This window comes from Peromyscus eremicus, chromosome 19 (genome assembly GCF_949786415.1).
Source record: "Peromyscus eremicus chromosome 19, PerEre_H2_v1, whole genome shotgun sequence".
NCBI lineage: Eukaryota > Metazoa > Chordata > Mammalia > Rodentia > Cricetidae > Peromyscus > Peromyscus eremicus.
The window spans coordinates 10,454,459-10,598,637 of record NC_081435.1 but is presented as its reverse complement, the minus strand read 5'-3'; the positions used below and the strand labels follow the sequence as shown (position 1 = coordinate 10,598,637).

The 144,179-nt window shown below is 44.4% G+C and overlaps 2 protein-coding genes across 5 annotated transcripts; one reads left to right on the top strand and one right to left on the bottom strand.

The window, feature by feature from the left end:
• The first annotated feature begins 44,738 nt into the window (after positions 1-44,738).
• On the top strand, positions 44,739-112,312 carry B4galt6 (beta-1,4-galactosyltransferase 6). Of its 4 annotated transcripts, none has more exons than XM_059246080.1 (9): positions 44,739-45,272; positions 64,865-64,981; positions 74,853-74,966; positions 89,663-89,787; positions 95,741-95,857; positions 103,692-103,879; positions 106,976-107,098; positions 107,278-107,379; positions 112,068-112,312. In XM_059246080.1, exons 1-9 carry the CDS (start codon positions 45,158-45,160, stop codon positions 112,075-112,077), a joined length of 1,011 nt encoding a protein of 336 aa, XP_059102063.1. In that variant the 5' UTR covers positions 44,739-45,157; the 3' UTR covers positions 112,078-112,312. The 4 variants fall into 4 exon arrangements, with proteins under 4 accessions (XP_059102063.1, XP_059102062.1, XP_059102064.1 ...); XM_059246079.1 differs by lacking the exon at positions 112,068-112,312 and adding an exon at positions 107,652-109,136 and having other exon boundaries at positions 44,746-45,272; XM_059246081.1 differs by lacking the exons at positions 44,739-45,272; positions 64,865-64,981; positions 74,853-74,966; positions 112,068-112,312 and adding exons at positions 80,649-80,778; positions 107,652-109,136.
• Positions 112,313-118,936: 6,624 nt separating this feature from the next.
• Ttr (transthyretin) lies at positions 118,937-127,286 on the bottom strand. The gene is made up of 4 exons (XM_059246731.1): positions 127,208-127,286; positions 126,098-126,228; positions 123,082-123,217; positions 118,937-119,185 (listed from the first exon to the last, which is right to left on the bottom strand). The coding sequence occupies exons 1-4, from the start codon at positions 127,274-127,276 to the stop codon at positions 119,078-119,080; spliced, it is 444 nt and encodes a 147-aa protein (XP_059102714.1). The 5' UTR covers positions 127,277-127,286; the 3' UTR covers positions 118,937-119,077.
• Between the last annotated feature and the right edge of the window lie 16,893 nt (positions 127,287-144,179).

The following is a 144,179-nucleotide window of genomic DNA, read 5'->3' as shown; positions in this document are numbered from 1 at the left end:
TTTTTATTCCCCAGAACCAATCAATGTTGCTTGGTTTGACCAATTCGCTACATAGCCTTTAAAAACCTGTGTACATGTGTTATGTGTAATTGTAGAAAGTAAACCGTGGAAGGTATATGCCTTCAACCCCACCCGCTTACTTGTGACGAAGGTCACAGCACTCCTCCTGACAGAGTTCAGACAGAAACACAGACTTTTCCCCTTGGCTTAGTTTCTGTGCAGGAAACTCATTTACAAACCATTGCTCAGATGTGCAAGCAAGCACAGCCTTTCCAGATATCCCATAACTGACTCCAGCAGGGACACACACACACACACACACACACACACACACACACACACACGTTCTTAACGGTTCACACAATCTTATTTAGGTAACTGGTCCAACTTCAAATGTCTTCCCTCCCTTTCTCGGATTGATTTGATATTGGGGAAGGTTTTCAAGGAGATTATGTGAGTGTGTATAATCATCTTGGGTCCTCACTGGCTCTTGTCCTGGATGCTATGTCTTCTGAAATGTTTCTGGCAGGTTAAACTGTATATCCTGGGTTTTCTCATGTCACCTACGATGAAACCCTGCCATTTGTCCTTGCCCACTCTCCATCCCCAATTACTCACTGCTCATCTTGGTACCTCTCTCCTCCTTCCAGTGACACACATCAAGGTCTGGACACATAGGCATTCTCCTCAGATGTGAGGAGGAGTCAGGGGTGGTGTTTCAGGTTCATTTGCTAGGTTTCTTACTGTTGGTTCCTACAACCCCGTAAGAAACAATTGAAGAGAACAAAGGTTTGTTTTAACTCCAGATTGAGAGACTAGAGTCCATCATGGTGGGGAAGGCATGATGGGAGAGTGGTACCCAGCTGCAGCAGCTGAAGTGTAAGGTGGCTGGGTATACCTCTTCAGCATGCAGGAGCAAAGTTCTAGAGTAGAAGTAGGGCTGGGCTACACACTTCAAGGCCCCGGCTTCTGTCACTCATTCTCTCCAGCTAGATCCTACCTCCTAAAGGTTCCACAGCCTTCAAAACCAGTGTCACTACCTGAGGACCAAGTGCAGAAAGACAGGAGCCTGTGAGGAACATTCCATATTTAAACTGAAAAAGGTGAAGGGAATAACTAGCTCCATGGTGCCCTCATGCTTGTGGAGAGATGTCTTGTACTCTTCAGCCTGAAAATTGGACCTGGAGTAGCTTGCTAAAAGTTGAATCTCCCTTTCTTACTGTCTCTTTTCTCCTTCCTATTCCTGTTGAGTGAGAAATGTCATCTCTACCTTTTCTGCCCACTGTCTTACTTCCCTCCCATTCGTGGTAGTCAGAAGGCTCAGCAGGAGCCTCCTCTAGTAAGGTCACTCCCCCTAAACCTCCCCAAATAAGTTCACCAACTGGGGATGAAGTGTTAAAATATCTGAGCCTATGGGAGATATTCTCCATCTTTAATTGGAGCTTTAAAAAAACGTAGGATATAGTTCATTGGTCAAACATCGTTCTCCTTAGCAAGTGCACCACACACAAAAAAGGAGGAAATAATTTCTCTCCAGCAACACAAAACAAAAACAACGAACAGAATATATCTTGGTGATACTGTGCTAAACCTTCACAAAGAGCCCCATGTGATGATATATTATGTACTCTAATAAACTTTGCTTGAAGATCAGAGAACAGAATAAGCTACTAGATTAAACATAGAGGCCAGCCAGTGGTGGCACACATCTTTAGTCCTAGCATTTGGGAGGCAGAGATCCATCTGGATCTCTGTGAGTTAAAAGCCACCCTAGACTACATGAGATTGACTCAGTCGAGGAGAGAAACAGAGCCAGGCAGTGGTGGCACAAACCTTTAATCCCAGTACTTGGGAATCACATGCCTTTAATCTCAGCACTTGAGATCTCATGCCTTTGCTTGGGAAACACACACCCCTTTAATCCCAGGAAGTGATGGCTGGGCAGAGAAAGGTATATAAGGCATGAGGAGGCAGGAACTAGAGGCTTTTCAGGCTGAGGAATCCTAGAGGTAAGAGGTGGCTTGTTCCTTTGTCTCTCTGATCTTTCAGCATATACTCCAATATCAGGCTTCAGGTTTTTTATATTAAGACCTTTAGAAATTTGAGCAATATCTGGCATCCAACTTTTGGAGCACAAATTCACAAAAAAGCCACAGGCTCAGTGTAAGGATTCTGTCTTTAATTACATCATTAGCCTGGGACTGATTACTAATTACGTCCCAGCCTAAAAAGTGGGTTATCTATGCGTCCCTCTCTTTGCTTTCCACTCCTTCCTTCCGTCTGGACCTCCTCCTTCTCTTTCCTCTCTCTCTCTCTCTCTCTCTCTCTCTCTCTCTCTCTCTCTCTCTCCCTCTCTCCCTCTCTCCCTCTCTCCCTCTCCCCCCCACAATAAAGCTCTAAAAAGGTAACTATGGCTCGTGACTCTCCTCCAGCACTCTCCTCCACCGGCATGGCCGGCGAGGGTGGCGGCCAGCCACGAGGAACAGCAGCGCTGATTTAACCAACATTGGCGCCAAACCCCAGGACAGACCACCGAGGACCTGCTGACTGCTGCCACTTGCCACCTCTTCCCCCATGCAGCAAGACCGTGAGACCGCGAGCACACGCGCGCGCGTCCCTCGCCTCCGCTGGACCCTACACAGCTTCCACTACTGCTACCGCCGTGATTCTCCTGATTCTTCACAGTGAGTCTGCCGTTCTCACAGCTGTAGTCTGAGCTATCTTCTTTGCGACGGACACTCTGGGGGTTATCCTCGGGCTGTGCTGGCAATGGCAGGCACATTTTCGCTCCTGATGAGGGGGTCAATGCTGTCTCGGGTCTACTGGGTGGACCAACTGCAGTGCAGCTGCAGCCCTTCCCATCCCTTGACGAAGAGGATGGCGAACTTGAGCGGGACGTCCAAGATTGGCGTCTGATCCTGGTTTGTTATTTTAATTTTTTATTTTTCTCTCGGCTACAGCCATGAGACAAAGGGGTGGATACGATACATTTACCACCTACATTGGCAGATGGGGCAGGCACAGAGTAAACCTGGCCACATAACAGCGTCGCAGGAACTTCTGCCAGCAAACGGGCAAATAAGAGTTACTTTATCTCCAAGCTTTCTGCTAAAGTTCTAAACCCTTCTCCTTCCCCACTTCTGTGTCTGCCATGTGCAATTTTCTGTCTGACTTCTGCTGGCAGTAGGTGGGCTCAAATGGGCAGGCTTGGGCGGTTTCTACGACTCACCCTAACTCACCTTAACTCCATCCACTCATTCTCATGTGCATCCAGACAGGGCCCTGATCTTTGCCTTGTCCCTAATTCCAAAAAATAAATTCTCATGTACCACAAGCTTTTCTTTTCCCAGTTCCCCGTTCTAACTCACTGTTCAGCTAATGATACAGGACCACCACAGAACCGGAGCCCAGAGACCATCAACATCTTGTCAAACAGAAAGTTCCCAACCACAGCCAAGAGGGATACATGTCTCCAGAGCAAACAGATGACAGACAGCATCCCACAATGCCTGTCTACCTTGGAAGACTCCCCCAAGAGCCAACCGACGTCCAATTGTCAGCTGGAAGCAGTTTTTAAGAGGAACTACGACAACCCTATTCCCATCTACCTGCTTTTTTATAATAAGTGAAAGTCTGGGATGTAAAGGTTCTGTCCTTAATTATGTCATCAGCCTGGGACGGTGTCCCAGCCTAAAAAGCAGGTGGGCCCTCTGTGCGTCCCTCTCTTTCCTTTCCATTTCTTCCTTCTGTCTGGACCTCCTCCTTCTCTTTCCTCTTCTCTCTCTCTCTCTCTCTCTCTCTCTCTCTCTCTCTCTCTCTCTCCCCTCCCAATAAAGCTCTAAAAAGGTAACCATGGCCTGTGATTCCTCCTCCAGCACTCTCCTCCATTGGCATGGCCGCCACAGGTGGCGGCCAGCCAGGAGTGCACCATTTAACCAACACTCAGGCCAGAGCTACACATGGCCAGATTCCCCACCCTGCCTGGGCCAGGAGTCCCTAATCTGCTGGCTAAGTTTTTTTTTTTTTTTTTTTTTGCAGCCTCTTTGCAGCAAACTCCATAGGTTTTTTTTTTTTTTTGGCTCCAAAACCTGCAGGAGTTAGCCACTTTTCATGTTCCCCTGTGCAGACAGCTGGATCTTTAGTTTCTTCCCTTTGGCTTTCTCTGGGCCCCCTCCTCAGGCTGCTGCCAATAGTCATCTGAATTGTCATTGTCAGCAGATTTGGTGAGTCAATTGGGATTTTTTTTTTTTTTGTTTTTTTGAGACAGGGTTTCTCTGTGTAGCTTTGCACCTTTCCTGGAACTCACTTGGTAGCCCAGGCTGGCCTCGAACTCACAGAGATCCGCCTGGCTCTGCCTCCTGAGTGCTGGGATTAAAGGCGTGCACCACCACCGCCCGGCTAATTGGGATTTTTTAAAGGGAGGAATTAGTAAAAAGAAAGGTTTTTTCCCCCACATTAAAAAAATGGGAAACAGGGGCTGGAGAGATGGCTCAGTGGTTAAGAACACTGGCTGTTCTTCCAGAAGACCTGAGTTCAATTCCCAGCACCCACATGGCAGCTCACAACTGTCTGTAACTCCAGTTCTAGGGGATCTGATACCTTCACACCAATGCATATAAAATAAAGTTAAATAAATTATTAAAAAAAAATGGGAAACAATTTTAAAATGGAAGGCATTTGGCCTCTGTTTGACTATACATTAAATGGTCTGAAAATGGAACAATTAAATGAGAGGATAATTGATGATGATATGACAGATGTAATGTCAGTTGTAAATTTTATTTGTTTGATCATTTTTGTTTCATCATTAAAAAAGGTTGGTTAATATGAGTGCCAAAATAAAAGTTTTAGAAAAACCTGCTGGTTAAAACAGATCATAGAGCTATTCAGACCCAGACAGAGGAATTTAAAGGTGAACCAATCTCAGCATTGCATTATAAGGTTACAAAGAAACAGCCTAAGGCTTTCAAACAGACAACCTTAATCTATCCAGTAACCTTACAGGAACTGCCAGGTGAGAGATATCCTCAAGGCTGTGTAAGAGCTGACTGGACTCCTGTGCAAATGTTAGATTTGAGGAGAGTCAAAGAAGCAATAGTCTCATATGACATCCACTAATTTTTTGTGAAGCAGATGTTAAACTCATGGTCAACTTGTAATAGAATTAACCCTCAAGACTGGAAATATTTGGTTACATCAGTCTTAGAGGCTGGTTCACAATTACAATGGAGGACCTGGTAGAAGGTTGAGGCTAAGACCATTGAACAATGAAGTAGAGCTAGAGGTATGGAAATTTCCCAAGATCAACTTCTTGGAAAAGGTGATTATGCTGATATACAAAGACAATCTTCATATGATGACCAAACCCTGGCTTTATGCTGAATGGCAGCCTTGAATGCTTGGGACAGAATTGAAGAAGTAGGAAAGAAAATTGAGTCATTTACAAAAGTTATACAGGGCCCAAAAGAAACCTTCACTGATTTCTTACAAAGACTGACTTCAGCAGTGAATAGAATAATTGCAAATTCAGAAGCTAGACAGATAATAATTGAATCTTTGGCTTTTGAAAATGCTAATACACAATGCAAAAAGGTAACTAGGCCATTAAAGGCAAGATTAGCACCCTTGGAGGAATGGATCCCAGATACAATTAATATTGAGTCTCATGACTATGATGATGCTTGGATAGGAGAGGTGATTTCCAGAGGTTTGAAGAAAAATGGTAATGTCAAATGTTTCAAACTGCAGTAAACAAGGTCACCTAAAAAGGAACTGTAAACAGGGCATTCCTAGAAATATTGTTTTTTCAAGGAATACCAACAGAACACCCCTCCCTTCTGGATTAAGCAGAAGGTGTGGTAAAGGCAGACATTGGACTAATGAATGTAGATCAACAAGAGACAGACAAGGTAATCCTTTGCCTTTGCTATCGGGAACTCCCTGAGGGGCCTCTCATAGGCCCCCATGCCAAATTCCCTTCAGTCCTTTCCTGTCATTGTGGAAGAAACTCCTTCTCATAGCAATTAAAGAACTTCATGCATATTGTAAGAAACCATACTGCTCTGGATGATAGAACAGCTTTAGAAAATAAAACAAAAATTTAAGGAGAAATTATAAATCAAAACTGATAAAGATCAGATTTGGAAACTCCCCAAAGTTAGGGTTGGGAAAGGGTTTTGTTTTTGTCTTTCAGAAGAATAAAAGCTAAGGAATCGGAAGAACACTAGACAAATGAGACATCTGAAGAAAAAGGACAAGTCATCCAGAAAAATGTCCCACGAAAAAGATTTTCTGCAGTGAACCATGACCATGCCTAACATGCCTAACCTTTGAAGTCTCCAAAAAGATAATGGGACTCCACAACAATGATTTCATCAGGATAATGATAATGCCATTAAGCTGACAAACACCACCTAAAGATCATCTTTGGACTACAAACTGCTCAGGACAATATCAAGATGGCTAGCTAGATGATACAACCTCACAGACTACTCCAGTCAGGACTTGACTATAATCTTAAATTTTCTTTGTGTCCCCATAAGATTACCAGTGCCCCCAATCAGGAGGAAGCAGCCTAGAAAACTACACCCACATTCCCTCAAAATGGATTATGGATGTTTGTCTTTGTTTAGGGGTTGGTTAAAAATTGTTATTGATCATAGTCAATCTTTTTCTAAAATAAGATAAGGGGATATGCTATAGAAATGTATTATATAGAAATGATAGGATAAAAGGGTAGATAATTGAATCTACTCTGAAAAAATGAGATACATAAATAATAGGATAATAGGGTAGATTATTGAATCTACTCTGAAAAAATATAGAAATGGTAGGATAAAAGGGTAGATTATTGAATTTACTCTGAAAAGAAAGAAGATATAGATATGATAAGATAAAAGGTATATTATTGAATCTACTCTGAAAAAAGGGGAGAATATAGATATGTTAAGATAAAAGATAGATTAATGAATCTACTTTTAAAAACAACTACTAGTTTTACATTGGATTGTATTTTTGTATATTGTATACAAATTTTGTATATTGATACAAATTTGAGATTAATTTTGTTAGAACATACTATATATAAACTTCTAATCTTGTTCAAAGTATTGTACCTATACAGTCCATTTAATGATGTAATGCAAATTTCTAGTCCTTGAAAGTTATTATTACCAACTAATTAGGATATGAAGAAATGCAAGTTAGTTAGTCATTACAATTGAACTTGGAGTCAGGTTAGGTATGTTTTCAAGGTCAAACAGATATAGTTTAGGTAAACAGATCATCTTCAAACACTTCAGAGATCTACAGAATATGACATTTAAAATATTTTAATAACATAGATTCTTTTTTTTTTTAATGAATATGAGACATGTCTGCTCCTGGTAGCACCAATCTACTTTAGAGAAGATGATGGGCGTCGAAGAAACTCCTTGTGGAGTTTGCTTTCTTTGTGGCAAAAGTTAGCCATTGGTCAAGAAAGTGCCCTTGCCTCAACTGCTGACACTATACTGTCCAAGTGAACAAGCAGGACACAAAAGAAAGAACTGTCAAACCTTGCCAAGACAAGGTAGGAAGGCCCTTTAGAAAATCCTGCTCCACAGATGAGTCTGTCAGGTATGCTAAGCCTATAGGCTGTAGATGGATGCCCCAATGTTGTAGAGGAACCTCGGTGACTGTCCAGGCAGCCAGCTGTTTCTGTCATTTCTCACAGTTTTTGAAAGTCACTTGTTTACATTTCCTGCTTAGGTACTATTATTTCCTTCTTGGATCTCTGATGGAGTTGAACATTAGATAGTTATAATTATAGTTTTCCTTGTTAACAAATTCAGAAAAGAAATTCACTGAAGAGGTGTAAAGTAGATAAGTTTGAAAGACATCAAAAGACAGTTTTAGGTTGGTAATACAAGTTAGGATAGAAAGTGAATTAGGTACAACACTTTGGACTCACCAAAATAGGATAAAATATGGAGTATTTTCTCTGAATCTGTCAAATGTTAATGGACTGGACATTGTTAATATAATTCTTGACTGCATGTATTACATATAGTTATTGCACTTACTATATATAGTTTTTCTTATATTAGTTATAACTTTTTTTATTATTTTAGACAAAATAGGGGAAATGTGGTGATATAGTGTGTACCCTAATAAACTTTGCCTGAAGATCAGAGGACAGAACAAGCCACTAGATTAAACAAAGAGACCAGCCAGTGGTGGCACACACCTTTAGTCCTAGCATTAATCAAAGCCACCCTAGACTACATGAGACTGACTCACTCTAGGAGAGAAACAGAGCCAGACAGTGGTGGCACAAACCTTTAATCCAAGCATTTAGGAAACACATGCCTTTAATCTCAGCACTTGAGATCTCATGCCTTTGTTTGGAAAGCACACGTGCCTTTAATCCCAGGAAGTGATGGCTGGGCAAAGAAAGGTATATAAGGCATTAGAAGACAAGAACTACAGGTTTTTCAGGCTGAGGAATCCTAGAGGTAAGAGGTGGCTTGTTCCTTTGTCTCTCTGATCTTTCAGCATATACCCCAATATCGGGCTCCAGGTTTTTCATAATAAGACCTTTAGAAATTTGAGCAATAGCCTCCTTTGTTATCAAAAGCCTAAAGTCTGTATTTTTCTTCAGGCACTGGTTATAAGGCCTGGGAGGAGGGTGACAAGATGGAACCTTTCCCCAGTGAGCAGCACCCTCCCTGATAGTGGCTGCTGCCTGGGACTGGAGAGGAGAAAGGGGTGAAGTGTCAGAGCCACTGTCCCTCAGAAGGCTTCTGCCTTTTCAGACATCCCCTCACCATGGAGTCAGGGTTGGCCCCTGGTGGTCCCAAAGAGCTGGCCCAGGCACCATCTTCCCAGATACATGCAGATGGTTGTACAGGCACAGTAGGAGGCTGACTGCCACTGGAATTTATGGCAATTCTGAACATCTGACAACTTCTGAGCCATGAAGTCAATGCTTTCTTTAAAAAAATGGAGGATAGCCACTACTTAAGCAGCGCTTACATTTCATTAGGTGTTGGAACTAGCCTAGACAGGACTTACAGGTTACAGGAGCATGCACACAGGACAGGCACAAATATTCTGTTGTGGTGGACAGTTTTATGTCAGCTTGACACAAGCTAAATCATAGAGGGAACCTCAATCAAGAACATGTCTCCATAAGATTGGGTTGTTGGTAGGCTTGTAGGGCATTTTCTTAATTAGTGATTGGTGTGGGAGGTCCCAGCCTATTGTGGGTGGTACCATCCCTGGGCTGGTGGTCCTGGGTTCTTTAAGAAAGTGGGCTGAACAAGCCATGGGGAGCAAGCCAGTAAGCAGCACTCCTCTATGGCCTCTGCATCAGTTCCTGCCAGTTAGGTTTGGGACAAAGGGTCAAGGTGCCTATTTAACATATCAAAGCAGACCTGGTCACCAGGTTCTCCCAGCATCCCCTAGTCCCTACCTGTTACAGGGTACTGCTGGCATACCCCACCCCCATCCTAAACCTCTCCAGCCCAAGAAGCTATGGCTGTGCTTCCCCCAAATGCCATTCCCTGTATAATCCAGACATTTGGTTGCCTAGCTTTGTTGTCTACCCTCTACTCTCTTGGCCCAGGCTGCCTGTCTTGGTTGGAGGCTTCTCGCCCCTCCCCCTTCTCCTTACATAGCCTGGCTCACTCTGGAGTCTCCCATAGTCTCTTAGCCCACACCACCCCCTTTGGTTAGTGGCTCCTTTCCCCTCCCACCTCTTCTCATATGATCCAGTTCAGTTTGACCATGTCTACTCTGGACTCCCCAAGATGTCTCTGCCCTTGGCTATGCTCTCCACCATACCTATGAGCAGCCATGTCTTTCCTTTTTTATTTTTTTTTATTCATTCAGGTGATTGAACCTCTAGGTTCCTGCCCTGATTTCCTTTAATGAAACAGTGATATGGAAGTGTAAGCCAAATAAACACTTTCCTCCCCAACTTGCTTTTTGGTCACGGTGTTTCATCACAGCAATAGCAACCCAAACTATGGCATATGCTAATTTATATAAGGGCCTGAGTGTAGATTTTGGAGTCTGTAGAGATCCTGGGGACAGTTCTGGAAAGTACAGAGGGTGATTTGGATTCCTTCAAAAATGGCTCATCTGCTCCATTGACTATACAGCATCCTTGAATCACACTTGCTTTGGGAAGACTCCTGCTGCTTCCATGCCCCTCTCCCTCTTCTGCATCCATTCCTTGTACTTGCTGCTAACAAGGGCTATAGATTTTGATGCAATAAGGGGTCCTCATCCTTGAGGAATGTGTTCTTGTTGCACATGCTAGCATCCCATTTCTCTTCTCCAGCCTGGGCTCCTGGTCAGGCTTTGCTGAGAAGACTCTATGTCTCAGAGTCCACATTGTACATCTGTCTTTTAGTTTTGCTAAAAATAGTTTGTGGACTTTATTTTCCTTTCTGATTTTCTTTGATTTCCATAAAGTATCAGGGGGACATCCCAACTTAGTCATGCTGATCCTGGAAGTCCTAATTATCAATTTCTAACATTTTAGGAACTGGCATTAAAACAAATAACCTCTACTCAGTCTAACAGTTGGTAGTTCTTAGAATTTGAGGGAGCCATAGGGGTGGGGACACAGCTCAGTGCTTGTCTTGCAAATGTAAGGACCTGGTTTGACTACCAGAGCCTATGGAGAAATGCTGAGTATGGTGGCTTCTGCTTGTGATCCCAACCATGGGGAAGTAGAGACAGACAGATCCCTGGAGCTTGCTGGCTACTTAGCCTGGCCTGATTGGCAAGGTCCAGGTCCATGAGAGATTCCATCTCAAAAACAAAACAAAACAGAACAGCTGGCTGGTTCCTGGAGAATGACACCCTTGCCTCTACACTCATGTGAGCAATTCCACCCCCCACTCATAGATGTGTGCCTCCCCTGTCAGGGACAAGGACAGAATCTCTAGTTAGTGGAAAAATACAGACCCCCATAAGACAGGGAACTAGAACATCTTATGGTCAGTTTGCCTAGCAACAGGACATTGAGTCAGAGCCCTTGACCTTTTCACCCTGTCAACATCCTGCATAAACATCCTATACAAACATCCTGTTAGCTTGCCCCACCCTATGCAGATAACAGCTTCTTGCTCCCTCCACCCTGCAGGAACTATATAAACCCTCCTGGAGAAAAATAAAGTTGCACCTTGATCAGAATCTTGTCTTGGTGTATTCCTTTTGTGTCTCCTGTCCCTATCATTCCGTCCTTAGGGTGGTTGAGTTCCCGTTGAAGCCCTACTGGCTGGGGCACTCCCCCACATCTGTTGCTCAAGACTTCTGGGGTGACAATGTGTTAGTTACTTTTCTGTTGCTGTGATAAAACCCCATGACCAAAGCAACTTACAGAGGAAGGGTTTATTTGAGCTCATGGTTCCAGAGAGTTCGAGTCCGTCATGACGGGAGTATAGCAGCCAGCAGCAGGCATGGTGGCAGGTGGAAGGAGCTAGGAGCTCACATCCTTTCCAGGAACTAGGCAACAGAGACAATTAACAGGAAGTGGAGCAAGACTATAAACACTCAAAGCCTGCCCCCAGTGACACACCTCCTCCAGCAAGGCCACTCTTCCTAAACCTCCCAACAGCATCACCAACTGGGGACCAAGTGTTTAAATAGCTGAGCCTATGGGGGACATTCTCACTGACGCCACTGCAGACAGCATGTCCTCTAAAAATAAGGATGTCGTTTATTGCTTTGTTAATGTTTATGGTGGTTTGAATAAGAATGGCTCCCATAGGCCCATAAGGAGTGGCACCATTAGGGGGTGTGGCCTTGTTGGAGTAGGTGTGGCCTTGTTGGAGGAAGTGTGTCACTGAGGGGGGCTTTGACACTTCAGAAGCTCAAGCCAGGCCTAGTGGCTCACTGTCTCTTCCTGCTGCCTGTGGATCCAGATGTAGAAGTCTCAGCTGCCTGCGTGCCGACATACTTTCCACTATAACAATAATGGACTAAATCATCTGAACTGTAAGCCAGCCCCAATTAAATGTTTTCCTTTATGAGTTGCTGTGGTGTGACTTAATGGGCCACACTATAGCTTCCATGACATGATTCTTTTTTTGTTTTTGTTGTTGTTTTGTTTCTTTGTTTTGTTTGGTTTTTCTCTTAAATTTGGTTTTGATTGTGGGGGGAGGTTGCCAGAGCAGAGTGCAAATTCAAGCAGACAGAGAGATAAGTGGGATCAGAATACATGATGTGAAATCCACAAAGAATCAATAAAAATAAATAAATAAATAGTTGAAGAATAAAGTTTTATGGTAAAAAAAAGAGTTGCTGTGGTCATGTGGTCATGTGTCTCATCACAGCAATAAAACCCTAATTATGACAATGTTTATATCACATAATTCTTTTCATTCCTACTGTCTGGTTAAAACTTCTTGGAAATTTAATATTGTTGGTGATAATTCCTTTCATTTTTTTTAGCCTGTAAGAAGAGCACCTCATCCAAAGGAAGATGTTCTTTCTATGCTTGCTAAAGCTTCCATTACAGAATGATGCCCTGGAATTTCACCATTAAGTCCACTGTTAATTAATTAATTGTGTGTGTGTGTGTGTGTGTGTGTGTGTGTGTGTGTGTGTGTGTGTGTGGTCATGCACACCCACAGGGTTTGCATGTAGAAGTCAGGGGACAGCTGGTAGGAGAAGGTTCTTTCCTTCCACTGTATGAGTCCTGGAGATCACATGCAGATCATTAGGCTTGGCAACAGGCCTTTGTCTGTGAGCCGTCCTGAGGCCCCCAACCAAGTCATTCTAAAATCAGGGACAGTGAATACCTGGGCTATATTCTGGCTCCTGCCCCTCTTTGACCCATGTCAGATCACTAATCCACCCCAGCATTGGATCCTCACAGGAATTTACATTCCAGATAAAAATCTGCTTGACACTCTTGTTTCACATGATAAAGAATTCACCTCTCATTTGAAGTGTTAGGCAGTCCACCTAACTGAACCCAGACTCTCACTTTTAGCAAAAGGGGGCATTTGGAAAGCAGAAAACTACCCAGTCTCACTATGTATCCTTGCCTGACACAGGGGACTGTGGATGCTTTTTTTTTTCTCTTTTGGGGGGGCCTACCACCCACCTCCCAAATAAACTCACACATGGAGGCTTATTCTTAATTATAAATACCTGGCCTTAGCTTGGCTTCTTTCTTGCCAGCTTTCCTTAACTTATCCCATCTACCTTTTGCCTCTGGGCTTCTCCCGTTCTCTTACTTCTGTAAATCTTACTCTTACTCTGTGGCTGGCTGTGTAGCTGGTGGCTGACCCCTGGAGTCCTCCTCTCCTCTGGCTACTTCATTTTTCCTCCCAGATTTCTCCTACATATTCTCTCTGCCTGTCAGCCCCTCCCATCCTTTCTCTTGCCTTGCTATTGGCCATTCAATTCTTTATTAGATCATCAGGTGTTTTACACAGGCACAGTAACACAGCTTCACAGAGTTAAACAACATAAACAAAAGCAATACACCTTAAAACAATATTCTACAACAGAGGATAGCCACAAGAGTATGTGGGAATCACCCAGGGCAGCAATTCTCATGAAAAGAGAAATAACATGCTAAAGATGCAGAGAAAGCAAGCAGGCCCCAGCTGTGCCAGTGTAAAGACCATTGCTTATCTCTGACAAATACCAGGGCCTCTATGCCTAGGGGTTTCTAGACAGCCCTTCTCTCCTTTCCTTTCTGCCTCAATCCCTTTGTGCGTGTGTGTGTGTGTGTGTGTGTGTGTGTGTGTGTGTGTGTGTGTGTGTGTGTTGCTCAAGACTTAGCGCATACTAGGCAAACATGCTGTCAGGAGCTACATCTCAATGTCTTCATCCTCAATTCCTGATGCCCTGCTTTGCCCAGCAGGATACTCCCTCTGCAGTCCTGAACGCCCTCTCATTGACTTTGCACACACAATTTGTTACCTAGCAACTGCCAAGCCTGAGACCAGTGGACCAAGTTTCATCTTTCTTATTATTCTTGGCAAAATGACAGGTAATAGATTAAGAGAGACTTTTACCTCTGAAGAGAAAATAGACTCGTGTTCTTCCTGGGATAGGCTTTATGGACTTAGGGATTGGAACAAATATCTATTTAAATGTTTTATTTTGGGAAGTACTCACTAACTACTGTAATATTGGTCTGGAAATAACCATCAGGTCACCTGGTCACCAACTCTTTATTTTCCAGGTAAGATGACTACTCTAGATGAACACATGAGCTCAAGGGCCCTATTTCTGTTAAAGTAGCAATAAAGACCATTAAGAAAAACTTCTGGTCCGGAGAGTGGAATCTCTAGCCTGGGTGGAGACCTAACATTCCACTTGGGCTAGGGCTTTAACCGGGCCAAGGAATCACTAGGAAGCAGCCTCACCTTAAGCCACACCAAGGAGTAGGCAGAATAATTTTTCTTTTAATGAGCATGGTGGTTTGAAAGAAAAAGGCCCCCAAAGGGAGTGGCACTATCAGGAGGTGTGGCTTTATTAGAGGAAGTGTGTCACTGTGGGGCGGGCTTTGAGGTCTCTTTTCCTCAAGCTTCCCTCAGTGTGACTGTCAGTCGACTTCCTGTTGCCTGTAAGATGCAGCACTCTCAGCTCCAGCACATCTGCCTGCATGCTGCCATGTTCCCCTTCATGATGATAATGGACGGAACCTCTGAAACTGTAAGCGAGCCACCCCAATTAAATGATTTCTTTATAAGAGTTGCTGTGGTCATGGTGTCTCTTCACAGCAATAAAAACCCAACCAAGACAATGAGATTCTACACTTTTCCTCCCAGCATTCCTGATCACACCCTCCCCACAGAGTCCCCACCAGCCACCATGAGGTTTGAGGTTTGCATGGGTCTTCTCATCTTTCTGAGGCTTGAGTCAAAGGCACAACTTCTCCTTTTCTTTTCTCTGCCTTTTTTTCCTGATGCTTTGGGGTTCATGACTCTCTCAAGGCTCTCTCCCCAACGTGTGGTGGCTTGTTCACCGCATGTCTGACCACATGGCTTTTTCCCTTTGTTCCTTCCATCTCCATCCTCTGATGCACGGCTTGCTGCTGTTCAAGTGCAGCTTTGGAACTCGAATAAAATTGTCCTTGAGCGTCTGTTTGGGTCAATTCTTTCATTCTTTTGTTAGTGAAACTAAGAACCCCAAGGAAGGACCCTAGTTTTCCTTCATCATTTCTATCAACAATGTTGTTTAAGTAAAGACAGCTGTAGGCACTTCAGCATCGTGTCAGCTCAACAGGGTCAACAGGGTTTTTACCTAGCATGCATACACCCCTGAATTCAATGCCCAGCATCAATAACAACAAGAAAAAAGTATTGTTTTTCCTGGTCTAAGATGGGAAATGATGATTTCGACTTTATATGCTTCAAACTATTGTTCTGTTGAAAAATTTTCAGTTAAGCCCAAGAGCTGGCTCAGCTGGGAAGCATTGGCCGTGCAAGTCTGCGTTCAATCTCTAGGGCCCATCAACAATCCACCTGTGATAGAGCACATCTGCAATCCCAACACTCTTACAAGATAGAAGACAAAGGAGAATTTTCCTGAGGCCTGAGGGCCAGCTAGCCTGCTGCAGGATGCAGTGCAGTAGTAGCCATGGTGAGAGAGAGCCCGAGGCAGCAAGGAAGAAGATGAGAACCCACTCTCGAAAGTTACCCTTGCAATGTGCTGTTAGAATGTGCTGTTAGAATCCAACCTCTGCTCAGGCCTCTTCTCACAGATGCTGACAGGAGCCTGCCGGCAAGACTGTGCAGCTAGCAGACTTGCTGGTGCCGTGACATCTCACCTGGGAAGCGAGTTTATATCAAAGGGTACCACAACTGGGTTCCTACCCACTTCCCTACCTTCTGTCTGGGAAGCAGACAGCCTGGCTATAGGTTCCTCCTGTGAAATCTCCCTCTCCTCAGGGAGCTAGAAGAGACTTCCACTTGTGCCACATGGACCCTGGTTCACTTTAGAGATCTCACCATTCTGTCTGTCTCTGATGGGGCCTGAACTCTCCTCGGAGACCCCACCATGCTGATGCCTTCTGTCTGTTTGTCTAGGGCATTAATAACTCTTCTAACCAATCCTTTAATTCACAGTGATCCATCTCACTGTCCCACAAGCCATCCAACACATCCAAAATCTAATATATACCCTGATGCATGTACATAACATGTACATGCACACACATACAAAGTAAAAATAAATACATGAATTTCAATCATATTGAAATAAAAGAGTGAAAATGAAGAAAGCTGAGTGTGTGGTGTATTCTGCTATGCAACATGGTAGTTTCTGTTATTTGAGACAACTTTTCAAGTATTTTAGAGGCTAATAAAGTCAAACATAATTCTGCTTGCAAGCTCTAACAGAGTCAATATCCATATGTATAATAAGCCATTCACTTTGCTGCAGTGTACTACAGATTGTCCAGGTTCAGGAGAACCTGCTGAGCTACAGCCTGGTGCTCTATCTGTGCTCATCCCATGCCTTGGGTGGTGACGTACATGGTATGATGTGCTGCGTATCTGTCTAGGACCTTTCTGCAGGAATTTCTCAAGGTTCAGTGTACTTCAGAAGACAGAAAAGACATCAGGTGTGCTCCAATGAATAGATGATGCTACAACTAATTCTTGGAGGAATTCACTTCACTTCTTGTGATTTTCAGGGTCACATGCATTTCTTCTGGAAGCACAGCCATGCTCCCTGTGAAGGTGGATGTGTGACAGGTGACATGGGGTCCCTCTCAGGAGCAAAGGGCTTGAGGAGATGAGTGCCTCTGCTTCTTCCCCCACCCACAGGCGTGCAGTCGAGGCAGGTTAATCATCTCTCCTCAGAGAGCCTGGGTTTATGGCTTCTCCCCACCTCCTCTCCCTTTACACGGGTAACCTCTCTCTGACCCTGTTCACTGCAGCGCTGCTCATGAGGCAGAGCAGGCCCAGGGCTACTCATTACCTGGCTGTGAGGAAATGCCAGGGTCTAAGCCAGGTGACTGAGGTAAATGGCAGGTTGAGTATCTCATTACTGTGTTTAACAACAGTTCTGAGCATAAAATATCCTTTCAGGCATGCTCGGCCCGCACTGCTGGTGCCAGTCCAGAACCCGATTTATACATTATTTTGATTTTATTCCTCAGTATGAACTGTGTCTTGGATCCCTAGATATCTGGAGACCTCTCCCCCTAAGTCTTTCCCTTCAGTCTTTTAATTGACTGGTGGGTCAGATGTGATCCAGTGGAGAGGTTAATTCATTCTCTTTGTCTGTTTCCCCCCTCCTCCCTCGCTCCTTTGCTGTCTCTCTCTAATTCACATACTATGAATACTTACATAGGACTTGAAATTGGAGCCAGATGACCCTCATTGGGGTCCTCGGCTTTCCCATTCACTAACAGCACATGTCTTTGAGTCGTGACACGTCCGTTTTCTCATTGGCGAAATGGAGTAACTGCTTTTACCACCGTTACTGCGACAATCAAACAGTGTAAAGCAGGCGGCAGTCAAGGGCAGCCTCGGAGTCCACCACAGGAACCTGCAATTCCTCAGAATCAGACAACTTTTAAAAAAGAGGAAATTTGGCTGAGAAATTAAACACAGCCCAGACAGAGGATAATTAAAATGACCAGAGCTCATAAGCCTGAGTGAGCATGAGAATTAGTGGGAGGGAAAAAAGTGAAAACCAAAAATAAACTCAAAACCATATTTGTGTGTGTGTATGTGCATGTGTATGTTTGTGTGTATTCATGTGTGTACAAGCATGCATGAGGTAGGTGTATGTGTTTTTTTTTTGGGGGGGGGGAGGTGTAGACCAGAGGAGGACATCAGATGTCTTCCTTGATCATTCTTCAACTTAGTTTTTTAAAAACCTGGTTTTTAGGTCACTGTATTTTATGTGTATGAGTGTTTTGCCCACATGAATGTATGCATACTATATGTGTGTCTGGTGCCTTAGGAAGTCAGAAGAGAGCATTGGATCCCCTGGACCTGGAGTTACTGATGGTTACTTCACCTTTTGTGACAGAGTCTTTCACTGAACCTGGAGTCCAGGGATTTGGCTAGGGGAGCTGGCCAGCAAGCCCCAGGGGACCCACGTGTTTCTACTTCTCCGGCACTGACATGATAGGCATATCTGTCTTTTATGTAGGTTCTGGAGATCTGAACTCAGGTCTTTGAGCTTACAAGGTAAGCACTTTATTGAGTCATGTCTCCAACCCTGAAAGCCACATTTTTGTGCAAGAACCACAGTATAGATTTCTGTTGTATAGTACATGGAAAATACACACATTGAATGCTCCTAATTGTTCATCTGAAAATCAAACTTAGCTGAGTGTCTTTCAGTTCTACTCATAGCACCTGGCAGTCTCACACAGCTGAGTCTCTTGAGCAACCTGCTTCTGCAGCTGCTGGCACAGCCCCTGAGCAGGGTCTGCATAAAACCAGAGAAGTTAGCTTATGGCCTACATGGTCTTTTCCTACGAGAGTAAGATTCCCTGCTTCATCATCTCTTCTGAGCTTGGCATCTTACTCTTAGATTTCCATAGACTGTAAATACAAACATCCAAGGTATAGACACTTTAGGTAAGTTGTATCTGTGCTGGCTGTTCTTGGTTGTCAAGGTGATTACATCTGGAATTAACTACAACCCAGAAATGGAGGGCACAACTGTGAGAGATTTATTGCTTGGTGTGAAGTGGGTGAATCCACTTCTGGCCTGGACCCTTGGGTAGGAAGACAGAAGTCTTTAATTTGGATCTTGAGGCTGGAAGACACACCTTTAATCTGGGCCACACTTTCTGCTGGAGGTCTATATAAGGACAAGAAAGAAGGAAGCTTTTGCTCTTTGCCTGCTTGTTCTTGTCTTGCTAGCAAGTCCATTCCTTCACTGGCATTAGAGCCCACTTCTTCAGATTCCAGTCTCTCCTGAAGACCAGCTGAGACATCCAGCCTTGGGAACTGAGCAATTTCTGGATTCTTAGACTTTCTGTTCATAGCCAACCATTTTGGGTTGGTTGGAACACAGCCTGTAAATGATTCTAATAAATCCCCTTTATATAATATATATATGACAATTCTACATATAGTTAAATAAAAAAATATATAATAACAATTAGGACATTGTTGTCAGGGCCTAGGAAGGCTGGAATGCTAGCCAAAGGCTGGTAGGGGATTCAGGCAGTGGGGCTGAATATATATAACTATATATATTATATAATATTATAGATATGGGATTTATTAGGACACCTACATATGTATCTATAGATGGATAAAGAGGGAGGGAGAGAGATTCATTCTATAAATTCTGTTACTCTAGAGAACCCTGACAAATATAGTATCCATCATTTATACTTTACTGTAGAATACTGAGGAGAGAGAGAGAGAGAGAGAGAGAGAGAGAGAGAGAGAGAGAGAGCGTGCGAGAGAGAGGGAGGCTAGTGGAAAGGGGAGGAAGAGGACCTGAGGCAGGGCTTGGGAATGCTAACCACATACTTTGCCTATTTCCTAGGTCTGTCTCAGTCTATTGTTCCCAGTGACAGCCAGGCTCAGCCAGGTATGTTATTTGTGTGTACTCTCCCTGCTTCAGAGGAAGAGAAATGTCAGGAACAGCCTCGAGGGCAGCAGCATTCACACTGTAGTGAAAGCTGGTAGATCTTCCTGAAGACAGCAAAGCAGCTCAGGTTCCCTTGCTGTGGGAATTCCTCTGCTTGGTACTGCCTGACAGAACTTTCTATTGTTAATCCCACTGGGTGAGAACAAGACCTCTGCCGCAATTTTTGAGCCAAATTAGAATAAGCTTTGTTAAATACTGGCCAGGACCATGGGCACTGGCCAGGTCCATACCCAGGATTTTCAGAGTGTGATGTCAAATTACATTAATCAGGTGCTTGTAAAGCTCTGTACTTCCTGCCTTCTTCAATCAGGGGCAAGCATACCTTCTGATGTACTCCCTGACTATGCACCTCTCACCTACGTGTGATTAGGCACACATCCTGTGAGCCAACCATGCTTGCTTAGAGAAGCAAAAACATGAACAATAGCCCCCAGTATTCCAGGAAGTTATCTGTTCTTGGGCAGCTGGGGCTTACAGGTTAGAGGCATTTTTGTTTTATAGATCTCCTAAGCATAGTAATTTAAACTTAAAACATAACTTTGGTTTGCATATTCCTTCCCTGAGTTGTATCCTAAGTCAAATCCTTGACTCTGTGGTAGGTACCTGTTCACACTTGGATCTAATAACCATCAGCCTAATGACACCAAGATGGGAATTTATGTATGCAATTAAAGAATTAATGGTGTGAGGGGCAACAGTAATTAACAGAGACAGAAGGACCAAAGGCCCCGTGATGGCTGGCATCAGAGTTACTATCCAGAAGGAGCCCCAATAAGAATGGGTACCAGCCATTTATTTCATCTTGATTCCCCTTTTTGCAATTCTTTTTTTTTTTAAAGTACATTATCTCTAATGGTTTCCTAGTGGTTTGCCTAGAAACAAGAATTTTTCTTAAAAACCACAAAATAGCCTCCTTGTTTTACATAGAGCAGGCCAAGTCCCTTACTGTATTGTAGAACTGTTTCAGTTAATGAATCCACCTGTTGATAGCTCTGGGTCATTTGTTTTTAACAGGCACCTTTCCTGGTATTCCAATAGACACTGTAGGTACCATTTTGTCACCTTTGCCAGAGAGTTTCCTCTGGACCTAACATTCCAGCCTTTGTTGAGGATAAGGGAAGATGTACTCTCTTCTGTAACTACTTCCTGCTGAAACAAGGACATCATTGTCAGGGCCCAGGAAGGCTGGGATGCTAGCCATAGGCCAGAAGGGGATTCAGACAATGGAGCATTCATTGGAAGCATCTTGTTTGCTGACCCTGCTGAAGAGACAGTGAACAATCACTTCAGCTGTACTGGTTCACATCAGCTTTCAGCAAGCAAGTCCAGGGCTTGCAGCTGTTTGGAGCAGTTTGTAGTCCATGGCTGATTTCTGGATGGGGTCGGTTAACTGGGTGGAAATCTGCTCTTAACCACTGAGCCATATCTCTAGCCCCTGAAACTTTTTTAAAAAGAAAGATTTTGGAGGTTTTTTGTTTTTATTTTTATTTTTTGTATTTTCAGACAGGGTTTCTCTGTATAACTACCCTGGCTGTCCTGGAACTCTCTCTCTCTGGCCTCAAATTCACAGAGCTCTGCCTACCTCTGCCTCTCGAGTGCTGGGATTAAAGGTGTTCATCACCACTGATCAGTGGAAGTTCCAGAGGACTCAGATTCAATTTCCAGTACCTATGTGGCAGCTCAAAACTGTCTGTAACTCCAGATCCATGGGGTTCTGACACCCCCACACAGACATACATGCAGGTAAAACACCAAAGCACATAAGATTAAAAATCTCTCAATTGTGGGATCTTATAATATCAAAAAATAAATCATGTACCTTTTTTACTTCAAGAGGGCACAGTCACAGTCTAGACAAGACAAGAGCAAACTCCAACTGTGTAAACAGCTCAGTGCTCAACATCTGGAACTCACTCACAATCCTCTGGGCTCCTCCAAGGGCCTGGGTCACCTTTTTAACTCCATTCTTGGCAGCACATGCAGCCAGATCCATTTTATTGAGGTTGTTGTTTCTGGTGACTGCTATCACATGTCACGAGCATTTCCAAAACTGCCAGAGTCCCTCCCCTGGTCTCTCTATAGGAACTCCAGCCCTGCTACACAGTGCCAAGTCTCAGCTTCTCTCAATGACTCCTTCGTGCCTTTAAAACCAGTACCACCTGGGTGACTCTAAGTTGCAAAGTTCGGCAACCAGCACAAGGTACATTCTCATATATGAACACAGGGAGGTACAGCTTTAATACCTTATTAAACAAGCATTGTTTTTAAATCCTGCCTATTATAAACTTTGTGGTGGTTTGAACAGGTATGGCCCCCATAGTCTCATGTGTTTGAATGTTTGACCCATAGGAAGTGGCACTATTAGGAGGCGTAGCCTTGTTGGAGGAAGTGTGTTACTGTGGAGGTGAGCTTTGAGGTCTCAGGTGCTCAAGCTGCTCCCAGTGTGATTCACAGGCTCTCCTGCTGCTGCCTGCAGATCAAGATGCAGAACTCTCAACTCCCTTTGCAGCACCATGTCTGCCTGCATGCTGCCATGTCTTGCTATGATGATAATGGACTAAATGTCTGAAATTTTTTGTTGTGGTTTGTTTGTTTGTTGATACAGGGTTTCTTTGTGTAGCTCTGGAGCCTTTCCCATAACTCACTTTGTAGCCAAGGCTGGCCTCAAACTCACAGAGATCTGCTGGCCTCTGCCTCCCGAGTGCTGGGATTAAGGGTGTGTGCTACCACTGTCCGGCAAATGTCTGAAATTTTAATCCAGCTGCTATGAAATATTGTCCTTTATAAGAATTGCTGTGGTCATGGTGTCTCTTCATCGCAATAAAAATCCAAACTAAGACAAACCTTGTTTTTATTATTTTGTTTTCAGAACAAAAATTATCATACAAAAATTCATCCTAATCCAAAATATCTTGGAGACTTGTTATTGCCTCTTTAGTTGGTTTATGCTATGTGGTCACATTTAATCAAGATGGTGGTAAAGTCACATGACATCCACTCTCTCCAATCCCAGCAAAGAAGGCTGCCAGCCACATAGTTGTCTCCATCCTGATGTGGGTCATCAGTTCAGATGGCAGCAAGCCATGTGTCACTTACATCCCAAGATGACATCATGTCACAAGATTACCTATGTATAGATTTTTCACTACCGACCCCCTGTGTTATGAGTTTTAAATTAACCTTTCTGTTACAGATTTTATAGATTTTAACCATACGCAATAAACTTACAAATCTTGAGGTACAGAAAGTTCACATAATAGTCTTAAAAATCTTGAGATAAGCATTATATCTTAGTGTGGTAATTTGAATGTAATTGCTTCCCATAACCTCATAGGGAGTGGCAATATTAGGAGGTGTGGCTTTGTTGGAGTATGTATGGCCTTGTTGGAAGAAATGTGTCACTATAGGGGTGGGCTTTAAGGTTTCTTATGCTCAGGATTTCACCCAGTGTCTTAGCCAACTTCCTGTTGCCTTCTGATCAAGTCGTAGCCAGCATTATGTCTGTCTGCATGCTACCATGCTCCCTGCCATAATGACAATGGACTGAACCTCTAAAACTGTAAGGGAGCCACCTCAATTAAATGTTTTCCTTATAAGAGTTGTTGTGGTTACATATCTCTTCATAGCAATAGAAACCCTAACTAAGACACTTAACAAAAGAAATTTTAGGCAGGTTAAATGAAACCAATCATTTTTTTTTTTTTTTTTGGAGTGGGCTCTTTTGCTTTGCTCTCCTCTACATGTCACAAAGTCAGGTAGATCTTCTGACATAGGACACAGAAGAAACTTTTAAATAAACATGCTTGGGTCTAGAGGAGGGAGAGCCATAACCCAACTCCAGAGCCAGCTTTTCAATAATGTAGAACAGCATAAAACAACTTTAATATCATCCATACCCAAAAGACATTTGAATCCCTGCTAACCTTAGTCCAGTGACCAGAAAGCTCAGAGATAAGATTTTCTAAGCCCTGGCCATCAAAGCAGCCACGGGAAGCAGTGGTGGCAGTGGTCAGCAGCCAGCAGTGGCAGAGACAGCAAAAACAAAACCAATAAACACAGAACACAGAAAGTCCAAGACACAGAGACAGCAAAACCAAAACCAAAAACAAGACAAAAACAAAAAACAAAAAAAAAAAAAACCACAAAACCAGACCAAGACCCTCAGGTAGGAGGTGCGACATCTCACTTTTTTTCCTGGACAGGAGAGAACTGAGTCTTATCGAATCCCTTCACATCCCAGATTACTATCCCAATGGAACCAGATGTCACAGAAAATTACTAAGACTTATGGGGGAAGCAGCCTCTGTAGATGTTTGCTGTTTTTCTCAGCATGGCAGTTCACTCTGATAGTCCATAAAACCGAGGCATGCCTTGGAGTTTTAGAACATCTCAAAGTGTATACCTCCTCAGGTGGTCCTCCAGCCCTAGAGCCCTGGAATGAGGTCTTGCTTTAGAATTTGGGTGGGTGGTCTGATCTCGCTGGGGCCTCCAGAAAATATTAATTCTACTGGGTGAGAATAAGACAATTTTTTGAGCCACATTTGAAACAAGCTTTATTAAATACTGGCCAGGACCATTCCAGAGTATGGTGCCAAATTATGTTAGTCAGGTGCTTATAAAGACAAAACTCACAAGGCTAAGTAAGTACTTCCCACTGTCATCCAATCAGGGACAGCATATATCCTGAATTACTTCCTGCCTATGTGTCTCCCAGCTATGTGTGATCAAGCACACATCCTGTACAGCTGGGGCAGCCATGCTTATTTAGAGAAGCAAAACCATATGGCTTGTTATCTTACATGAACAACAGCCCCCACTATTCCAGGAAGTTATCTGTCCTTGGGGAAGTGGGACTTACAGATCAGAGACATTTTGTTTTCTAGCTCTCTTAAGCACAGTGATTTAAGTTTAAAACATAATGTTAGCCATCATTCTACAACAGTGGAAATGTCTGGCTCTGTCTATTGCAGTAGGCACAAGTCCTGTTTTGTGACCAACCTGGAAGGAAGGAATTTTTAGTTTTACTTACATTTCATTAAAATTAAACTTCCAATAATTGCATGCTGCTTCAAACTCTGATCTCAGGACTGCGTGCTACATCCCTCACCATCTTCATGGGCAGCTTTAGGCAAAACTTTCACCTCTCAGAAACTGGGCTTCTATCTGTGACGTTAATGATGGTTTGTACTTCACAGTGTTGTTACAAGGCTTTTATGAGAAGAGGTAGATAAAGCCCTGAAGATCTGTGATTGGTAATAAATGTAAACTTGAGGAAGCAGCTCATTTTGGCTTACTGTAATTTTATTTACAGTTTTGTTTTTGAGACGGGATCTCACTGTATCCCTGGCTGACCTGGACCTCACTATGTGGCTGCAGCTAGCTTCAAATTCAAGGTTCTGCCTCACTGTGCTACCACAACTGGCTGATTTATGATTTTTTTTATATAGAACATCAATTTTTGAAAGAAATGGGTGGGAATTAAAATGGTGTAAATAAAAGTGTCTTTCCTGTTAGTAAAAAAGTAAAGTTTAGGAAGTCATATAGAGGAAACATTGTTTTCATATACTTTCTGGGCTAAACTCTATTGGTCATAAGTTAGTAAACCATCTATGAAAATAACTGTATATTGAGCCTACTGAGATGACAGACTCATTAACATTCCATTCCTTGCTTAGTGGCATTCTTGATCTGGAACTGGACAGGAACTACATTAAAAAAAGAAATCAAATCTAGATGGAGCATAATGTCATTAAAAATAGGGCAGTGAATATCAATGTGAGCACAGCAAAAAGAATTATGGAGAAAGACACAGAAGTGACCTTTGTAAGAAATAGTATAATAGGAAATCTAAAAGAAAGTGACCAAATGGAAGTGTAACAACCAATGGCAACTGTTGTTTGAATATAGATGGTCTTTTAATAAAAATACCAGAGCCAGGTACCAGGATGAAAGCTGAAAGATCAGAGAAGCAGAGCAGTCAGTCACTAGCTCTTACCTCTACGAAATCCTCAGCCTCAAGAGAGTGAGCTCCCATTTCCTCACGACTTATATACCTCTCTCTGCCCTGCTGTATTACTTCCTGGGATTAAAGGCATGAGTGCTTCCCAAGCAAAGGCATGAGATCTCAAGTGCTGGGATTAAAGGTGTGTGCCACCACTGCCTGGCTCTGTTTCTCTCCTATACTGGATCAACCTCATGTAGCCCAGTGTGGCCTTGAACTCACAAAGATCCAGACAGATCTCTGCCTCCCGAGTGATAGGACTAAAGGTGTGTGCTACCACTTCCTGACCTCTATATCTAATCTAGTGGCTGGTTCTGTCCTCTGATCCTCAGGCAAGTTTATTACGGTACACAATGTATCACCACAGGCAACCACTGGCTATTGCTGAAACCCAATGTCAAAGAAGAAAAGAGCTTCTACTCCAGCCTGTTTCTAAGTCTTTTGGAAAAGTGATTTAGCAGAATTTCTCAGATTTCAATGTTATTAAGATTTTAATATTATTATTATCAATAACATTTAACAATGTTAGTAAGCTTTTTAGTAGCTGCAATCCTTTTAGAATATTTGGTTATAATATGCTGGGCAGTGGTGGCACATACCTTTAATCCCAGCACTTGGGAGGCAGAGCCAGGCAGATCTCTGTGAGTTTGAGGCCAGCCTGGTCTACAGAGCAAGCTCCAGGACAGGCACCAAAACTACACAGAGAAACCCTACCTCGAAAATATATATACATTTGAGTAAGCTGTAAATGCAGAGCTGTGAGAACAAGCAATTAGGACTCTGCTCTTATAAAATTTAATTTAAAATTATTAATTTTATTTAATTTACTTATTTTTTGAGGCAATGTTTTACTTTGTCACCCAGACTAACTAGGAACTCAGGATGTCAAAGTAAAAGAATAGAGAAAACATGGAGACAGGTAACACAATAAAAAAGATGCACATTTGATATTGGTGAAGTAGAAACAGAAGGAATTAAATAGGAAAAGTTCAAAAATATAATTGAGCTAAAAACAGAACAAGGACCTCACTTCAGGATAGATTTTGATGGTTCTATTGTCCCTATCAAATTTTATATTTGACTAATCAAATTTTATTTTATTGGTGTTTCCTCTCTTCTAGTCTCTACACTCTATTTCTAACATTTTATTGGTTATCCTCAGACTTTAAAACACAGAGGTAATTTGTTTAGGCTTGAGGTGGAAGCACACAGGTTAGGGTCTCATGTAGTCCATGCTGGCCTGGGAGAGATGATCATCCGGCTTCTGCTTTCTGAATCTTGAGATTTTAGGTATACACAAGCATGGCCAGTATTTAAAGTCTTATTCTAGTAGGTGTCAGAGGTGCTTGCTAAGGAGAAATTATCTTTAGATAGACACCAAGTCTTCAGGCGGAATGAGACCACAGGATCTGTCAGGGTCATATATCCATGAAGAGCATTACTGATGATGCATCCTTTTGGGAAAACTCTTAAAAGATAACTCTTCAGGACAGGATGCTAACTTTGTGCAAAACAAATAAGTAGCCGATGCCCAAACCCAAACCAAACTAACACAAAACAAGGCGTGGCAGCTTCCTGGCAGGATTCATAGGTTTAAAGGTGTTTTGTGATTGCAGGCTGTGTGCGGCCTAAGCTCTTCAAACAGGGAGTCCACACAACACACTGTGGCCTCCCAACCATGAGGTGGGTCTAGGAACCCGCCCCACCCCCCCATGCACACACTTGTTACCTCTGAGAATTGTATGACATTTTAATTCTCTAATGTTGGAGGTATTAGGACATGAAATTTAAAAAAATAATGTTTACTGAGATTTGCTATGTTCTAAGCACAATGTCTCATCACTACTTTTCTGAATATGGTTTATAAAATTCCCCAAACAATTCTCTTTCTGATGTGGAATGAATGCATCGATTAACTCATGAGTGAGTGAATCAGCAAGATGATAAAGTCGTTTGAAGAATGTTTTGAAGAAAGGAACATGCAGGGACTTAAGACAGGTATTAGAACGAGATTGTGCTTTGTAGCCACAAGACGACAAAACTTCTGAGCTCATCTGTTCCATCCTACTGAAACTACTTTAGATTTACTGATCTACCTGCAAGTTAATATGTAATTCCACTAAGTCTAAACTCTTAGTTCCTGTATGAGTCATACAAAAAGCTCTGTACAAAAGTCAAAGGAATTTTGCACCCATAGTTTAATGATCCATGAATGAGCAAGGTTAAATAATGACCCAATGTGTCACCAAAGGCATATCCTGAGTTCTCTTTGCCTTAGGTCCAAGTTTTACATAGCTCTTAAGGAATTTATACTGGCATTCTCTAGAGGAATAGATCCTATGGAATATATCATTATACAAAGGAGGCAGTAAAAGACTCAAGTCTGCATTATTTTTCTTTATTGCAATTCTCATCTGTAAATTAAAAATGACTACATTTAAGTAGCTACCTGGCTTTTGCCGTATTTGTCTTGCTTGGCTGATTTTCATTGTGTTGGACCTGTTGTTTATGGGTGTGTGTTTGTGTTTGTAGTGATGTATTTGTATTGTACTATATGTATGTGGTGTGTATACCTGTGTGTGTGTGTGTGTGTGTGTGTGTGTGTGTGTGTGTGTGTGTGTGTGTGTGTGTGTGGTATATGTGTTTGTGGTGTGCACATGAAGACCAGAGGAGGATGCTGGGTGCCTTGCTCTGTTACTCTCCCCTTATTCCATTGAGACAGGGCCTCTCCCTGAGCCTGGAGTAAGGCTGGTAGCCAGCAAACCAAGGAGCTCTCTTGTTTCTCCCTCCACAGCACTGAGGTGATAGTCACACGGCCACACCAGCTTTTTATGTGGTGCTGGGAACTGAACTCAAGACTTCAAGCTTGCACAGCAAACACTCTCCACTGCAAGCCATCTCGCTGTTCCCTAACTTACAGGTTCTGCCTAATTCTTTAGGCAAAGGGAACCAAGACAGTGTAGAATTATACTGATGAAGACTCAACTTCACTTGCTTATGTACACTTTCTCTATTCATTTTTCTCAGGCTTAAGCTGGTTAGTCATGTGACGCTTCTCCAAGACTCTGGGCCACTAAATGCTGTTGACTATTATGTGTATTACACAAGAGAGGTCACAGTAAATTGCTTAACACTATTTTGGTAAAACAAAAACAAAACCCTTTGATTCTTCCTGGTAACCCTGACCTAAGCTCTTAATTCACCAAATGCACTTGCACTTAGGAAGGAGTTACAACCTACACACCATGTCTTGTAAAGATGAAGTCCATCATCACTCTTAGGAAACTGAGGCCAGATACCCAACTTTATCAGATTTTAAATATTCCAAATAAAGCACAACAAAAGGCACCAAGTTAAATACAGACCCTTTCTGGTGTGAGATGGGACTCTCTGCTCCTCCAGGCAAGGTTGGGCTTGGCTGTCAATTCCATTATTCCTCAGTATCTTGAAATCTAACTCTTCAGACTTTGGGCACATTGTAAGACTATTAATAGTGACTGTCCTTTGTGCCCGATAGTCTGATTTATCACTTACCACAGAATTCACAGGACCATTTTTATCTTATTCTGTTTCTGTTGGCACTGATATTGTTTATGGGAAATAAAGATAACAGGATTAAAGTCGGGGCCAAGTTGCATAATTTATTATGGTTGGGTATCTTCCTCAATTTCTTCTCACTTTATCTTTTATTAGTTTTTGGAGACAGGGTCTCACTATGTAGCCCTGGCTGGCCTGGAACTTGCTAAGTAGACCAGGTTGGCCTTGAACTCACAGAGATCTGCCTGTTTCTGTTTCCCAGGTATTGGGATTAAAGGTGTGTGTCACCAGACCTAGTACTTCACCTTCGTTTTTGAGACAGGATGTCTTTCTGAATCTGAAGTTCATGATTCTGCTACACTGGCTGGCCGGCAAGCTCCAGGAATCTTCCCATCTCAGCCCACCCAGTGCTGGGATGGCAGGCACACACCATGGCACCGGCTTTTTATATGGTTGCTGGGGACAGAAAATGCAGGACCTCGAGCTTATATGACAGACACTTCCCTGAGCAAACCACCTCCTAAGTCTGAGGTTTACTCTTTTCTTGACATTTGCTTGATGTCAACTTCAAATAGGATGAAAACCAATACCTCCCTCACATTGCCAAAACTTTCCAGGACCTTACAGAGAAATTTTAAGGTCAGGTTCTGTCCCAATTTTTCTTTTCTTTCTCCAGCTCCCCGCCTCCACTTTTTTTTTTGGTTTGTTTTTCTAGACAGAGTTTCTCTCTGTAGACTTGGCTGTCCTAGAATTTTTCAGGCTGACCTCGAACTCACAGAGATCTGCCTGCCTCTGCCTCCTAAGTGCTAGGATTAAAGACATGTACCATCATGCCAGGCCAACCCCAATTTCTGATTTATAATGAAATCTCATTTTTTTTCTTTAATTGAGGTTTGATTTTTTAAATTAGTTTTTCATATTTTATTTAATTATTACTGTTACATGCACGTATACATATAAATATACAAATACAACTCACTGAGTCTATTCACTATTTCATATATATACTTTTGGGGTGGCCAGTTGGTACTGAATAACCAATCAGTGGACTGGAGAAGACTGAGTCTCCCTCTCTCAGCAGTCATTAATTACCTGTAGCTCTTCATCTAGGGATGGGGCCTTGTGAGAACCCCCCACTCATGCTGTAATGTCATCTGGTCTTGTCATTGCTCAGGTCTTGCTTAGGTGACCATATTGTCGAGATTTCGTGGATGAGTTTCATTGTCACGTATAGAAGACACAATCTTGAAATATATACCCTGGTCCTCAGCTTCTCTTTCACCTTGTTCCCTGAGCCCCACATGTAGGGCTGTGTTGTCTGTGTAGCAGTTTGGGCTGTGCACCTGGGCTGGTTAGTTTTTTGTCTACTTGATACAAGCTAGAGTTAACTGGGAAGACGGGTCTTCAGTGGAGGGAAAACACTTTCATCAGATTGGCCAGTAAGCAAGTCTGTGGGACATTTTCTTGATTGGTGTTTGATGTGGGAGGACCTGGTTTTTATAAGAAATCCGGCTGAGCAAGCTATAGACAGTAAGTAGTGTTCTTCTACGGTCTCTGCATCAGTTCCTGCTTCCAGGTTCTGGCCTTGACTTCCTGCCTTGACTTTCTGCCATGATGGACTGTGGGATGGGAATGTACCCTTTTCCTTTCTGAGTAGCTTTTGGTCATGGTGTGTTGTTGTTTGTTTTTGCTCTTTTGTGGGGGCCTGCCACCCAGCTCCCAAATAAATCACACATGGAGACTTATTCTTAATTATAAATGCCCGGACTTAGCTTGGCTTATTTTTTACCAGCTTTTCTTAAATTATCCTGTCTACCTTTTGCTCCTGGACTTTTTCCTTTCTTACTTCTGTAATTTTACTTTCACTTTTACTCTATGGCTGCCTAGGTGGCTGGTTCCCAGCATACTCCTCTCCTTGTTCTCTCGATCTTTCTTCCCCCTCCTCCCACCCCCATTTATTCTTTCTGCCTGCCAGCCCTGCCTATCCTTTCTCCTGCTTTGCTATTGGCAGTTCAGTTCTTTATTAGACCATCAGGTGTTTTAGACAGGCAAAGTAACACAGAGTTAAACAAATGTAAATGTAAAAGAATGCAACCCATCTTTGCATCATTAAAGCAAATGTTCCACAACATAAACAAATGTAACACATCTTAATATTCCACAACAATGGTGTCTATCACAGCACTGGACCTAGTGGTCCGCTCTTCTCTGCCTTCTGAACACCTGTGGCTTTCTGTGATGGATGGTCTCTGTATGCTGCAAAAAGAAGCTTTGTTGACGAAGGGTGAGAACTACAGTTATCTGGGTCTATACCACGTGTGTCAGCTACAAGGTCCCCAGCAGCTAAGTTAGTTTTTAAAAATCAGAATAGCAAATACTGAGTTTCACTGTGGCATTTTCAGTCTCACTCTGACTTTGTTGACTGCCCCCCAACCCTGTCCTCCTGGTCCCCTCCTGCTGGCCCCTTTTCTGCTGCTAGAAGTCCCGCTGGTGTCCTCATGTCAAATGTATCTTATTACCCTTTCGTTCCTCAATCCCCCTCTCTTAAGACCCACCTTTTCCCTTCTCAGAGTCCCCTTTCTAGTTTTATGACCTAAAACATATACTTATAAACGAAAATCTTGGATTCATATACACGGCATTTGTTATCAGCAGCCTTCAGAGAAAGTGTTCCAAGGCTGCACCCAGGGTATGCAAAAAAATCCATGAATGTGGTGAGGTCTAGACTTTTTCTATCTGAGGGGTAATAAAGAAACATGCTTTCTGATGGCGACTCTTTCTTTTACTTCATCTTAAAAAAAATCTCTTTCTGAAAAATCTGTCTCCACACAGCTACATTCCCCACACAGCTACATTTTCCATACACAGCTATACATCTCATCTACATAGCTCTTTCTCTCTTCTGTCCATACATCTCTCTTCTTTACAGCCACACATCTCTATGCAGCTACATCTCTCTTCTACACGGCCATACATCTCTACACACAGTTACATCTCTTTTCACATAGCTACACATCTCTCTCTACACACATCTCTCTTCTACACATCTCTCTGTACACACATCTCTCTGTACACACATCTCTCTTCTACACATCTGTCTGTACACACATCTCTCTGTACACACATCTCTCTGTATACACATCTCTCTTCTACACATCCCTCTCTACACACATCTCTCTGTACACACATCTCTCTTCTACACATCTCTCTCTACACACATCTTTACACAGCTACTGCTCCATCTCTCTACTCAGCTCTCTTGTACATAGCTACTCATCTTCTACACAGCTCTCTCAGCACACATCTCCAATAGCTACATCTCTTCTCTCCGCACATCTCTCTTTTACACAGACTTCTTCTCTCTACCCTGCTACATTTCTTCACTCATAACTTACATCTCTTTTCTTCACTCACTCACTCACTCACTCATACATTCTTCTTTCTCAGAATAAACACTAGATAATAAATGAGTTACATATTCATGGTCACATAGCATTACTTGAGTAAACAATAAGAAACAGAGCCACAAGAAATCACAGCCTCTCTCAGGCTAGAAATGTTGCTCTGACCAGGCATGGTGAGTCTTTCAACAAACCGACACCTGGAAACTTGCCCTTGTGTATATTTTGCAGGAACAACTAGTCTATTTTGAATTTGCTCTGAAGTCTAAAATTAGCTAAATGTGTAAAAAGTTGTCTTTGTAGCTGAGAATACCGTTACTTTCCTGTGCCAGTCTGAGTTATGAAGAATATCCTAGTATTATTTCTATTTCTCAAAATTGTACAGCTTAAGCAGAAATCGTCTTCCTGACCATCCACATCTATATGTGTGCCCAGGAGATGGAATATACACATGAGATAAACACACAAGCAATGGGGAGTTGATTTTAGGGAAGAAATGTAGTGGCACATGAGAAAATTACCGACAGAATCAACTGGTTTTCAGAGTCTGTGGTCCCATAAGCCTTGTTTGAATGGGGTTTCTCCTTTAGAGAATTGTTCATCTGGTAGGTTGACACTTGAACCATCAGTTGCCATGTGCTGTACATTCTTGTGGCCTCTGGTAAAGCCATCGTTACCACTAGCTCTCAGCAATTTGTCTTTCTGGATCTGGGTTACTTCGTTTAACAAAAAAGTGTCAGTTTCACAGGATGAAATTTCTTACTAGTGTTTAGCTCTTTTTAGTTACCAATCAGACCTAAAACTGATTGAGAAACAGTCCTTCACCCATGCTTTGTTCCCTGAGGGTATGTGTGTGTTTGCGAAACTCTTCTTTTGCAATTTTAAAAACCGATTTCAGTGTTATCATGGATACAATCTTCCTGATATGTGGCTGTTTACCCTTCAAATGTCATGTCACCTTTTCTTTCTATTCTTTCTGGGCCTTATCCTGGATCTGCCTTAACTAGTTCTGTTTAGAATAGAGTTCTCCCGGGCAGGTCATAGATATAGGCCAAGATGGAATTTCTGATGCAGGAGGCCTACAAGATGTTGCCTTTAGACCTTTCCTATTGGTGCTAGCTCTGTGATATGATTCCAGACTAGGTTAAAAGTTACACTTGTATGGTACACAGTTTTGTAGAAGACTAAGTTTGGCTGCCTTTGACTCAGCTTCAATACTTTCCATATGAAAAAAAATCAGCACTTCAGAATTTCATGTCCTCCAATGTTTCTTCCACATCTTGGAGGTTTCCTCTATGTCCACAGCTTGTTTCTTGCAGAAGTGCTGTGTGTGCATGGCTAGTTAAATAATCCTCCCCTCCCATGTAGTCAACAGAGGCAGAAATACTTTCCCAGCATTCTCCCTGCCTGTGAGAAAATATTCCCAACTGTCTATATCTCCCTTTCCCAGACAGAGTCTCATGTGGCTCAGGCTGGCCTCAAACTCATCAGGTAGACTACTGAATCTATTATGAAAAGAAAAAAGAGAGAATATGGTTATGGTAAGATAAAAAGGGAGATTATGGAATCTACTTTTAAAAAGGAACTAGTTGTTTTAAATAAGATAAATAATGAAAATTTTTTTGGTCTGAGTTTATCAGATGTTACTGGACTGGACATTGTTAATATATATAATGGAGTTTTTATCTGAATCTGTCCAATGTTAATGGACTAGACATCATTAATGTAATTTTTGGCTATATATATTGTATATACTTATTGGATAGTTTTTCTTGTATTAGTTATAAGCCTTTTTAAATTTTAGACAAAAAGAGAAAATGTGGTGGTATTGTGTTCCCCAAAATATTGTGTACCTTAATAAACTTATCTGGGGTCAGAGAACAGAAAAGATACTTAGGCTAGAAAATGTTAGCACACGCCTTTAATCCTAGCATCCCAGAGACAGAAATCCCTCTGGATCTCTGTGAGTTCAAGGCCGCATTGGAAACAGCCAGGCATGGTGACTCACGCCTTTAATCCCAGAAAGCAGCCTTTAATCCCAGGGAGTGGTGGTAGAAAGCAGAAAGGTTTATAAGGCATGAGGACCAGAAACTAGCAGCATTTTGGCTGGTTAAGCATTTGGCCTGGTTAAGCATTCAGGCTTCTAGCAGCAGTTCAGCTGAGAGCCATTGGGATGAGGACACAGAAGCTTCCAGTCTGAGGAAACAGGACCAGCTGAGGAATTGGCAAGGTGAGGTAGCTGTGGCTTGTTCTATCTCTCTGACCATCCAGCATTGACCCCAATAACTGGCCTCGGGTTTGATTTTATTAATAAGAACTTTTAAGATTCGTGCTACATCTGACCCTTCTTTTCTCACCTCTCTGATTGCTGGAGTCACAGCATGTATCACCAGGCAGGCGCGGCAAGCACTCTACCAATGGAGCTACATCTGTGGTCACCAGGCTTGCTTGGGATATTACTGCTCCAGGATTTTAGGTGGTCCCCAGTATCTTGGAAGATATTTTGTTCTTTTTGGGAGGGTATGTGACAGAGCTGTTTTTATTTCATGAGTGTAAAGGGGAAAGCACATTCAGTCAGTCCAGCCTTTTTAGCAAGCCTTCTTCTTGCCGAATGAGTAATACTTGTTTAACTCCTTTTTCTGTGGCAGTGGAGAAAGACTGACAGAACACCACCACCCTGACCTTACCTAATGGTGTGCTTCAGAGCATTAATATTCTTTCTATATATCATAGCACAGCTTAAGAGTTGCTGTGCTTGCCAAGGTGTGGGGGTGCACATCTTTAATCCCAGCACTCAGGAGGCAGAGGCAGGAAGATCTCTGTGAGTTCAAGGCCAGCCTGTTTCATGTAGTGAGTTCTAGGACAGACAGAGTTACAAAGTGAGACCTTGCCTTAAAAAGCCCCCAAACTGAGCTGGGCATGCCTTTCATCCCAGCACTTGGGAGGGCAGAGGCATGTGAATCTCTGAGTTCAAGGCCAGCCTGCTTTCCAGAGCAAGAGAAACCCTGTCTCAGAGAGAGAGAGAGAGAGAGAGAGAGAGAGAGAGAGAGAGAGAGAGAGAGAGAGAGAGAATTGCTCTGCTTGATAAAGGCTCCTAAGAAGATATTCAAGTCATTTTATGAGCAGGGGCCCAGAAGTTGGGCTTGGTGTCTCTTGCTTGTAACCCCAACATTTGGTCAGGGAAGAGTCAGGAGGGTGGCTGTAATTTGGAGGCTAGCTTGGGCTACATGAGTTCCAGGACTGCCTGGTCTGGGCTACGTAGTATGACCCTGTCAAATCAACCAAACCAAACAACACCACCCAAATAATCCTGGAATTTACGGGTCTGCTCATTAAGCAGCATGTGACTCACATTGCTGAAATGATCCTGACATATGTGCTCTAGGCATCACTGGGTTAAATTTTATTTTTGTCTTTTGTTGGTGCTGTTGATTTTACAGTTACACATGTTATTTTGGCATTTAATATTGGTAAAGTGATGTTTTGTATAAGACAAGGTTTTGTGGTATGTGTGTGTATTTGCACACATGCATACATATATACTACAGTGTTGGGGACTGAGCCCAGGGTCTTGTGTGTGACAGGTAACCCTCTACTACTGAGCTATATAACTTCCCTTAGTAGCTTTTATCATATATATATATATATATATATATATATATATATATATATATATATAGAAAGTTTTTGCTGAACTAAGTTATTTGAGGATAGTTCCTGTCAAGATGACAATGTAAGCCAATAACTTAGTAAAAATTTTCTTCAAGTATCCCTGGGAACAGGAGCCCCACAAATGCTTTTCATTTTAGTTTAAGCCAGGACTTCAGTGTTCTAGGATTCTCCTTCGGACTCAGAAGCATCAAACTCCTTCATCCCAACTTAACTGAACCCATTACTCGCTTTAGTGTCGGTACATTGAGCACAGCTGTCACACTCAGGAACCCAAACGAGCTCCCTGCCCAAGATCAATCCAGCCCCAGTTCTGACATAGATAGGGAGGTCCTCTCCAGGCCCCATCTTCTACTGAGGAGCTCTGGAAGACAGAGAATCATTCCTATTTGAGGTTGTTCCTAATACCACTAGGGATCTTGATTGGGTTCATTTCTTTCCCCCGCCAGTAAAAGAATTAAAAGTTAGGAAAATTCTGAAGTTCAACAGGTAGCAGCAGCGCAAAATCCCAGGCAGAAAGAACCAGCTGGAGAAAAAGGCTTTTATTAGGGATACAGACCCCCCCCTTTCCCACTCCTCCCCAGCCCCCTCTGTAATTCACACACAGCAAGGCAAGACACACACCCAAGGCCCTGCAGAGAAGAGGGAGACTCAGGAAGCTAGTGTCCGGTTTCTCTTTAAAGGGTGGGGATTAAAGGGTCTTTGAGGGATCTTCTTCTTCTGATTGAGGGTTCATCAGGTGAACAAGATGGGTAGGCTTATAGGTCCATAACTTTGGGGTAAACATGCCCTGATCTGGCCTTGAACTTGTCGGACAGGCCCAGCTGCAGGGTGCCCACTGGCAGGAGAAGAAGCTTGCCTGGCCTTTGTTCTAAGCTGCCAGGCTCTGTCTCAGCTCAGGAGGATGGGAAGAAGCCCACGTTTACCATCTTTATTATTTACTTGTGACTCCTATCCAGGACTGTAGCTAGAGTTTTCCTGCCTGGCCCACAGTCAGGACAAATCTCTCTAACCTGCCAGTCCCACAGCCGCTCAGACCCGGCCAAGTAAACACAGAGACTTATATTGCTTACAAACTGTATGGCCATGGCAGGCTTCTTGCTAACTGTTCTTACAGCTTAAATTAATCCATTTCTATAAATCTATACCTTGCCACATGGCTCGTGGCTTACCGGCATCTTCACATGCTGTTTGTCATCATGGCGGCTGGCAGTGTCTCTCTGCCTCAGCCTTCCACTTCCCAGCTTTATTCTTCTCCTTGTCCCACCTATACTTCCTGCCTGGCCACTGGCCAATCAGTGATTTATTTATTGACCAATCAGCAACACACTTGACATACAGACCATCCCACAGCACAGGACCTAACCCCTCGTTGCTCATTCCTACCCATTCTCATGCTCCGGTGGGTGACCCCCACACACCCATGCATACCTGGGAAGCACTAATTGGACTTAGTAGGCTACCAAAAGAAAAAAATACATGAAGTTGGTAGGAAGCCAGGTAGTATGTTGGGGAGGATTTGGAAGGAGTTGAAGGGGAAAAATGGGAGTAGATAAAATCATGTTTCACTGTATACATGTATGAAATTCTCAAGAGTAAAGAAAATCGACAGAAGTTATGAATATATTAAAGCTCAAGTATTTTTTCCCTAAGTCACTAAAAGAATAGCCTAGCAAAATCCCATGAGCTTTATTAGGATGTTAAATAGGTTAATAAATGGATAGAAAAATGGTCTAGAAAATTCTCTCATTAACTGTTCTCTGTATCATAATTGTATTTCTTGGCTTGTTTTCGTAGCTGCAGCTATATTATTATTATTATTATTATTATTATTATTATTATTATTATTACTTATTAGTTTTTTAGACAGGGTCTCTCTGTGTAGCCTTGGCTGTCCTGAAACTCACTCTGTAGACCAGCCTGGCTTGGAACTCAGGGATCTGCCTTCCTCTGCCTCCTGAGTGCTGGGCTTTAAAGTTCCTGTTGCAGTAAATACATTCATAATACATTACCTTTCATCTAGATCAGAAGTTTCCAACCTGTGGATTGTGGCCCCTTTGGATGTTAAACGACCCTTTTATAGGGGTTACCTAAGATCATCTGCATATCAGATATTTACATTATGATTCATAACAATGGCAAAATTACAGTTATGAAGTAGCAATGAAAATAATTTTGTGGTTAGGGGTCACCACAACATGAAGAACTGTACTACAGGATTAGGAGTAAGAGATAACAGCATTAGCAAGGTTTAGAACCACTGGCCTAGATATTTTATCTGAGTCATTCACCTGTGAGTATAAAACTTCTGTTGTTAATGTGTTCTGGTAAAACGGATTAGGATTTTTGTTGTTGTTGTTGTTGCAGTTGTTTAACAACCCAAGGGCTATAAAATAAAGTGAATAAAGTGCATTGATCAACTCTTGCTTTTGTGCTAAGTAGTCAGATACCACTGCATATCATCAAACTCCAGGGCAAGTGACCTTTTAAAAAAGCAAATGATGGGGTGAGTGGTGGTGACACATGCCTTTAGTCCCAGCACTTGGGAGGCAGAGGCAGGAGGATCTTTGAGTTTGAGGCCAGCCTGGTATACAGATTGAGTTCCAGGACAGCCAGGGATACACAGAGAAACCCTGTCCCAGGTAGGGTGGTGGGTGTAGGCAGAGTTTTCTTGTCCTGACTGCCCATTCCCAAATAACCTACTCAGAGGATGAATATGAATTATAAATGCTCGGCCAATAGCTTAGGCTTGTTACTAGCTAACTCTTACATTTAAATAACTCATTTCTATTAATCTATGTATTACCATGTGGCTTGTGGCTTTACCTGTCTTCTGGCACATCTTGCTTCCTGGGTGGCTTGCTGGCATCTCTCCTGACTCTGCCCTCCTTCTTCCCATCATTCTCAGTTTGGCTTTCCCACCTAAATTTTCTGCCCAGCTACAAGCCTGTCAGATTTTGATTAGCCAATGAGAGTAATGCATATTCATAGTGTAGAAAAAGATTGTTCAACAGCAGTGGGGGAGCAAATGGTGGAGAGTAGGACATTTTGGCCACAATAAGCAGATTCTTTTGAATTGTGTCAAGGAATAATTTTTATTTTTCCCTTTTAACAAGGTAAACAGCAGGAGAGAGATCTCAGAGATGCCAGGATTAACCAGTTTGAATTTGTATCAGATCTAACAATTAGGGTTTTGTATTTCTGTTGCAAATTCTAAAGTTTACCTCTACAGCCACTTCTTCCCTCTGCCTGCTCTAACCTGTCTCTGTCTCTCCTTGCCTACTTGACGATTCAACTCTTATTTAGAAGAATAGATCTACTTTAGTATATATGCAACTTGAATCTAACTCTTGTTTAGGAAAACAGACGTTTTTAAATAGCAACCACGTGGTTTGCCTCCATTGTGACTGATGACCTCATTAGCATGGAAGTAGCCATGTGCTTCCATTTTAATTAATAACAATAGATCTCTTCTTTTCCACCATACCTCAGCTTGGTCATGTCCTCATTCTCACTCACTGGGCACATATGCATCAGTGTGGTGACTTCCCTCAGACTTTTTGGGGTTGCACAGGCTCCATGTACATGCAGCCTCAAGCAAGTGAAGGCAGCCTCTTCTGGTCAACCTGGGTATTTAAGATCACCCCTTCCCATGGAGTACAATGCACTTTGCTTTCAATGTGACATGGCTACACTTCGACCCTTCTATCTTCATTCTTCAGCTGAGTGTGATGGTGAATGGCAGTAACTTCTAAAAGGTGGAGACTGGATGATCAGAATTCAAGATCTTTTGCAGCTACATAGTGAGTCTGAAGTCAGCCTGGACTATTAGAGATCCTGTTTCAGAGTAAAAGCTAAAACTAAAAACGAAAACAAAAATCCCACCTTCACCCTTCCTTGCCTGCTTGCTCACTGCCCAGCCCCAGAACATTCTGAAGGACTCCTCATTTCCACAAGGCAGGCTTCTTACTCCAGTCAGCCTTGGATTTGCTGACCCTGAGCTGGGGCCAGTTGGTGGCTATCAGGCAGTTCAGATTCTCTTAAAGGCAAACTGCTGAATAAACCCAGCAGAAATCAAGCTGAGAAAAAGAACGGATAAAGCTAACAGGGTCTACTAATTTTCCAATTTTGATTTATAAACTAGTGACAAGTCAGGACTAGAGGGAGGTGACCTGACTCAGAAAAGGGGCCATGACTTCATGTACTACTTTTCCTTCCCAGCATCAATGCCGTGTGATATCATTTAAATAGAATCCTGACACAGATGCTTATGACAAAATTGCTAAAGAAAGCTTGAATCACAGATCGTCTGTATCAATTTCAACAACGATGATAAAAGCACCCCAGCTAGAAAGGTTTACCCTGACACGTGAAGGAGCCCATGTGAAGATGGATGCTGGTGCGGCTGGCAGGAAGGCATAAGATCAACTCAGCTGATAATACCTTGGCTGGGCTCCCAGTTCTGTGCCTTATTCCTCTTGACCTGAGGCCAGTTATTTTGTCTCATCTGGCTGGCTCCTGTTTCCTCATCCCCAAGTGACCTATGATGCTCACCAAACGGGTGTTGTGAAAATGATGTGCAAGTGGTTTGAATACTTGGAAACACAAAAGAGGGCTCCAATGATATGAAAGAATGGTCTTCATCAAAGGTGAAGGATGTGGAGAGCAGCACAAAATTTGGGTCAAATGCTGAATTAGGGATTTTCTTTAATTTTTTATTAGACGTATTATTTCAGACACACCATAGGTATGGCTTTAATGTGATGAAGTTTGCTTGTCAGTGTCATATTTATTTTAAAATTTCTCCACTATAATCTAAACATTGAAGAAATCAATATCTTTTTTTTTAACTCAGAATTCTGACCATATTTATAAGGGAAAATTTATTTAAGAGAAGGTTCTGTACTACAACATATGTATAAATAATTTTATGACTCATGCTAGTGTCTAACTTCCATATAATTTACATGTAATTATATAAAAATTATGTAAAACATTCAGTTGTCTAAAGCATAATTTATCAGCTCAATAATATTCCTGAGCTAGGTCTCAGATAGCGAGACCATGCACTGGAAAAGGTATAATATTATATATTTATATGCTCATGAAATTAAAATTAATTTTTATGGATGGTATATGCATGTGTGTCTGTAGGTTTGTGTGTGCAAATGTGAGCACTTGTGTGTGGAGGCAAAATGTCTTCCTATCTACCTCTCCACTTTCTTTTTGGAGACAGGGTCTCTCACTGAACCTGGAGCTCCTCTGATTCAGCTAGACTAGCTGTTCAGTAAGCTCCAGGGATCCTCCTGTCCTCTTTTTCCCAGGATTAAGATTATAGATGAATCTCACCATGTGCAACTTTTTACTTGTGAGCTGGGGATGAGAACTTGGGTCCTCATGCTTGAGCAAACACTTGAACAACTCAACCAGAGCCCTAGCCTCATAATTACCCGATTTAACCAGTGATTACAATACAGAGGTTTGAAGCCTTAGCAACGATTAAAAATGAGATGATATCTTTTTTTTGTTGTTTGTTTGTGAAGACAGGATCTGGCTAGGTTAGCTTGGCTGGCCGGATGTTTGCTATGTAGCCACAGCTGCTCTTAAACCCGCGCAGTGTTTCCTGTCTCAGCCTTCTAAGTGCTGGGATTACAGGTGTGTACCACGGCTCCTGGTCAAAGTGAGCCTCCGGATGCTGATTTTATTATTCCCATTTTCCTCTTCTATCACGTAAAATTCTTTTTACCAGGCTCATAAAGAAATCTGAAGCACTTGGTGGATGCTGCTCATTCTTACTCAGCCTATACCAAATAAAATGTCTTTTATCTTCAGCAACAATTTCTCCATTCTTCCTTCATTCTCTCTCTGCTCCTTCCTTTTCTTTTTGTAACAGTCTTGCTCTGTAATCCACAGTGGCCTCAAACTCTCTATCCACCTGCCTTAGCCTCCCAAATTCTGAGATTACAGGCATTGTAAAAACCATCAATTATGATTTAATTTATTCAGTTATATATCTAAAATTTCAAGTGTAGGGGCTCCAACAAACAGAAGATAATAAAAAAAAATCACTACACGCCTAGTAGTAATACAGTTAGAAGAAAGTCATTAAATGGAATTTCCTTCTTCTGTCTTGCCATTGTAAATTACAGTCTACTCTCATAGGTTTAAGGTGTTTTCACCACTGTTGAAAAAAACACCAAACATCTCGGATTTCTGCAGCCTACTTTGCTGTGGAGTTTGCCTGGCCCCCCAGGAAGTATCAGTTGCTACCACAGGCTTGAAGAGGCTCAGTTTGCATTTCATAGGCTCCAAGCATTCTGTCTCTGTCGTAGAAATGAGCTGAGCACAGTGTTTTAAGGTTCAGCACAGTGGTATTACCTGCCTACAAGCCTCTAGGCTTAATCTTTGGCATGGGAGTTGGATAGGGAGTGAGGAAGGGGAGCATTGAGATCCTCCCGCGTCTCTTAAGATCACCAGAGACAAGAAACTTACAGTAGGAAATTTGGTGTTTAAACAGAGAGATAAGCATCCTTGTCCCTTGGGAGACTGATCAAAAGGAGAGATTTTGGATCAGGCTCCCCTTGCCCTTTACCCTTTAAAGGCATCAACTCATTTAATAAAGTGACCACATGCATTTGTTTTCTGGTGTAACTGTAGAGGTATGATGTATTCCACAAGAGTCAACTAAAAACAATTTTTTAAACCAGAAGTTCTGTGTATGTATGTGCATGTTTGTATATGTGCACAGGTTCACATACACGTGTGCATGAGTGTGTGTGTGTGTGTGTGTGTGTATATACACGCGCGCGTGTGTGCAAATGAAGGACAGAGATTGACATTGGGTGTCTTCCTCTACTCCACTTTGGCTTTTGAGAAGGGGCTTGGGGAAGGGGTAGTCTTTCACTGAATCCAGAGCTCCCCAATGGCCTAATACTGGTTGCTAGTGAGCAGCTGGGGTCTACCCGAGTCTAACCTCCTGGTGATGGGCTTGAAGCAGACCATGGCAGAGCACACACAGCTGTTGCTACCATTAAGTCCGACTCCCGCCCTGGCAGTCTAACAAACCAGGACCAAGCACCTGCCCTCAACCGGACAGTTAAACATAAATAACAGCGACAAAGAAAGGTGATTTATTTAATGTGGCCACACTGGGAAAAGAGGCAGATAACGAGATCCAGTGACTTCCTCACCCCAAGTTTACCTTCAGAGTCCTGACATGAGGTTTAGATTTTCAATGCAGGGCAAGGAATACACCTAACTAAGCAGTCCTGGGCAGACAGTGGTCCCTTCCACCATTGACTCAGTTTCCTCTTTCCTACAAGATGGTCTGACAAGTTGTCAGAACTGTGTGAAACCTCTTTTGGAGAAATAAGTTCCTGCTCTGGCTAGCACTGGGCTTCAGCCTTTTCCTTCCCCGGTATGAGAGTATGGAGAAATTTCGATTTCTTGAAGACCATTGTTTTTAACAGTTTGAAGGCTAAAAGAAGGACCACATATCTCTTTGGAATCTATCTTTGGTCCTGCCAGGATGGTGTATATAGTCACGATGAACTGATCAGCTGAAAAGAAACACCTGCATACAATATGCTGGGGATATGTGATGTAGGTGAGGAGCCCGAACAATGTAGCTAGCAGCAGGAAGCCATGGAACAAAGGGTAGCCCCGCTCCTGGGAGGTGCATCAGTTCAGTGGACGGCTTGCCGTTTGGGATTGGGCTGTGGTGTTCGTGGGCCTATTGGCTGCGTTCACCTTCAATGGGAAGGTTGGTAAAGGCATAACGGATACACATAGGCCCACATCGCATCCCACAGTCCATAAATCCGGGAGGGAAATGTGCCTCCTTCGTCCTTCTCCAAAAGAGCCTTGTTTCCCATGAACATCACCCTTGGTGCAGAGCGCATCCCACGGTGGGGATGCGGTCCTTGCCTAGTGCAGGGTCCACGGGGGACAGTAACCCGGGAGGGCGGGGCGGGGTGGGGACGCTGGCGCGGAGTGCCAGGACCAATCAGGACGCGCGGCGCTCCAGGGGCGAGGACTCTTGGTTCCCCTGCTCTGGGCGCAGCGCCGCCTGGCGAGTTGTGCACCGGCGGGCGGAGCCTGCAGGGGTCTCAGGGCGCACAGGGCTGTCGGGATTGTCCTCGTGGGTGTCCGCGATCCGCGATCACCGCGCGTCTGTCACCTCTTTCCTTCACCCTTCACCCTCCGGGCCCCGGCCGCGCGCCTCCGCCGGGTAGTCCCGGGTCTGTGCGGGGGCGGCACCTCCTCTCCCTCGGGCTCCGCGGCGGGAATGCGGCTGCCGTGGCCGGCTGGGCAGCGGGCGGCGGCAGCCAGCGGAGCTCGGGCGCATTCGCCGCTGGCCGGGACGCCGCCCTGGCCTGCGCTCCGCTCCCGAGGCCGCCGCTGCGCTCCGGGGCCCGGCGCGGAATGAGGTGCAGGCCGCGCGCCGGCGAGCGCCCCGCTCCGCAGCCCCCAGGTTCCCCGCGGCCGCCCGCGCCTCGAGTGCCCCGGAGCCCACGCTAGAGCTCCGCACTGGCCGCACTCGCCGGGGCGCAGGCCCGCAGAACGCACGCGACCCGGTCCGGGTCCAGATCGCGGGGACTCATCTCTTGGACGCCGCCCGGGGTGCGGGGACCCCGACACGCTACAGCCCGCGGGCCGCGCTCCGCAACTCAGCGCATTCACCAGCCTGGCCCGCGGCTTTGGCCTCCACGGTGCCCGGTCCCCCGGCCTCCCTCCACCTTTCCCCGCATCCTCCCTCCACCCTTCCCGCTGCTCCGCCGCCTCCCATTCATTGCATCCGTTTCCCCTTCCCGGCTTGGTCTTCCCCTCCGAAGCTTCCCCGGCCGGACCCCGCTACCCTCTTGGGGTTCTCCGTACATTCATGGAAGTTTAGGGCCTGGACCGTGGCCCCGAGTCCGACCTGAGAGCGCAGCTCGCGCTGCCGACAGGACCAAGGAAGATGTCTGCGCTCAAGCGGATGATGCGGGTCTCCAATCGCTCCCTGATCGCTTTCATCTTCTTCTTCTCCCTCTCCACGTCCTGTCTCTACTTCATCTATGTAGCTCCAGGCATCGGTAAGCACCCGGACACACCCTCACCTCCTATGGTCAGAAAGAAGGTAATTGGAGTGTTCAGTCTTGGAAGCTGAACCAAGGCATCTGATTTGACTTATTTCAAAACTGTCGAAGAAACTGCTTGGCGGCGTTAGCTTGGTTAATACACGTTTCAAAGAACTTAAAAGGTCGCATTCAGTGGATGTAGGGAAATCAGGGCCTGGTGCTAGCCAGGTAGGGGTGGGGGTGGGGTGGGGTGCCTCTGTCGCTTTCTTCGGGTAAGTTCGGTGTTTAATTGTTGTTTTATTCAGACATCTTTATCTTCAGATACAATATCCGGTTGTGAAAATAATGGGAAACAGGACCTGTGAGGAAGGTCAAGAGTGTGTGCATGCTAGTGTTGTAGGTCAACAGACATTTGCTCCATACTTGAGGCATTTTAGGGGCTGAGTTGTTGAAACACAGCTTTATTATTTAGTCTCCTTGGGTCTTCTTGTCAAAGTCATCTCTGCTTAACTTGTTCGGATTCCTGCTCAGTCAAAATGATGATTAAAATAATTATGCAAGGCAATTTGTGGGCTTAAATTGTTAACTTTCTGTTAGTTGCTTTTGACTTTTGGTCCCCAATACATCTTTGCATGATCTTGGCTTCTTTATTGGAGTATCCTAATTCCTCATTTTCCCTGCTGTTGACAAGGGGGCCACATGGCCTTGTTTCAGGGAGTGAAGATTTCTGTGAGTTGATAGGGCTCTTAAAACACATCCTAGTCTCTAAACCTGGCTGAGTTTTCTTGTCACTCAGTGTTTAATGCTGAGTGACTTGGTAACAGTGAATATTCTGTCACTTCTTATAAGATACTCAGTTGTCCTTTTTTTGAGTCAGCATTTCTCCCCTGAGTTAGCTAAAAATGTCATGCCTTTCAGAGAGGGAAACCATCTGCAGAATTTTGAGGTGAAATTTTTATCCCTGTAGAGGTGTGTGTGTGTGTGTGTGTGTGTGTGTGTGTGTGTATGGGTGTGTGGGCGTGTGATAGATGATGGTAGTGAATTGCAGGACAGACTGAAGCTTCATCCAGACTGATTTTTCATGAAAAAATTATTACTGTATAATCTTTTTTTATTGGACTTAATTAAAGAGTATACAGTCAGATAATGATGCTTGGAAAAATCTTGATGTATCATTGCCAACTAGAAGTTTAGGGTAAAGTTTGAAGGAGTATGAATACTTTAACAATTTTGTCTTTTAGTTTGTGTTTTTCCCTAGGTAAAGAAAAACAACAACAGCAACAACTACAACAAAAAACCCCATTCTCTTGAAACTTTTGGTGCTTATGGCAGCAATTCACATTTTAGCCTGAATCACGAATTGGGCAAATTTTCATACAGCTGGGATAGGCTGTGTAAGAATGTTTTTTATTGGCCTTAAGTTGGATGTTTTGAATCTCTCTCGTTAAGAAGTCTTTATTAATTCTGCCACACCAGCTAGTTTGTAGATATCAAAGGTATTTTACTATCTTTTCTGTCATTTAGTAGATTGGATATTATTTAGGACATTTAGGAAAAGGCTATAAGCCAAAAAAGTTCTTTCTTGCCATTTTAGACATCATATAAATCATCTACTTCTATAGAAACTTTTTTCCTTTTCATGTAACTCCTCAAAAGTTGGACCTCTTTGGAGAATGTTATTTTACCAGATATTTAGCTGTGAAAGATTCTGCACAATAATATTTTTTCCCAATGTACTATTTTTATTGATTATTTGGGAATGGCACATAATGCACCCTGATCACACTCACTTCCCACAAGGATAATTTAAAAAAAATGTCTTTCTTTATTGTGTTTGTGTATGTGTGTACAGGTGTGAGCATGCAGGTGCTATGGTGTGTGTGTGTGTGTGTGTGTGTGTGTGTGTGTGTGTGTGAAGGTCAGAGTACAACTTGTAGTCCTCTCTCCTTCCACAGTGTGGGTTCTGGAGATCAAGTGCAGGCTGTCAGGCATGGCAGCATGCAGCTTTACCTGTTCAGCCATCCTGCTGGTCCCTGACAAGATTTCTTTTTATAGACTGGATTGCTCTATGTAGCCCTGACTAGCCTGGAACTCTCTATGTAGATATAAATGCTGAGATTAAAGGCATGCACCACCACACTCAGCAAGAATTTGTTTGAATTTATGATTTTGTATTTACAACTTTGAAAGGTCTCTCTTTGCTTTCTCTTGTGATGTTGGGATAGGTAGTACTCAGGGCTGTGTGCATGTGAAGAAAGCAGTATATAACCGAGCTAATCCTGGGTCCTGCTTTTTCATATATTGGGTAACATGCTAAAAGGTTAGGCAAAGGAAATCTGAATCTCAGCTTTCCAGTGCTCCTCTACTATCTGTAGATTGTTAAAATTCAGCTGATATGGAAGCCTGGTACATTTTTTTTTTATTTGAGTGTGCAATGTTGCAATAGAACAGCCAATGTCATAAAACCTTGACAATTGTCTTGCAAGCAAGTAGGTTAATGTGGTGGTTTGGAGGAAAATGGCCCCCAAAGGGAGTGGCACTACTAGGGGTGTGGCCTCATTGGAGGAAGTGTGTCACTGTAGGGGCAGGCTTTGAGGTCTCTTTTGCTCAAGCTTCCCTCAGTGTGACTTTCAGTCAACTTCCTGTTGCCTGCAAAGATGTAGGACTCTCAGCTGTTCCTCCAGCATCACATTTGCCCGCATGCCACCATGATGATAATGGACTGAACCTCTGAAACTGTAAGTGAGCCCCCTCAATGAAATGTGTTCCTTATAAGAGTTGCCGCCATGGTCATGGTGTCTTTTCACAGCAACAAAAAACCCTAACTAAGACAGAAGTAATAATTTAAATTACTCTACTTTGAGAGCCTTATAATTAAAAATGTTAACAATGAAGCCAGGAAGAAAAGTAAGTTAGCCAAACATAAATGATATGAATTTGTTAAGCCAGTGTCTGCCTCCCCCATACCCTTGTGCTTTGGGGGAGAGAGTGGAAACCAGTGTCTGCCCCCCACCCTTGTGTTATGGGGGACCAGCGTTTGCCCCCACCCTTGTGCTGTTTTGGGGGGGAGTTGGGAAGTTTTTTTTTTTTTTTCTTTTTCTTTTTTTCCTTTTGGTTTTTCATGACAGGGTTTCTCGGTGTGGCCCTAGCTGCCCTGGAACTCACACTGTAGACCAGGTTGGCCTTGAACTCAGAGATCCACCTGCTGTCTGCTTCCTGAGTGCTGGGATCAAAGGTGCAAGCTGCCACTGCCTTGCTGGAAAGAAGTTTTCTAAAATTCAAAGTTTTGCTAGAAAATTCAAATTTTGTGTTTGGTGACAAAGGCTGTCTGTTCTCTCTCTCTCTCTCTCTCTCTCTCTCTCTCTCTCTCTCTCTCTCTCTGTGTGTGTGTGTGTGTGTGTGTGTGTGTGTGTGAGAGAGAGAGAGAGAGAGAGAGAGAGAGAGAGAGAGAGAGAGAGAGAGAGAGAGAGGTCACTTTCTTCATGTCTGAGAAAATGCAGGTCAGATACACAGGTCTAACCATAGTGTGTCGGCTGTTTTCTGAAGTGAAAATGATGTGGAAAATGTGGTCAGTTGAGTTCCCAGTACAGCATCCAGTTGCATAAATGCTTTTCCTTGAGGCCACGGGTGCCTCGGTGCTGCGTTCTAAGCCTCACAGGCCATCACTTACCGCTTCGTAGTTTCATTGGACATACTGATATACAATCTTGCCATGCTTAATATTCTCACCCAAGTTACATCCTGGAGCAGAATTTCCTCTTGACTGAATTATGCCACATGGAAGTTCTTCTTACTGTTTTTTTTTTTTTTAATTTCCTTCTTATTTTATGTGTATTGGCATTCTCCCGCATGTATGTCTGTGCATCATCTGCATGCAGAAGCCAAAAGATGTTGGACGCCATGGAGCTGAAGTTACTGATGGTGATTAGCTGTCATGTGGGTGCTGGAGACTGAAACTAGGTCTTTTGAAAGAGCAACCAGTGCTTTTACCCGCTGAGCTATCTCTCCAGCTCCTCTTTCCCGTCCTTCCTTCCTCCCCTACCCCACTCAGAGACAGAGTTTTTCTCTATAGCCCTGGCCGTCCTGGAACTTGCTCTGTAGATTAGACTGGCCTCGAACTCACAGAGCTCCACCTGCCTCTCTCTCCCCAGTGCTGGGATTAAAGGCGCCCACCACTACTGCCCAGCTCCAGCCCCTCTTTTCAAAAACTGTTTCAAATCTAAGTCTTTTTGAGCCACATCATATCCATTTGTTTGTTGGGTGTCACTATGCTTCTCTACCTTTTGGGTCCAGACATGTTTGGTCAGGTGCCTTTCCCCCAGACAGTTCTTCCATTGTTTAGTTTACTCTGTCTTGGGTCTCTTTACCTGCACCCATCTCCTTCTGCCCTTCTCCCTTCTGAGCTGACAGGCCACACAGTGTAGACAGCCAATCTGGTTAGTTTTCTGTCTTCTTGATGCTGCTCTGCATTTGCTGCGCTGTTTGGGTCCTCGTCTAGAGTGAGTTCAATAGTACTCAAAGCTCATTATTTTAAGAAGAAGTTGAAACATTTTCCCTGATACATATTCGGGAAACACAAGATAGTGTTTTTACACGAGGAACTTCAGTGCTGAGGGAAACCGGACTGTAGATAAGTCTCTGGGAGCCATCCCACAGGAAGTCTGTGGCTACTTTGCCCTAGCCTTCCCAGCAGAGGTAGGAGTCAGGCATTCTGTTTCGCGCCTGCCTCTCTGTGTGGTTGCCAAGATATGAGTGCAGCATCCTTCTAGGGCATTGAGCTGGCTGTATTGAGAATAGACTTCCATTTATTAGGGAGCCATTTCCAATATAACTTGCCCTGCAACACAATCATATCCTGTTGCGTCAGAGGAGCAGTTGGTTTGGCTGGAGCCCCCAAGAGAAGCTGGACAGTGGGGTCTGGAAGACTTGAAATATGATGACAACAGTCCTTTGTGGAGGTTGGCTCCATGAAGGAGCTTCAGTGTACACGATAGAAAGAGGGTGAGGGATGGTTATAGATTCCTAGGATGGGTAGAATAGGACTGATTTATACCTAGCACAGAAAAAGCTTCTAGAAAATGCCAGTAGTCTGGTTCCGTATGGCTATTCCTTAGGGTGTGGAGAGGCAGGTTGCTAAAAGGTCTTTAGGGCTGCACATCCAGCCCAGTGCTCAGGTCGCTAACGTTCCCAGCAGAATGAACTGGTCTGGCCCACACAGCTTTATCTAAAGGACGATAAGAAAGAATTAGACGTGCTTGCCACCCACAGGGCAGTATCCGAGGGAGCCTGTTCAGCTCCTGTGGGAATGGGGAGGTTACCGTCCTTTCGTCACCAAAGCCTTTTTCTTGGACAGCCTTTCTTGGTCTTTGGGGGCAGAATCTGGTTGGCCACTTTGTCTGAAACCCTGTGGGTCTCTTGGTTACTCGGGCCTCCATGGGAGGCCTGCTGGAAATGGAAATGGCATGGGTGTTGTGGGATATCTAAGAAGACGTATGTGTTTGTGGGAGGTAGCTCAGGTCTTTGCTCAAAGGCCTGCTATCTTGCTTTGGCTGGCTCTGGGCTACCTCAGCAGGTAGTTACTTGCCTTGTAACTTTTTAATGTGCTCTTCAGCTTTCTAGACTCAGGTACCTTTCCGGGCCTTGCTACGTGACCTGTGCCTTTGGAGCTGATTTAGCCTGCTTTGTGTTGAAAAGGCCCTTTGTTTTTTTTTTCCCCCCTCTTCAAGCTCCCTGTTCTTCTCTGGGGCCCTTTCCCGCAGTTCTTCTGACTTGGTATTGGTCACATTTCGCCTCTGGGCCTGCCTTGCTGTTTCGTGCTATTTTTGTTCTGTGAGTAGCAGGACTCAGCAGGAGTTTTGCAAAGGAAAAGAGGCAGCCCTTTGTTTTAGAGTCATCCTAGCAGGAAGGATGGGAAATGTAGGGCAGACACAGAGACAGGGAGACCAGGTAAGATGCTCCTGCTCCTGACAGGGTTCCAGCAGGAGGAGTTAGATCCAGATCACAGTGGGTGATGAGAGCCATGGGCTGGCAAAGGGGCAGCTTCCCTGGGATGCTCAGGTTCTAACTCAGACCCCAGGTGACCAGTCACAGAGGACGTCCAGGTGCTGGGGTTGAGGGAGTGGTTTCGGCTTTAGGGTATGGTAATTGGATGCTTCTGGACTATCCAGGAAGAATTTGTCACCAACTAAGTAGTTAGAGATAAGGGCTTGGAGCCTAGAGGGCAGCTTTGGGTGTCGATATCATACAGGAGGATGGTGTTTATCTCTGTCTTGTCCATCACAGCCCCCGAGGAGTCATCTCGTTTCAGCAAGTGCAACCAAGTCAAGGACTTCTGAGCATGGCCTCCCAGTGATTGCAGGAGAATATCAGGAAGGTCCAAGTGCCTTTTGGACTTCTTCCTAGGGGGTCTGCCACCCTCTGACTTCCCACCTGGAATCAGTGAAAGGTTTCAGATTTCACGGGGCAGTGGGGGTGGAGTGGGGACACTGTGGCAGACCGCCCTCGTGGGTAGGATTTACTGGATAAAAAAGAAACCGCAGCATGGCAGGGGCTTTGAGTTCAGGACAGAGTGGTGATTCCTTCTTACAGCTCTCATAGGAAGGGAGTGGTTTCATGTAGACATGTAGTCAGGCTGTAACCGATTCTCCAGCTGGCAGAAGGAGAGGGGCAGGGGGCGTGCATTGCCAGCCACTAAGAAGTGCACACCTATAAGATGTGGGAGAAGAGCAGAGGAGGTACACATCTAGTTGAGGTGTACCCATTATTGTGGGGGGGAGGGGGGATGTGTCCTCACTAGTAGCCTTCTGATTGATGTCTTAGCACTTGGCAACGTCCCTGGGGAAGTGGGAATGGGGTCTGTCACTGTCTTGGAATTTGGGCACCTGGGGAGTCTGTTAAGAGGTCAGAGATTCACCCACAGGCTCTTGGCAGCAGGCTTGGCTTTTCCCTTTATGGAGAGGCTGCTGCAGGTTGGTGTGGCCTGAGCCGAAGTCTGGCTTAGATTCTAACAGTCTGTAAGCCCCTTCCTTGCCCACGCACAAGTAGCCCCTCTGAAGGATGGCTTCCAGTGGTGGGATGGCCACTCACGAGTAGTATTTGTAACTCTGCCCTTAGTGTCAATGAAAATCAATGTCAATCATATGACCTTGTGGGGAACTAGGTAATTTTTTGATTCATAGCAATCTGGCTCAGCTCAGCTAAGTGCTGTTCTCCACCTTATTTGGTGGTGAGTGAATTTGAGACCTGGTAGATCTTCACAGCAGGATGAACAGCCATGCTTTTCATTTCTGCCTTCTAGTATTTATTAAAGATAAAAGTTGCCATGCCTCTGAATATTTGTAAAGGAGAAGTCCTAGCCTGGGCTGGTAGGTGTCTGTGTATGATAGACATTTCAAACATTATTCAGAACTGTGGGAAGAGGTATATGTTGCGAAGTTGTATAAATATGGTAAATATGGTAGGTAGTTTTTGAACCCACCCAAGCCATATTGAACGTAGGTTTTGTCTTATTTTTGAGACAGGTTCTCTAGTTCAGACTAGCTAGAATTCTCTATGTAGGTAAGAATGGCTTTGAACTTCTGCCTCCCCCTCCCGAGTTGCTGGGACTACAAGTGTGGGCTTTTGTGCCCAGCATCTGCACTGCTGAGAACATTCTGCATGATAGGCACACACTGTGTCAACTGAGCTGCATCTGAAGACCCATTTCCTGTATCTTACCTCTGAAAATCTTGGTTCTGATCATTTTGAAAACACAATGCATCCCGCTTAAACAACTGTATAGCTTTCCTAATCACTGGACCTCAAGCTCTGGCGGTTCCAGGTGTGGTCGTGGCTGGCCTCATCACAGTTCCCATGTTTCATTCTCTGTGAAAGGGTGTGGAGCCATGAGAGCCTGGAGCATAGATGCACCGGTGTCTTGGATGCCATGGTTGTTGCTGAAGAAGTGTCAGGAGCAAGATCCCAAAAGTGGCCCATCACGTTGTCCATCCTGGAGTGCTATGGTCAGTGTGGCTGCACTGTTTGCAGAAAGGGGAAGGACAGGCCTCCCACACATCATCCCCTGCTCCAAGTAGCATTCAGCATTTCTGGAAGAGCTGAAATGTGTAGGGTAGGATGCCTGACTCTTGGATCTGTGTGGAAGGAAGTTTCCAATTTTGCCTGGTGAAGTTGAAGATGGGGGAGAAATGAGCTCTCTCTCTCTCTCTCTCTCTCTCTCTCTCTCTCTCTCTCTCTCTGTCTCAAATCAGTTTGAATAGCTTTGTGTAGATGAAAAATAAAACACTTTTGGATAGCCTCAGCAGTGAGGGTAATTACAAGACTGATTTTAGGCTTATAGAGAAACATACTGCACACATGTACACACACCCTCAATGTACTAAAAGGTTTGAAATCCATAAGTGGCCTTATAAGCACTCCATTTCTTTTTTTGTTCAATTAAAGTATATGGATTCTTTACACAGTTCAAGTGAGGGTGGATGACCACCCTTATGGGACTGGACAGGATGTGTTGGAAGAGGAGAAGCCCTCTAACACTGCCTAGGACTTTTGTAGCTCTGTAATGGGTTGACCTGGTGCATTCTGGCTCCCCCATCCAAGGGCTGATCTGTTCCCACACCTGACACACACACACACACACACACACACACACACACACACACACACACACACACAGTTTGCCTGTCTCCTCTCTGCCACCTTCAGACCCTTCAGTAGACATGTACATCTGTAATAAAGCCAAAACAGAATTTTTCTTTCCTATCAGCTTAACTTATATCAAATGTGTTCTTTACACAACATTCTAATGCACGTACAACTCAATCAATATATAATGAACATACAGCCTGATAATTTAGTAGAACCCAAAACTTACTACACCTCATTCAATTATCTTAAAAAACAAACAAATAAACAAATTGAACAAAAAGTTGTATTAGCTATCTGGGAAGGGAGAAAGGGGTTGATTACTCTTCTATTTAGCTTTTATGTTGCTGTGATAAACCATTCTGACCAAAGCAACTTGGAAAGAGTTTATTTCCTCTTAGACTTCCAGGTCATGGAACCTCACTGAGGACAGTCAGAGCAGGAATCCAAGGCAGGAACCAGGGAGGAACACAGCTTGCTGGCTCCCCCACTAACTTTTTTTTTTTACAGAGCCCAGGCCCACTTGCCCAGGGATGGCACTACCCATACCGAGTTGGTCTGTCCTGCACCAATTAATAACCAAGTCAGTCCCTCACAGACATGCCCACAGTCCAGTCTGATGAAGACAGTCATTCAATAGAGACCTTTTACCTTTCTTCAGGTGACTCTAGTGGTTCTTAACCTTCTTAATGCTGCGACCCTTTAATATAGTTCCTCATGAAGAGGCGACCCCCAACCATAAAATTATTTCGTGCTACTACATAACTATAATTTTGCTACTGTTATGAATTGTAAATGTCTAATATACAGGGTGTCTGATATAGGATATCTGATATGCGGCTCCTATGACAGGGTAGGTCAACCCCAAAGGGGTCAAGACCCACAGGTTGAGAAGCACTGTTCCAGGCTGTCACGTTGACGGTTAGTGCTGACTAGGGCAATCACAAACTTAAGGTTTAACATTACTAGGCGCAGTGTCATCGACATGTGGCTGTGTCACACAGCGTAATGGCTGACATAAACATCCTTTCTGCTCACTCCTATTTCACCTAAGCAGGGTTTTTGCAGGGGCTCAAATCAAATGCTGCCAAACTCTGCTATGACCAAAAAGCAAATGTGCCCACAGGAGTCTAGCCATGAAACAGCAAATCAAACCTGCCCAGGAAACACCACAGACAGACATGACACTTGGGGCTCTGAGAGGAGGAAGCATGTGTTCTCCAGAGACATGTTCATGAAAGGCATTGCAGCACCCTCAAATGTCTACTTCCTTCCTGGGCTGGCCTGATCTTCACATCCAACCTCAGGATCACTCACACACCACATTCTTTGTTTCTGTCCTGACAAAAGACCTTTTAAATATTGTCGTTGTATCCTGCAGGAATTAAAAACAACAGCAGCAACACCAACACCAACACTCAGAGGGGAAAGGGAGTTGAAGTAAAGTCAGGCTGTCTGCTTGGCCGGGTACCCTGTAAGGTCAGGCCGTGGGGGCAAAAGCCAGCCTGGTCCAAGGCAGCCAAGACAAGGCACCCGAAATTGGATACTGGGAGCATGAGGCCTGAAGGACTCCCAAATATGACCCAGGAACCCAAGCCCTAAAATACCCTCTGCAGGTCCCTCCTCCAACTCTCACTTGTTACTAGTTATGTTTTGATACTATTGAAAGCAGATTTCAGATATGAATGTTTAAGCTTTATTTAGAGTGGTCTGCTTTAATGAGCTTATTTCCCAGGAATGTCTCCAGATACACTTTTTTCCCCCTTTCATACCTTTTCCTTCCTTTTAGCTTTATTGAGACAGGGTCACATTCTGTAGCCTTGGCTTTTCTCGAACTCACTATACAGACCAGATTGGCCTTGAACTCACAGAGATCCACCTGCCTCTGCCTCCCTAGGGCTGGGATTAAAGATGCAGCCACAATGCCCAGCCTTGCTTTTTTTTTTTTTTTTAATTTTTATTAGCTTGTGTTTGCTGTTCAAGATAATGGGCCCCTTTGTGGCAGTTGTGTGAATTATATATACATATTATGTACCTTGATCCTATAGCCTTCCTGGAGCACTTCCTTCTGACAGTTCCCTTCTACCCACACCTCTCAGTGGGGCTGCTGATTGCAGCTCCCATGCATTTTAAGCATGTACCTAGATGCTTCTGACAAACATCGAAGGTGGTGTTGGGGAATTAAGTACTGGCTAGGTTGACTTTTGTTTTGTGTAGTTGAGGATGACCTTGGAATTCTGATCCCCTGCCTCTACCTCCTGAGTGCTGGGATTATGAATGTGTACTATCAAGTTGGCTGATGCAGTGTTGGGGTTTGAACCCCAGGTCTTGTGTACATTGGGCAAGTGCCCTACCAATTGAGCTGCATTTCCTGCTCCTAGGTCTGCTTTTCCGAATTGATCGTCTGATGCCATTTGATCTTTCACAGAACTAATCCCGGTTTTTAAAAACCAGAATAACTTGTCTGAAGATAGAAGTGGCTGACTATCATGATGAATAATTTCTTTCATCAAGAGAAGTGGATAGATAAATTGCTTAAAAGAGTGATACTATATGTTCATTTATAGGTTAGCAGTGACTAGGGAATTTGGTCATAAGTTGATCTAAATATGTTATTTATCATTTTTAATTATTAGAAAGATATGCAGCAATTTCTTAACAGAATTAATAAAAGTTCTTAAAATATATAGCATTACAGTGTTCCCAATAGGTGTAATTTTAAAATAGCATTTCCCAGTATTTGACTAGAAAAATCTTCTTAAAATATCTTTACAATAGAGCTAGAGAGATGAATCAGTGGTTAAGAGCACTGGCTGTTCTTGCAGAGAGCCCGGGCCCAGTTCCCAGCACCCACATGGTGGCTCACAACCATTCATAACTCCAGTTCCAGGGGATCTGGTACCCTCCTCTGAACTCCCAAGAATACCAGGTACCATGTGCATGTGTTGCACATACATGCAGGCAAAACATTCATACGCATAAAATACAAGAATCGAATCTAAAAGAAAATGTAAAATATCTTTACAATAGTATCTTTAAGTGGTTGTCTAACGTTTGTTACTGAAGCATGGTATCTTGGTTGAAACGTTCCACCCTGTTGGTTTTATATATTTGACAATATTAATACAACATTGACTAAAATCACCTCAGCTGCTGAATAAAATAATGTTACATAGATTGTCTTTGATAACGGAGGAGCTGGTAAATGCCTGGAGTACCAACTGTTCAGAAGCCTGAACCAGGAGGCTTGCTTGAGGCCAGGAGTTTGAAGCCAGCCTGTACAATATAATAAGGCAAAATTTCTTAGAATAGGGGAAAGAGAAAAGAAAAAGGACAAAGGAAAGTGTAACTTCTCAGTCTGGTGTAATGTCCAGTTTGACTCTAGGCAGGAAGAGGAACTGGATTGTTTCCATGTGAGTCAACAGGCAGAAGAGACAGAACTGTATAGCACCTTGTTTCCCGATCTAAAAACATCCCTTGGGCTTGGAGGTTGCTCACATTCATGTTTTGCCCAGTGTCTTCTTTTCTGCCTCTTGTTTTAGACTAACTCTCTTCCTGTGAATAAGTGGAAGTTCTGAAGTTTTAATCATCAAAACACGGAGTGGTTGGAGAGAGAAAACATCGCTTATACCATACCTCCTTCGTGTATCTGTTTAATACAGTTCTTAAGTGGGTAGGGATTTGGTTCACGTTCACTAATGGATGCTGAAAATGCTAATTTTGTAATGCTTCCCAGGCATGTTTACTTGTGGCTTCGTCTTTTGTAACATCATCGAGTTTCCTGATTAGATTTTGCAAATCTGTTCCATCGCCCATCTTCCTTTCCCGAGTCCCTCGCTTCCTTCTGGTTTCATTTCCTCATTAGCTTTGTTAGGGTCCTCATAACACTTGGAAGAAACTACGCACACATTCTAGGTGACTCATTGTGCGCTAACAAATGCAGGACATGCAGCTGTCCTTTGTCCTTCGTTAGTTTTTTCACGCCAGTAGGTTCCAAGTGTCCTCTTTGAAATATGTTAGTTACATTGAAACAAGGCTGAACCTATGCCTGGCAGTTTGTCTTTCTTTGAGATCTTGATTCCTTCAGTTCTTTCTTCCTTCTTTCAGATTTATTTGTAAATTAAATGAACTTTAATTAATTAATTGATTTTTAAGGCAGGGTCACTCTACAGACCAGGATGGCCTTGAACTAACTCATAGAGATCTGCCAGCCTCGCCTCCTGGGTGCTTGGATTAAAGGGGTGTGCCACTACACCTTGAAAACTTACTGTATTTTTAACTATTTGTATGTGTGTGTCTGTGTGTGAGTATGTGCACGTGAGTGTGGGTGCCTTTGGAGAACAGGGACATTCATCATCAGATCTAGAGTTACAGGCAGGTAAGCTATCCATCATGGGGACTGAACTTGCTCTGCAAGAGCACTGTGCTTTCTTAACTGCTAAGCCATCTCTTTAGCTCTGGTTTGTTTTTTGAGACAGGATCTCATGTAGCTGCAGTTGGCCTTGAGATAATTACAAAATCAAAGATGGCCTTGCACTTCTGTTCTTCCCACCTCTCCTCTACCTTTCAGACTCTGTTTTTTTTTTTTTTTTTTTTTTTTTTTTTTTTTTTTTTTTTTGCCGTACTGGGTATGAGACCTTTGTGCATGGTAGGCAAGTGAAGCTCCCAATGAACCCAGGACCCAGGATCTTGACTCTGAATCTACATGGCAACTTAGTTCCCAGCAGTGCTGGGTAAATAGTAGGCAGTAAATATCTGCTGGGCAAACTTCCTCCACCCTGACTAGCTTTAATATAAAGCTGTTGGAAAAGTCAGTTTTGTTTAAAAATGAAAGTTATGACTGGTCTTAACACACATGCCCTCCAAGCAAAATTGTAGTCATTGACGGCACCGTGGAAATGATGGACATGCTGTGGAGGCACTCCTGTTAGTTTTTAGTGCCTGTGTCATCAAAGCATGCGCTGTTGGATGGGGTTGGAAACCGTCCTGTTCTGCCTGTTATCACTGCTTCTTATCACTTGTTGAAGTGGGACTCTGAACATAGAGTTCCTGCTCTCTTCCTGAGTCAGTCCATGATTGACTTGGAAGATGGAGTTGATACTACAGGTCAGTGGTTTTCATAGTCAATTGCTTTGAGGCCATGTCTGAATTACCATCTCTGTGTTATGACACTCTATAACTCTTTGGCCTAATGGGAATTGTTTATCAGCCTGGCACAGTCTTAATGTTTAGTTTTGGGTTTTAATCCTTCCTCCTCAGCAGTGGCTCTCCACCTTCCTAATGCTGTGACCCTTGAATACAGTGCCTTATGTTGTGGTGACCACCCCCCCCCCATAGAATTATTTCACAACTAATTTTGCTACTGTTATGAATCATAATGTAAATATCTGTGACCAAAGGGTCATGACCCCACAGGTTGAGAACTCTACAAAGTACAAACCATGTTTTATGCTTGACCTGGCCTAATCCTGGTGTTAGACCATGATTATTGTAAGTATATTTTCTTTTGTGAACATGGATGAGCAGCTTCTGGAGGTTTATTAAGCATGGCACTGAATGTGGAAAGAAGCTAAGTTTCCAGCGCCTAAAACAGCTATTTAGAAGATTATTGTACTTCCTAGAAACTCTTAGTGACTGGCTGAGTAGGTAACAGCAGGTAGGTGGCACGGGGCATTTTGAAATACTGTCTCCTCATGTGTTCGTAAGTGATGTGGGAGGCAGCTTCTCTCCTGTTATTTTGTCCCTTCTGGCTCTGATGTTAATTGTAGATTGTAGTCTGGTTTATGGTGATACTTTCCACATGATTATTTTTGTTTGCTTGTGTGTGTGTGTGTGTGTGTGTGTGTGTGTGTGTGTGTGTGACAGAGAGAGAGAGAGAGAGAGAGAGAGAGAGAGAGAGAGAGAGAGAGAGAGAGAGAGAAAGAGAGAGAGAGAGAGAGGGAGAGGGAGAGAGGGAGAGAGAGAGAATGTGTATGTGAATGTCTGTGAGAGCTGGCTTTCTTTTGCCCTGTAGGTTTTGGGGATCAAACTCAGGTTGTCAGGCTTAGTGCCCCACCCTACCCGCGCATAACTTTTTGTCTTGAAGATCTCTCTTTTTCCTCACTTGGTCTGGTCTGCTGTATCTCTGCTGCATTGCCTCTAAGTTGCTGTCCCTCAGACCCCTCAGATCTAATTGGACGTTACCTATGCGTTGTTTTCTTTCTTGTTTTTCTCTTTCTGATCTCGTACTGAAGAAAGCTGACTCCCTCTCAGCTAGTACATTAGTTTCCGAGGTCTGCATGCCTTCCGACACCCGTACCTTAAAGCATGGGGAATTATCTCTCCCGAGGCTTGACACCCAGAATGAAGGCTTTGGCAGGCTACTTTGTCCTGAGGTTGCAGGTACCTGTTGGTCTCCCGGTCTGGGATCACATGAGTTTCTGCCTCTGTCGTCATGGGCTTTCTGTGAGTCCACACCCACATCACACCCCCTTTCCCTTTCTGTTATAAGAGCCACTGCCACTGGATCATCCAGACGATCCAGAATGGTCTCTTCACTCTGCTTTGCTGTGGGCTGGGTGTCAGTCAGCTCCTGTGTGGCTTGTCCTCCCTGTCCCTCTGTGGACCACAGCTACCCAGGCTTCCAAGGCCGGCAGCTTCTCCTCCCCTTTGCTGGCATCTCATCCACCCTAGTCTCCTCACTTCCCTTTCATCTGTTTCAGCCATCCACACACGCACCGGGAGCTGTCCAGCTTATCGTCCATGGCTACTAAACTCTCCAGTGGCTGAATGTCACGCTTGAATCCTCTGCTCCCTTCCTCCTCAGAGCCTCTGTTCACACTGCCATTGGCAGAAATGCCCCTCCCTCCCTGTTCTTCATTCTCTGAGTGCCACAAATGGCATACTCAGACCCTCCCCTCCTAAGGAATCTTCTCTTCTCCTTGCTGGCTGCCCACTTTCCTTTCGTGAAATGTCCTGTCCACGGAACCACTGACTATTCTTTCGTTTCCAGAAGACACTGCTGTCTCAGAGGTTGGCAGGGACCTCCCCTTAGCATTGTCAGGAGGTGGAGAGGTATGGTGGTGACTGCTTCGTCACTTACAGTAAGGATGTGGTTTTCTCAGTGCCCCACCTCAATTTCTCTATTTATAAATGGCAATAATAGTAGTACCCACGGAGCTGCCTGAGAGAATTAATTAATTAAGATGGCACACATAAAGCATATCTAGGGGTGCCTGGCAAAGCACATGTTGTATGTCATGTGTTAGGTATTTTCTCCTAAATTATCTTTTTATTTTATTGTACTTTTTTTTTTAATTTAAGACTTATTTTTATTTAGGTGCCCACAGAGGATGGTGTCAGAACCCCTGGAGTTGCAGTTACAGGCCATTGTGAGCCAACTAACGTGGGTGGTGGGAATGGAACCCTAGTGCTCTTCAAGAACAGCTAGCGCCCTTAACCACTGAGCCATCCCTCCAGCCCTCAAGCTATCCCAGTCTTTTCCTCTGTAGCCTCTGCAGCATTTAACCTAGTTGGCTTCTTTTTAGTCTGTAGGTTCTTCTGAGGTTAAATAATTTAGGGGTCATTTAGCCTTCGTCCTCCTGTGTGTCATCTGCATAATGGGCTCATTACCTTCTCGTATCCATTTGAGACCAGTCTATTCCACCTTGTGCTGTTACTTTCTTTCATGTCTCCCAGTTGTGGTTCCAATCCTTTTCTTAGCTGCAATCCCACCATTATAAGTGCTGCCAGATTGCCTGCCCCTCCGGTCCCTTTGGAAGCGCCTGTCCAGTTGACAGTAAGGCACTCAGCAGCAAGGTGTGTCTCCGCAGTCAGGAACCTGGATATCAGTGCTGGAGCTCTCCTTGTCCAGGGACACTTTGATGTCCCTGCACATGCTGTGGCCTCCTCACCATCAGTGCTCCACACTTCCAGTGAGCAGAGCTGGATGTGGAAGGGTGGTCGACACAAGCTTTTTACAAACCCCTTAACGTTTTTATAGTGGAGAAAGGGGCAGGTTCACGAAGCCCCTGTCCCAAGCCCTGGCTAGAAGGCCTAGACACTTTGGCAAACTATTGCCTTTTGAAGTTTTTTCTTTTTCTTTCCTTTCCCCAAGGTGTTTTTATGGTGTTTTTCTTCCTTCTGAAAGGATAACTGGCAAACAAGTTGGATTTATGTCTCATTATGTAGAGGGAAGTAGAAAATGAGCCAATTAAAGAACACACAGCATGGTTTTAATTAAGTAGTGGTGCTTTTTAGTATATTTCAGAGTTGTCTCAAGACATAAGGGCAAACGCGAGAAAGACAGCCTTATTCGTTCTCTGAATTATGGCTTCTTACAAATTGGAATAAAAAATGTAGATAAGGATTTTTTTTTTCTTAAAGTCTTACCAGCGAGAGATTGCAGTTGCTATTAGTGATAATTAGCTAGGATGTAGCTGAATGTGGGTCAGTGCAGCTGTATGATGTTGGGGACTTTGTCCTGATGGTTTGTTCGTTTAGTGTGACTTGTAGGTGCATCATTGTGTCCCTGTCAGCTGCTCTGTGTTTAAGCACATCTTCATTCCCAGATGGGTTCCTGTCTTTAGGGACTGAACCCAGGAGGGCCATTCACCTGAGGGATGGAATTGTCTTAGCTGTAAATGATTTAAAGTAGACTAATAGATTGCTCCCTGCTGTTGAGAATAGTCCCCAGCTCCTCCTCATGTCTGTTCCTCCATCCATGCAGTGAATATAAAATGCATTCCTTTGGTTAAAAAAAAAAATCATCTTTGTCATGATAATCTTGTTTCTTCTAGACAATTTTGTATCTGTAGCTGAAACTATGTGGATTTTAGAGTTTATGCCTCTAAGACCCAGGGTAATGTCCCTGCACTCTTAACACCTTAGCATCCACTCAAGGGCAAAAGTTAGCAAAGTCATGTCATGTTTCTAACCATACACGATAAATGCACTGTAAAATGCATGATCAAAGTCTAAGTAAGTTAAGTTCAGTTAGGAGCACTCTCCAACAAACACATCCAAGCCTGGGTGTTCATTCTGTGAGAGTATCATTCCTCTGCACCGACAGCTTTTGAAACTAGTTAAGATGGAAGGGGCATGAGAGGTGTCTGGTGCAATGCTACCTATTTAAAAAACAGAGTTGAGGTCCCGTAGGCTGTCTCAAGTGGGGTCCCCAAAGAGGCTCTCCTGACTTAGCTCCTTGCCTGCTCAAGGGAGTGTAACACCTTAGTTAAGGCATTCTGGAGTCTGTCAGTTTACTGATTTCCTCAACAGATAGAAATTAGGGCCTGCTTTTAAAAGACCTCAAAGAATTAAAGCTACCAACCTGTGTGCCGACAGTTGGTTTTTCATATTTTGTGTTTGAGAGGAATTATAGTATTTTGAGTAATTAACTCATCGAAATGGTCCAAGTGGCTGTCAATTCCAAGTTATTCCTCCTTTCAGACACATTGAGGCTTTGTGGGGCTCCAGAATGGTGACCCATCCAGGTGTTCTGGTGAATTGTAGACCCCATCCAGGTGTTCTGGTCATCTGTAGACTCTGTCCTGGTGTTATGGTGATCTGTAGACCCCATCCAGGTGTTCTGGTGATCTGTAGACCCCATCCAGGTGTTCTGGTGATCTGTAGACCCTGTCTTGGTGTTCTAGCGATCTGTAGACCCCATCCTGGTGTTTTGGTGGTCTGTAAACCCTATCCTGGTGTTCTGGTGATCTGTAGACCCCATCCTGGTGTTTTGGTGGTCTGTAAACCCTATCCTGGTGTTTTGGTGATCTGTAGACCCCATCCTGGTGTTTTGGTGGTCTGTAAACCCTATTCTGGTGTTTTGGTGATCTGTAGACCCCATCCTGGTGTTTTGGTGGTCTGTAAACCCTATCCTGGTGTTTTGGTGATCTGTAGACCCCATCCTGGTGTTCTGGTGATCTGTAGACCCCATCCTGGTGTTCTGGTGATCTGTAGACCTCATCCTGATGTTTTGGTGATCTGTAGACCCCATCCTGGTGTTCTGGTGATCTGTAGACCTCATCCTGATGTTCTGGTGATCTGTAGACCTTATCCCTGGTGTTCTGGTGATCTGTAGACCTCATCCTGGTGTTATGGTGATCTGTAGAAGACTCCATCCTGGTGTTTTGGTGGTCTGTAAACCCCATCCTGGTGTTATGGTAATCTATAGCATATTCACTGTAAGATAAGGGGTTACCTTTGTGGAGTTTTGGGTTTTAGTGAATTAATACAGAGTTTTAAAAAGTGAGTTTTGAATTAGAGGACTGTGTCCTTATAATAAATATCTCTTTTGAAATGATTATGTTTATATAAGGTTAAGGAATTTTACTATAATTTGTGTATTTAGTCTTGATCTGTTAGCTAGATGGATGTTGCCACTTAAAGTTTTTCATTTTTATTTAGAAGTTTACATTTATTTATTTCTGTGTATGCATATGTATGTGTGTGCACTCAAGTGCTATAGTGCACATATGGAGGTCAGAGAACAACTTTTGGAAATTGGTTTTCTTCTTCAACTATGTGGGTACCAGGGCTCAAACTCAGATCATTGGGCTTGGTGGCAGGCACCTTTATCCACTGAGACATCTTGTTGGTCCCTATTTTAATTTTTAAAAGTCCACTTGTTCCTAAGTTTTTCATTTGTTTGTTTTTGGTTTTGTTTATTTTTTGAGAGAGGGTTTCACTGTGTAACAGCCCTGGCTGTCCTGGAACTCGCTCTGTAGCCCAGGCTGGCCTCAAACTCACAGAGATCTGCCTGCCTCTGCCTCCCTAGTGCTGGGATTTAAGGTGTGCTCCACCACACCCAGCACTCCTAAGTTTTTTAAAGCAGGAAACAGTCGTCTTGTATTTTGTTTTCTCCTTTGACGTGGTAGGTAATTGAGTGTCACTTTTTGGGTACTTTGCTAAGTCTGAATATAATCTTCCTAAGAAAAAAATCTCACCATTTCATGACCTTCTTTCTCTCTTTTGTTTTTCTTTTGTAGCCAACACATACCTCTTTATGGTACAGGCTCGAGGCATCATGCTGAGAGAGAATGTGAAAACAATTGGACATATGATCAGGCTGTACACGAATAAAAACACCACGCTCAATGGGACAGGTAAGGCTGTGTCCTCCTTCGCGTACCCTGGGAGTTGCAGGTCAGTAAACTAACCTTTGAAGTTCTAGCTCCTTCACCTGCTCATAACTCACTGTCAAAGAGGGAGCTGCCTCCTACTAAGGGCATCACTAGATGATTAGCATCCCCTACTAAGCGTACTGCTGAGTGGGTGTTTTCTAAATGTACCGCTAGGTTGGCATCCCCTACTAAGTGTATTCTAGGTTGGCATCGCCTACTAAGTGTATTCTAGGTTGGCATCCCCTACTAAGTGTTCTGCTAGATTGGTAGGACTGTCATTTAGTTTTGGATGCGCTTCTTAGTAATTTTATGACCCTTCAAGAAACCAAAGGATACATTTTATGAAACTGGAAATCAGTGACTGCTCTTTGCTGTTTATGACGTTAACTGAAATTGGGCTCTTCCTTAGATTCACACAAGGCTAATACCAATTTGACTCAACTAGGAATTTTCTGATTGGAAGTAGTTGGTGTCAGTGGCTTTATTTCCACAACAGGGATAATTATGGGATGTCACATTGACAAGATCTGTGATTGTTTTTTGTTTGCTTGTGTGTGTGTGTGTGTGTGTGTGTGTGTGTGTGTGTGTGTGTGTATGTGTTTAACCACCCCCAGAAAGCCTCTGTCTCCCTCCATAGTGGGATTTTAATTGATGTCAGGTGGGTGGGAGTTTTACACCTAAAATTTCAAGATGATATGTGTACTTGTAGAGAATCCATCCTACTCATTTGCCTGATTTATTTATGACTCCCCAAATCTAAGCATTCTTACTTTCCTTTAATCTTTGAACCTTAATCTCATGTCTCAAGGTAGCTGACCCTTTGATAGTACAGGGGAGTCACAGTCACTGGTCTCCTGCGTTAGCTGGTCATATTAAAAGTTTAAACCTTCGAGGAGTTTCTGTGGGCCATACTAGTGAAGAAGTCGATTGTGAGGATTTTCATTGAGAAGTCCATTCAGCTGGGGTGTAGAGAATGTTTAGGTTACTGCATTTGTCTGTGTGAATACTAAGAATCTCACGCATCTTTTTTCCCACTCTGGGATATGAATAAGTTTTCCGTGTGGGTGTTGAGTTTGGCTGGGGGCAATGATGACTTGAGCAGATGTTCCTCACAGTGCCCTGCAAAACACAAGGAAATTCTTTCTTCCCCTCTCCCAGCCATAGTTTTAATAAAGATGAATCGAGTGTGTATGTGTGGGGGGCGTGTACTTGGACAAAGAGTTGTTTACTTTTGTGAGCCTCTTAGAACCTTCCATAGGATTCCCGTGCTGGTGGGAAATGTTTTCTAGAAGACACAGGAGGCGTTCTTTCCCGTGTGAAGTCCAGCAAGCTGGCAGCCTGTAGCTCTTGTGGAGGGTCCTGAGCATGAACTACCACGTGTTTTTCTTTGTCCTATCTGCCCTGCCACATTACTTCTTAGTTAACATATAGCCCAAAGTGGTTGCCAGGGCTCCAGTCGGCCACCCTTCTGCTTGTATTTGGTTCAGTGGGGGTGGGGTAGAGTGGGGGACAGAAGATGTCCTCCTCTGAGGGGACTTCACAAAAGTCGCACTGTGTCCCGTCACCAGCTCACTGGCCAGACCTAATTACATGGCTACAGGGTGATGGGAATGCAGATATGAAATGTTCTGAGTGAAGCTGGGCTTTGTCACCCAAGGAGATGAGGAAACAGAGTCTGTGTTGGCAGCATTAAGGCTCTGCCGGGCTCATTTAGGCAGCGTTTATTGAGCAATTAGTATAGGTTGTGCATGAGTAGATATGGGAGATGCAGAGTTAGGAAAAACCCTTTAAAGAGGAGCCTCCCAAGCTTCCGGGAGACATGATTACTAAATTATGGGGACATGATTACTAAAATGCATCTAATTGTTTTTTAAAAGACTTAGATATAATTTGCCAAAATAAAAAAAAAAAAGAGGCCAGTAAAATGTACAGAGCTGTAAGTGCGCTCTACAGGAGAATTGATGAACACATTTATAATTTAACACGAGAAGGGAAATTGGTCGTGATATTTATGTGTATATTTGGTTTCAGGTTTTCAGTGCTGTGTCTGACATTCAGCACCATCGAGTACAAACAGGCTTAAAATGCTTTGGTGTAGAAATCGTAAGTTCTCAGAATCCAATGATGCCTTTCTGAGTAGCCTGTGGAATTGACAAAAGAGGCGTAGTTGTTGAAAGTGAGTTCAATAGGCAATCAGGGCTGTGCGGGTTAGAGATGAACCTGGTGCACCTCCTTACTTGATGGGTGCTTCAAGTGAGGCCATCAGCTGTGGCCATCTGCCTGTGTTAGTGGCAAGCACATCCGAGCTCTAATGGAGTTCCCACACACCCTCTGGGGTTCTCTGCTACAGAAGTGAAGCTCTTGAGAGGTGTCCTTCGGACTCTGTTCTTTCCATTCGAGAATGGTGTTGGGACCTGCCTAGCACTTTTCCTTGGGAGTTTTCCATTTCTCTGGGTGTGGTTCTGGGAGGGGGAGGCAGGCAGGTTGTCTGGAGCTCATTTTGTTCCCATCCACTCATTAGATGAATAATGTCTGCCTTTCACAGAAGCTGCGGTGAATCTCAAGTGTGTCTATCCCACGTAACCTCTGGGAACGGTTCAGGGCTTTTCAAACTGTTTAGTGGCTGCAGTGTGGCTGGTGCTCACTCACCACCTTCCCAGGAAGAATGGTTGTGTGGGTTTTCACAGCATTGTTTCCACAACCTTAAATCACTCAGGCTGTTCTAGCAGCCACGATGTGTTTATTTGCAGTATGTTCCTTGGATATCTTAGGTGACTTACTTATGCTGGAAGTTAAGACAATTTGATTTCAGTTAGAGGTGATGCTCAGGCTGGTGGTTCCAGCTGTGGTTAGGCTTGGCTGGAGTGGCACCAGATGAAAGGCGTGGGCAGCTCAGATGTATCTCTGCCAGTCCCTTAGTGACATCTGCCCTTTATGGTCATTTATAATGTTGTGGGTTAGGGACAGCAGATATTTTTCCCTGATGCTCGAAACTCAAATGGTTAGCCCGTATTGCATATCTTTCAGGCACTTAAAAACTATTGTTTGCTTTTATTAAGGCTGGTGAAAATGGTGATTGTGTTCTTTTATGACATATGTAATCAGTCTAGGCCTAGACTACCCACTCTGGACTTCCGTTTGCCACTTCCTCTAGGGAGTGATAGCTAAATTTGTTATAGAAATAAGCAGAGAGCTTGAAGTTAAAGGGAGTTGGATGTGGGTCTGTAGAATCAGGACGTGGAAGAGGAGAGGCCCAGGTGTCAGCGACAAAAATCAATCAAATTTGCAGAGCAAGAAAACACTCAGATTTAAATTAATACGGAACATCAAGGAGCTACTGGGTGGGGCTGGAGAGGTGGCTCAGGGTTTTTGGGAGCACTCACTGCTCTTGTAGAGGACCCTGTAGTTAGAATTCTAGTAGGTATTTTTAATAAAAAAAAAAAAAAAACAAAACAAAACCCAGAGCCAGAAATTGGGGTAAATGCTGAAAAATCAGAGAGACAAAAGAACAAGCCACTGCCACGTCTCACCTCTAGGACTCCTCAGCCTGAGAAGACTTCAGCTGAAGCAGCTTCAGCCAAAAGCCTCTAGTTCCTGTCTCCTCATGACTTATATTCCTTTCTCTGCCCAGCCATCACTTCCTTCTTAGTGCTGGGATTAAAGGTGTGTGACTCCCAAGTACTGGGATTAAAGGTGTGTGCCACCACTGCCTGGCTCTGTTTCTCTCCTAGACTGAGTCAATCTCATGTAGTCCAGGGTGGCTTTGAACTCACAGAGATCCAGACAGATCTCTGCCTCCTGAGTGCTAGGATTAAAGGTGTGTGTCACCACTGCCTGGCTTCTATGTTTAATCTGGTGACTTGTTCTGTTCTGTGATCTTCAGGCAAATTTTATTAGGGTACACGACATATCACCCCAGGATCCCAGTTCAATTCTCAACACCCACATAGGGCAGTTCCAGGGGATCTAATACTCTCTTGTGGCCTCTGCAGGCATCCACATGAACTATATGTTCTCTCTCTCTCTCTCTCTCTCTCTCTCTCTCTCTCTCTCTCTCTCTCTCTCTCTCTCTCTCTCTCTGTGTGTGTGTGTGTGTGTGTGTGTCTGTCTGTCTGTCTGTCTGTCTCACACACAAACAAAACAATTTTATAAAGAAGAAATTACTGGACACCTAGACATAGTGGCCATGCTTGTTGTCCCAGCACTCAGGAAACTGAGGCAGGAGTGTTGGCTGCAACTCCAAGGCCAGCCTGGGCTACGTAGTGATTTGAGTTCCAGGCCATCCTGAGCTAGATAGAATAAGTCTTTACCACAAAGCACCAAGTAACCTAAAGACAGACAAGTAATTAAAACATTACTTGAGAGCTGTATGAGAAGCCTAGTAGTTTTCAGCCTTACCGTTATTTTTAAAAAAAAAAAAAAAAGAGTTTGGGGACACACAAAGACAGCGGACCCAGGACAGCCTTGTTTTCCATTTCCAGCTACTGTGCGTGAGCCGTATGCAATAGGGACTTAAGGAAAATGGACGAGATCAGCAGGCACTGATACAGAGCTGGGCTGTAGTGTGTGCAGCAGAAAGCTGTGAGGCGTGCGTGCGTGCGTGCGTGCGTGCGTGCGTGCGTGCGTGCGTGTGCAGGGGGGGTGGGGAGGGAGAAAGATGCTGTTTTAACCATTGATCTCATATCAAACAGCAGCCTGTATAAAACGCTCTCTTCAGTCTTCAGTTTGAGTAATCATTTCTTATTTTAAGGTAGAGGGGGATTATGGTAAAAACAGTCTCTGCCACTCACCCTCTCCTTCAGTTCTCATACTCAGAGAGAACAACCTAGAACTCCACAGTTTCTTCTGTATTTGTGTCCGTGTCTCTTCCTCCCTCCCTCCCTCCCTCCCTGGCGGAGCCCAGGGCTTCAGCATGCTGGGCAGGAGCTTTTCCCCTGAGCTGCAGCCCTAGGCTTACTCCATTGCTGCCTGGCATTGTCTGTGGCTGTCCTGCTACTGAAGGGAAGAAGCATTTAGAGCTCATTCTGCTTCCACAGCTTCCACCCTAGATGTACCATCAGGACTGGAGTCAAATCCTCATGGTTCAGAGTATAAACAGTGGTCTCTGTGTCCCTAGAGTCAACTGTTTTGGTGGCATTTCTTCTCCACATCCACCCCCACTCTCTCTCTCTCTCTCTCTCTCTCTCTCTCTCTCTCTCTCTCTCTCACACACACACACACACACACACACACACACACACACACACACACCACCCCCTTGCTCTCACTAAGCTTTCTGCCATCTATCATTGGGTTTCCCCGGGCTGCTTAGGCACATGGTGAGCCATGCTTATGAAGGGTCCCACCCCTCACCCCCACCCCTGCATCAGTTTCCTTCTGTTCTCCAGGGTTCCTTTTGAGACTGTGTCTGGCATTCTGACGGCAGTTATTGTCTATAGAGCAGCATTTTTGTTTTTTCCCCTTCCTGGGGCCTTTGGGACCCTCCCCTCCTCCTCTTCACCTTCCTCCTTTCGAGGACCCTTCACTTGATCTGTCTTCTCTTACGGTTTGATTGAAGCCGTGGCCGTGGGCACTTTGCCCCCCAGTTCTGTGAAGCACCCTTTGTGCTGATTTCTTGGGTCATTTGTGCCCCCTTCTATTTCTAGTTCTCTTTCTTGCTACTTTCTAGGAGATTGCTTTGATCTGTTACAAAACGTTGATACGATTTTAAATTTTTTCATAAACCTATCTGTAGTTTTTAGGAATTCCTTTTGTTTTCTTTCTTTTATTTTTATTGTTTTTTTTTTCTTGTTATTATTTGGTTTGTCTTGAGGTAGTGTCTCTCTACGTAGCCCTGGCTGTCCTGGAATTCGCTCTGTAAACCAGGCTGGCCTCAGACTCGCAGAGATGCACCTGCCGCTGCCCGAGTGCTGAAATCAAAAGCATGTACCAGCAAGGCCAGCTCATTTGTTTTTCTCAACTATGTATCTGAAATAAGAATCCCTTTCCTCTCAACTGAAAAAAGAAAACTTCAGTTATATTTTAATAAGCAGGGAATCTATTTATTGATTAGCTAAGACACTCTAAGGTATAAATCCAACAGCTGGATAAATATCTACTGGAACCCATAGCGGAAGTGCTAATCAAATATTTTTAGTGGAGACGGAGAATATTTTTTTCTTTTTAAATTTTTTTACTTTTAAAAAAAATTCTTTTAACTTCTATTGATTCTTTGTGGATTTCACATCATGCGTTCCGATCCCGTTCACCTCCCCTTCCTCTCGCATCCTCCATCTGCCATTGCAACCTCCCCCAGAAACAAAACAAAATTTAAAAGAAAAACTAAAGACCAAACGTGACAAACAGAACAAAACAACGACAACAATAACAATAACAGAAGAAGAATCTCATCGTGGAAGCTGTAGTGCGGCCTGTTGAGTCAGAGTTTACCTTTAGTCCATTCATCTTTACTTGTAAGTCCTCATTGCTATGAGTCATTGGGCTGGCTCAAGGCCTCTAGTTTCTGCTACGCCGCTGATAATGGGCTCTCCCTGGGGCTCCTCTTGGATATCCTGTTGTCCTGTGTCATGGGGATCCTGCTGTTTTGAATCTGTAGGTTCATCACCTTCCCATGCTCCAACAGTTCATAGATGTGATGGATGCCAGGGTGGGCCAATTCATAGTCCTGGTTCTGGGCGTGGGTGGTACCTGGGTTGGTCAATTCACTGACTTCCCTCATCGTCACTACCTAGGTGAGCTCTCCAGCACTGCCCAGGCTAGCCCACCCAGTGCAGCCTGCAGCAAGGAGCAGGCCAGATCTCCTGCTCTCAGGTCCTCAGATTGGGGGTCCCCACACTCACACCACCAGGGCCAGCTCTACTGTTTTACCCAGGCAAGGTGCAGGGCCCTTTCTCCAAATTGTTAATTGCTGTAGGCGACTTCTAGGGGGAGGGGTCAGCTCTCCTGCTCTCATGTCCCCAGGGCTGACTCCCCTGCACCCACTACAACAGGGTCAACTCTAGTGTGCCGCTCAGGTGGGATACAGGGTCTGCTCCCCTGTGTCCTGCAGCTGGTGAGGGGTTCTCTCACTCTCGCACCCGCTGCAGGTAGCAAGGGGCAGAGGGGGCAGGGCATCTTTCCCTCACCGATGCCACTGCATGGCCCTCAGGGCCAGCTCACCTGTGTCCGAGGATCTTTTTCTTTTAAAGATTCATTTTTATTTTTGAATTATGAATATGTGTGTGTATCTGTGTGGGCAGATGCGCATGTAAGGGCAGGCGCCTGTGGAAGGCGGGAGAAAAAAGTGTTAGATCCCCTGATGGTGGAATTGCAGGTGGTTGATGAGTTGTCCAGTGTGGGTGCTGGGAATTGAACTGGGGTCCTTGGCAAGGGCAGTATGTGCTCTTAAGTACTAAGCCATCCCTCTAGCCGTGTGCAGACTCTTAATTCATGTTTAGAGCACCAATCTCCCCCATTGGCAGAGCAGAATTCCTTATGAAAGAAGAAATTGTTGTAAAAATATGATCTGCATTTGATATACCCAGATACACTTTTATAAAGCTCCTTGAAGGAACGAGCCTCATTGGTCCTCATAGTCTTGCTTTATGTGGAGTGTGGTATAAGTCTCAGACGCATTAGGTGAAAGTATAGAGTTTGGCCCCAAGAGGAGTTTCTGTGATCTTGGTCTGCCCTTGGGCACATTAAATGATGGCTGCCCTCGCTGTCTCTCCTCCCTCTGGCTTTAAGCAGTTCCCTGCCAGCTGCTTTCCAGGTCTCCTCCCCAGAGCAGTGTGGGGAATCTCTCCCTGGGGATTCCCATATCCTGGTGCAGTATGCCTTAGCGTTGTGGCTTCGCTGTCTGTTTATCACATTAGGCTTTCCTGGCAGTTCATCTGATGCTTCATTGGATGTACTCCTCCGTTCATAGTGTGGGTTTCCATGCAGCAGCCTCTGGGACTGAACCTTCTCCTTTGGCTCTATCTCTTCCTTGGTTTCGGACCCAGAGCCTTTGTCCATCTCCTCAGCCTGTTAGGAGCGTCGGCAGGGACTTCTTCCTCCAGTGGGCCTGGAAATGTACTGAAACTCTGCTCAGAAATGTCCCCCTGGTTCCCAGGCTGCAGCTCCACCAACTCTGTTTGATGGTGACAATTTCTGTTCCCAGGGGAGGTGCTTAGCCTGCAATGGCTCTTCACACACCTTGTAACCATCCTAATGCCATTTCCCCATGGGCCAGGGGGTTTCGCTTTTACAGTTTTTACAGTTGGAGTTGGTTGCGGATGACTGTAAGCGCATGTTTACATTTTCTGCATCCCCGGTCTGATATAGCAGGCACAGCACTTTGCCAGTTGTTTTTTTTTCTTATCTCTAGTCACCACTCCAGGCCATCTTCCTCCACACAGCAGGAAATGGGCACATCCTGTTCCTCAGATTTGCACTTTGCATCTGTGCCCTGGAGAGTAACAGAATTGTGGTCCTGGATTCCATGTTCAAAATCCTATGCCTGTGACAGTCACATGTCGGGTCAGGTGCTCAGTCACTCACAACTCACAACGAAAGCTGCTGAATAGTTTCATGAGATTATTCACTCTAGGCTCTTGAGCGTGTGTGTGTGTGTGTGTGTGTGTGTGTGTGTGTGTGTGTGTGTGTGAAGAGAGAGAGAGTTTGTCTGCCATGCATGTGTGTATGCACTTACTCTTATGTGCACACATGGAGGCCACAGGTTGACATCAATTGGGTGTCTTCCTCTAGGACTCTCCACCTTAATTTTTTGAGACAGGGTCTCTCACTGAAGCTGGAGCTGGTTGTCTCAGCGAGACTGACTGGTCGTCAAGCCCCTGCGATCTGCCTGTTTCCATCTCCCTACCCCAGTGCTGTGTTTATGGATGTTTAGGTGCTTGCTGGGGATCTGAACTCACGTCCTCATGCTTGCAGAGCAGACATTTTGTCCACTGGGCCATCTCTCCGGGCCTCTTTAGCTACTTCATCTTTTTGAAATCTGAGAATGACAATAGCAGGCAGTGAAATGAGAGACGCAGTTGTCCCACTCTCAGATCCAGCACATGCTGGGGTGGGATTTGAAGGCTGGCGTTTGGCGGTGCTTCAGGCCGTTGCTCTGTGGGTGGTGGAACTTGACCCTAAAGAAAACGGGCTGTGACATTTCCAGGATCCTCAGGAGCTGCAGCTTGCTAGTTAAGAAGTTGACTGACTATCCAGGCAGTGGTGGTGCACACCTTTAATTCCAGTACTCAGGAGGCAGAGGCAGGCGGATCTCTGTGAGTTGGAGGCCAGCCTGGTCTACAGAGGGCGTTTCAGGACAGCTAGGACTGTTAGAGAGAGAAACACTATCTCGAAAAACCAAAACCAAACCAAACCAAACCAAAACAAAACAAAGAAAAAAAGAAAAAAGAGAGAGAGAGAATGTGACTGACTTAAAGGCTTCAAGGGGGCTGTTCCAAAAGTAAGTTGAAGGGTAAATCCTGGGTTCTCCTGAGGTCAAGGAATCATCACTACACCCCTCTGCACAGATGTGCAGAGATGGTATGGCTGCTCTAAGCTTGTTCCTTTAGGTGAGGCCCAGCCATGGAGGCGAGGGAGCAGGTGTCCTCTGGCTGCAAAAGGCACTGCTGTGTTTGTGTGTACGGGTGAGGGCCTGATGCTCTCTGCACCTCTCCTGGGAACTCCTGCAGTGTCTGGCCCAGCTTCGGAGTGTGCGCTTCACTGGAATTCTTCCTAGGTTGTTGCTTGTACGTGCTTCTGTGCTTCTGTGCCTTGCATGCTGCGGCCCACTCCATGCCGGTGACATACTTCACGCTAGCAGCAAAGAAAAAAGACAATATTGGGTTGTAAACTTTTTTTTTCTCTCTCTCTCTCCAAGATTATCCTGAAGGCAGTAATTCGAGTGACTATCTTGTTCAAACAACAACGTATCTTCCACAAAACTTCACCTATTCGCCGAACCTGCCCTGTCCAGAGAAGCTGCCTTATATGCGTAAGTGTGAACTCGTTTCTTTTGACGGGTGTCCTGTGCGTTACAAAGGATTAAAAACCACGCGGTTTGAACGTGTCATCAGATGGATCATTGTTGTGGATGCTGACATTTTGAGTATACCTCATGTTTTCCCACTTTTTAATTTTAGTTTTTGGAGGGGCAGTGAGCACGGTTTTTGATGGTGGGCGGTTGAAAGCTGAAGAAAAATACAGAAGAGAAGCAAAAGAGATTGACACCTGTATTTCTCTCATCTAGATTTGCAAAAATGCTTTGACTTAATTTTTTTTTTTTTTTTAAATTTTCGAGGCAGGGTTTCTCTGTGTATCCCTGGCTGTCCTGGAACTTGCTTTGTAGACTAAGCTAGCCTGGAGTTCACAGAGATCCACCTGCCTCTGCCTCCGGAGTGCTGGGATTTAAGACATGTGCCACCACACCAGGCTTTAACTTTTAAATTCTCTTCAAGCAGATGAAAAAAGAGTAACTAGTGTGATTTCTCTCTTTGGATGTTAGAACATTATAGGTTGAGCGGAAGTCTTCTCTTCCTCTCCCTATGTGGGTTCCCCTCCCCGCCTCAGAAATGACCTGGTGTCTGTCTGTCTGATGTGTGCACATACAGAGTACCATAAACTTAGTTTTACATAGATAAACGGAGAGAGAAAATACATAGTTTCAAAGGCTTTAAGAATTTTCCTACCCAAGAAGATATCTCCAATTGACAGTCGCTTACAAAGGAAAACTCAGTGTTCTCAATGGAGTCTCACTGGGTATACAAATTCCTCTTAAGGGCAGGCCCACGCCCAGCTGTAGATGGCCAACACAAAAATGAACTGAATGGTATTTTTGTCTTATAATGATTTTTCTGGGCTTTCAAAAATGTATTTATTTATTTGCCTAACAGATATTTTGCTTAAATATTATAGTTTCCGGTTTTGTGTTTTTATGGAATTTTTGTGTGTGCAAGTATGTGTCTCTGTGTCTGGGTTTCTTGTGTTTTTTCTTTGGCTCTTTTTTTTTTTTCTCCTGTTTGTTTCTTTGTTTTGTCCGGTTCTGGTTGGTTTTAGTTTTTGTTTTCAAGTTAGATTCTTATTTGTTTAATGAGAGAGAGAAAGAAAGGGTATGGATTTGGAGGATCTGGGAGGAGTTGAGGAGGGGATTCCATTCCTGCTGCCTACATGCAAAGTTCAGGTGAGGGGGACCAGAATATGTTGTGTGAAGAAAAATCTATTTTCAATCACAAAAAAAAAGAAAGAAAACAACCAAAAACAAACAAAAAAATTAGATGGTTGTCTAAATTACATGTTAATCTGTGACCTGAATTTTAGCTTGTTTTTTGAGAGTTACCCACAGTCTTCCACGTGGATCTGAGTCGGTTCTCTGAACTAATGTGGAGAATGTCTTTGTATAAACATGCTGTGTTTTATTTTCCAGTGCTCACCTGATGGGCAGTTAGGTGGTTTCCGCTTTTCTTTCTTCTTCTTCTTCTTTTTTTTTTTTTAAGTCACACAACTGGGGAAAAAACCCCTCTATCTTCCTTATCTAAAGGGCAATGCAGCCCGGCCCTTCCTGCTCCCAAGTGCGTGCCCACTCCGGCGTTGATAACTCGAGGTTGGCTGCTGTTCGAGCTGCCTCGGGTCTTCAAGTTTCCCCCAAGTTATTGCCATAACCAGGACTGATTTATATTGCTTTGATGTTGGTAGACTTTGTGGTCTTCCTAAACAATTATTTATTTATTTTAACCGTGTTTTGCGGGAGGGCTTAAGTACCCGTCCTTGCTTGTGGTTCACGGAGGTCAAAAGTGGGTACCCCGATCCCCCGCAGCTGGAGCGACAAGGATGGCTGGGAGTTTCCCAGGTGTGGGGGTTGGGAACCCCCAGTCAGAGTGGGAAGCATTCTCAAGCTCTGAGCCCCCTCTCCTCTTGGCGGTTTTTTTAAGGGCTGATCAAACAGTGGGAACAGTAGCCCATTATTCACCTTTTTACTTACCTGTTTACCAGGGGTCTAGCTCTCTGCCCCTCATGGCTCCGCCCTTGGTGGCTGTTGGGTCCTGTTCACCTGTGGAGGTGTTGACATTCCTGAAGTGACATTTGTCAGTTGTGCGTGCTCTAAGTGTGTTTTTCACAGTCCCGGGCTTGCTTTCTGACCTTCTTACGATGTCTTTTACTTTATGAAGTTCAAATTACAGTTTTTCAAATGGGTCAATCTCTAAGACTTTGCTTTTTTTTTTCCTCTAAGAAAGCTTTTCTCACCTTGACACCACACAAATACCTTTCTTTCCTATTAATTTTTGATTTTGTTCTTATAGTTTGCATCCAATGTGTAGTAGTGACCCAAATATATAGTTCAAATCTATTTTTTCAAGCATCTATTTTCCCACCTTGTGAGGAGAAAACGCTGTCCCCCAGGTGTCAGAAGCCGCCCCTCTCTTACTGCCCTGGGACTCCACTCCACTCTTTCAGGAGTAGTTTCCGTACGCTGGTTTGTATCTTGATTTGATGTGCTGAAGATTTAAGTAAACTTTTCGATTGCTTATGTATCCCCATACTCTATTGTCCTTGGTGTTTAAGCGTGCTTCTTACGTCTTTATTGGGAAATTGCTCTCTGCCTGCCATGCATGTAGGCTGGCTTTTTAGTTAACTGTTGGTAGATGTTCTAACTGTAAGACAAAGGAAGGCTGGCTTTGCCACATGGCGTACGTAAGGTATGATTTTCTCCATGGAGGATGGGTGCATCAGAATCACCCAGAAGGTTCTGTAGAGCACGATGTCCCTGTGCCCTCTGAGTTCCCCTTTCAGTGGGGCTAAAGTGGCACTGGGAATTTTCATCTTAAAGTTCTGAGGCGCTGATAAAACTGATGACACTTGGGATACATGGACTTCCCCCCAGGCTGTACAGAAGAATTGCCTGGGGAGTGAGCCTCTGTCCTCTTTGGTTTTATTGATCTAAACTGTGCCCTGGAATTAGTAAAACAAACAAAAGAGCAAGTGATTCTGATCATGCTAGCTCTGTCCCACGATGAAAAGTGACTCAGAGTGACTTGTGCTGGATCTATGCGTCCCACAACAAAAATGACGAGAGGTGACTTTTTTGGCCTCCTCATCTGTCATTTGCTATGACAGCCTTGCTTCCCCCAAAATAAATGTTTTTGTCTGTGCAATACTGAAGCCACTGGGAAATGTTCTGTTGGAGTATTGATTACAGTAATTTCATCTTCATAATTTGCATATTCAGGGAATTATAGTTGTAGGAAATCTTTGTCCTTGGTGTAGTGATCATTTTCTTCATTAGTGGTTTATGGATACTAATTAAACAGTTTGAACGTGCCTGCCTGCCAGGCCCTCATGCCAGCATCCCTGACCTATAATCCTACAGCTCCTGTGGGATGGCTTCTCTGGCCTGGTGCTTGAGAGAGTTTCAGTTTGGCTGCTGTGGGCTCTGGGGCTGCTGTAGGCTCTGGGGCTGCCTCTCCACTGGACGGACAATTACCCATTCACAGCAGGCTTCTCCAGGGTTCCTAGCTTAAGACTGAGTACCAATCTCATGTCCAGGGACCCAGGGCAAGTGGGCTATTTGACAGAAAATATGACCATGTACAGGTGATCTTTCAGAAGGGGACTATAAGTATAACCACATAATGAGGCTCCTGCAGAGAGCTTCCTTTGTCATCAGAGAGGAGGGGGGGGAGAGCACTTTGCTGGTCATGTGACTCTGCCCAGGGCATCTCTGTACCCATCTGTAACACCCAGATTGCAGTGCCAGCTTAGGTGTGAATGAGGGGTGAATCGCAGTATGGAGTGTGAAGCTCCATGGATATTAATTAGATTCCTTTCTTCTTTCTCCCTTTTTTTTTTTTTTTTTTGAGGGAGCCAGACTTTGTAAGGGAATGAGACATGTGTATCATCCTGAAGCTTCCTACCTAGTTGTACAGCTTTAGAACAATTCCCTGTGACCACAGAGAGCAGCATTATGGGGCGCCTGGGTGTAAAATCTTGGTAGTTGGATGCAAAGCATTCAAACAGGGTGATATTTCATTTCCCTGTAACTGCCCGCTGCAATGTGAACTAATGATGGTGTGCTCGATTATGGGAGTGTCAGTCCCTCTGGAGTCCCCCCTGGTGTACTGTGGGGTAGCCAGCACTGGGTTTCTGTACTGTGGGGTTTGAATTTCCGCAGAGTCTGGTATCAGTAGTGGCCAATCACACTATAAAATCTATCTTCATTCACGTTATTTGTATGAAGAGGGTGAGTGACTATTTCATTGCTATTTAATATTTATAGACTCTCCAGAGGGCAAATCCACTCTCAGCTTTTTCGAATCTTGTAAGACTCTTGGTGATAACCAAGCGGAATAGAAATCTGTCCTCCCAGAGCATAAGCACAGTGCTTAGCATGGATGTGTTGATTTTGATTTTTCTGCGTGAGTTGGAGATGGGAAATGCCAGTTGTGCAAGCTGCATAGCAATGAAGACCGACTTACCTTCCATCTGACTGATTGTCACTCAGACAGAATGCACCCGCAGTGACTTTTCCTTATCCCGACCTTGCCCTGACAGTCCCTGTAGTTGCCAACCTTATGAAAGCTGGCCAAGATGAATTTGAATGAGTGGACTGAAATTCAGCAAAGGGGGAAAAGCAAGTAAACTCTAGAAGAGCTCCCACAATGCTCAGTGCAACAAACTGTTGTATCATGTGGACGTCTGCTGTACAGAGAGACGAGGGAGAGGAGTCAGCAGTTGGCTGCAGGCCTGGGTGTGTGCACAGGGGCTCTCAGAGGAGCAGAGCTAGTGTGATCCAGCAGAGCTGGCCAGGAGCAGAGCTGGCCAGGAGCAGAGCCGGCCAGGAGCAGAGCTGGCCAGGAGCAGGTCGCACCAGAGCAGTGCGGTGTTCTGTGCTCAAGGTGAGGCATGAAGAAGAAAGGAGAGACACTGAGGGACTTGGGAGCTGGGTCTTCAGGCCAGTCCAGCAGGAAGCTGAAAGAGGACTAACTGCCTTGGGGCTGAGGAGGAACTTCTGTGTTCCTGCATTGGGGCAGCAGCTCCAGCTGGAGGGGCTGTAGGCGGGTCACACTGAGGTGAGGCTGCAGTAGTAGGGTTTGTGTGTGGTGCTGGGGAATCCCCAGGCAGCCATGAGATGGCTTTGGAGGGGGCCAGACCCGCTGCCCACATGCAAAGGGTTGGTCGTGAGTCTGTGCAGATTTCTCTCAAGTCAGAACACAAATTTCGGAGGGAAGTAGAATGGGGGTGTGGGGGTTGAGAGCAGTGCTGTGGGGGAGTGAGACCATTGAAGGCGGGCAGATGAATGATGGACTAGGTGTGTTCTTCACAAGGGTTGTGCAGATGAGAATTTCAAAGTGATTAGGGAGAGGATGGAGTCAGGGTCACTGGTGAGGCATGTGACACCCTTGGCCAGATGTCACATCTACCTGAAGGTTGTCTGATTTGGTGATCCTTTATGGACGCAAACAACTCAGACAAATACCACTGTGGAGAATGGGGAAATTCATGAGTTTAGTTGGGCGTGTCTTATTGGAAGTTCAGGAGACTTAACTTGGGGTCTGAATTTTGTGAGAGGAGCATGGTTGGAAATAAGAGGAAGTGAGACAGAAAGAAGGCTGAGGATGGGGCTCTGAGAGGTCTGCAGTTGTGGGGTAGGAGTTGATTAATAGAGGAGACTGGGAAGGACACAGGAAGTTGGAACGGAGTCCCAGGGATCAACTGTTCCCAGGAGAGCAGTTGGAATGAGGAAATGTGGAAAGGCCGTTGAACTTGATGAGTGGAAGATCTGTACCAGCGATTAGAAGAGTCACACCTGAGAAGTGAGTCAGGGTTATAAACCTGGATGATCTTCAAACTTTTTTTTTTTTTTTTTTTTTTTGGAGACAGGGTTTGTCTGTGTATCCCTGGCTGTCCTGAAACTCTCTCTGTAGACCAGCCTGGCCTCGAACTCATAGAGATCCACCTGCCTCTGCTTCCTGAGTGCGGGGATTAAAGATGTGTGCCACCACTCAGATGGTTTTAAAAGATAAAAGTTCAGTGGGATAGGGAACGAGCATAAGGACACAGAATCTGAGCGGTGGACTCAGAGAAAGACAGCCAGGAGAGAGAGCCAGGAGTGTGGTTTGAGCATTCTGGAGGGAGAAGGGAGAAGAGACCTGGGAGCTGCCAGAGGGAGTGGCACATGGAGTCTGTAGAGAAAGGGAAGGGAAACAGAGGTGGCCTCCTCAGGTGGATGAGGTAGCTCTGGAGAACAGGAAGGCTGACCCCACAGGCCATATGGCCGACTGTCCCTGTGGAGATGAGTGGAAAGTCAAGGCCTCACTTCCAGGCTGTTTGATACAATAAAGAAGTCTGTATGTGCGTGAGACAGAGGAGGTGGGGTAGTATGAGAAGGAGGAGGAGGAGGCAGGAAGGGAGGGACGGAGAGAGGGAGGGACGGAAGAAGGGAGAGAGAAGGTGGGGTGGGGCAGGGGAGAACACAGAGAAAACAAGCAAAGAAGGACCAAGTGCCATGGAAGGACGGAGCAGAAGAAAGTGGAGTCAGCTAATCACTAATTAAAGGGTGACTCACCAGATAACCGAGAAAGCCTGCCAATGCACTCACAGCATGACCCTTGTTTTCGTCCAAAGGTGGATGTACCGGAGGCAGTAGATGAAGTATTGTCACCTCATGGTGGGATTAACCTATAGTTTCCTTCCGTGCGTTGTGTGAGGTGGAGAATTCTGGCACACGCAGCCATTGCTTCAAGGTCAGATTTGAGTCCTTATATGACAGGTCCAGAAAGGGAGGAGAAACAGGTGTTGGTGAGGGTATGGGTACTGTGACAGGACTCAGGCCGTGGGCTATGTTTTCCTGAGCGTAGTTCAGGGATGACAGGCACTAGAATCAGCTGGGGTGTTTGTCCAAACACAGGCCTCTGACAGCCCAAACAACTCAGACCGCTAAGCAAAGGTCTGGGTTCTTTGTTGCAGACCACATTGTATGTGGTTTAAGAAGACAGAATCTGTGGAAAAATACTGGAGAGACTTCGGGAAACCTGGGTGACCAGTTAGGTTAAGAGATTGAGTAGCACAAACAAGGCCCAGCCCACGCTCTGAAGTACCCCTTGGTGCCACTTGGCAGAGCTCACAATTCCCTTCAGCCACACTCAGGTCTGGAGACAGAATTGCCGTTGCTTGGTACCCTCAAGCCACCATGTTTACAGCAAGGCATTTTGCAGAGCACCCTGTCTTAGACTGTTTATTGCTTTTCCGTCTTTTGTGGTCACGTGACTGTCCTTTCCTGCTTGAGATGCTGAAGATTGGATTCTAAAGTCTTCCTTTGGGAGGTTGGACTCCACAGCTGAAAATATACACAAGTAGATCTGGTAGCCACGGACATGACCCATGGGCATCTCTTGACAGAGAGGTTTTGACAGTGGGGCCCCAAACATACATCATAAACACGAACACCCGCTTGGCTGGCAAGCCTTTTTATGAGGCTGGATACAGAGGTGATATCGAAACAGAAAAAAGAAGGTATTGCCATCAATAGAGGCTATGGAAGGAACATACAGGAAAGGAAGGAGTGGGGTGAGAAAAAAGGAGGGGGCAGTGGATGCCAGAGGGTGTGCAGGGCAAGAGGCACTTGTCGGGGAATGGAGCTGTGAACTGGAAGGTGGTGTGGCTGTGGGCAGAAACTGTAAGGTGTTGAATTTGTGGCGAAAGGAAGCAGACACTTTGGAGAGAGCAGGAGAGGAAGTATGCGGCTACATTCTTTTTTTTTTTTTTCCCCCGAGACAGGGTTTCTCTGTGTAGCCTTGCACCTTTCCTGGAACTCACTTGGTAGTCCAGGCTGGCCTCGAACTCACAGAGATCCGCCTGGCTCTGCCTCCCGAGTGCTGGGATTAAAGTCGTGCGCCACCATGCCCGGCGCGGCTACATTCTTTATGCTTGACTTCAGGGTTGTGGATTTGGCAGTGTGAGCACCTTGTGTTTTATACAATTGGAAAGCAAGAGAAGGGTTTCTGTGAGATGAGGAGCTAGACGTGCTGGTAATTTATACCAACCAATGAGACACAATGCATGGGGATTTCTTGGTATGTGCATATCTCTGGGAAACACATTAAAAAAAGGCAGAAGCAGACGATGAGCTGCATTTTCTTGATTTCATTTGTGTAATGGCTTTTTGGGGACAAGAAAGAAGCATTGCATTTAATGCACACATTGAACCCTGTGCCAAAGCAAAAAGGAATAATGGATTTGTGGAAGGAAAGAGAGAAGCAACGATGGCAGGTTATGTCTTCAAGGGGATTGTCAGATTTCTTTTTATTGTTGGGGAAGGGGAAGGCAATTTGGCAGCATCTGATGAAAGACGTGAGTTCTCCTAGGAACCCCCAGAGTTCACAGGGGAGACTACAGGGCAGAACTGGGAACACAAGCAATAAAGGTTGACTGGAGACTCAGTTAGTTGTTAGTTTTTAGTTACTTGTTCAGAACAAGTCAAGGAAAAACACAAGCAAGAGAGGAAAATGGGCGTTAAGAACTGTGTACTGTTTAGATTAGGAGACAAGGGCCTGGCAGTTATGGGGTCTGCTAGATTGGGTGTCATTTACACCTGGGATACTTTTGGTATAAGTGTTTTTAAAGATGTGTTGTAGCATCTGGTCAAGTCAGAGAATACAAAAGTACATAAAAAAGGTCATGGGGTGCAACAACTTACTGCCACATCCATTTATCCACCCCACCCATCATCCATTCATTCATCCACCCCAAACCATCCATCCATCCATCCATCCATCCATCCATCCATCCATCCACCCACCCATCTACCCATCCGTCCATCTATCCATCCACCCATTCACCCATCCACCTATCTATCCATCTACCAACTCACCCATCAATCCATCCACCCACCCACCCCATTTATCCACCCACCCACCCATCCATCTACCCATCCATCCATCTACCTGCCCACCCATCTACACACCTACCTACCCACCATCCATTTATACATGCCAAAGGCACTGCACTTAGCATTGGGGTTTGTAACTGAAAACTTTTATGCTTAGAAAGCTCTGGTTTGGTCATTTCAAGAAGAGCTGAGTAAGAACACATTTGTTAAAACAGTAGTTATGGAAATTCTAGAAGTCAAGAAGTGTGTGTAAGGCATTTGAAGGAGCGTCTGGTGTTGGCCTCAGAGAGGACATAGGTGAACCATGACACGGTGAGTCATAGTCATTCAGCCACAGAGCTAGACTGGGAGGCACAGGAGGGTGGGGGAGAGAACATCCTTCTCACCAAAGAGGAATATTCCTGGGAGTCTTTCACATTGGCTCTAGATCTCTGGTCAGTGTATATTTAAAACCCTGGAGGCCAAACAGTCACAAAGGCAAAGAATCAAGAATTAGGCTTTTTATACCAAAAACTGATGGAGGCCTCGGTGTGAGTGATGAAATCATTTTCACACTGTTGATTTCTAGGGAAAAGAGCCCTCTGTCTACAGATTAGAAGCCTTGTATTTCACTTGAGCTGTAAGAAGGATATACGCTTGAATAATTCACATGGGTTGAATGTTTGTGATTCTGAGAATTGTATTTAATAGAAAAAGATGAAAGAAAGAAAGAAAAGCTCCGAATCATGTCCAGGATATGTTACGTTTCACATTGCTGTAAGCCTGTCTTTTTTGGTCCTTGAGAACCCATCAGGCCCAGCTCAAGAGGAGGCATTGTTTCGTATGTGCGTGTTCAGGAGGCTAGAGTCTCTCAGCGGGGCAGCAGCTACATTATTCCCATTCACAACAGCAGTCCTTGCCTGCTAGGATTCCCACCCTTCCCCGTTGCCCTCCTGGTGACAGGCAAAGCCTTCCGGAGGCAGGTGCTCAGTCGGTCGCTCACTCTGCTCTTTCTGACTCTAGCCCCGCCCTCCAACGGGTGAAATTCGTTGTGATAAATTGTACTACTTATATTGTTTGCTGATTGACTCTACTTCTATGGATTTTAGTGAATGTACTTTTTTTTTGACCTTTGGATCTTTTGACAGGAGGCAGAATTCACTTATTGGCAGGAGAAGAGAAGGGGTTTAGCATGGACCAGTGAAGGTGCCAGTCTCTGGGTAGCTCTGTATACCCACTGCAAATAAACTCAAGGGCTGGCTGGCCTGGCTGGTGGCTCACTGTAGTAAGGGCGAAGGGTGTGTACACACTCCTGGCTCCTTCACAGCAGGTGGCTCTCAAATGCTTTTGGAAAGCACTGACATTCTTGAATATATATATATATATATGTATGTATGTATGTATATATTTATACACACACACATACACACACACACACACACACACACACACACACACACGAAGAGGAAGTGGCTTTCCTTAGGGGCCGGAGGACCTGCACCCCACAGTGGTGCTGCTGCTGTCATTGGCAGGATGACTTCACGTCACTGGGTCATCTCTGCCCTTCAGCCCGCATGGTGTTGGGATTCCAGAGCAAAGCACTGGGTACACAGGAAAGCTGATAGCACACAATGCGGGTTACCCCTGAGGAGGCCATCAGGAGGAAGATGAAAACAGGGTACCTCAGGCGTCAGGCATTCTCCGGGCAGCCAGCAGGAACCCGGAAGGCCTGACTCCTAATTTAGTGGCATGTGCGTAGGCATTGGAGATAGAAATTAAACTGCAAAGGATGCTGGGGGAAAGCTGATGGTGACAATTACAGATGCTGAGCCAAGAAATCTGGAGAAAAGACAAAAAGTTGTTTAACAGTGCAAGAACACAAACTTCAATTACTTATGCAAGCTGCTTGTAATTTAGCCTGATCACCATCATTTTAGTAATGTGGTTGCTTTAAGATACATCTGATTTATTTGTGATTTTTTTTTTGTTTGTCTGTTTGGTTTTTTTTTATTTGATACAGGGCTTCTCTGTGTAGCACTGGCTGTCCTGAACTTGCTTTGTAGAGCAGGCTAGCCTCAAACTCAGAGATCTGCCTGCCACTGCCTCCCAAGTGCTAGGATTAAAGGCATGTGACACCACCGCTCGGCTACTTGTGATTTTTATTTGATGAGTTTTTTGTGATAAATTCTTGGTATTTTAGGCCCCATGTCTACTGTTACTTTTATATTGACTTGTCTTTCTAAGTTCATAGGCCTCATTCTGTTTTGCATACTTAAATTTGACCTTTCGAAGGTCAGCTACTGTGCAGTTTGTCTCACCAAAGTGAGGGTATTTGTTTACAAATTCATCCGTAGGGCAGGTCGCCATCAGAAGATGGATTGTCCTCCCTAGCCCACTCTGGGGAGCATAGGAGCTTACATCTACAAATACTGCTATGTAGCATGTGTGAGCGCGGCCTGCAGCCTCTGCTGGGCCTGCTTCACCAGATGAGGAGGCATGGGAAGGGAGACCGTGGATAGACCTGAGCAGACAGAGTAGGAAAGGCCAGGGGATGTCTGGAGAGGAACCAAGTGTTTTGCGTGCAGTTGTGGCCGTGAGAGGCCCTGAAGACTCAGAAACATCAAGGTTTGTTGGTTTATTCTCTGTGAGATGGCGAAGTTAGAAAGGAGAGCTGACAGGAGAGCATTCCAGACTGATTTGTACCTGCTTTGGACTTTAGCAGGTGTCAGGTTAGTTGACTGCTGAAAGATGACCCGTGGTTCCGTCTTCCCGGCTTTCACTGGAGATGGGGGAACGTTGAGGACGTTAGTGAGCAGCTGCTGTACAGATCCGGCGAGGACTGAGAAGCTTCCAGCTCTTAGTTCAGGATTTGACTAGATTAAGAGAGATTCAGCCTCATTTCACAGGTAGAACCATGAGTGTTACGTTGGAGAGTCGGTGCTTGTTAGCCCTGGCTTTTCAGCTTTGTATAATCAGGGGCCTGATTCACAGCAGGTGCTCAGAATAAATATGTTGGCTTATATATGCAAATTTCCTTTCTTAAGAACTGCCTGGGGCAGGGGATTAGAAGGATAGCTTAGCAGTTACATTATTGCTTTTCCAGAGGACCTGGGTTTGGTTCCCAGCACCCACTTATGGTAGCTCACAACTGGGGATCTCTGGTCTCCAAGGGCATCTGCTCTAACATCGGACGGACACACACACACACACACACACACACACACACACACACACACTTTTAAAAAAGAAAAAAAGACGTGTCGGGGCCAGTTATGATGGTGCATGCCTGTAAGCCTAATCAGGAAGCTGAAGCAGGGGGGTGAGAGTTCAAGGCCAGAGATGCACCTGGTGGTCTGGGTCTGTAATCCTCGCTCCTCAGGAGACCAAGACAGAAGGACTGCAGCTAAAAGGCCAGCTGGGTCAACTTGGCAAGACTTTATTTCACAATCAAAACAAGCAAGCAAGGGTGGATGAGACACAGGTCAGTGATACTTGCCTAACGTGTGTCCCAGGTTCAGTCACCAGCACTACCAAACCAACCAGCCAAACAACCCATGGGGAGTTCAAGGCTAGCCTAGGCTACTACTTAGTGAGACTCTATCTCTATCTTCAAAACAGACAAGTCGGAAACTGGGGAGTTAGCTCAGTAGTAGTATCAGCATGAGCAGGGAGGTGCCATGGACACCTCTTCTCAGGTAACATCTGCAGAAAAGCGTTTCAGGACCAGCCAGAGTGAGTCCAAGAGATTTAGACAGCGAGGCACACAGGAAAAGGACACCACACACCCAAGACAGGGGAGTGGGCTTCTCAATAGCAAGAGTCCCCCTTAAGTGTCTTTGGGTGGCTGTATACATGATTATGTGGCTTTTTAAGTTATGTTGTTCAAAGAACGTAATTTACAACAAGATTTAAACAGAGTTTACAAGTCAAGTAAAGTTTAAAAATGTGTGAGCTGGTTTGCTCATTTATTTTAAGGATTTTGGGGATTTTTTTTTGTAAGTAAAATTGTAAGGTGGTCTCCTGAGATGCAGTGTTTATATTTGGGGTCCAGAATAGTGCTAACAGACTGCAGCTCAAGCCCATAAACATTATGGCTCCAGGAGAGCATCATTGGCAATTTTCACCACCCTCTTGAGACTGAGCACTGCCTTGGTAGCAGGCTCAGCTTTACCGGTTATATTGCAGCTTCTTGACTGTCAGCCAGTAAGAAATGCAGAATAGTTAGGGTAAGAGGCTTATTTGCCTTTCTGTGTGTCTTCAGTTTTTCTATCTTTCTCTCCTGCCTCAGTCTTCTGTGGGGCCCTGTGTAAATAATAGTGATAGCAGCCAGTGTTTCCTGAGTATATCTAGTGTCTGTCCTGTCCCTGTCCTTCCTACAGGTGATGATTGTTAGTTATTATTATGTGGTGCTGTGTTATCATTAAGTGGCGCTGTTTACCGTGTGAGAAAAGCCTCGAGGTACAACGAAACCCACGATAAGAGTTTATTAAGGGAAGATGTGCAAGGAGAGAGAGGAAGAAGAAGAACGGGGAGGAGTCTGTGACCCGCTTTTTATGGATCCCCCCCATACATGTGCATATGGGCTTATGTAGCTACGGTACGCATGCATATGGATTATGTGATCACGCAGCCACAAATTATGTGATCACTCAGTGCACGGATTACATAGGACGTAAAGCCCTGGAATGACTAAGCATCTTGCCTGGCTACTGGGTAGCACATGTGCAGTCATGTAGCTGGGGGAGTGGCCAGAATTCCAACAACAATCCTCTCTCAGGGCCTGTGGGGAACTGATTTCAGGAACCTTCCTGCCCGGAGTACCCAAGTCCATGGACACCTCAGTCTCTTACGTTAAAATGTCGTATTTACATGCAACCTGTGCATGACCTCGTGCATGCTTTCAATCACCTCCAGATTGGTAATAGTATCTAATAACTGTAGGTATCATGTGTTTGTTTAGGGAATAATGACAAGAAGAATGTCTACATGACATTTTTTTTTTCCTTCCCAAGTTTTTTAAGCTGAGGTCTCTGTGGCTGTGGAGCCTGCTGATACTGTGGGCTTTTGAATTAGATGATGTGACCATCTTGGAGGGCAGGCATCACTACACTCTCCTATAGACGAGGAAGCTGAGGCAGAGAGAGAACAATGGCCCCTGGTAGGCTCTAGGATTCAGGTCCCTGCTGTTCGCTCATTTGACTCTTCACACTTGTGTAGTTTTAAGGGCTAGGGAGATGGATGATCTGGAGAGTTTGTGCCTCCCAAGCATGAGGACCTGAGTTCAGGTGTCCGGAAATCACATAAAAAGCCGGATGTGCTGGTGCATGCATGTAATCCCTGTGATGGAGCAATGAGAGGCAGAGACAGTGGATTCTGTAGTTCCAGGTCAATGAAAGACCCTGTCTCAAACATAACAAGGACTGAGACCAGAGAAGTTATCCTCTGACCTCTACATACATGCCATTCATGTGCACACCCATGCATGCACACACATACACTTCACACACACACACACACACACACACACACACACACACACACTAAAATACTTGGGTAGTTGTTAAAGTATAAGAGTGTGCCATGTTAGAGTGAGGTTCAACACTTCCAAATTATATATATTTTTTTTACTTAAAAGTGTTTTTACTGAAAAGCAAAAGGCTAAAGATTTTCATTTTCTTCAGCCAGTGTGCCAAATGTAGTGGGGTGGCCATACAAGTTACCATCTAAAAGTGAAAGGTGTTATTCAGTAAGTACATGGTGACGACAGGAATAACCCATACTGTTCATCGCTCTGTGACTGATGTTGGTCCTTCATGTGTTTTGCCTTTCAGGGGGATTCCTCAATGTCAATGTGAGTGAAATCAGTTTTGATGAAGTTCATCAGCTCTTCTCCAAGGACGTAGAGATTGGGCCAGGAGGCCACTGGAGGCCCAAAGACTGTAAGCCCAGATGGAAGGTGAGGCAATTTTCCTCAAAGGCTATGTGGCAGTGACTAAGCATTTGGGGACAAGAATGTGCTTGGTTCAAAACAGAGAGCAAAATCTTTTTGAGGTTTGGATGAAATGGAAGCATGTTTGTATTTAATGCACAGACCTTTACAGTTTCCTTGCAGTCAGTGCGATTATTTTGAAGACTGTATGTGTATCTGTGCATGCACAGAGTGTGTGTTCCTGTGTTCAGGGTCTCAGGGTTTCTGGTAAAGAAGTAAGATGAGTTTAAGCGGGAGAACGGATTTCTTTTTGGTACTACCTTGTTCAGAAGAGAGGCCCCGAGCCAATGACTGCTGATGCCTGTAGGTATTTCCCACCAGTTCCTGGAATGGAGAACTCACAGGAAGGATGCTAATGTCCTTATTTTCAGTTGGGTTCAGCAGTGGGCCTGCCGAGCTGTTTCTTAGTCATCACCAGCAGCCTCTCAGAAGTCATGGTCAAACTTGAAAGGGGGGCTTTGAGCTCTTCACTTGGTTTATCAGAAGGCAGAGCACAGGCTCTTTTGATGGGTCAGAATTCTATTTAATATTTCGTTTGAAAAACTGTAAGGGAGCATGTCAGCCTCTTGTGCACTAAAACAAACAAACAATCAAACAAAACCAAAACAACCACAAAGAAAACTGGTTGGAAGTTGCTCTCAGTACTGTGAAACTGACCCTAAATGAAAATCTGTGTAATGGCGCTATGTTCGAGTCCAGCATAGCATATGCACCCGAAGTGAAAACCAGAAGTCATCAAGCAGGTGTTAGGCGCTCAGGATTTTGATGTGACTGTAACCTGGAAACGGTCCTTTTAAAGAGTACCAGTGTTCTTCTAACATATTTGTATGTTAGTATCAAAAAATCCCCAGCAGGGAGGAGAATTCTATGCTGTTCATTGTCGGATAAAGATCCTGTGACATTATTGACTTGACCTTGAACGCCTTCTGTACAGGGATGCATGTATTTCTCTCTGCATCCCTCATGTGTAGCAGAGCACTTTGCATGAGTAAACAACACAGTTTTGTTGAGTTGGCCTTATGAGATTAATAAATGCCTTTGTGGCATTATTAAAAATGAATAAATGAAAGTTCCGTTTTCTCATGACTTCACACAAGTTATAAAGCTGTTTCAATGCATTTCAGTACAAATTTTAGGAAAATATTCTACTTTATAATTGCACAAATTAATTTTCATGTTTCTTGGTAGATCCTCTGAACAGTTGTATCTATATGAAACAGTCTACTTTAGAAAATGTCCTTGGAAAATGGGCTACTTTTATTACTTGAGTAATGAGTGTATATGTTGGATGCTGTGTCAGGAAAAACATAATCATGAAGACTGAGGGACAACATGGAGGCTAAGTCAAAAACAGGACACATGACATGCGTGTCGTACTGGTGGGATAGCTTGGGATCAGAAAACTTGCTCATTCTGCCTACTGTGGTTTGTACTGGATAGGTCTTAAATTTTCTAGCATATTTTCTGTTACTTTCTGGGACAGCTGGAACCACAGGGGTCATTCTTAATTAGAGCGTTAGTGGGCTGTGTACTCACATGACTGAATAGGACTGGAGGAATTCCTGGGAGCAAAGTAATTTAGGGATTAAAAAATTTAGCTTCCTTTTTTTTTTTTTTTTTTTTTTTTTGGTTTTTCGAGACAGGGTTTCTCTGTGTAGCTTTGCGCCTTTCCTGGAACTCACTTGGTAGTCCAGTCTGGCCTTGAACTCACAGAGATCCGCCTGGCTCTGCCTCCCGAGTGCTGGGATTAAAGGCGTGCGCCGCCACCACCGCCCGGCTAGCTTTCTTTATGTAGGTGCTGTATGATAGCGCTTCGTTCAGCTTTGAGCCACTTTAGTGAGTGTATTAGTTAAGGTTCTCTAGAGGAAAAAGAACTTATAGAATATATATGTGTGTATATATATATATATATTCATATATATGTTTATATATATATGTGTGTGTGTGTGTGTGTGTAGATGGGATTTATTAGAATGGCTTCTAGGCTAGTCTAACAATGTCTGTCTACCAATGGAAGGTCCAAGAATTCAGTAGTTGCTGGATGTCTCAGCTGGTCTTCGGTATATGCCGGAATCCCAAAGAACTAGGCTCTAATGCCTGTGAAGGAATGGACTTGCCAGTGAGAACGAGAGCAAGCAGGCAAAGAGAGCTAGCTTCCTTCTTCCATGTCCTTTATATAGGCTGCCAGCAGAAGGTGTGGCCCAGATTAAAGGTGGATCTTCTCACCTCTAGAGATCCAGATTAGAAGTGGGTCTTCCTACTTCAAATGATTTAATTAAGAAAAAAATCCCTCCCAGGTGTGCCCAGCTGCTTGGGTTTTAGGTAATTCTAGATGTGGTCAAGCTGACAACCAAGACCAGCTATCACAGTGAAAATGTAGTCTTTAGTTTTAAGTTGAACTTAAACAACAGGAGGACATTTGAAGGTCCTTCAGAGGTGAGCTACACTTGCCATATTTAATTTCCCTCTGCCTTTGCCTGCCATGTATGATTTTAACGATGCCCCATTCTCATGGTGTAGAATTCCGAGGGAAGGAAGAAAGCAGTTACTAGACACATGGTAAAATCTGCTCTTCACTTGAGTCTTAATCTTTGAGGCTCCGTCTCTATTTTTTTTTAAAGTACCAAGTCAGCTTGCACTGCAACCTGCCAATATTAGAGAGTCCAGAACTCTCTGGGTATTCCTGATACTGTAGGGTTGAGAGGAAGAGTCTTCAAAGGTCAGGCATCTTATGGAGGTAGTCATGTTTCCACAGGGGACTTGGAGAGGAGCAAATTGGTGCTTTTCAGGTGGTTAGTGATGATGGCTTTCCATGCAGGGTTCACGTGAGGTCTGATACCTACAGGCTAAAGCTTGATGACATTGTCCTAATTAGAGGCTCAAAGTTCCTCATCTCACCCCAGGTCCCTCAGGGGTGGGTCTAGCCACCTGCTTCAGCCTACATGAGATGTTCAGTGACACAAGCCAAGTCTTGAACAAAGTCATCAGACATACTCATCTAGAGGGAACAGACAGAACTGTGCTTCCCTCCTTTATCAGGCTGAAATTTGTTCCTGTAGGCACTGGAGATGAGGAAGAAGAGGGAGGTAGAACTAAAACATCCCAGGAGAATGAGAGCTCAGTAGCTCACACTCACTTCCATCTAATTCAGTGCCAACAGCTAGCTGGGCTCTAAACCAACCTGGTGTAAAGCTGCGCCACGCTGGGGCATGTAGATGGTGGGGTGCTTCAGTGTGTGCGGCAGGGGCAGGAACTTGCTGGGCGAGGTCTACATGGCAGACATTCTCTTGATCGTCTCTTCATAGTGAACTTAAGAGGACATAAGTGGGGCGCGGGGTGGGAGAGGAGTGCACAGATAATTCAGTAAGATTAGTGGTCTTGAAATGGGAAGTAATTTTTCTTGAACAAGAGGTGGCGAGGAAGGACTTAGAAAGATAAAGTGTAGAAGGCGGTGAGCAAATGTCCTCCGTCTCCCCTGGTCCATCACAAGAGAGGGGCTTCTGCAAGTTCGCACGTGTGGAAGGAAGGCTGATAACCCCCAACATGAATGACCATGGGACACGGCACTCTCTTTCCCGACAATAAATTACAAGCTATTAAGAATATTGCTCCACAGGTAGGAATGTTAAGTGAATTTTCATGATATTATCTAACTTCATTTTAATTAACACACACACACACACACACAGAGAGAGAGAGAGAGAGAGAGAGAGAGAGAGAGAGAGAGAGAGAGAGAGAGAGAGAGCGAGCGAGCGAGAGCGCAAGCTTTAGGCCAGTCACTTAAAATGTGATAGCATCTGATTGTGACTTGGATGCATTTACTATTAAAATGTCACGCTTAGCTCCTTTTGTTTGCCAGGGTACTTTCTTTTCTAACATTCTCAGTTTCTTACTAAGATAAAAAAAAACCAACCACCACCAACAAACCTCCAAACCCAAACCAGCTCTTGGTATTTTAGATGCTGCACTGAAGAACACACTATATTAGGGCTGTCACTTGGTATTTGCTGATCCTTACATGTTCGGCTCCTCAGCCTGATTGTATTTCATTCCCACGGGTGAACTTTAATACAGACTTTCACCCCTTTGGTGGCTTCTTCGCTTATGTATCTATAATTTTATTTTTTTAAGATCTGTGTGTGTGTGTGTGTGTGTGTGTGTGTGTGTGTGTGTGTGTGTGTTCAGATAAGAATGTCAGATCTCCTGGAGCTGGAGCTGGAGTTACAGGCAGTTGTGAGCCACTTAAACCATGTGTTGGGAGTGGAACTCGGGTCCTCTGAATGAACAGCAAGCGCTCTTAACCACTGAGCCATCTCTCTGGCCCCTATAATTTGATTTTTTAAAATGTATTTATTATTTTGGGTATGAGGCGTGTGGCATGTGTGCTGTGACATGGGGGAGGGGCCAGAGGACAACTTTCCAGTGCTGGTTTGTCAGCCATGCTACCTGATGTCTCATGTCCCCTGCCCAGTATCTCTTAGTTGCTGTAACTGCTTTCGGGGCCCATTTGTATTATGTCACAGGTTGACAGCTTGTAGCCAGAGGGAAAGCCAGAAGGGGTAGATTTTGCCACACCTCCCACTGATAGACCTCGGGTAAGGGACACAGTAAGGACATAACCCTCACCACGTGACTTGTCCTCCCCTTGGACTTTCCTTAGCCGTCCCTGCATTCACTGTGAACCACGGCCCCGTGAGCTGCTTGGCTGCTTGTAGATTTAGGAATTCCTCACATGTGCCGACCATTCCGAAGCCCAGCAATCCCTGCTGAGCACCTTCAGTACTCAACACGTGGGGACTAGGGAGGGCGTATTGATGCTGCTGTAGCATCATCCAGGTCCTCACGGTCCTGAGCGCAGAGATATCTTCTGGGGAACATCAAATGGGAGTGGTGTCCACAGGGCATCAGAATCACGGTGGGTCCTGTGACTTGTCAAATGTAACACCGCCACTGGCAGCGTGGAAATGCCAGCCTCATAGACTGTCACATCTGTGAAGGAAAGAAGCGTAGCCTTTCTAGTCTAGATGCCCTCACATTTACTAAGCGGGGTCTTCTTCTCCTTCTAAGGAGACCCTTGACTCAGTCTTGTCCCGTTTGCAACTCTGGCAATACACGTGGCTAAATGTCATTTTTGTTTGTTTGTTTTCTTTTTCTGGTGTTGGGAACTGAATCCAGGACCCACACATGCTAAGCACGTGTTTCACCTCTGACTACACCCCCAGCTCCACTGTTGACTTTTTTGTTGGTGTTAACAATGTCTAAGGTCCTGATTTTACAAGTAAAATGAGTCCCAGAACTTAGCATTCTCAATTATTTGTAGTTTTTATTTGTTAGGGTTAATATATTAGGTCTAGATTAAAAATTTCAACAAACTCCAGGTTTATGGCTCTTTCAGAATCCAGAATATAAAGTGGTATAGACACGTTTTAATAACCTTTTCATGTGTTAAATTGTTTGAAAATTTGATGATTTTGGGAATTTATCATGTATAGAAAATTTACTGTGTTGATATCAAGTTTTAATAACAAGTTAACAGCTAGAATAAAGCCAGTTTAACTCAGAAGTTAAGGAAAGTGAACTAGAAGATGCTTTAGCCTTGTGAAGGTCAGAATCTGACCTATAAGATATTGCTTCTCTGGCAAAGTTTGAATCCTAGAAGTTGAGAGTGGGGGTGGGGGGCAGTGAGTGATGCTTAAGAATTGTTCAGAGTGTATCTGGCCCTCCTAGCTTGACAAGACCTTAATGGGAGTGAAGCAAGGGCCGCACCTGTGTGAGCCTACAGTGTAAGTCTGATGAGAATATTCACAAGCTGTGACTTGAAGGCACTAGACGTCTCCAAGGCTATGTTGTTGTGTACACTTGCAGGGCTTGCTGAAACACTGCCTTACTCACACTGCAAGTGTTCTGTTCTGTTTTAAAGGTGGCAGTTCTCATCCCCTTCCGTAACCGCCATGAACATCTTCCAATTTTTTTCCTGCACCTGATTCCAATGCTCCAGAAACAGCGGCTGGAATTTGCCTTTTATGTCATCGAACAGGTGAGGACAGTTTTCAAAATGCCACTAAATATTCTAGAACTTTGTAGCCAGAGTTTTCCTGTCCCGACTGCCCGGTCCCAAATAACTGACTCAGAGGCTGAATATTAATTACAAATGCCGGCCCATAGCTCAGGCTTATTACTAACTGGCTCTTACAACTTAAATTAACCTATTTCTATTCACCTACATTCAGCCATGTGGCTGGTGGCTTTATCTGTCCTCCAGCATGTCCTTCTCCCTCTGCCCTTCTTCCTCCCAGAGTCCTCTATGTCTGGCTGTCCCGCCTCTACTTTCTGCCTGGCTACTGGCCTGCCAGCTTTTTATTAACCAATGAGAGTAATACATATTCACAGTGTACAGAAGGATTGTTCCACAGCAGAACTTCAACTTGAAATGGAGTTTGATTAAGACTACCCAGCCAAGGTCCATGGGTGACTTATCCTGATTAGGATTAGAGTTGAATGAAATCATATTTGGGATTGAACTTGTGTTTTTTTTCTCATAATTGCAATTTGGTCAAATGAATTGAGCAGAGGTTATCCTTGACTTTGAAATGATAGCTTTGATATGTATTTTATGGCTTTATACTGCCAATTGGATTGTCAAACTGGTTTATAAGTAACTGGATGATGTTCATCCTACAGGATTAAAGGCTGAACTTGTAACGTGCTTCCACTTCTGCTTTTCTTATGAGTTTGCTTTGTTCTTAAAAACCTCCACGAAGGGCAATTTACTTGGGGATATTGCTTCTTTTGTAATACAGGATACTCAGGAGTATTTAGTCCTGTGCAGCTGCCTGGGGCTCATGATGGTGCACATCGGCATGTTATTAATAGCCTGTCATATTCTGAATTATGCATGCATTCATTATGTGAATGACCTCAGACACATCCACTGTGTTTTGTTTTGAAAGTGCTTTCCATCTCTGACCTATTAATTTAAATACATAAAGTGAAGGATACAGGTATCATATTGTTTTTCCAACATGAAGCATTGATAATTCTTGATGGGAGGTTCGTTTGTCTGGGGGAACTACTGCTGGCTAGTCTTGAAAGCTAATATTGCCTCAACCTTATTAGGTAATTAAGGGTGCCTTAGTAGAGCCAGGTAGGGAATCCTTAAAGAGAGAAGTGGTATGTAATGGACATTTTCTGTTCTGTCTTTATAGTTTCCCATTTTCATAATTATGTTTCTTGGGGGCAGAGCCTTGGTTGTTTCTGTTGTAGACCCACATATATAGCTTGTCAGCTACACTTAGGCCAACGTGATAGAACACTATCCCTTTCATGGCAGAGACCAGCTCAGTAAGGAAATGCCCATCCAATGACTGACAGGTCAAAGAAATGACATAGAGAATCAAGTCTGTGATGCCCAGGATCCCTTCCAGATGGGAGTCTAGAGTTCAGAATAAGAGATACCCAGGAAGAGAGTAGAATTAATAAATAAATAAATAAATAAATAAATAAATAAATAAATAAATAAATAAATAAATACTGGCAAAGCAAAAATCAAAACAAACAAAATAACTTCATTCCATCTGCCTTGAATGGGTACTATGCAAGCTGGCATAGTCTACATCGAACTGAAGTGACCTTGCTTTGGTGTCTCAGTCCGTGTCTGTTTAAAGACTGTAAGTGGAACGAAAGAATTTGGTTGTTTTATTTATATTCTTTTGTAAAGCGCTGTCTCAGAAACCTGAAATAGTGCACTAATCCTCGAAGACAGAGGTCTCTACTGACTCAGGCCTCTCTTTCTGTAACCTCAGCGGTAGGCAGTGTACTTTGTACTGATGTATACTGACCATTTCATTTCTGTTGCTGTATAAAATACCCTGACAAAAGGCCACTCAGGGGAAAGGACTTATTTTTAGCTCACAACTCCACCTTAGAGTCCATCATGGCAGGGCCTTAAAATAGTCTACTCCCACAGTTGGGAGTTGAGAATAAGAGACTATGTGCTCACCTGCTGGCTGGCTTAGCTCGGCTCCCTTTTCTCCACTCACCCAGCTCCAGACAGGCAGGAAGCAATGCCACCTACAGTGTGGGCTGGCTCTACCCACACCAATTAACTTAATTATGATCCCCACGGACATGCCCATGGGCTGACCCAATATAGACGGTCCTTCACCAAGGCTCTGTTCTCGGGTGATTCTAGGTTGTGTCAAGTGGACAATTAAAGCTCGCCATCATACCGGCCCTTCCAATCACCTTGCAATCTTTCCCACTCTTGTTGTGGTTAAGGAGTCTGTAGAGTCTTGTTGCATCTTTCATTTTCCCTACTGATTAAAGGTGTTGGTCATTTTTTTTTATGTCTTTGCTGTTCATGTAGATTAGGAAGTCTCTGTTTAGTCTTTTTCTGTTATTTTAATGGAAATGTCTTTTTGTTGGGTTGCAGAATTCTTTGTGTATCTAGTTGTAGGCCTTTTGTGAGTCATGCTTGGTGAGTATTCATCTCTGCCTTTTATTTTCTTGATAGTGTTTGTTTTCTTCCCCTTCCGTGCTGGGATCGAACCCAGGGCCTTGCACTGCTATTTTAACTACTCTACCACTGAGATACACCCCCAACCCCAGGCAGGGTTTTATTGAAAAGTAAAGGTTTTAGTTTTAATAAGGTCCAGTTATTTGATTTTTTTTTTCGTAGTTCCTGCTTCTTGTTTTGAGGTTGAGAGTGGTTCTCAGATACTTTCAGAATGTTTTTCTCCAGAACGTTTGTGGTTTTAACTCTCCTATTTGGGCTAATCCCTCTGAGTTAATCTTTATATGTGGTGTGAGGTAAGGATGGAGGGTTGGGTGTTTTCCTTTTGGCCTGTGGGTCTTTGATTATTTCATCACCATTTATAAAACAGCTCATCTTTTTTCTCATTAGCCCCTTTGTTGGAAGTGGGTTCGTCCTTGTGGGTTTAATAACCTAGCAGACCTTTATCTCTCACTTCTTCTTCAGAGAGGAGGCAAAGCCATGCACACCCCTGGATACTCTGGCTTTCTGGGGTCTCTTCAGTTGTCCTATGCTATCAAATGTGTGTCCCTGGCTTAGTATCAATCAAGTCTGAGATTCAGACCTAACAGACTTGAGAGTTAAAATGCACATCTTAGGTGCTCTGGTAGATGTCTTCATCACATACTTAGTCATTCAACAGCACCAAACACCAGGGAGTGCTCACCTCCTGCACGTTATGGGTGAATGATGTTTCAAAAAGGATAACTAGCAGTTTCTGATCACAATGTAGATTCACAACTACAGCCATAATGAAAGTAGGTTAACATTCTGACTTGTTATCATTTTTAGAAAGGTCAATTTTTATAGGATAAGTTGCCATGTCGGAAAGTACACATGCTTGGGCCAGGCATCAGTGCACACGCCTTTAATCTCAGCACTTGGGAGGCAGAGGCAGTTGGATCTCTGTGAAAAGGCCAGCCCAGTGTGTACAGGGAGTACCAACCAGGCAAGACAGCTACACAGTGAGATCCTGTCTCAGTGGGGGTGAGGAGAATACACAAGCTAGAGACATGCTAACACACACACTAGGGATAAAACTTGAAGGGTCGTATTAACCACATAGTAAAAGCTGAGAAGTTTTGTTTTTTAATTCAAAATAAACCACAAAGAAAAGCCTTTAAATGGATATTATTCTTCAGTCCTTAGTAAAAATAGTCTTCAGTAAAAATCAGAATATTTGCCACAAAAATAGCAGCCTTTAGTAATACACACTTTGTTCATTATTAATTTTGTTGTATATTCTACTGAGAATGGAGGAGACATTGCAAAAGAGCTTCTTATAGAAACAGGCAAGCACATTTAATGGAACAGGACAGAAAGTGCAGAACTCACTTCCAACAAAGGGCTAACTAGGAAACGATTAGCTGTATTATAAATGGTGATGAAATATCTCCTCCACAGTCAAGAGCAGAGAGAGATGAATACACTCATACCTGCTTCTCCTTGTCTTCTCTGTTCTCACATAGTGCAGGACCCAAAGCCAGGGAATGGCACTGCCCACAGTGGGCTTGGTCTTACCATGTTAATCAGTGCAATCAAGGTAAATCTTTCATAGGCATGCCCACAGGCCAGCCTGATCTGTAGACAACCCCTCATTGGTACTCCCCATCACTTCAACTAAAGCCCCTTACTGTTCTGGAAGGGAGAGATAGTAAATTATCATGTCATGTGCAGACAGCTTTACAGAAAAACCCGTGGGTTCTATGTAGAGAATGAGCCATAGGTGAGGCAGGAAGGAAACAAGGAGACCACTTAGAAAGCTTCTGCAGTCATCGAAAAGGATATGATGATAACTTGGGCGCTGGTGGCACAGGGCATTGTCAGCAGTGGTTGGGTCGGGTTTTAATTAGAATAGAATTATTTAATGATACAATGATATGCAGTGTGAGTGAGTACTAGGGAGATCTCCTTGGCTTTTTAGTACTTTAGTCTTAGACATGAATAGGCAGCCACAGAGCTCCAGGTTTTAAAGAAAATGTCTACAAAGGAGACACAGTCACTCGAGGTAACGAGTGAACAAAGAAACCCCAAAGACAGAATCAACAAAGACTCACAATCGGGACCCATGGAGCTAAGGGCAAAGTGAAAGATCATTTCTGAAATGGGAATGGTTTGCCGTAAAGGAAGAGCCATCAGAGTACAATGTCAGTGGAACTGAAATGTGGTGGGTGAAAGCTTTTGAAAGAACAGCTGGGAGACAAAATAATTCCTGCAGTAGAACTAAAACATAAGGAAGTAGAGTGTAAAAACACCTCACCTGTTTGAGGATAATGGTCCTCCAAGAGGCCCATGGGATACAAGGTAAGCTGCCCGAGGAACCACTACACAGAAGTAGTCTTGAGTCGAGAGAGGGTCATTGGCACAGGCTCTCTGCTCAGAAGAGTTCCATTTCTGTAGGTGACGTGGTCAGCATCGTAAATGACCACTGGCCTACTTTATTTCTGTTCATTTCCCCTAGTACTAGGGATCCAGCGCCGTCAATATCTCCCACGTACGGCTTTTCTTAAGTCACCAAGTTTTGCTGAGATTTTTAATATATTAATGTATAACTAATACACTCACTCATCACAATTCTAGAAGAACCACAGCAGAAAAAAATTTTAGGAGTGTGGAAGGAAAGGGCTAAAGAAAAAAAATAGAAGAAAAATTTCCAAAGCTGGGCATGGTGGTGCACGCCTTTAATTCCAGCACTTGGGAAGCAGAGGGAGAGAGGTCTTGGTGAGTTCGAGGCCAGTCTGCTCTACATAGAAAGTTCCAGGACAGCCAGGGCTACATAGAGAAACCCTGTCTCAGAGAGAGAGAGAGAGAGAGAGAGAGAGAGAGAGAGAGAGAGAGAGAGAGAGAGAGAGAGAGATTCCAGAAGCAACAAGCATGTGTCCTTGTGTGAGACCCCTCACAATGCACATGTGAATAAATCACACATCCATCCATTATAAAGCATAGTATTTTCTAATTTTAGGATAAAAATGAAAAAGAAAAGATATTAAGAAGACTATAGGAAAAATGACAGGTAGGAATCAGGAATGTATGAACTATCCTGCCATTGCAGGTGGCTAGAAGCCTGACTTACAGATTCTGGAGAAAGAAAGGTACTTTGTCCTAGAAGTTTCTACCCAGAATGTCAATACAAGGGTAGAGTGTGGCATTTTCAGCCATTTGTTGATGAAATACACACTGCACACACACACACAAGCACGCACACACACAAGAAAGCACACATGCGTGTGCTTTTAATAGAACCTTCTGAAAGACATACCTCAGCAAATTAAGTAAGCCACATAAAAGACAGGGGTGACCAAGAGCGTGAAGCAGCAGGCTGGATGAGAGCCACATGGCTGGCCCAAGAGGACAGTGGGGATTGAGCTGAGGAGACAAGGAACTGAGAGAGGATTTGAAATGTCTGTAATTATATCAGTTACTAAAGGTATAGCTTATATCGACTGTCCTTTCTAGTTATACATAAAACTAGTTCATCTCTTCCACAAAGAAAAAAATCAATTCACTCAGCACTGAAGAAATATGTACACAGTGCTAATAATGTACACCTCATTAATTTAACCAAAAATCCAAGGCAACCATATTGGCAGGTAGAAGGGAAAGGCAGCGATATGGTTTAACCCCTCTGCTTCCAGAGTAGGAAGTCTAGAAAATGTCTAAAGTTAACCAAGCAAGAGATAGCATTCAGGTGTGGACAGGGACGCCAGAATAAATATGCCGAAGAGTTGTAGCAGTGCACTGTTGGCTGATGAAGATGGGTTAGATTCCTCTGAATAAACCTCTGAGTATCGTGTCCACATTTAATAGAAGCAGATTTTAAGACCGTAGAAAAAACAGTTTATCAAAGCCGATACTGATGTGCCAATAATAATGTTGTAATTTCCCTTCCTTTCCTTATAAAAGCAGTGTGCCTTCTGTGACCTGTGCCCCCACACGGAGTGATGTCTCTCCCAAGGCCACTCTCTGATGCCGGCTGCACTGAGTGGTTTCTTCACTCCTGCCAAAATCCTGTTGTTGGGGAATGGTTTTGTAAAATTTGCTAAGGCATTTGTAAGTGTCTTTCATCTTCCTTAGATGCCGAAGCAAGCTCTGCTGTTTGCAGCCGACTTGTATCGTCATGATAATAAAGGAATGTGGTTGCAGTAGAGGACCTTGGATTTTACGTAATAAGTTCCTCTGTTGTGTCCGTTAAAGTGTTCTTGTCTTACGATAAGCAGGAACAGAGGGTAAAAAAAGAAACTGTTGCAGTGCACTGTAATGTAGGATGTCCACAGTAGGAAGGAAGCTGGGTGTGTGTTGTCGAAAATGCTCTCGGTGGACTGTAAACATCAAGGCTTCAAAGTCCTTCAGAGTACATCTGTCCTTTCAAGAGGATGCCCATCTTTACTATGTAGAGAACGGTCTGCTTGTGAGTCCCCTTCAGTTTCCTGCCTTCATCGTTTCCCCATCCCCCAGGTCAGGGAGCAAACCCAGGATTCCAAGCATGCTAGGCAAGCTTTCTTATCACTGAGCCACACCCTCTCCCTCCTATCTTAATAAAAATTGTTTGTTTTTATTACGTTAAGTGGGTGTGTGCAATTGAGTGCAGGTCCCGAGGAGGTCAGAGACGTCAGACTCCTTGGAGCTGGAGTCACAGATGGCTGTGGACTGCATGACGTGGGTGCTGGGCACACACTCCGTGCCTCTGTAAGAGCAGACGGGGCTCTTGGGTGCTGAGCCACCTAGCTTCAGAGCACCACCTCGGTCTTCATTTTTAATACCGTAGACAGCAACAGTAGAAAGGACTTTCTTAAAGTTGTTTTTATGTGTTCTTTGGTGTAATTTTTCTATTTTATCTTTATTTTTTTGGTCAGACATAATCTGTGAGCTGGCATGTTTGAAGTAAAGCAGAAATACAAGTTGATATGTTCACATATTTGCAGTGTACCAGTAGAGTGGGTAGCAACAGCTATCCGGTTTTCTTCTTTGTCATCAAAACGCATCCTAAGTAAATTTAAACAGTCTGCAGCCCCGTGCCCTGTGACAGCATCATCAGTCAGTGGCATTGTACACATATAATGGCTCTCCCCAGGTGTATCGCCCCGTGATAGAGCAGCCATAATTTGTGTATGACTCTGTAATGTCTGTACAGTGTTGGTCACTCAATGACACCTCAGAACGAACCCTCCATTGGTAAGTGGTGCCTGGCCATGTTTGGAAAGCCTGACATATGCTTCTGACTTGTTTATTTCATTACCAAGATATAATTATTACTTGACCATGATACAACAAATTAAGAAGTGATGGAAAATATCACATGACCAAGTCTGAGTACATTTCTGATTTTCTCTGCTCTGTGGAGACCGGCACACAACCGTTCAATCGTGCGATGCTCTTTAATGTGGGTTTCAAAGAGGCCATGAAAGACAACGCCTGGGACTGTGTGATCTTCCACGATGTGGATCATCTGCCTGAGAATGACCGGAACTATTACGGATGTGGAGAGATGCCGCGTCACTTTGCAGCGAAGCTGGACAAGTACATGTACATGTGAGTAGCACTCCACTCTTGATGCTGTACAGTGTGCTGGGGCTCACTCTGAGACTGCTCAGGACCCTGAGGGGTATCATCCCCCATTCTAGCATGTGCTAGGGAGCCAGGACAAGGACTTGTTTGTCCATTTGCGATCCCACAGAGGTTGAATGTGGCGTGGTGGGAAAGAACCTGGCTCCTATAGTAAGCACATAGATTTAAAAGTGAGTTCTTACCCCTCAGGGCTTACTTAGTCTCAGGGTCCTCTCAAGGTGGCTTTTCTTTTCCTTGGACAATTGAGACCATCTGTGGGGCTGCTTTCTGGGATCACATACCCTAATCCTAGCTCACTGTGTGCCAGCTGTTTGACCCATGCTGGTTCCTTAGGGATGGTTCAGCGTCCAGACCTGCCTTCTGCAGACCACCTGCTCTGTAATTATATGAAGCAAATGTCCCCCTCCCCGTGTGCGTGTGTGTGTGTGTGTGTGTGTGTGTGTGTGTGTGTGTGTGTGTGTGTAGGCAGGTATAATGCACGTATGTATTTGAAGGCCAGAGCTTGCTGTCCTGTATCTTCCTCAGTTTTTTTCCATCTTATTTTTTTTTATTTTTATTTTTTTGGTTTTTCAAAACAAGGTTTCTCTGTGTAGCTTTGCGCCTTTCCTGGATCTCGCTCTGTAGACCAGGCTGGCCTCGAACTCACAAAGATCCGCCTGCCTCTGCCTCCCGAGTGCTGGGATTAAAGGCGTGCGCCACCACCGCCTGGCCCCCTCTTATTTTTGAACCTGGAGTTTACCAAGTGGTTTAACTGGATGGCCAGCAAGCCTCGGGGACATGTCTCATCCCCAGAGCTGGGACCACCGGCCCAGCTTTTTATGTGGGTGCCGGGGATTCAAACTCAGTTCCTCATGCTTACATTGCAAGCACTTTGTATAGTGAGTCATCTCCCCAGCCCCCTTGAAATACCTTCATTGCATAAGTAATTGCTACTCTAAGTATACACTCTGAAGCGGTCCAGTCAAAGTTAATGATCCAGTATTGACAGAAGGTTTGGGCAAAACACAAGCAGATGACTCAGACGGGAACTTCTTAGTTATGCCTTACCATGGATAGTGCCACCTCATGTAACCAGATAGCTGCCTTTTTTAAGGGCAGTTTTGATTGGCATATCCATTGCACGCACACACTGACACGGAGACATTCTTGTGTAAGTGCATCACACTGAGGACTCTGTTCTCCTTCCTTCCGTCCTCTTCCCCCTCCTGATTTTCTCATTCCTTCCCCAAGAGAGTCCCACATGCTCCCACATAGATATGCTCTTATGTATCTCCATAAGGGCTACGGTTCTGCAGGTGAGAGAAATTGTGTAATGTTTGTCTTTCTGAGTTGGACCTATTTTGCTTAATATAATGGTGTCTAGTGCATCCATTTTCCTCTGAACCACTGGTTCTCAGCCTGTGGGTTGCAACCCCTTTGGGGATCAAATATCAGATATCCTGCATATCAGAGTTTTACGTTACTACTCATAACAGTAGCAAAATTAGTTACGAAGTAGCAATGAAAATAATCTTATGGTGTGGGTCACCATAACATGAGAAACTGTATTGAAGGGTCGCAGCATTAGGAAGGTTAAGAACCACACTCTAGGGGCTGGAGAGATGGCTCAGAGGTTAAGAGCACTGAATGCTCTTCCAGAGGTCCCGAGTTCAATTCCCAGCATCCACATGATGGCTCACAACCATCTACAATGAGATCTGGCACCCTCTTCTGTATACATAATAAATAAATAAATCTTTAAAAAAAAAAAAAAGAACCACACTCTAAACAGTGCAATTTTTTTTCTTTTATGGCTGACTAAAAACCCACGTATTTTTGCACACATATTTTAAAAAGTAGCAACAAGTGCTGGTGAGGGTGTAGGGAAAAGAGAAGGTAGACATTGCTGGTGGGAATGTAAATTAGCCCCGCCATCGTGGGAATGAACATGAAGCTTCTTCAAAACCAGCAATTCCTGGGGCATAAGTCACAGCCAATCCTTTGGAGCCCTCCAGAGGTTTAGATGTAGGTGGAAGCTTGTTAAGAAGTCACAAAGATGTAAGTAGAGGATGGCAGCAGAGGGATGGTGGTGGGCAGGAGGATGCTGAGCATGGCTGTCACTGTGAGCATCCTTCTGCCCAGAATGCAACCCCCAAAAGGTTTCCTGTGATAGCGCCCCCTCCACAGGCACATACACAAATAAACAAATGTAATAAACATTCAAAATGTTTCAGAGTTTGACCAACTCCTTGGTATTTGAGCTAGAGAAAGTAGGGAAACTAAAACCTAAATTAAAAAGAAGGGGTATTTTTTCCTCTGAAGACTAGCCCATTAAAAATAACTGTATTTGGAGCTGGCGAGAGGGCTGAGCAGGCGAAAGTGCTTGTGGCAAGCCCGAGGACCTGAGTTTGATCTCTGGGACCCACGTGGCAGGAGAGAAAGCCGACTCCTACAAGTTGTCCTCCTACAGGGCTCCTACAAGAAAACCTGACCCTCTACAGGGGCAGCATGGCATCCCCCATAATAAACATGTGGAAAACGTTTTAAAATTATATATTAAATATCTACGAGTATTTTGTGAGTTTAATCCAAAGTGATAGAGTAATTTTACAAATAGCATTTCATTTCAAAATTAAACATGTATTTCTTCCTGATTTATATTTATTCTGTTCCATGTAACAAATAATATGCTTATAAATAAAATCAGTTAATATTTTAAAATGCTTTTAGCTTAGCAAGATCTAGCATTCCATTGACAGTTACTAGCATGTTTAAACACATTTTTTGGTGTGAGAATAATATGCACTTTTTGAACCCTGGGCTTTGAGTCATAAAACAAAAGTACTATTAAATTTCAGTTGCCATGCATGTTTTTATTTACATTTAGTACTTGCTTTGCTGTTCTGTGAGAATGTTTCATTTCTCTGGTCACATTTACCAGAATAATTTCCCCCCTCTAAATCGGCTTGTTTTTGTGAAACTAGAAGTGTGTGTCAAAGCTTTATGAGAGGTGGAGCTGACTTTATGAGTGGCTGGCTATCCTGGCTGATGTGGACCACTGGGTCGTGATCTCTTTTGCAGTCTTCCGTATAAGGAGTTCTTCGGTGGGGTGAGTGGCCTGACCGTGGAGCAGTTTAGGAAGATCAACGGCTTTCCCAATGCCTTCTGGGGCTGGGGAGGAGAGGATGATGACCTTTGGAACAGGTACGGTGAGGCACAAGTTGCTTAGTAATTGAGTTTCTAAATTCTGTATAGTTTGTAAATCACATCTGCCTCTTCTAAGAAAGGAGACTTTGGGCTGGAAAGTTTGGAGTTCTTAAATTTGTTTTTGTTCTCGTTTTTTGTTCTGAAATTCATTCAGTCCATTTTATATTGCCTTGCAGAGTTCACTATGCTGGATATAATGTAACCCGGCCTGAGGGGGACTTGGGAAAATACACATCTATCCCTCATCACCATCGGGGAGAAGTACAGTTCTTAGGGCGGTAAGTTTAATGGTCATCTCGAGACTTCCGGGCTTGAAAACTAATATACTGCATGTTTAAAGAAGATAAATAGAAGGAAGTTACTTCCATGATCAAAGGTCTCTTTAGCAAATGTTTCTGGATTGCTGTTATAGTGTGTGTATGTGTGTGTGTGTGTGTGTGTGTGTGTGTGTGTGTGTGTGTGTGTGTGTTGTGTATATAGAGAGATACAGACAGATAAATGTAGACAATATATGTTTATATTCTTATCTAGTTTACTGCTTTTTCTTTAGGTATAAATTACTAAGGTATTCTAAGGAGCGTCAGTACATCGATGGATTGAACAATTTATTATACACGCCCAAAATACTGGTTGATAGGTTGTATACGAATATATCTGTAAACCTCATGCCAGAGTTAGCTCCAATTGAAGACTATTAAAAGAAGTCTCTCGTGGTGGGGCAGACCACAGTGCTGGATTGTGAACTGGGCTTGGAGTGTACTCTCCATGGATGTTAGAGATTGACATGTCTCAATGTCCCAGTCTGTGGAAAGAGCCAGCAGTCCTTAATGTTTACAGCGCGGGACTCCATACCATCACACTCCCCCACTCTCCTCCCTGCTTTGGGGCATCCTCCATGGCAAGCATTGTAGAGACCTGAACCCATTGCGTGGGACTGGAAGTGAAGAGAGCTCCCTACAAAGAGAAGATTTTTTTATACTGAAATCTATAATTTAATTCAAGAGAATGCTTTTATTTCTGTTCAAAACATATTTTGTACATATGTGATGTAAATTAAATGTGTTCAAATTGTTGAAAAATAAGATGTCACAATTTTGCATGTGATTGGTTATGCCTTCATTGGACTTTTATAGACATTTTTTTATTTGCATGGGGAAAAATATGTAAATCTATGTCTCGAAACAAAGGTTCAGCCTTGTATGGCGTGCAGGAAGTGCCAGCGATGGATACAGTAACTAACTGTTCTGCTGGTGTTCAGCTTTAGACATTCGGCCTCCTGTGGACGCAGGCCCAGCCCTCTGAGGGCGCGGAGGGAAAGAGGGAAAGACGCGCACAGCTTTTCTTCCTGCCAGAATTACCTGGTTTTGTTTTGTTCTGTTCTGTTTTTCCCTGCTTGCAATCTCATCAGATTTTGCCAATCAACAGCCATACTGTTTATGCGCACTGCATGAGTATTACCAAGAAAACCTTCAAAGTTGTGAAGTGACATGCTGTACAGGACCTCTTCACGTTAAATGTCTCTATGTACCTCCGATGTAAGTGTCAGGGATCTTGTGCCTCAAAAAAAAAAAAAAGTTCCCAAGGTTGTCTTTATATACTGTATTTTTTTTTCAGTTTCATAATGAACAGCATTATTATTTCCAGTTAAGAAGAACAAAAGAGAGTATCTTCTTTTAAAAACTTTTTTTAAGAATGAACTTAGGGAAAACCCAGTTGTGCTTCTACAGATGAATTCTACTATTAGATGAGAAATTAGATACTCTATTTTTATGAAGATAAATGCTTAGATTAAAAATAACTTCAACTTTAATTCTCAAACGCACACAGTTCCCCTTTCATATCAGCCAGTCATTGAAACTATTTTTTTTCACTTTCAAGAAATCTCCAGTGTTATTAAAATTTTCTCACCAAAAGTGTAATTTAATGCCACCCCCCTTTCTGTGGCACTGGGGATTGAACCAAGGGCCTCTTGACTTACCTTAAAATCGGTTCATTGAATGTGTGGATACTGTAACTTCTGAAATATGTCTCACTACCTACTCCTCCTCAATTTGGATGAGGTTTTCCATGACAAAACAACAAAGCCCAAACAGTATTCTTACTTTGAAAATGATCCATTATAAAGATTCTTGAAAAGGATCACATATTCTATGTAAGATCTTATCTCCCATACTTTCACAAATTTAAAACAGAACACCGTCTACCTGTAAAGTGAACCTTCCCCAAGAGTGAGGAGGGAGGGAATTCTGGGTGTGGGAGACTCTGCTCCCCTTTTCTATCTAGTGTTAAGAGCTTGGCTTGCAGTTGTGATCTTCTGTCATAGTTTTGGTAATGCTAATGGCCACAAGCCAAATCATACAGAAATTAAAATCCTTACCCTGTCTGTCATGACACCAGTCTTTCCATGTTTATTCTTAGAAGTGGTTCTAAAATATTTACCTTTTAACTTTTTTGTTACTCAAAAGAGTGAAAAATCAGAATTTCTGCCGATGAAGATATTTGTATGTTATCCATTTATTTTTCTGTGGCTAATGCAGTATTTAATTTGACAGAATGACAGCAGATTATAATGTTACTGTTGCTGATGGCTGTGAGACAGGGATACAGGCAGGTGACCCAGAGCTGCTCCCTCCTCCCAGTGCTGGGGAAATTGACACCGTGCTGAATCTTACTGAGGAAACACATTTTATAATGTGGACGTTGGGATACCTTTTTGAATTGATACACAGTTCACTGTTTCAGGAAAATTCAGGACCCCAGGTAATCTGCCTTACTCTCTTGGGTTACATCTGGTATTAATATGGCTTCAGGAATTGGATGTAAGTGTTTTTGTTCTGTTTTGGTGTTGAATCAGGTGAGCCAGCCTATGAGAACCACCTCACCATTTTGTTTTCTATTTTGCTTTTTAAATTCAGGCCCAGAATTATTTTCAGTTATGAGCAGTGACCTATATATGTTCCCACGGATGACAGTTTTGCCCAGTTACCATGGTCACCTGGCAATAAATCTCTTCCTTACATATTAGCGGAAGCAGACAGTCTGATACAATCACATCTACCCCAGTGGTTTTCACTAGGTATCTATTTCCCATCGGCTGCCTTGCCAACTGTGGCTGCTTAAAAGTTTTGTTTTGTTCCCTAAACAAGTCAAATGAGAAAGTTGAAACTTCTCTGAAGTAAGGAAGCTGCCATCTGATAACTCACCTGTCAGTTGTCTTAGTCTCAAATCCAGTGTGGACACAGAGATGCCGGGAGGTCTTCATGGCCCTGGGGAAATCATATGATGCCTTTGAACTAGAGAAAGAAATCATGACTGATGGACTGTTTATCAAAGAAAAGGAGAAAGTATGCGCATTCATTGTAACATTCTTTCTGGTTCTCAGTGAAGATGTCGTTTAATTCTTTGCCAAAACTAGGGTTTGAATGAAGTGACTTTTTTTTTCCTTTTTATAAATACATTTTGTGCTGTAGATCTTTGAGCTGGCTCAGAGTAAAGGTGCCTGCCCCAAGCCCGGTGGCCTGAGTTTCCTCCCTGGGACCCACAGTGTAGGAGAAGAGAACCTACCCCTGCAAGTTGTCCTCTGACTTCCATATGTGTACACATGCACATGTACACACACACACACACACACACACACACACACACACACACACAGAGTAAATCAAAAAGTAATTAAAAATTAAATTTCTGTTTGTATTTTATGAAAAGGTATTCACTAAGAAAATCTTATTTATAAAATTTAAGTACAGAATTATCTATTAAAAACTTACATTCCCTGTAACCATCTTAAAACAAAATGGAAGCATAGCCAATATAATAGTCTCCCTTTGGAGACTCTGAGAGCCGAAGCAGATTCTGTGTCATTGTATTGGGCCTCGTCCTGTTCCTTTATATACCTGTCAGATAAACAGCACTCTAGATTTCTTGCCTTGGGTTTGCAAATTGTCAATTGAGAAGCAAACTGTCACAGTGTTGTTTTTCAGGAGGTGGAAGTGTACTTAAGATTATTTATTACAATATAAAATGCTTCTATGTAAGTGCATTGACGTAAATGCTAGTGATTCCTTGCAATCTTTTTTTTTTGTCTTGTTTTGCTTCTCATGGAAATGTTTGTACTTTTTTTATCATTGTCTTTTATGAAATATAATGTTCTAAAGACTTCGTGTGGTGATGTCATTGTTTTCTCTCAGGATGTCCTGGGGATTATCCCCCCTCCCCCCCCACTCCCCACCCCCATCCCAATTTTGGATGTATTATTGATGACTTAGTTGATGTTAAGGGTGCACTCTAAAGATATGGAGCTCAAGCTTAAACACCCTCACTTGGTGCTCATCATAACTCCCCCAACCACACTATGATTTAATACTCATCCATACACCTGGTAACCCATAGTATCAAGAATTAGTCAGGGTTGAGATGAACGAGTGGGTCCAGTGTTTTCCCCACAGATGTGAGGATCTGAGTTTGTCCCCAGAACGCATGTGATGCCAGACTTGGTAACACATGTCAAATCCCGTGCTGAGATGGGAGATGGAGACAGAATTCCTGGAGGCTTGTGGGACAGCTGGCCTGATGTTTGCAACAGTGAACAACAAGAAGGACCCTGACTTAAACAAGGTAGAAGGCAGGGATCAATATTTGGAGTTTTCCTCTGACCTCCACCTGCAAGGTCTCACACATCCCAGGCTGGCCTTGAACTCACTGTGTGGCCAGAACAGCCTAGAACACCCTATCCTCCTGCACCCACCTCGCAAGGGCTGGGATCTGACTGGGGAGATGACCCAGTCAGGGGCACACACTGCCCTTCCAGAGGACTAGAGTTCAGTAAGCACGTACCAGATACCAGATGACAGGAGTGTACCAACACGCCCAGCCTTCAGACAGTCTTAAATTATATTTTGATGTCCTTGAAGGATGTTAATTAATTTAATTAGTTTAATCTTCAGTGTTTCATCTTGTGTTCTAGAGGCTCTTGAAGGAGTAGCAGCCAATCTGACCCTCAAGGAACATCCGTCTTCTGAATGTAAAGCTGATAAGAGTGGGTGGACCTGAGGAGCACATGCCATCCACGAGGCCGTACTTGCTCATGTGTTTCTGAACCTCACTGTTGGGGTGACTTCCATTGGTAGACTGCTTCCCAGCCGTAAACATGAACTCTGAAAGGGTAGTTGAAATGACTGTTCTTCTGCAGTAGACCTTGATGGATGGTAGTGAACTCTTGGGAAGGCTCTCTGGGAAGACTCATCCATGATTGACAAAGGTTTGAATTTGGGGATCATCTGTCATTAGCTAGCAAACAGTAAGTAAGCTTTTCAAGTTGGGCGGTTCTTGGTTTAGTGAGGAGGGTCCTAGGGATGATTAAATAAGCTAACACTGGGAACAGGCCTGACATTCCCAATGAGAACTAGATTTGTCTGAAGCCGCTTCTGGCTTTATGATAAATAGCCTTTCTTCTATGCCAATGGCCCTGGGTTATGTTTGGGAAATATTTGACATGGTGTTCTTTGATTATCAGAGATGTTGACAGAGGTTTTGCATAATTATACAAACAATTAGTAAAACTGGCGAAGGCCCACGATCAACATGTGTAGTAGTCGTAGAAGAAATGTGACAACTAACAGGTGCAGTGCAGTTACCTCCCCGCCAGCTGACGCAAAGGGCCATGTAAGAAGAAAGGGAAAGAACGTTTCACATCTTAACCATGTCATGTCAGTACCATTGCTCAAACATTGCACACACGCACACATACACACATATACACACACGCACATATGCGCACACCCACATGTGAGTGAGACAAAATGTTTATGAGTTCTTTTTGTGGTAATCTCTCTCACACCTGGCCTCTCTGATTTTCTTATTTTAATGTCTTTTGAATATTTTGTAGGCTCACAGGGCCAGCTTACAAAATGGTTACTGAAAAGACTGTTATTTCATTTATTATACTCAGGAACATCTTAAACTCTTTCCATTTAACTCCTCTTTTGATTCTCACATCTCTTCAGAAGTGAGAGCAGGCTTGGGAGTGAGAGTAGATTCATTTTGCAGCTCCAAGAGGGTCCCGGGCAGAGGAGAGGGGAGACTCCTGCTTATTCAAAAGGAACCAGAGAAGGGAAACCATTGAAGGACTGTTGAGAATTTGTAGAAGTCCATACATCCCAGGACTTATCAGCCTACAAAATCCTTTCTAGAAGCCAATTTGTCACAGGAATTTTTTTTCTGAGGAAGATGTGAACGACATCCCCTCCTTCCTCTAAAGATGTTAATCACAAACCAAAGTACATTCTGCCTCAGTTCACCCTGGGAGCCAATGAGTTTATTAGGGTTACGTACTTAGCAGGGGGGATGAGTTACTGAGCAGGAGCATGAGTGACCCCCTAAAGCAGCCACACTGGAAAGTCTCCACCACACGTGGATGATGGCCTCATTGTCACCCCATAGATGGAGCCTCTTACCCCTAGTTTTTCCCGGCTTATATACCAGCTATGGACAATTAAGGCAGCCTTGCATACAATGGCTGGAAAGAACAGCCAGATACTCAGGTTGAGGGTTCCATGACCTGCTCACCTTCCTGGGAGAAAATGTTAACAGTTCTGTCATGATGGACTCTCAAGAGCTGATCTCAAGAAGATGGTGACAGTTTGGCTCACAGGATAATACTTTACAACACAGTTTATAACTTTAGATTTTAATCCAAAGAAATTCAACAATTTATAAAGATTTTACCCACCCACGAGTGCACACACATACTGATGGTATAGTGTGAAGGGTCTCACTGCTTCTAAGAAAAAAAGAATATGGCATTGCCTGTATAGAAAATTTTTTATAGGGAAATAAAAGCTATCCAAAGGACTATTAGGAAAAACGGGAGGAAATAATCAAGTAATTATTTGTTAATAATGAGTTTTTAGTAGCTACTTATCTAAAAAATTCTTTTAGAAGTCATTACTGGAAGTGGATGTAATTTCACTCTATGCCCTGAAGCTATAAAGCATTATAATTACGAATCCCACTGAGGAACAAATTGAACAGGAATCATGGAACCAGGAAGGACACATTCAAGCCCTTCAATTCACTTCTTTTACTTCTATTAGATAAGAAACAGAGATAGAAAATCTCCTTCCTTCCAGCTTCCCTCCCTCCCTTCCTCCCTCCCTCCCTCCTTCCTTCCTTCCTTCCCTTCTCTGTCTTGTTATGTAGCCCAGGCTGGACTGGAGCTCACAATCCTCCCGCCTTCCCCATGCCTGCTCAATATAAATAGAATTGCTGTCTCCGCTGGGCAGTCGTGCCAGGCTTTCTGCGCCCCCCGATCCAGCCCCTTGGCCACAGGCTGAGCTTCAGACAGCCCTGACCAGTCACCACCCTCCTTACCTTCACCAGCTTCCCCAGTGCTCTGGATTTTAAAACTTTCCTAGCAAAGCTCTCCAGGCTTCTTGCCTGAAGAGGCCATGCCCCAGGTTCTAATCACCAAAGCACCACCTTGCTGTGAATATTGTCAATCTCCATCTCAAGTCCTTGGCCCTTCACTACTTTCTTTCATGACTGGGTTTTGCTATTTACTTACTTAGTAGATCCTTGTAGCTTCTAAGGGTTAGCAATTTGCCCATCTTTGTGAGGTCCTTAGTCCCCAGGAGGTCAGAATACGTTTTTCTATTTTGCCACTATGGGATTTAAAACATTTTTATGACAATGTTGACTGGCTCTCCTTCCAGCTGGCCTGTCTTACATCTTCCTGCCTTTCTTCCACTCACCCAGCCCCCACCCCTGTGTATGCATGTGTATGTCTTCATATGTGTACACATGTCAGAGGTCCATGATGAGTGTCTTCTGCTCTCACTAGCCCCCTTATTTTTTGATACAGGGTCTCTCCATGAAGCTGGAGCTCACTGATTTGACAAGACTAGTTAGCCAATGAGCTCCTGGCATTACCGCCCTAACACCAGGATTATAGGCAAGCACCACCACACCCAGCTTTTTATGTGGATTCTTGGCATCCAATCTCAGGTCCTCATGCTTACATGGCAAGGACTTTACCAGCTGATCTGTCTCTCCACCCCCTGCTCCTTTCTTTCCCTTTGTCTATAGCAATTACATCCGAATCCTTCTGTTGAACTCCCTACCCCCTGGGCAGGTTTCAATGACCTCAGTGGGGCTCTGGCCCCAGTAGTGTCCAGATCCCACTCTGTGGGTCCCCATCTCTGGTGCTTCTCTATTTAGTTAAGCTTGGGGCAGCAGAAGGACTGTGCTTTTGAAGACCCTGGTTCAAAACCTTTCCGTGACCTTTTGTTGTCCTTTTGAAAGAAGACCTACTATTTTGTCCTGGCCCTAGTCAGAAGGACAGTTCTCATAGACAATTCCTACACATATTTTAAGTTCTTGAAGTCAGTCCAGGAATGTAGAAACGGGCCCTGGTTCATAAAACAGCTTCCCCAGAAGAGGTAGCAGATTTCTCATTTTTTTCATGGTACCAAGTCTCCCAGCTGTATGTTGGAGAGAAAACCCAACTGGTCAGTCACAGGAGGTGGAAGACTCAGATTTGCCCACCTGGAACTCATTTTTTCATTCATTCATGTGTTAGTTCATTCATTAATTTATTCCACATGTTTGGAAGGGATGCTACTCCATGATGCTAAAACCTTTATTACTTCCTATGTGGTAGGTGTTATTTTCCGGGAATTGGGAAACACATCTAATGTGCTCTCCAAATGCACTTTGTTGAGGAAACCAGTGAACAGTGTTGTCCTTCTGCTCAGCACAAGTTCTCATGCGGACAGTGGTTCTGGGTTCACCTTGTAGCCTCAGCCTTGGCCTTCCTTCCCCTCATACCCTGTACCTGTGTCTATAATCTAGCTTCCTGGGAGTGAATAAGTGGCAGCAACAGCAAGTGGTTGACTGCTGAACTGGGACAAGGTGCACATCCCTAGGATTTACTGAGGGAAGCCCGTATGCAACCCATCTTCTTGCTCACAGAGGTTCTGGAATGGACCTTAAATATTTACTTGGGTTTGCCCAAGATGAATTACCATCGGTTTTGGCTTAAAATTAACTGGGGCAGCTCCAACCCAGAGAGAATGGAGAGATGGGGAAATGGAATTGATTCTAAGCTTATTTCCATTTTGAAAGGCAGGAAGGAAAACTAATGGAGCTTAGGGAGGCGCGTGTTCTATGAACTGTGAAGTAAAGGAAGGAATTGCCTGTGAAATGAAGGTTTGGGGGACATAATTCTGCCTCTGCTACAAGTTCTGGTGGATAAAATACAGCTTGAGGCAAAAACACCCTCAGCTTTCTTGTTTGACAGGTGCTGTCATAGGTTGCAGGTAGGACTTGAATATTTATGGTTAATCTTTTCAAGAGATGCCTTCACCCCTTGGTTATTCGTGTGTATACACCGTCAACTTTAGAGTTTTAAAACTGGTATGATTACATGAAATTCTGTGGTTAAAATTGAACTTCTTCTCTGTGATGACATATGTGGTTGTGATTTTTTGTTTGTTTGTTTGTTTGCCTATATTATTGTGTTCATCCCTTGGTGAGTGTGTATGTTTTTTTTTTTTGTGTGTGTGTGTGTGTGAGAGAGAGAGAGAGAGAGAGAGAGAGAGAGAGAGAGAGAGAGAGTGGGGGGGAGGGAGAGGAAGCTAAACATGGGTCTGGGATAGACTAAGTTGTTAGACAGGGTCTCACTATGTTGTTCTGGCCAGCCTGGAACTCACTTTGTAGACCAGACTGGCCTCAAACTCACAGACATCCTCCTGCCTCCGCCTCTGTCTCCTGAGAGCTGGATTCTGTTTCTTACCTGATTGCCTGGTAGAAGCGGTCTAAAGTAGATTAGAGGGGCTGATGTAGTGGTATTTGCTCCGCCCATGACCTTGGGCTATAGGACCTCTCGGAGGCGATGCTTCTTGCCATTGTATGTGACATCTTAAAAGGTAAGGGAGAAGGGTCATGAGACCTTTCTCCCCACTGCCTTCTTCCTGGTATGATCAAACTAGGTGGATTTGCTCCCAGTCAGATCGGAGGATGACTTCAGCTGTCTACTCCATTCTGTATTTGTGAGTGTATTTCCTCAATTTACTCTAATAAATTTCTCTAATACTCCTTAACCAGACTCCTGTGGATTTATCACATTTTCTGGTGCCCGACACAGGGCATGAACCCACGATCCTGAGATTAAGAGTCTCATGCTGTACTGACTGAGGTAGCCAGGCTAAACACCAGGATAAGGGCGGGGGGGGGGGGGGGAGAAAGAGAGGAGAGAGGTGGCTCAGTGGTTAAGAGCACTTCCTGATGTTCTAGAGGACCTGGGTTCAATTCCCAGGCCATCAGATGTCTGATCATGCCAGGATAAAAAAGGGAAAAAAAAAAAGGACCCATGTGACCCCTCTCCCTTCCCTTTTAAGAGGTCACATACAACAGCAGGAAGCACCACCTCCTTGGCCCTATAGCCCAAGGTCATGGGCAGAGTAAGTCCCACTACAGGCTGAGTTGCTACAAATTTGTCCCTTTGGAATTTACTATTCTTTAAAAATGTTTTAGTGATTAATTTTGTTTTCTCCAGTTTCATACATGTATACGATGTGTTCTGATGCTCTCTTCCCTGCCCTCTCTATCTGCCTCCCACCCCACCAAAGCCTCCCCAAGCTGCCACCAGCCCTTATCCAAAATTCATTTTGTTTGGTTCTGTGGCCCATTTATTCACCTTGGCTTGATGTCTGTTAGAGCATGGTGGGGTCATCAGTGGATACACAACTGCAGACAGTGATCCCCCCATCCTGAATCTATCAGTGGTAAACAGTTCAGCAGTAAGGGTAGGATCCCTGAAGCCCATCTCCATCACGCCCGACTGTTGACAGGCCCATTCTTGTGAAGAGGAACTGTTAGGGTTCTGCCGAGCTCCAGCTGCATGACCACACATGCTCAGTTCAGGAGCTTGACAAGGGGTCTTGCCTCTTACATCATTGGTGTGCGCTGATGATTACGTACACGCAGCATGGTTACACAATCTGGGCATGCGTGAGGTAGCTCTGTAAGCCCACCTGTGCCTTAAAGAGCCGTGACTCAGACCCCATCCTCTCTCTGTTCTGTTCCCTCTTCTCCCCACCATCTTTCTTTCTCTGCACGTGCTCCTTCCCCAGGCCTGGTTCTCTTCCTCCTAATAAAGCTCTGATACTGATACTGGGGTAGTCGCTGCCGTGACCTTTCCTCGTGAACCAGTGCCTGTAACCAGCGCTGCTTATCATCCTTACAAATGTGACAGCCCCCAAATGCGTGAAGCACTTAACAAAAATGCCTGAAGGACTAGTCCTTTACAGTTTGTCTCCTTCTTTCACTAAAGGTCATAGAAAAATAAAACATTTTATTTTCAGACCATGCCCTTCGGATTGCTTGGGATTGAACGCAGGGCTTTGAGCACGCTCGGGAAACGCGTCTGTGTATCTCCAGACCTTCAGACTGTGCTTTGAATGTCTACAGACCATTCCTAGCATGTGCTTTGCTTGTAAAGCACTGAGAGCAACCGCGAGCTTCCCATGATGGACAGGATCCCTTTAAACTATGAGCCAGAAAGATATTTCCTTCCTTAAAAAAGGAAGGTGGTGCACGCCTTTATTCCCAGCACTCAGGAGGCAGAGCCAGGCGGATCTCCATGAGTTCGAGGCCAGCCTGGTCTACAGAGTGAGATCCAGGACAGGCACCAAAAAAGACCAAAGGAAAAAAAGTTCTGGTCAAAGATTTTCTAGAATTCTTTAGTGGCTCTATACTATTTGGGTTTTAGGGGCAGCAGAAAAAAAAAAAAAAAAAAAAAAAAAACGAGGGAATAAAAAAGAAACAAAGTTTGAATGAAATGACAAGTGGTTTAATAGGAATGTTTCACGACGTCTTTCCGAATTGCTAACACAGTTTATGGAGCAAGAACACTGTTTCCCTGCAAATGGGCTGCTACTGCTTTGGCATGATCCTGGTCCTCCTGGGCAGGGTGCCTCACGCCTGGGGGTTGCTGACGACGGCAGTGGTGCTGTAGGAGTATGGGCTGAGCAGGGCCGCGATGGTGTAGCGGCGATGGCCAGAGTCGTTGGCTGTGAAAACCACCTAGGAGAGAGAGACAGTTAGGTTTCAAACAGAACTCAGAGGCGGGAGCCACAGTCAAAGCGTTCCCTGGAAGTTCAATGCTAAATTGATAATCTTCATTTGGTTGTCTGACTTTGAGGGGGATGAATAATTAGAACAAAATCAAATATGCTGCCTAAGTCTTCAGAGCCTTGTGCAGCTCCTAGAGAATTTCAGGAGGCCTCTCTTCAAGTTTACAACCAGTCTGGGTGGTCCTGGCCACTCCAAGCTGAGTCCCAGAGAGCTGGAGGGCTTTTGTTCACTTTCTTGGTTTCCGAGAAAAGTAGGAAGAAGGGACATACCTACGGACAAAAGACCTGTGGGGAACAGTGGTTGTCGCCCCGCCGCAGACTTCCAGACCTAGAATGCTGGCAGGAACCATTCTCCTGCAGACCTGAGTTCTACAGTGACAGCCCCACCAGGAAGGGAAGGCTCCTTGACTCCAAGTCCAGGGATTTCCCTCCCACTGTCCCTTTGCCTTTTCTAACAAGAGAAGATGTATATTTTTAGGTAAGGAACAATGCTGAGGTGTTGGGGGAGGCATCACAGGTTTCTCTCCACAACACAAGCAGCGTGCGGCTGGCGACATCGGCAGAAATGGGGATGAAAGCTTCGGAGCTCATGGAAGGTGTCGGGACAAAATGTGGATTTTGCAATTAACTAGCCACACCCTAAGTCACCAGACTTAGACATGAGTGTGTAACAGCCAAGGTGCTGGGGGTGAGGCACATCCAGAAGGAGTGGTGGGCAGAGAAGATGTGTGTAATTTTACTCATTTTGTATACAGGTTTCGGATAGAGCTTTGAACACACTTTGAACAAGTACCTCTTAATTTCTGAATGCAGGGCAAAGAAAGCTTGGATGATAGAGTAAGACAAACTAACACAAAAACAACATCCAGATAAAGGGAAGGGAGATTCATCTTAAACTCTCTGTTTTATTTATTTGTTGTTATTCACAGTGCTATGGATGAAGTCTTGTGAATGCTAGGCAAGCCTTCTGTCCCTCAGTAACAGCCCTAGCCCCTTATCTAAGCTGGCCACTAACTCATGATCACTCTGTCTTAGCCTCCCAGCATCAGAGTACAGGTGTGTGCTACTACACCCACTCTGTGAAGTTTCTTTTCTCTGTCACATTGTGTTCCAGTATCATTTGTTTCTTCCTCAAAAGTGAAAAAGAGATACTATGTGATTTTTTAAAAATCCACCAAGGCCGGGCAGTAGGGGCCCATGCCTTTAATCCCAGCACTTGAGAGGCAGAGGCAGGAGAATATCAGTGAATTAGAGGCCAGCCTGGTCTACAGAGTGAGTTCCAGGACAGCCAGGGCTACACAGAGAATCCCTGTTTCAGAAAACAAAACAAAATAAAATCCACAAGAAAGAGAGCTCAGTCAGTAAGATTCTTGCCTTGCAAGCATGAAGACGTGAATTTGATCCCCAGAATCCATGCAGAAATTCAGGGTGTCTGTAACCCCAGAACTGGGAAGGTTAAGATAGCCTGGGACTCACTGGCTGTTCAGTCTAGCCTAATTGGTGAGATTCAGGTTAATGAGAGACCCTTTCTCAAAGTTTGTGTGTGTGGCTGGGAGTGGACGGGGTTCCTGAGAATGGCATCCATGGTTGTCTGTAGTGTCCACATTCATACACCCATGTGTGCCTGCATACACACATGCACAGGACCATGCACACATGTACATAAAAAAAAAACCCACAAAGCAAAGAGATCTGACAGTGTCAAAGAACATTTCTTAATTTTCCTTGGTGTGTGTGATGTGATCCTCTGGGATGCTGGCTGGGAGGAAGTGGCCAGCACTAAAAGACTGCAGCTCTTTAGGAGACGTTTATCAGGAGAGGAACAGCCAAGAAGACTGTGGCCACAAGCACTGTGTGCCTGCCAGCACTGGAGGAGGGGGCACTCACACCCCACTTCTCACAGTCTCCGCTCCCGTGTGCCAAACTACCTCTGGATCCTCTGAGGGACTCACACCAGCAAGTCCCTCCCTTTCTATCCCAAGGGCACGGATGCATGGTATTACTTCCACATCTCTAGCATTTAGCAGAGTGCTTGAGGCAGGTTTTCAGTTTTTGGAATGTTTGCTGAGTGATGGATTGGCAGTGTGGTTCAGTTGGTAGAGTGCTTGCCTGGCATCGTGAAGCTCTGGGTTCAGAGCTCCAGGGTAGAGTAGCATGGCTGTGGTGGTTCCTGCCTGTTATCCTAGCAGGTGGGAGGTAGAGGTGGAAAGGCCAGCAGTTCAAGGTCATTCTCCGCTATACAGCTAGTTTGAGGCCAGTCCGGCCTACAAGAGACCTTGTCTTTAAAAAGCCAAAACAAAATAAAAATGTTTGTTGATTGAATTTTAAAAGAGTGTCAGACAAGTATCCTAAGAGGGGTAAGATGTTATGGGTGAGCCCCCACGAGTCATCCCAGCAGGCTGAGACTGGAGCAGGCAAGGGTGTAAGGGCAATTAATCCAGTGGGCAGAGGAGGTGTCCCCCAGCTAACCCTCCACATGCCCCATTCCACGAGTGTGCTGGTGCCCAGTGAGGAGGAGCTAGAGTACATCTTGGTAGATGGCAGACTCTTGACAACTGTGAACCCCAGGAGTCCAACAGGCCCCTCTGGTTTGTCTGGTAACAGAGTCTGCTGTGAGAACTGAAAGACTCACCCATGGTCAAGCCACAGAGAGGTTCCCTGTCACATTTGGTTGGATACTTTTTTGTCAACTTGACACCAAGTAGTGTAACCTGGGAAGAGGGACCCTTCGTTGAGGAGTAGCCTCCGTCGGATTGGCCTGTGGGCAAGTCTGTGGAACATTCATTTTTACTAAGGACTGATGTAGGAGGGCCCAGACTACTGTGGGCAGTGAGCACAAGAGCTGGGCTGTAAAAGAACGGTAGTTAAGCCAGTAAGCAGCACTCATTCCCCTTGGTGTCTGCTTCAGTTCCTACTTCCAAGCTCCTGCCCTGGCTTTCTTCCATGATGGGCCGTAAGCTGTAAGATGGAGCAAACCCTTCCCTCCCCATGTGGCCTTGTCGGTCATGGGGCTTCTAATAGCAAGAGACAGCAAACCAGGTCCCATGCAGAGCTATTTTTGATGGAATTCGTTATCTCCAGCTCTGACCAAGAGGCCTGGATTCCATTTCCATGACAGCCCCCTGTGTGAAATGACAGAGGAGCCGGGGAGGTGGAGCCCAGCGTGAAGCGAAGGCTCCTCATATGGTGGTGGTTGGCTTTGTGTTTTGCTTTAGCTCAGGTTCTTAGAGAAGTTGGCTGAGGCATGGAAGGCACACCAACCAACAGAGAGCCCAGCTCCAGCCTGGGCTCCACGGCATGTCCCTGGGCCTTCGCCTGCTCACAGGTGCTAGCCATGTAACCTTGATGAGATACTTAACTTCCCTCAGCTTCTTCACTGGTAAAATGGGGGCAAGACAAGGCTAGCCCTCCATAGACTGATGGTAAGGATGAAAGAGTTTTGATAGAGAAACCCCTTTGCCGTGTGGTGTGCGCTTGGAGATTTAGCTCTTCAGCTGTTATGATTTTGAATGTATTCTCATTCTGTGCATTGTCAGGAATTGTTTACCCAAACCTCTGGGGCACTCTCTTTGGCTATGAAATGCCCTCGGTGGTATCTGGAAGCTGCCTCAAAGGCAAACATTAATATTCCTTCAACAGAGAAACGAATTTACATAAATCACACTGACCATAAGTAGCGTGATCAGGTTCTGGCAATGTCGCCAAATGAGTTTTTGACAAACTCAGGAGATTTGCTTCTTTCTGGCTGTAGGATGGGGAAGGGTCCTACTTTCTTCTGATGCCCAAGAGTGAAGTGCATTTCCCAGAACTGAAAACAACCCCGAGCAACTGGGCGTGTCCACTCACCTCTGCGTATTCGTGGAACGGGGAAATGCCGAGGGCCTTCCAGTAGGATTTGGTGTCCAGCTCTACTCTGTACACCCCTTCTACAAACTTCTCATCTGTGGTGAGTCCGTGCAGCTCTCCAGATTCAGCGGTCTTCCTGGAAGGTACAGAAGTCCAGGAGAAGTTAGGGGGAAAGAAGGGCTACCATACACAGACATGTGTATGCATGTGGTTGTGATAGACATGTATGTGTGCATGTGTGTAACATGTATGTATTTGTGTATTTTTTTTCTATCAACTGAGTCAAGAGGGAGGAAATTTTTGTGTTTATGGTAAAATGGCAAGAAATTCCCAGAAACTTTATGTATAGCTCATTGTAGAGTTTTGTCTTATGAGAATAAAATACAGTAAAATGTTTACCTTAAAAGTCTTAACCCAAGCATGTGGGGCCCTCCTATTATCCTAGTTCTCTGGGGGTAGAGGCAGGAGGGCTGCTACAGGTTTGAGGGCAATTTGGTTTACACAGTGAGTTCTTGACCAGATGAGACCCTGTCTCAAAATTAGTTAATTAGATTTTTTAAAAGAAAGAAAAGAAAAGCCTTAAGGCCCGGGGTGTTGTACAGTGTCCAGCTCTACTCTGTACAGCTCTACTCAGTGGTAGAGTTCTTTCCTAACATTTGTATAGCCCTGGAATCAATCCCCAACAACACACACTCACACACACACTCATACACACACACACACACACACACACACACACAATTACATTCAAGGTTAATGACTTGATGAAAGTCCATGACAGTCCCTGAAAATGTCACAAGCAGCTCTAACTCTGACGTCCCCCTGTGGCAGCAGAGTGACAGGCTAGTGTCCCATGGCACAAGGGTGACTTCCAGAGGCTGTAGAAAACCTAATAAACAAAGAAGAACCTGACTGTCTTTCTTCTTTTACAAATTTAATCTGCTTGGCAATTCTTTGCCAACAAGAAACACCAAGCGACTTCCGTTTCTACATAGGCACCAGTTCCTAACGGAAACGTCAGAAACGGCTCCTCATTTCATTACAGCCAAGACAGACAAAGTGACAACTGTCTTTAGTGACTCTGATCGCGCCTGTCCCCATCTCTCCACCCCCCTTTTGGGGTGTGCACAAGAAAGAAGAGTCCAAAGAAAGCTTGGATATTTGGGTGTCGATTCTGTTCCAACTTAGACTCCCCTAACCACTTTGCATGCTGGGCTTGACACTCATATAATCAGGAAGAAATTAACAAATAGAAACTCAGTTAAAACTGCACTGAAGAAAATGATCTTCCCAATGATTGGTGAAGAACATTAGTGGTTCTTTGTATTCAATTAAAACTTAATATAAAGACTTCACCCAGGAGACATAGGGCTTAGCTGTTTCTGCTAGGTGCTAAGGGCATCTTAGATGCTTTTTCTTTTGGTTCGTTTGTTTAGGTTAATTAGTAATTTCTTTGGAATTCTTGTGGTGGTTAAAACACACACACACACACACACACACACACACACACACACACACACACACACACACACATTGTTAAGTGGCCAGCACAGGTGTGAAGTCATTTTGGCATGCTAGTGGGTGATTGTGAGATTGATCAGCCCCTGGGTTTCGCCTTGCAGCTCTCTGTTGATGTGTTTCTTATTAAGCATGGTGGCTGCTAGCCCTGCACGGAGCTACTCTGTTCTGAGTGTACATTAAAAAACTCCTGATTCTGGATAACGCCAGGAAGCTCCAGGAGAGTGCTCCAATGAGAGTCCAAGCTCGGCATTCCTTTCCTTTCAGTAATTAATCAGCACATGGTACATCCTTCCTAAGAGTCTAAGACCAGGACTCAAAGCTTGAGCATCACCCATGGGTGCCAGGGAATCTGAACACTCCTGAAATTACTTGTATGGTTTTATATGCATTTGTCATGTGTCTCATTGGTGCCATAGAGTCTGTAAGTCTCTCTCTCTCTCTCTCTCTCTCTCTCTCTCTCTCTCTCTCTCTGTCTCTCTCTCTCTCTCTCTCTCTCTCTCTATATATATATACGTATATATATACGTGTATATATATATATATATATATATATATATACGTATATATATGTGTATGTGTGTGTGTATGTATTGTGTGATTGTGTGTATTACTTTATGTAGTGTATGTGTGTGTGTATGTACACATTTGCATGACCTGAACTCAAAGCTAGATGTCTTTTTCAATTATTTTACATGCTGATTTTTGAGACAGGGTCTCTCACTGAACATGGACCTACCCATTCAGTGAAGCTGGTTGGCCAGGGAACTCCAGGGTCCTCCTGTTTCTAAGTCCCCATCCCCAGGCTGGGGTTATAAGCATGCACTACCATGCTGGGCTTCTTACACAGACAATTAATGTACTTCTTGCACAGGCTTCTTACACAACATGGGGATTCACGTTCAAGTACCCTATCTTCTAAGCAGGTGCTTTATTGACTGAGGCATCCCTCCAGTCCCTAGAGGCTGTATTTTTCATCACCTTCTTCAAGTGGGCTGTGATGTAAGGGTGCAAACTCCTACTGAAGCAGAGGAATTACTGACTCTCCTTTTCCTCCCTTCAGTCCTAGACTGTGCTCTGGTTCCTGGTCATGCTCAGCTAAGCAAAGCAAGAAAGCAGCTTTCTTAAGAAAGGTCTCTGCCCACACCTTTAACCTTCTAACAGATTCTCTGGCTGCCAGTTTTGTTTTTATAGGACTGTTTCCTTTTACTTTACGTGTATGAATGTTTTGCCAGCACGTGTCTGAGCACCACATGCATGGTGCTCAGAAGAGGATGCTGCGTCCCCAGAAACTGGAGTTACAGTTACTGGTTTTGAGCTGCCATTTTGGTGCTGGGAGCCAAACCTGTGTCCTCTACAAGAGCAGTAAGTGCTCTTAACCACTGTGACATCTCTCTTAGCTCTACAGCTGGCATGCTGTGTGTGCCAGTCTCTAATGAACAGAAGGGTGAATGGAAAGATAGAACCAATCCCATGGCAGGGTGCTTTGCAAGCTTACCCAGAGGCAAATGGTTCCCAGGTTCCCTCAGCAGTCTTTTTGAACACTTTCACGGCCACATCCACAGCAGGGCTGCCTCGGACAGCATCCAGGACTTTGACCATCAGAGGACACTTGGATTCTCCAGTGCCCTGGGCATAGAGAAGACAAGAGAGAGGTCAGTGAAATTGATCGGAGTAAGAGGGCTTGTTCTTTCTGGTGTTAGAATCTGGAACAAACCCAAAAGTACATGCTGATCCCATTATGATAACATAAGTGTTGACAATTAATGTGCTTCTTTATTCAATAAAAAACAGGCAGCATTGTTTCCAAAGCAAGAACAGCTCTGCCTCCAGACACACTGCTGTGCACCAGGGATATGTATAATGAATTTTCAAAGGGAAAACAGGCCCTCTGAGAGCCGTGGCTTTGTTCACCTCTCCATCTGAACGGAGCCACTGGAAAGGTGCATGGTACAAAAAGACAGAATGGTCTTTTTCTTGAGACCATTTTAATCAGCTGTTGCTATAGTAATTCCCTCTAGTTGTAACATAACACCCACATATTTCCTGACCCATTTAATTGTACTGATTCACTCTTCTAGAGAACTCCATCAGATACCAGAATAGAGTGCTGCTCCCTCCCCAAACAAATAATGATCAATAATACATCTTGATTAGCTAAAGAACCAAAATATAACCTTACACAATAGGTATAATAAATATATTAAATATATTTTATGAGAATTCAATATTAATAGCCCCACTGATGATGCATTTTTTGTTTTTGTTTTTTGTTTTTTTTCTACAGCTGGAGATTGAACACAGGGCTCTCCACATGCTAGGCATACACTGTACCACTACACTACATGCCCAGGACTTTTACATCTTTATTTCTGTTTATTTCATATTTTTATTATCTAAGGACATCAAGATACTGAGCATTACAGACTCAATGCACCAATGCAACAGGAGAAAGAGCCAAGGGTCTAAACTCCAGATCTTCTCTTTGGAGTTTAATGGGCATCCTTGTCCTAATAACACCAGCTAGTTGCCAAAGCTGGAGGAAGCCACTTCTCCTTTAGCTAGGTGCACCCGCCATGTCCGCAAAGGCTTCCAGAGGATCACTTACCGCAGGGCCAGCCTCAGACATAAATACCAGTGCAGCGAGGCAAAAGAGGATCAGATGAGAGGACGCCATCCTGCTAGGAGCCAGTGGACCTCTGTGAAGTCTGTTGTCAGGTGGAGGGGCTTTTATACTCCCTCCTCCCAAGCCAGGCTGCTGATCCCCTGCCAATCTGACTCCAAACCTGCTGATTCTGATTATTGACTTAGTCAACAAAGGGAGAATAAGTAACCTACACAAATATGAACCTTGTCTAGTGAGATTAGAGCAACGGAACACTCACCCTAGGAAATATTCTTAACTGGTCATTTGACCAGCCAGATCCACACAACAAAGTAATCTAAACCAAAGGAAAACAGTCTGCTTTGCTGGCTGAGGGGTCTAGAATTCTTGGAATTTCCCCCTTATTGATTTCTATGCATCTTTTCCAGTTTCCATACATTTTCATCTTTGATTTTATCTGATAGACAAAAGTTGCATCTTTTTATTTCATGTTGATTGACATCTGGCTGCCCAGGTTTGGATATAGTGCGTTAGAAAATATCACAGCATTAGCTTGTGAGCCAACAAGGAAGACCCCTTGGCAGTTAAAAAAATTCTCCAGTAGTCAAACTAAGTCATTTGGAAGATTTGCTTTTTGTCTCTCTGTGTGTGTATGACACCATTTCTCCATTCCTGGTTAAGGTTCATCCCAACCCCAGGAATAATGGTGTGTTTCGGATTGATGTTTGTGAGATTAAAATGTAAAAATCTCTACTGAGTCTCCTCACTGGGAATGCAGGAAACAAGACACTGGCTGGGTTTTGTCAGAACTGGTAATTTCTGGAAGGAAGCAGAGACGGCTGTGAGAAGGAGATGCTGTGCCTGATGACATCATCATCCTCTTTGACAAACCCAGAAATTCAGAGATTGGATGATTCGCTGATGAGGCAGGGTGTATGTGTGTGTGTGTGTGTGTGTGTGTGTGTGTGTGTGTGTGTGTGTGTGAGAGAGAGAGAGAGAGAGAGAGAGAGAGAGAGAGAGAGAGTAAATTAAGGCAGGTTTTTATCCTTACAGGGGCGATATGTAAGAGATACACAGAAGATGTGTGTTGTGTGTTTTGGACATTTGTCAAGGGTAAGTATAGCTTGGGACACCTAGAGTTGAGGAGACATTCCCATGGCTGATAGAACCAGGTTAGGAGAGGGTCATCAAGAAATCATGAAGGATCCAGGGAAACATGGAAGGGACAGGAAAGTACTTCAGAATATGAAAATGTACAGAAGCCTTTGGGAAATGGGACAGCTGAAGGAACGCAAGAGTGAGCAGATATAGTGAAATGAAGACTACTTCCAGACCTTTAGCTTAGAGAGATGGGGTGGAGGTTCTGACTCTCCCAGCCACTCAAGGGCCTGCTTGCTTCTGAAAATGATCTCCTAGTTCAGATGTCAGCCCACATCTTTGTAAATCAGAAACATCCACGTTTCTCCTTGTAGGTGTGTTGGTCTATGAACTTTAAATACCTGATGATACAAATGCATTTTATAAAGGGAAAACATAATTGTAGTATGATTCCATTCAATACCTATGCCTAAGGAGAGAACCCTTTCTCTGGAATCCCTCACGCATTGTCATCCAGGGGTGACTTCATTATTTTTCATTGCTCAGAATGTGTTAGAAAACCCTTCTCTGTAGAGGAATCCCAAATGTTTGAAGGTTCTTTCACTGCCCAGAAAAGTCTCCCTTTGACAGTGTGTTGAAACCAAGAATTGCTTCCCCGGGATCTTGTAAAGTGACAAGCTGGGCTGCCACCTGCCCACAGGCACCACCGTTTCTCGAGAATTTTGAAATATTTGCAAAAATTACAAATTGAACCATGTTGCCTTAAAAGCTGTACTTTCGGTTGATCTTGAGAAACTGGAAGAAGGCAGCAGCTGGCTTACATCCCGTGAAGATGACCCGTGGGGTCCCATGCTGGGACAGCTCAGTTTCCTGAGTCCCCCCAACTCTGAGGCCAGAAGACATTGCCACTGGTACTGTCACGCTTGTGTTTTTGTTTTGTTTTGAGTGCTCATTCTGTGTTCCCGATCCACGGTAATGCCCGGCCTCTTTATAGATTTGTTGTGATTCCCGGTCTTCTGACAGTATGTTTCCTTTCGCCAAATAAACAGGCCTACTTCTTTGGGAGATTCCTCTTCAGACGTAGGACCTGGAATCTTCTCAACCCAGGACTTTGTCCTCTGGCTTCCTCCCAATGGTCATTCTCTTCCAGTGTGATGCACTGAGCCGGAGGCACCCCAGATAAGATTGTGTCCGCCCTGAGGACAAGTTGATAAGGCTTCAGTGTCCCTTGATGAGGGTGCTCTGCAGACAGTGTTGCCCCCCTGGGTGCGTTCATAACTTTATTCACTGGGACACCCCTCCTACTCTGCATCTAACACAACCATAGAGTAATCATCATAATGAGCCATGCTCATTTATCAGTTTTGTTTGGTTTGATTTGATTTTTAGAGACAGGCTCTCACTATGTAGCTTTGGCTGGCCTGGAGTTCACTGTGTAGACAAGGCTGGCCTTGAACTTATAGAGATAGCCCCACCTCTGTTATTTATAAATTTTAATCTAAGTGTAGGATCCCAATTTTATCTCTGACCATTGCATGTGGTAGTTCTAACCCACCACCCCATCTTGCTGACATTTGGTGACTGATTCTATCAATCAGTGAATTAGAAAACCCCAGAGACTTTCATTTCCTTGCTTTTTGAACCAACACTGGCCTAGAAACCATCTTCTTTAAAAGTTGAATTTGAAAGAGACAAGGATGTGAAGAAAAAGAGAGGTACTTTGAAGCCCAGGGAGGCTCTTGAGTGTGATGGGAAAAACCACCAATGACCCTTACAGAGACAGATGTTTAGACATGATTAGAGCATGTTTGAACAGAGGCTGGGAGATCAGCAGGTAGACTGTGTGGGGTCTGAGTCAAAGGTCAAGCAATATTTCATGTGATGGAGCAGGACAGAAGGAAAAATGGACAAAGTAAGAATACATTCTTTGTCCAAGACATGCTTGTGGGACAAAGGGCAGCTGTTCCCCCACAGAAGCCCACCCAGTGCTTTTGCCGGAGCGTGAGTTTGTGCTGTGAATGGGTTGCATGGATAAACATCATTTTCTAAAGACAGGTGGGTAATGTCTTTTTGTGTTTAGCTGAATTTGTCAAAGCTCGTCATGGAGGATAGTTGCAGGGATCCATCGAGAGGAATGAATTCATGTCAAAGTTCATCACCTTTTGCTGTAGACATTGCTTGTTCTGCGCTAGTACTAACAGCAATTCAGATCCACAGCTAGAGAACACAAAGATCATTGGTGCAGTGTTTCAGTTACAAGGTGGTATCTTTCCTTAGCCTTTGACTGGTTTTCTTTACATTCTGGCTGTGGTGCTATAGCGTACATGCTTAACTAAGGTGAAAGACTAATTTAGTCACAACATCCCTCTCCCTACCACCAAATATGTGGTAGTTAATGAACAACTCGGGCTGGCTCTTGGTTTGAGATTCTTCTGCTTTCTCCCTTAAAATGTACAGCCTATGTGACACATCTTTTCATCTCCTAAACAATTTCTTCATTTGTTTTCTGAAGGTCCACAGCCAACACCTAGCCGGTAGTCCGTAGGCCCTGGAATGCTTGCTAATACTATTGCAATAAGCTGATTAGCAAGAAGAGGTTGGAAGGCCAAGGGCTTGGGCTGCACCTCATGGTGAGGGTGTTAGAAAGAAAGAAATAACAGTGTTTGGGGCTCTGGATCTTTTCAGGTCAAAGAATTCAATTTTGTTAGCTCACCTTGAGGTGGATAAGTCCCCGAGTGTTGATTAATGCTAAGCAAATCATAAAGTCTCGTTTTAAAACCATAATGCGGATTTAATTAATAGTCAGATGGTCTTCTGATAATCAAGAATTTGGAGCAAGAGGGCTTTGCATGTTTTGTGAGAATGTTTTCTAGGTGGGAGAATCTAGCTAAGCTTGCTTGCTTCATTGTTGAATATATATATATATATATATATATATATCACACATACACACACACACACACACACACACATATATATATTGTACTGAACATACTTGTACCTGCCTTGTCTAGTTTTTCCTCAGAGTTGAGTACATAATAAAAGGCCTTTTTCTTCTCCTCTTCTTTCCTTTGTCTTCTATCTATCCAGCTGAAGACTAGCATTATCCAGGACATGGTCATTACATCACCTTTTAGTTTTGGTTCTTTGTAGTTTCAGTCTCATCACTGAACTGTACTGGCCACCCTAGCTGGGAGCACCAATTGAGAACACCCTTGTGTAAGAATGTTCCCCATTTCATAGTATCCATGCGGCCATATACTGACTGTATTGCTTGCTGTGTTCACAAGTATTTAATTACTTTATCCAGTCATAGACATAAGATATAGTGAGAGTTCTGACTTTTAGAATCCTCCAAAAATCCTCCTCCTAGTCTATGTGGACAGAAGGGAAGGTTCAAAGCCCTTTTTTCAGGTAGATAGGTTTCCTTTGGTTTCTTTCTGCCAATCTTTGCCATTTTCAGGTGGTTAGTGAGTCCCAGCAGACTTGAGATTACTTGGCATTTAGACCTGTCCGGCTACAATCTGTGAAGGGTTAATAGAAGCTATGGTACAGCCCAATGGAGAGGTGGTAAGGACCAGATATCTTTCTAGTCTAAACATGCCACTGGCTGTTTCACAGCTTAGCCCAGTTTCCAAGGAGACTGCACTGGGCTTGGGTCAATGGTACCAGCTAGAATTAAAGATTCGATCAATCTTTTGTCTGTACTCAGGTCTTAGAATTACCTGCACTGGTCTGTGGACATAGTCCATCGTCAAGGATTCAGGTTTTGGTTTGGGCCACGGTTGTCATCTTCTGACCCGGGAGCTATGACTAATAAAGAGACATCGTAAGTTCAGTTCATTAAAGAGAAGCGCTTCTGGGCATGAGTCAATGTGAAACCTTCAGGTTGCTCATAATTTAACTCTTAAGGAAAGACAGCGTGTTCATTGAGCTGGAAGCAGTTGGTGAATGGGCAAGACTTCATGGATAGAAGTGGCTTTGAGTTCATGAAGGGATAAGATTTTCGTCTTATTATCTAAGATAACAGTATCTAAGGAGGTAAAAAGAAATTGTGCTTGTAATTCTTTTCTCATTTAAGAGAATTGTGTGAGTCTCCAGCTGATGAAGGGGAGCGGGGAAATTAATGGCCTAAGTCCTGTAGGGCATGGAGGAAAACTCCAAATCTAGGGTTAGGAACCATGAATAGACTGACAAAGCATCAGGGTTTTTTCACCTCCCTTGTTATTTTTCTATGTGTGCCTTTTTGCTTACGTGGAGGCCCGAGGTCAGCCTCAGGCATTGTTTCCCAGGTTCCATCCACTTTGTTTTTTTAAGACAGAGTCTCTCACTGGGACCTGGAACTCACCAATTAGGCTGAATTGGCTGGCTACTGAGCCCCAGGGATTCTCTGTATCCTCCTCTGCCCTGCTGGGATTACAGGTGCTTCCCACCAGGCCAAGCTTCTCACTTGGGGCCCTGGGCACCGAACTCAGGTCCTTGGACTTGCATGGCAAGTACTTAACTGACTGTGTTTCCCTGGCGCTAACAGCATCAGTTTTAAAGGGTTAAAGAGAGATTTAGAGGAGGTGGGAAGCAGTGGAGTAGTAATAGAGCAAGCAGAAAGGGGGAAGTCAGGGCCATTCTAGAGCCTGGAACCTGGTAGACTCCAGACACAAGCGGTTTCTGGACTCTGTGTTTCTTCAAGTTTCTACACACACAAGAACAATCATGTACTCTGGGGCACCTGGAAAATCCTGCTCACGTGGAAGCGAGCACAAGGAACACAGCCATCCCAGGACCCATCTGACAACTGTTTCATGGTCAGGACCTTCTCTGGAACGGGAAAAACATGGTGGAAAGACTTCTCACCAATACGGCAGGAAATGAGTCCGTTGGCCGTTGTGATTCGTGCGGTTGGGGAATTTCTAGGGAACGTTACCGTCTTGAGATTCTTATGTGTGCTTTAGGGTTTGTGAGCTTGTGAGTTCATCTCTCAGGTTTCTGATGAAACTGGTTCTGAGCCTGCGTGGTGGACCTTGGACATTGCTCAACCTAAGGGATTAGTAAAGTCACCCAGGTGACACCCGCTAGGCAGGGGGTAAGATGGCTGCATGGGGAGACACTCAGCCTGTGGTGATCCTTGCTCTTGCAAGGTCAACAGTAGTGACGTGGGCTGGTGGTGATCCTTTGACTATAAAGGAAAGGAAGGCGCCAACAGACAATGTTAGGCCAGTGCCAGAGGACCAAGGCAGTGAGGAAGAAAAATGGAGGGGCCAGTATAATTGCTCAGCTCAGAACCTATGAGGATTAGACTGTCACTGACAGAAAGCCACAAAATAGTGAGTCAAACTGCACTTGAGTAAGCTGTTTATTGAGGGGGTAGCAACTAGATGTTCCATTTTTTAAATTAAATTTTTATTTGGATATGTTGGTGCACATCATATATGCCTCATGCCTACAGAGGCCAGAGGAGGGTGTCAGATCCCCTGGAAGTGAAGTTACAGATGGTTGTGAGCTGCCATGTGGGTGCTGGGGATCAAACACAGATCCTCTGGAAGAACAGCCCGTGCTCTTCGCTGCTGAGCCAACCCCAGCAATCAAAGCAGAAGTGAACGAGGTACAAGACCAGCATTGGTTAGACGCCCCTGCAGTGACCTAAGGCCCCGAGTGTCCTTAAAGAGGAAGCTTTGGACAAATGGGTGTGAAAATGCAATTTTTAAGTCGGCTGGTTCCTGTCAGTTAGACACGGAGAAGCAAGTCTGATGTTGCCAGTTGTCTGGACACTAACACTTAAGAGAGTGACCCAACAGGATTGATGTGCCAGCCAGGTGTGTCCCTTCATCTCTGCAGCTACAACTGCCCCTTGTCTGGCTTCTGGCCTTTCCATTCAGTTTGCTTACTAGTACTTATATCAGCCCTCTCCCTGTTCCTTCCAATGAGTTCCAGACAACTTTCAATGCTGCTGTGTGTCGACTCCAAAGTGGTTTGTCCCACTCCATCTTTCTATAACTTTTGCCTATGATCCCATCACCCTCAAAGGCTGGTCTGTCTTGTCTCTCTCCTGTCTCAAAATTTTGACAGTCTACTTCCCATGACGTCCCCCAACTTTTTTTTTCTTTAGGAGTGTTATTCTTTTTTTTTTTTTTTTTTTTTTTGGTTTTTCAAGACAGGGTTTCTCTGTGTAGCTTTGTGCCTTTCCTGGAACTCACTTGGTAGCCCAGGCTGGCCTTGAACTCACAGAGATCCGCCTGGCTCTGCCTCCCAAGTGCTAGGATTAAAGGCATGCACCACCACCACCTGGCTTTAGGAGTGTTATTCTACTCTTGACTAACTCCAAAGCATTCTGTCAGTTTCTTGCCTTGACCATTTATTCCCAGAGCTGTTGCCACCTCTTACAGGGGCGAGTCACTGCTCCTCCTGGCTCTGCTTTGCCCTACGACTCCCCCTGTGCTATTGCCATCATGGTACCCCCAAACTCAACGTGTCTAAGTTGGACCTTGGCAATTCCCCATAAATTACATAAACTTCTTCTCTTGTCTCATCACTCTTCATATGGAATCATTGCCCTGGGTGGGTAGTAAGGACTTACATCCTGGGCAGTTAGGTTGGAAGTCATTTCTATTTATTCCTTCACCAGACTTTAAAAAATAGTGAGAAGTTAGGGATGGTGGTGCCTGCCTCTGACCCCCAGCACTTGGGGGGCAGATGCAGGAAGATCAGGAGTTCAAGGTAAGCTGGGGTTATATGTAGAGAGAGACTTTGACTCAAAACTGAAATGTTTTTTCGTCTCCAAAACATTCCTCCCATTCCTTGCCTTCGGTTTCCATGGCTGTCTGTTGAGTGCAGGTCTTCATTACTAATCATATAACCTTTGACAAGTATGCCACAGCTGACCTCCTGACTGTTAATCTATTTTCCATATAATCTTTTCCTATAAGCTGTTGCCAAATTAATCTTCTTAATGCATACCTCTGACTGCATGCATCACATCTCTTTCCAAAGGCCTTTTGCTCGCTCCCCTGTGGCCAGCCAAATAAAGCCCAATGTCCTTTGCTTGACATTCAGACGGGATCACGACTTGATTGGGCTCCATTCTTGTTTGTTGCTATGGTTCTTCAAACACTAACTGAGGGACTGGGGAGGTGGCTCAGTGGGCCCTAGCCACCAAGGGCTTGATAACCTGAGTTCGATCCCTGAGACCCACACGGTGGAAGGCAGTACAGACTCCCTTAGCTGTTCTCTGACCTCCACATACACACTGCAGCTGGTACATACACCCACTAAATAAATGAAATGTAATAAAAAATAAAACCCAACTGAACTCTGGCAGACACTGTGATTGGCTGCTTCAGGACATACCTTTCTTATTCACTTTCATCCACACTGTAATTGCCAGAAAAAAAGACCCCCCCCAAAAAAAAAAACATTGGTTAAGTGTTGAGGGGCAGTGATTCCTGAGAGAAAAGGCCAGAGAAGAGACATTCGTAGAGGTAGAAACAAGTGAAGTGGGGCTTGGAGAGAAGTCTCAGCAGTTAGCAGCATGTACTGGCCTTGCAGAGGACCCAAGTCTGATCCTCAGCACCCACCTCAGGTGGTTCACAGCGACCTGTAACTCCAGCTCCAGGGGGTTCTGAGACCTTCTTCTGGCTGCTGTGAGCACATACATTCATGTACAAACACCCCCACTCAGACATATACATAATGAAAAATGCAAAGAAAATGTAAGAAGTTCGCCTAGTGACATCAGGACTAAAAAAATCAGAGGAAAGAAGAGAGATGAGTTGGTGTTTTATTTAGTTTGGGGGAGGGGTGGTCAGATAGTAAAGCCATCAGCTTATAGTTGGAAACACATTAAAAATGAATCCAGTTTTGGAAATGCTGATGTTACACGTTTGTGTCTAGACAGCAGCTGGAAACGATAGCCTGGAAGACAGGGCTTGGCCGAAACTAGGCTGCAGATTCACAGTCAGTGTCCTGAGCATGTGGCTTGGATGCCAGCATTCAGAGGTCACCTGTGCATGCTCACAGGAAGAAGACATCAGTGATAAAATCAAGAGATGTCGGAAAGAAGTTCTCCCCAGACCGAGGTTAGCTGCCTGTGGGTGTGCTGTGTCTCTACAAAGCAGTGCCATTCCTTAGAGTTGTTCTCACACTTCATCTTGGGTGTTTTATGCCTCCTTGGGACCTGTCTGTATTCCCTGGCACAGGATCTAGCCACAGGATACACACTGCACATACATACTGAGCAATGCCACGGATGAGTGGTGATGCCTCCAGGCTAGCACCGGACATTATCTGCCCCTCACAGAAAGCCTGACAATGTAGTTGCCATTTTCCAGTGTTGTCTGGCCAAAGCCACACTGCTTCCGAGTCCCAAAGCTCCTCACTCCCCTTGTGGTAGCACCCTCACAATCCTGCCTGCTCCCCGGCACTTATCTCCCATTGAAGAGCAAGGACCCATTTCTTTATCTTTGGTTACACACTTTCTTTTAACAAGGTACAATAGCACAGACCCCCCCCCCACATACACACACACTCACACACATCCTCACACACATTTAATTATGTTTGAAGACAAAGTTGTCTAACTTATGGAACCCAGAACACATTGGGAATGTGGAAGAGAACCCGGGTAACACTTTTGTGTCTTTGAAATTATTCTCTATTTCCGTGAACAGTGCCAAAGACAAGAGTGGCGAATTTCTATAGTGTTAGCAGGGCAGTGCGTTGCACGGCCAGCGAGGTGCTTTGTGAAGGTTGGACTGACTGGTAGCCATGCACGGTTACCTTTAGTTTCCTCCAACCTTTCTCTTTTTAAAATTTACTATTTGTTTGTTTGTTTCTTTGTTTATTGTGTGGGGTATGTGTGGGGGTGTATCACGGGATACTTGTGGATGTCAGAAGACAAGGTTCAGGACTCAGGTCTCTCCTTCTGCTGTGTGGGCTCTGGGGATTTGAACTCAAGCCTTTAGGCTTGGCCACAAGTGCCTTTACCTGCTGAGCCATCTCGTTAGCTTCCCCCACTTCTCGAAAACAAATGCATCTGGTTAAGTATTTAAGAAGCACATACAGTCCCCCCTTGCCTAAGTGGAGCAGGCGCCAGGGTTCTGAGTGGAGACAGACAAAGCAAATGATTCATGACCATGTGGGTTCGTTTGAGTCTGATGCTGTTTGAGCTGCACTCCAGAACTGCTGCCTGCAGATGCCAGCAGCTTAGGAAAGCTGGTGAGTGAGCAAGCGGAAGGGTCAACCCAGATATCATCAGGAGAGTTACCCAAGATGCGGTTCCATGCCATAGTGTCTTGTTAGTGCTGAATCCAGTAGAGTGACCGCTTGCTGTGCTCAGTCTGAAGAGTCTGAACTACAAGATCACTCTCCTAACAAGCGCTGGTTCTTCTGAGAAGGCAGCCAGGCCACTAACTGCTGTGTCATCGAGACAATTCCTTCGGAACACAATCTAGCTTCTGTTCTTCTAATGCACATTCGTGCCAGCAGTCTGATTCTTCATCCAGACGAATGTTTGCATAAAAACAAAATTAATTTATCTCTTTATTTGATTCACAAATAGCCACACTTGGCCTCTTCCCCACTTAATTCAGTCCAGAGAGCTGCTTTGAAGTCATCATGGTGATGAGTGCTATTTCTGGCTTTCCTATTGGCACAGGCACAGTCGGCCCACAGCTTGGCCGTCTCTTCACCTCCATACACAGAGGGCTGGCGGCTGAAGCCAGCTCTCAGAATAAGTAAGCTGCTTTTTCTTGTATCATGGCATCCCCTGGAGTCCTTAGCTGACTTGGTTTCCATCTGGAGCACTCAAAAACAGTTGATGCAGTGACTGCATCTGTGTTGTTGCTTTTTTTTTTTTTTAGCTCTTTTGAGGGGCCTGCTACCCAGCTCCTGAATAAATCACACACAGAGGCTTATTCTTAATTATAAATGCCCAGCCTTAGCCTGGCTTGTTTCTTGCCAGCTTTTCTTAACTTTAAATTATCCCATCTATCTTTTGCCTCTGGGCTTTTTCCTTTTCTTACTTCTGTAATCTTACTTTCACTCTTACTCTGTGGCTGGCTGGGTGGCTGGGTGGCTGGATGGCTGTGTGGCTGTGTGGCTGGCCCCTAGCATCCTTCTTTCCTTGTTCTCTCCTGCTCTTTCTTCCTTTCCTCCCAGATTTCTCCTTCTGCTTATTCACTCTGCCTGCCAGCCCCACCTATTCTTTCTCCTGCCTCGCTATTGGCCATTCAGCTCTTTATCAGACCATCAGGTGTTTTAGGCAGACACAGTAACACAGCTTCACAGAGTTAAACAAATGCAACGTAAAAGAATGCAACACATCTTTGCATCATTAAACAAGTGTTCCTGAGCATAAACAAATATAACACATCTTAAAGTAATATTCTACAACACATCTGTGCTTGGAGAACCACATAGTGGTTCTTGCATCTGTAGCTGAAGCTCCATATGTAGACTCTTGGCCTAGTTTTTTGGTGTTTCTGATGTGCACATGTGTGTGCATTTGCATGTGGATAGGTGTGTGTTTGTGTGTGTCTCGGTGTGTCTGTGTGTCTATGTGTGTGTGTCTGTGTGTTTGTCTATGTATGTGTCTGTGTGTATGTCTGTGTGTGTCTATGTGTGTATGTCTGTGTGTGTGTGTCTGTGTGTGTCTATGTGTATGTGTGTGTGTGTATACACTTGCATTTATCTGTGCATGGGCCCAAATTTGATGTCAAGTGACTTTATTTCCCACTTTATTTATTGAGGCAGAGTCTCTCTTGCCAACCTTGCTCATTTTTTGCTAACAAGCTTGCCCTTGGGATGCCACATCTCTGCCTCCCAAGTCCTGGGATTACAGGCTGCCATGTCTGCCTGACTTTGGTGGGATTCCAGGCTGCTGCCATGTCTGCCTGACTTTGGTGTGAGTTCTGAGGATATGAACTCCGGTTCACATGTTTGAGCAGTGAGTGCCTTACTCATTAAGCCATCTCCTCAGCCCAGTGGCACAATTTTTTTTTTCCTGAGACAGGATCTCATGTAGCCCAGACTGGCTTCAAAATCCCTATGTACCCAAGGATGACTTTGAACTCCTGATGCTCTGCCTCCAGAGTACTGTGATTATAGACATACGCCACCCTACCCAGTTTTCACGGCACATTAAAATTTCCATTTATTTATATTATTTATGTGTGTTCATATGTACTGTGTCATCTGCAGAGGACAACATGCAGGTTGGTTCTCCCCCCACACCATGTACACCCTGGGGCTCTAACTTGGGTGGTTGGGCTTGGCATCTAGTGCCCTTAACTCCTGAGCCGTCTTGCCTGCTCACAGTAACTCATTTTAATAAGGTCGTCACATGAGTAAGTGGAACATATATGGATGGATTTGACTTGTTTTGTAGAGGTGGTTGAGCAATACTGGGACTTTTGCGTAATGGCACAGTTTGACTATTTGGTGGCACCACTTTACGCCTTCTAAACATCTCCCCACTTTCTTACCTGAGGGCCATAGCTGAATCCGTCCCATACCGCCCTGACTGAGGGAAGGGCTGCTAGGCAACAGAACAATGCCTTCTCTGAAAAGGCAGTGTTGACTGGCGGAAAACACACAGACTTTTGACCTTTGGAAAATCTTGGTTTAACTCCAGGTTTGTCATGTAGTCGCTCTTTACCTTGGGTGTCTTACAGAACCTACAAGACTTATCGTCCTCTGTTAAACAAGAGCTGATGAGATGAGAACAGCACTTGTGTGGACGCGGTAACGGAGACGTCAAGCCCAGATGTTGGTCCGGCATGATTTATCAATGGTAGTCCAGTCGTGGGGAGGCACACTGGGGGTCTGGCAAAGCCACCTTCATTTCCACTTAAGCATTTTTTTCCTTTGATGTTTCTTGGTGGGTATTTTGCAGAGAAAGGTGAAGCTCCCTGGCTGTCTAGTGCCGGGTCTCAGGCCTTTTGGATAGCAGTTCTCGTGACTTGATGTGAGACCTGTTTCAGTTCTGCCCCGAGTGCAGATCTTATCAAAACAGATTATGTAAGTTCATTAGAATTTGCATGTTTTTTACTTAACTAGCAGGTACTGCTTAGTTTCTGAAGCAAATAGAAATATAAGAAATTATTATGGCACTCAAATGATATTCCCATTTACTTTGGTGAGATGCATCTGTACAGCAGATAGTTTGTGGAAGGGTAGTAAACTGGGTCAAGGGGAGAAAGACATTTTGGGGTGTCTATTAATGCTATGAAATATGACGACTTGTCCCCAATTACCAGCCATGTAAAGGAAGAATTCTGAATAATTTGCACCCGGGAAGGACAACTGGAGCTGGGCTTTTCTGTTTGCTATCAGCCAAAAAAGAACTCACCAAAGCGTGTTTCCGGTGGGCATGACCGACCGCAGCTTCTGACAAACTGGCCGAGGGCAGCAGTTACATCAGTAACTTTCAAACTTTGACCCAAGCGCTGAGCTTTGATGAATTCAGAAACATTTGGGCAGACTAGGTAAACGTCTGTAAATAGGGAGCTGGACTCTGGGTGTGAGGATCAGCAAGCCATCTGATTAAATGAACAGAGAGGAGGCCAGCATTCCGATTCTGGTTCAATGGCTCCAACATTTTTTTTGATAGGATGAAACGGTTTTTCAGTGACAACATTTTTCTGCGTACCTCGGGGAAGTGGTTCACTTAGCAAAATGCTTGCCCCACACAAGTATGAAGAGCTAAGTCAGATCTCTAGCACCCACTAAAAAGCTGTGGAGCAGAGACAGGAGGATTCCTAGACTTGCTGGCCAGCTGGCCTAGTAGAATCAATGAGCCCCAGGTGCGGCACAAGGCTCTGTCTCACAAACTAAGGTAAAGAATTGTCTTATACGGGATTCTGGGTTTCTATCGCAATAATAAAACACCAGGACCAAAGGCAACTCGGGGAGGAAAGGATTTATGTCACTTACGCTTTCACATCACAGTTCATCATTGAAGGAAGTCAGGGTAGGGACTCAAACAAGGTAGGAACCGAGGCAGAAGCCATGGAGAAGTGCTGCTTACTGGCTTGCCCCTCATGGCTTGCTCAGTCTGCTTTCTCAAGAACATACCCCAGGGCCACCTGCCCAGGGGTGGCACCCTCTACAGTGGGCTGGGTCTGACAACATCAATCAGTCATTAAGAAAACGTACTACAGACCTGCCTGCAGGCCAATCTTATGAAGGCATTTTCTCAGTTGAGAGTCTCTCTTCCCAAATGATTCTAGCTTGTGTCAAAATGATGCAAAACCAGCCAGGACAAGAAAGAGGAAGACACCTGCTGTTAACCTCTGACCTCCACATGTGTGCATGTGTGTGATGTGTGTGTGTGTGTGTTTGTGTTTGTGTATGTATGCATGTATGCATGTATGTATGCATATATGTATGTATGCATGTATGTATGTATGTAAAGGTGCTTACTGCACAGGTCTGATGACCTCAATTTTATCCCTGGAACCCATGGTGGAAGCAGAAAATGGATTCTCAAAAGGTGTCCTCTGTCCTCCACACAATGAGCTATGGCATACACACAAATAATAAATAAAAATAAATTTATGGCAAGGAATTAAAGTCAGCAGTGACTTGAGATGGATTTGTATTTTATAAGTCACACACGTTTGTGTGCGAGTGTGTATAAGTGTGCATGGACACCTAGAAAAGCAATGACCCTTTTCTAGGTCAGTAGCATCTTCAGATCCCTGTAAATGCTTGGGCCAGGCACCCAAAGGCCCTTTGCCACACCTCTGTGTCTACTCCATTGGTGCTCAGCAAGAGTCAGATGCTGTCTTGGTCCTGATGCGAGGCATAGGTCCTTTCTCCTATGCCTCCGCCTGGGAGAGCATGTTCTGAGTCAAAGCTTGTCTGGAGGGTGAAACACAGCCCCAGCTCCTAACTGCGAGGGGAGTTTTATGGCGACTTGTCCTTGAGCAACTGAAACCTACTGAGTGTGTGTCAGGGACTGAGCTCATCGGTTTGTAACCTGAGGCAAGTGATAAAGTGCGCGGCTGTTGACTCAGACCGGAGCTGCCCCCGTGTTCTTGAGACACAGATGTCAATGTAGGGCCGAAACATCGCTCAAGATCTTGTGAAGGAGTTGTTAGTGAGGCTTAGAGGAGATGTCGTCAAAGGCCCAGAAGGGAGCAGAGAAGGAGGAAAGGAGTGCCAACATGGAAACTTTCCCCTTCACTTCAAAAGTCTGGTTGCAACACACACACACACACACACACACACACACACACACACACACACGCACACACACACACACGCACACACGCACACAAACACACACACACATGCACACACTCTGCTTCCTTTTTCCTTCCCTCTCACATCACTTACTGGTCAACCTCTTTTTTTTTTCGACTTGCCTACTATCTGAGGTCAGAGTGGGAAGGTAGCTTTTCCACAAGTAAGGGTATGCAGTCAGATATGATAATGTTCCTGCTTGCTATGAGGATAGGTCAACACGGGCTCCTAAGCCCTTCAGACTACCCACACTAATATCCTTAAAATTACTACTTGCCTTTAGCTCTCTGGGTGCACATAGTCTTTCTGGCAACCTGCTCTGGCTCCCTCTGGAAGGTTCTTCCTGGTTTTGCCCAGCACTGTTACCCTGAGCAGACTCGGAGATTAAGGTGCAAACCATGGAAGCACCCAAGATGGGCCTCATCAGGAGGAGATACGTCTGCCTGTTAGTGGTCCTACAAATCAGTCCTCACTGGTTAGTTCTTTTGACTTGGGAAGAAGGATCCTCAACTGGAACATTGCCTCCATCAGACTGGCCTGTAGGCCAGTCTGTGTGGGCATTTTCTTGATTCATGGTTGGTGTGGGAGGGCCTAGCTTATGGTGGGCAGTGCCATCCCTGGGCGGGTGGTCTTGGATCATAATAGAAAGCTGAACAAACTACAGAGAGCAAACCCATAAGGAGCACTCCTCCATGGTCTCTGCTTCAATTCTTGCTTTAGGGCTCCCGCCTTGAGCTCCTGCCTTGAATCCCCTGAGAATGGACTAGAACTCATAAGCTAAAATAAACCTTTGCCTCCCCGAGTTGCTTTTTGATGGTATTTCAGGACAGCGACAGAAGAAGGAAAACAGAACAGGGTCTTTCCATCATGACATCCTCTGAGCTCCAGGGCTGCCGGGTCATCAGGAAAGGCTAGTGAGAGGCTCTTAGAAAACACTCCTCTCAGAACAGAGCACACCCTTCACTGGGGACCATCTCATTGGGAGCTACGGTCGCTGTGTACTTTGGAACGCTTGTAGCTCTATCCCTGGGAGTTCTCTCATTCACTGGCAGAATCGTCATGCTGGTTTTTGTAGAGAAATCTCTTTACCTAGCTACCTCATGCTGTTGTTTCCAGTATCTCCATACCACCCTCTGTTCCAACTGGAAGACAAGCTGGAGTCTCCTAATAACATCATGGGTGAAGGGCTGGGGATATAGCTCAGTGGGCAGAGTACTTGCCAAGCATGCAGGAGGTCCTGGGTTCAATCCCTAGAAGTCGGTCTCACACCTGGTTGTTCTTGTTTGTAACTTTGGAGGTGGAGGCAGGAGGATCAGGAATTCAGTGTCCTCTTCAACTGTTTAGACAGAGGCCAGAATGGGATATATACTGAGACTCTGATTGAGGAAGGAAAAGAAAGAAAGAAAGAAAGAGCCAGACATGCATTGAAATCTGCTCTTAACCCAGTACAGGCTTGTGGGGAAAAATCCCATTTCTTAGAATTTCCCTCTTCTCTTCTGCATCAGTGAGGATGATTAAGGAGCAGAGAAAATATGTCTGGGAGAAGCATGGGTTTTTAAAAAATTCCAGCTCTAAGTGGGTTCTTTTCTCCTTGTACCTGAGCAGCTTTGCCCATGACCTCATGTTGCTGCCTCTGTCT

Coding starts and splice junctions, on each gene's coding strand:
- B4galt6 (XM_059246079.1), top strand. CDS start 45,158: ATGTCTGCGCTCAAGCGGATGATGCGGGTCTCCAATCGCTCCCTGATC. Junction 103,880..106,975: donor CTGGACAAGTACATGTACAT/GTGAGTAGCACT, acceptor TCTCTTTTGCAG/TCTTCCGTATAAGGAGTTCT. Junction 107,380..107,651: donor GAAGTACAGTTCTTAGGGCG/GTAAGTTTAATG, acceptor CTTTTTCTTTAG/GTATAAATTACTAAGGTATT.
- Ttr (XM_059246731.1), bottom strand. CDS start 127,276: ATGGCGTCCTCTCATCTGATCCTCTTTTGCCTCGCTGCACTGGTATTT. Junction 123,218..126,097: donor TGGGAACCATTTGCCTCTGG/GTAAGCTTGCAA, acceptor TGTACCTTCCAG/GAAGACCGCTGAATCTGGAG. Junction 119,186..123,081: donor CGTTCCACGAATACGCAGAG/GTGAGTGGACAC, acceptor TCTCTCTCCTAG/GTGGTTTTCACAGCCAACGA.